Below are 137,356 nucleotides of genomic sequence, written 5' to 3' on the forward strand. Positions count from 1 at the left end.
AATTGAGGTACAATAATTCCACCTGCTCAAGTTAGTTAGCAAGACCATTCTTGCCAAGACCACAAGTATGATCTATGCATTCTTAATAATAATAATAATAATACATTTTATTTAAAAGGCGCCTTTCTGACACTCAAGGTCACCGTACAGGCATACATAAAATTTATACACACTACAAAGGATAAAATGCAAAAAAAATAAATATAAATGACAAATAAATGGATTTTACAATGAATAGGCTCGCTTGAACAGATAGGTTTTGAGTCCAGATTTGAAATGAGAAAATGAGTCCATGTTTCTAAGATGAGATGGGAGGGAATTCCAAAGGCGGGGTGCAGAGCGGCTAAATGCTCTGCTCCCCATTGTGGTAAGACGGACAGGTGGAACAGACAAATATAATGAGGAAGAGGATCTGAGAGAACGAGATGGAATAGAAACATGAAGGAGGTCAGATAAATAGGGGGGGAGAGGTTGTGGATAGCTTTAAATGTCAGCAAGAGGACTTTAAACTGGATACGGAACTGAATAGGGAGCCAGTGTAACTGCTGAAGAACAGGAGTGATGTGGTGGACGGATGGGGTTCGGGTAATAATTCGGGCAGCTGAATTCTGGACTTGCTGAAGTTTACGGAGGGACTTGTGAGGGAGACCCAAAAGAAGTGAATTGCAGTAGTCTAGACGGGAAGTCACTAGACTGTGAACAAGAATGGCTGCAGAATAGGGGGTAAGAGATGGACGGAGACGATTAATATTTCTTAAGTGAAAGTAAGCTGACCGGGTAATGTTATTAATGTGTGATTGAAATGATAGTGTGCTATCAAGGATGACACCCAGACTCCTAACCTGCGGGGATGGTGAGATAGAGGAATTATCCACTATAATAGAGAAACTGTTAGTTTTGGATAATGTGGATTTGCTACCAATGAGGATAACCTCAGTTTTATCACTGTTAAGTTTAAGAAAGTTAAGAGTAAACCAGGATTTTATTTCAGCAATACAATCAGTGAGAGTAGTGGGTGGTAAAGTGGCTGAAGGCTTTGTAGTGAGATAGAGTTGGGTGTCATCCGCATAGCAGTGGAAATTAACATTGAATTTACGTAAAATATTACCGAGGGGAAGAAGGTAAATGATAAAAAAAGGGGCCCCAGGACAGAGCCCTGGGGCACACCTGTAGTGACAGAGGAGAGAACGGATTTAAATTATTTAAGCTGAATGAACTGAGTGCGGCCAGAGAGATAAGATTTTAACAATTTTAGTGGAGTCTGAACAATACCAATGGATGATAGTCTATTAAGGAGGGTGGTGTGACAAATGGTGTCAAAGGCCGCACTCAGGTCAAGAAGGATAAGAATGGTGAGTAGTTGTGATTTTCACAAGTGCTGTTTCAGTACTGTGAAGTGGGCGGAAACCAGACTGGAACTGTTCATAAAGATTATTTTGAGCAAGGTGAGAATGAATTTGAGTGGCAACTGTTTTTTCGAGAATTTTAGAAATGAAAGGTAAATTAGATATAGGATGGAAATTGTTGAAATTTGTGGGGTCAGCACCAGGCTTTTTCAAAATAGGTGTAATAACGGCAGTTTTGAAGGATGTTGGGACAATTCCAGTAATAAGAGAGGAGTGAATAATGGAAGCGATGATAGGGAGAAGAGAGGGAAGACAGGATTTGACAAGATATGTAGGTAAAGGGTCGAGTTGACATGTAGACGGTTTAGATTTCTGGATGAGTTCAGTGAGTTCTGAGAAAGAGGGCAGGTAAAAAGAAGAGAATGTGTGTGTGGGTGGATAAAGGTCAACAAAGGTGTGATGTTGGCAAGGAATGGAGTCAAGATGTTGATAAATATTACAGATTTTAGCAGTGAAGAATGACATAATGGAGTTACAAAAGGAATTTGTAAACAAATGAGGAGGCAAGAAATCCTGTGGTTGAGTAACATTATTTAAAATAGTAAAAAGTGACTTTGAGTTTCCATGATTAGCAGTGATTAAACTGGAGTAGTACTGAGATTTAGTAGTGGCAATGGAATCCTTGTAATGCAAAATATGGTTATTATATAGTTCTTTATGTATAGTGAGACCAGTTTTCCTATACAGTCGTTCAAGTTGTCGTCCTTTTGCTTTCATAAGTCGAAGACCAGTGGTGAACCAGGGGGCAGAAACAGTGAATGAAACAGATCGAGTTTTTAACGGAGCAAGGGAGTTGAGAATATTTAGAAGTCCAGTATTATAATGAGAAACCAAATCATCAGTTAATGTTAATGTTTTTTGTATTGCGAAAGGTGATATGACGTGGTGTCTTGGTAATTGAGAGGGTGAGTTTGGCTGTAAATGAGATGAGAAAATGATCCGTTATAAGAAGTTCATCAGCTGTAATGTTGATGGGAGTGACACCAGAACAGCAAATCAAATCTAAAATGTGACCTTTGGAGTGTGTAGAAGAAGTTGTATACTGAAGAAACCCAAAACTGTCCAGACAAGAGATGAAATCTTTAGTGAGGGGCAGATTGGGATTGTCCACATGAACATTGAAATCGCCCAACAATATTATATTTGATGATAAAGTAGATAAATAAGCAAGAAAACCAACAAAATCATCTAAAAAGTTACAATTAGGTTTAGGTGGGCGGTAAACAGTGGCGATGATGGTTGGAATTTGACCAGAAAGTACACAAACCATATGCTCAAATGAGCTAAAAACAGGTGTGGATACTGGCAAGACTTTCCACTTCTCGCGGTAAAACATCGCGAGACCGCCTCCCCGACCCGTACCACGGGGTTGTGATTTGTAAACAAATCCCGGTGGTGCAGCTTCGTTGAGCATTGAAAAGTCATTAGGTTGTTGCCAGGTCTCTGTTAAAAATATAAAATCTAACTCACGGTCAATGATGAGATCCCGGATGATATGTCCCTTGTTTGACAGAGAACGAACGTTGAGAAGAGCGCACTTGAGTGGAGTCTTATCCGAGCTAAAAGTGCTAGCCGACCGGCCTAGGCGGGCTAACACGCTGTGGTTGACGGCACGGCTGACAAAGCGTGTACGTCGAGAGCTGGACCAGATGGACTTTATGGCTGTAGAGCTGTAAGAGTTGAGATTCCGATGGGAGCCTCGATGGTTGTATCTCCGCCGTGGATAGTAAATGATATCCGGGTGGAGATGCAGTACAGCTGGCGGGGGGACAAGCAAATGACTCCGTAGCCGAATCAGGTCAGTAATTGTGTACTGGTATAAACCCGTCACTTGCAGGAGAGCAGGTAGCAAAAGGAACCAGACACAAACGAGCCATAAAAACAGTTGTAGCGACATCTTAGGTTAAGAAATCCGTACAAAATTGGATAAAAATCGGATAACAGTTCATAAGTTTACCGAAACGAGCAGCGGCAGTAAATCATGCCAGCGTTCACTCGTCACCGGAAGTGACGAGTATTGCAAAACACCTCAGAAGTACAGAGGACAGTAAAAATCCCTGAATGTTCTTGTTCCACCACAAATATCAAGGATATGTTGGTTGCATCCTCACAAAACAAGACCAACCCCATGATATTTTGTGCCTCAAGTTCATTCTTAGGAGGCAAGAACCACTCTTGCGAAGACTACAAGTACAATCTTCGTATCCTTGGCATTGAGAAATATCATGCCCTGCTCGTCCGATCCTCCCGTGTGCCATGTTTCAGTTTGTTTCCCCAGTCCGGTCATTAACGTTCCGTGTGTCCTGAAGTGTGTTACCCCTCAAATAAACCCCTTTTGTGCGTATCCATGACTGCCCTCGCCTGCTTCCCTGTACCGATCGTGACAGAATGACCAAACTCCAAAAGAAAACGGCGCAGATGAGGTGATATATTGGCTCAATCAGCCCGAAGTCCAGGATGATCCCCTGCTTCGGGCTCTAGCCTACCGGTGCAGAGACATACTGGAAGAGATGTCCCTGCCTAGAGATGCACACCTGGCTGGGGAGGTGCGTGAAAACCTGTGGCGGCTGAGAAGCAGGGTGGCTGAGGCAAAGTTAAAGCGGGAAGCCACAGCTTGTGAATTGCCTTATGGTCTGCTGTCGGAGCTACCTGAGGCCCCAGATTCCGCTACCAGTAGCAGCAAGCTGGAAGAAGAAAAAGCGGAGAAACTGAAAGCAGAAAGATGCGCAGGAGATCTCTCTCTGTCGGGAGACAGAGGAGCTAGGTCCATTTGGGACACTATCCTGCGGGTTCCCCGGTTCTGGAAGCGGACGGCACCCGCTACCGGGGCACAAACCCCGACTCCGGCCCCCGAGATTCCCATGCCAGCTGTTCCTACAGCACCCCCCCTCCCGAGGTTTGCGTGCCGGCTGTTCCTGCAGCGCCCCTCGAGGTTCCAGCGCCGGTGGTTCCTGCTCTGCCCCCTGAGGTTCCTGTGCCAGCGGTACCTGCAGCTCCCCGAGGTTCCTGTGCTGCTGGTTCCTATTTCGGCCCCTGTGGTTCCTGCTTTGCCCCCTTGGGTTCCTGCTCAGTTCCCTGTGGTTCCTGCTTTGCTCCCTGTGGTTTCTGCTCAGTTCCCCGTGGTTCCTGTGCTGGCGGCAGATGTGCTGCCCCCCGTGGTTCCTGCTCAGTTCCCCGTGGTTCCTGTGCCGGTGGCTGATGTGCCACCACCCGTGGTTCCTGCTTGGTCCTCGCATCCCTTCCCCAAGGATGTCCCTGATCCCCCAGACCCTGCTCCAGTCCCCCTGGTTCCTGCTCCAGTCCAAACCCCGTGCCTCCAGCTCCTATGGCCCCAGTTCCCGTGCCTCCGGCTCCCATGGCCCCAGTCCCAGAGGAGGTCCCTGATTGCCAGACCACCGCTCCTCCCTCCTTTGTGGAGTTGGAGGAACAGCTCGAATGGGACCCCTCAGGGATCTCCCTGACCTCCCCAGTGACTTCCCCAGTGATTGCTCCAACATCACAACAGCACAGATCCCAGGTCCCCACCTCTCAGTCTCTTGGAAGGGGAGAGGACACCTGTGCCGGGGTCGGGTCCCGCCCACCCTGCCCCCTGGTTCGCCTGCGGGTCCTCCGGCTTCGGCTCAGCGGTCACCTTCAGTTCCGCCTGTGGCACCTAGTCAGCAGGCTGCAGTCCCACCTCTGATGCCTTATCGGTCACCTGCGGGTCCCCCATTTTCGGCTTGCCGGTCAGCCGGCGGCGGCTGCGCCTTCGCCTGCCACGGTTGCTGTTCCCTCCTCCCCTTCGCCTGTGTCGCCTTCCTCCTCGCCCCCTCTGTCAGTCCTTCTGCCTTCCTCCTCACCACCTTCGGCATTCTCTCCTGCTCCCTCCTCACGGTCGCTTGCGACCCATGTGGCTTCTGCCCCTTGCCTGCTGGGGTTCCCTCCGGCTCCCTTGCCCTCTGTCTTTGTGCCCCCTGTGTCTGCTCCTCGTCCTCCAGTTTCACCTTCATTCACTCTGGGCCCCTTCGTTCCTCCCGTTGGTCCCCCTGTGTCTCCGGTGTTGTTGCCCCTGTGCCTGTTTGCTTTTCCCATTGTTTGTCAGTTGTTGTCTGGGTTGCTGTCTTTGTGTCTGTTCTGCGTGTCCATCTTGTTCCCGGTGCCCCGTTGATGATTTGCTTTTGTTTTCCAGGTCCTGTGTCCCCGTTCCCATTCCTTGCTCCCCTTAGGCATGCCCGGAGTTCACGCCTTTGGGGGGGGTTTTGTCATGCCCTGCTCATCTGATCCTCCCGTGTGCCACGTCGCCTCATCTACCCCCTGTGGATTCCCCTTGTTCACCAGCTGTTTCCTGTTGCTGTCATTAGTTAGTTTCCCCTGTCCGGTCATTAACATTGCGTGTGTCCTGAAGTGTTGTACCCCACAAATAAACCCCTTTTGTGCGTATCCACGACTCCCCTCGCCTGCTTCCCTGTGCCGATCGTGACAAGAAACACCCCTTGTCTGGAGTACAGACTAAGAAAGCCTTGGAGAACTGCCTCTGAGGAAGTACAATCAGTTCCTGTGGTGTGAACACGGCAAAAGTTCTTGGTTCTTAAAAAAAGTTCTAGTGGTGTGACAGCACCCTATGTATCTGTCACGTCAGGGCATGATTGACAAACCACAGAGTGGTTTTCAAATTAAGGGAACTTTAATACAAACTAAACTCAATCACTCAATGCAAAATAAATCACAATGGGTTACACAAAGGCAGACAAGTGATTCTAGAACTAGCAAGAGACACTTTTACGCAGCAGGATCTGGACCTTCTGTTTGAGTCAGAATAGCAGCTCCAAGTCTCATTTAGGTCACATCACCGCATGAACTGGACCTGATCAAATTTTTAGGCAAATCGCACAAAATTGTAACTGCACTGCATAATAACAACAAAGAGAAGAGTGACTTGCATAAAATACTTAATCTTGTGAGCAGGATAACTCTGATTAATCTATTTATTCTAGGGCTGCCTTGACTAGTCTACTTTTTTCTGGAACCAGAAACTTTGTCCAAAACCAGAAAGTTTTGTCACATTCACACCACAGGAACTCAGCCCGATTGTAGTTACTCTGAGGTTGTTTTAGAACCCTTTTTAAGTACCTGCTCCACATAGCTACTTTTCGTTGGAACATGGACAACTGGGGAGGTTGCTGATTGGTTGACAACAAGCACCATTGCTATCTTGGAACTTACACAGAAGTGTGGAGAAAAGAGATGTACATCTTCACTGTCTTTCCCTCATCTGGGAGAGCTATGGTGTTGAGAAACCGCAAAGAGCCTTAAGACTTTTGACTGTCATTGTTTGCTGTATGTGTCCGATACAGATACAGAGTTCTATATAAAGTTTAGATCAAGACGTTTCACAAATTAGTAAATGGGTAAAAACACCTACATCATGCCCGCTAGTTTTGGGAAGAGTGTTGATCTTCTCAAAACTGAGAGTATTTGGAATTTTTGTCAAAAGAAACAGTTCTTCTATGTTAGCAGACACAAAAAAACATGTAAATCCAAAGTCCATATATTCATACCATACACAGGTTGCTGACTGCAGACATCATGGAGGTACAGTAAATCACCTCTAGGTGGTAATCTTGTCCCACAAGTGAGAAGCATTTTCAGTAGTTCGAAGAAATGGCATTTGCTTCAAATGCAGTGTGAGCCTATTATTTTATTTCTTCATGTTCCTATTTTGATGGTATGTGTCTGTGTATGTGTGTATGCACGCGTGTGTGTGTGTGCAAGTGTATGTGGATTATGTTTATATTACATTGTGGGGACCAAATGTTCCCCACAATGTAATAAAAACCTGAGATTTTGAAGTTGTGGAGACCATTTTTTGATGTCCCCACAAAGATCTGTTAAATCAATCAAAAAACGAAAAATACCATAAGTCTCATGTTTTGTTTGGTTACTTATGCGGATAAGGTTAGGGCTAGGTAGGGGTTAAGGTCATCATGTTGTGATTAGAGTTTTGAATGGAGAGTCCCCACAAAGATATAATTACAAACCTGTGTGTGCACGTGTGTGCGCGTGTGTGTGTGTGTGTGGGGGGGTGTTTTCCTGTGTGTATGTGTGTGTGCCACTTCTCAAGATGCATTATTTTGAAAAGTTGGATATATTCAGCTAGAATGAGTATGTTCATCATTGTAGATTTTTTACTTTCACAATATTTATCTAATTTACTCTCTAAAACAGCTGAATACCCACTAAATTCAACACAATTTTTGATCAGTCAAATTTTAAATTTTAAAGTGTGATTATGGTGACTTTCCTAATTTCTTCTGTCTGTGTTGAATGTAGAGAAGGGGATATACAAAGGGGCTAGTTATGTGAAATGTGAGCAATGTGAAATTGTGACTCCTAATCTGATACTTACAAATTATTATTATTACACCTGAAATAAAAAAAATATTAAAAAGTCAACCCATCTTTAGTCTTCAGCTGCAAATCAATTACATCCTGTAAAGTGATGCAGTAAATATAGAATTATCATAAAAGGCACCAGCTGCATTTTAATTACACCAAATAATATTACTGTAAATGTTTAGCATTTATTTTAGTTTTTTAACTCCAAGTTTTGTCAATGCTGTTGATTTTTTTAAGCAACAAAAAAGGTAAACCTGGTTGAGGCAAACAGCCAGATTGACTCCACATGATCTGAATACTTTATAATGGTGTTGCATGAGTAATCTTTTAGTCTGGTGTATTGGTGGTGTTTTCATGCAGAAGATTGTCATGTAACACTGGCACAGATTCTCTACTCTTAGGATGTAACAACTGTTTGTTCTGTTAGTTGCAGGTGACATGTTTCTAAATCCCTTTTTATTTTGTATTGTTTGCACTGTTTTATATATTGCAGTTATGTTCTGTGCTCTGTTGCCTTGGAAAACAGCATCAATTAAGTACATTAATAAAGTAAGGAAGTCAATTGCTTTACTCCTGATTGTTTCAAAGACAAATTAGTCATTGTCCTGGATTAAAATGTGTTTTTTCTAAAGAGTCTTTACTGTTATTGTCATTTACTTTTTAAATCCATGTCCTCTAATTATGAAGTATTATCATTACCAACATATTCATTTTTGCCTTTTGCATCATACTATATATGATTTTTGATGGTTGTGTGAGGCTTGTTCATAATGATTATTGTGCAGGATTTAAGAGAATCTTATACCAATCCACTCCTGCCGATGGAACCTCCAATCCAGATGACTTACCTCCCCTACTGGCACAGAGACTTTCACTTCCTCTTTGGCAGCTTGTTGTATCAGAGGAACAGCAGTCACCAAGGCTGGTTCCTTGTACTTTTGTCCATCTGTCTGGTTAGCCAGGACATCATTCTGCTATAGGAGCAGGCATGCTATCCACACACATCATTTACCATCGTGCATATGTGACCTGCATGTGTAACTCTAGTGACATATTTATTCCACTCATGTGACTCTGAAAAGCAGTTCTCTTGTCATTTGATGGCTTTTTTCTGCTAGAATCAGCAGTTTATTTTGTATATAGTAAGGTGGAAGTTAGTTCTCAGAACCACAAAGTCTTATATGCAAGTTTTTTTTCTAGTAATAGGTATATACTTTCCGTTAATTTGCTAGTTTTTAGTCTAAATGTATTCCAAGATTGTGATACAGCAGGCATACAGTCTATATCCATTGTAACGGGTACTGCCTCTCAGGACTTACATGGACCTTGACCCTGCGCTTCATCTCCATCAGCTTAAAATATGCATATGCTATATAAAGGGCAGTTTAAGAATTATGAAAATTGTGACTCATAATTTGACACATACAAACTATTTGTAAACAGATAATAGCCAACACTAAGAAGGAATATTACCTGAGTATCTGGGTTGTAATAGGCCATGAGAACAGACTTGCTGTTTGTAAAAGATTCATCTGATCTCTTTCATGAATATTGATTTTCTTTGGCTGCTTTTAATAGTTCAGGCATGATTCCTCAGAAATATTTCATGCCTACCCACCTACACTGCAAATACACTAAAATAAAAATATACTCAATTTGTTTCAGCTTTTATTGCATGTAGACAGATGACCTGTATAAAACAGTTACCAACTATTGCAAAAGTTGTTCTGCTTTGGCTCAAGTTTTTGCATTTTCTCACTTTGCTGCAACCTTTACCATAATCATACCTTCTATACTTTAGAAGGTGTATGTTTGGGTGTATATAGGTTGTGCCCTTGCCATTGTTATTGTTTGGGAGTATACATGCTTTGTCAATAATCTGACCCTTTGCATTGTTCAGGTACCAGTGTCATTTAATTTGTTCCCCCATTTCAGCTATCCTCACATTTCACCTCTATCCTTAAGTCGCCACCTTGCCCCTGTCATTACTGCCAAGTGCCCGATTTGCCTTCAGAGTAATGGCTTTCTGTCATGATGGGACCTTTGCCAAGCGAAACCCCACTATATCATCAATTAAGACGTTTAAGATTCGTCTGTGCAGAGAAGTGCACAACGGAACCTCAAATTTGCTGCTTTATTATTACGTTACGCCTGTCATTAATATGACATTGCATGAATCTTGCACCTCTTAAATAAACATTTAATGTAATAACTATAAGAAACAGGGAGTCAAGAAACTTACATGAAATCTGATTCTTAGTAGAGCCACATTTTTCTTAGAGAAACCAGCTGCTTTTTCAAAAATGCATATTATTTTAAAAGCAATGCGGTGAAGGTCCATTTATTTCATTTTAATTTTTAGTCAGTGCTGTAAATGCACATTTTAGAACTTTGTGATGATTTTAAGAATGGTTGTTCATTATATGATGCTACGCTCCAGTGCATGGTTTTAACAGGGCATACCTCTAGGCAGAAATTAATTTTGTGGCGGTCTCAGAGCGCTGAAGTAAATTTTGAGGGGGTGTTGTAATTTTAAACTTGTAATTTTACTACCTGGCCACATGTTTGATCAGTAACAAAACAATTTGGGGAGGGGTCAGGTTCACACCCGGTATTTTACTATGAGGTAATCCTGTTCACCTGAACACTGCTCACTACCCGGCACTGTCAGTAAGCAGTGGTCAGGTGATCTAGATCAGACATGGGTTTGGGGCAGCTATTCTGACTCAAACAGAAGTGATTAAAGGCAGTATTCTTCTGTTTTTGTATCCTGGTTATAGGGTTCCAGTAGATTATTTGAAAGTGTGTCCACCATAACATGTCCTTGGTCACACAATATGAGAAGGATTCTGTTTCAAAAATGAATGTTCTTCAACATATTCAACAGTTTGCATCATAAATATTATTATATCTTATTATATAGGTTCTTTTGAAAGTGAAATGATGATAGTAAATGCAATGAAAAGGTTACTTTTTTAATGAAACCCCTTATGAGGACAGATGTAAGGGTCGCTTCACTCACTGCTTAACATCATGTAAACTGTATTGCATGATAGAGAATGAGAGACAATTATTCCTGCCTAAAGTTGTACCACAATCAGTTCCTGAAAAACCATTCAAAAGAGTCTGGGCTGATGCATGATGGGGTTTTGCTACTTAAAATATTCTCTTCCTTGCCTTTCTTGTGAATTTCCAGCATAAGAAAACTGAAGGACAGACTGACCTGAAAAATGAAATGGCTCTTTTTGAAGTTCCAGATGGGTGCTATGTCTGTCTGCAGTTTCTTTGATTAAAGACCCCATTAAGAACCCCAGTGAAGTACACACAGTATACTGAATCAGACTTTGATATCAAAGAATATAATGAATCTAGTTTAGTATTACTGTTTGGCCTACATCATGAAACTTTTGTTCAAATCTGGAATAGACATGGCAATGTTTTGACAATGGTGCAATCGTACGAAAAGCAAACGAAAGCGCATGTTGCAATTTTATTGTGTGCTACAGCCTTGAGTCTTCATAGTGGTACAATGAATAAACAGTACTGTATGAAATAGTACTGCTTCATGCTCTTCATGGATAAAGGTAATACCGCTGCTAAAATAAAAATTCACCAGTTCAGTATAAATTGTGTGTGTGCGTGTGTGTGGATGGGTGTACAGTATGTGTATATATATATTTTTTAAATGTATACTGTGTTAGCAAATTGCTAGATTTTCTCATTATCGCCAATTGTTTTACCCCATAGCGAAACAATGTGGCCATATTTCAAAATCAGCAGTAAATTAGAAATGTTGTAATTTGATACTGACCCTTTCGAAGTACATTTAGAACATTATGACAATGCTCCAAGGATACCTGATGTCATTAAGCTCGTAGTGCCATTGGCACTACTGTATGAGATGTTTTATAATCTGTGAGAGTCACCTAATGACATTTGGGTGCATGAGTTGCATTTGTCTTGAATGTTGTTATAGTTTTGGGTTAAAACTTCTAGAGTTGAAGCAATTTAATTTAGCAAAATATTTTTGATTCTAAGGAGACACAATGTCTTTTGTCTGAAGTAAAGACAATTTTAAGAATTGTTTTCTCCAGATTCTTCACAAAATCTTTAAAGCCAATTCCTTTGTCAGCTGTCACCAATAATAATTTAAACTGACTGTGTTAGATGTAAAACCCTGCAGTTCGCTGTTAAAAGAAAAAAATGTTTGATTTTACGAAGCTGATATTTCACAACTGTAATATCTGTCTGGACCACAAACATACCATTATAGGTTCAGAGGTTTAACTTGAAACTGATGTCAAACAAGGATAAAAATTCCAACATATGTTCTGATGTGTCATTTTGTACAAGGCAGCCAATTTCAGGTGCCCATTCAGTCTGTTTTTTGCTGTAACAAGCTCTTAAATCTATTGTCCAAGCAGCCACCAGTACTGCCTGAGCCAATGTAATTCAGTTTTTGAAAATAATGACTCTATTTAACTGGTGACTTTCTCCTGGCATTCTGATTTGATCATTTGCTATAGGCAAAGGCTGTTTAAAAGATGCCAGAATTATTTCAAAATGGACCAAACCGTAAGATCCAAAAGTGATAATTGGCCATTGTTCCAAAGAATTTACTATTTTAGATACGTATCGCTCTCTTAGCAAGTCTCATTATACCCCGTATAAGGTTCTATTTTCTTCTTTTATTTATTAGGTTTATATAAGTCTGTGTACATCAATGCACTTTTTAGTACAATACAGGATGAATACAAAATCCAATCCATACAAAATTTGTAATATAGTCGTTTAAAAATTAATCATATTCACAGAACACTGGATGTAATAAGTTTGCCTCTTTTGAAGTAATTCAAGCTAAAAGTAGATATTCTATCAATTCTCATTGCAAAATTTGATTTTGAATAATTAAGATAACTATTCATTATTCAACTATTCAAAACAATGTTGGATTTTTCATGCTAACATGTTTGATAATACTGGATATACTTTTTGACTTTTTTTCTGTCCACGCTTTGTTTGGGTATTACTTGTAGTCCAAGGTCGGGTGGAGTTAGTTCAGGTTTATTATGGTTCTTTGCATGTTACACGTTGGAGATACATTGAATGAAACATTTTATATACACTGATCAGCCATAACATTAAAACCACTTGCCACTTATGTAGCCCTCGCTCCCTCCCCCCCCCCACCCCATCCCGCCAAAACAGTTCCGACCTCTCAAGTCATGGACTCTACAAGACCACTTGCAGGTGCCCTGTGGTATCTGGCACCAAGATGATAGCAGCAGATCCTTTAAGTCCTCTAAGTTGCGAGGTGAGAGCTCCATTGGTCGAACTTGTCTGTCCAGCACATCCCACAGATGCTCAATCGGATTGAGCTCTGGGATATGTGGAGGCCAAGTCAACACCTTTAACTCTTTTTCCATATTCCACAAAGCAATCCTGAACAATGCAGGCACATTATCCTTCTAAAAGAGGCCACTACCATTGGGAAATAACATGAAGGGGTGTACTTGGTCTGCAACAATGTTTAGGTAGGTAGTACATGTCAAAGCACCCATCCACATGAATGCCAGGACCCAAGGTTTCCCAACAGAACATTGCCCATAAATATATTCTTTTTTTACTACATAAAAGAATTAAAGACAGACAGAAATGTGGCTCTGCAGTGGAATATTTCAGTGCTTTATTTTATTCATTTATTTGTTTGCCCATCCTTTCTGTTTGTTATTTAGTGATGTTAGTCCAAATGCAATTATTAGCCAATTTGTTAGGAGGTGTTAACAGTACATTAGCACATAAAACACAATTTTAATGTCAGACTTTAGGATTTTCTGCTTCTAGTAACACTTCCATAATACATTTGTTAAGGATATATTAATGCAGCCTTTTGCGTTATTATATTATATTAGTACTTTTTCTGTTTGAGTTATATATATATATTTTTGGTCACTTTTTACAATTAGCCAACTACGGTAGGGCCAGCTCTTGCCATTTACTACATTGCTCCTGCTGTTAACTACTGTAAGCTTCTGTCCTTATCTACGCTCCTGCTGGTAACTACTCACCTGTCCTTAACTATGCGTCTGCTGTTAACTATGCTTCTGTACTTAGCTATGCTCTTGCCATTAACTACACTTATGTCCTTATCTATGCTCCTATTGTTAACTGCACACCTGTCATTAACTACGATCCTGCCGTTAACTATGCGCCTGAAAGCACAGCAGTCCTACAGCACACTGCTTAGACTGACTGGAAGCCGCACACTTACAAACACTATGAGATGGGTTCTCTTTGTATCGTGGTTTTATTTTGCTTTTCGAAGGTCTGGCAGGCAAGGTAGTCCAGCCAATGTATTTTCCGCTGTGCACCTTTGTGTTTTCATTGTTGACTGGTTTTCTTGTTATACTTGTATGATTTGGTTTTGTTGCCCATGGCCTCTGTTAAATTTTGGATGATGTTCACATGCTGGCCCAGGACGTGCCGCTGGCCAGTGGGTTCATGCTGCTCAAGGTGGGGCTCCGGCTTGCATTTAGAGCAGCACTCTGCCAGAGAAACTCTTTGTTTGCCCCTCTTTGCCTTTCTTAGCCCTTCTTCTCTACTTCAGCCCACCGGTCCCAAACACTTGGTGAAAAGGTTAGTGCAACATGTGACCTTTCAACCCTTCCAAAGTCTATGCCCTGGCAGCCACACTCTGGGAATTGTCTGTTAATAGTCCAATTAGATAATTGCCATCTTTCGCTTCTTTTCCTCTCCGTTTCCCATAAAGGAATGAATGAGGAGAGGAGAGTGAAGAGGGCTTCTGGCCTGCAAGGTGACAAGAAGAGCTGAAGCATGTTTCTTGCACAAGGCTGTTTCCTTGAATTGAAGCATTGTGGCCTAATCAATGGTCTTATTGGATTACTGGCCACTGCTGTTCCTGCAGATATTGTTGAGCTGACAATGAAATAACTAGGAGTGGGGTGGGTGGGTAGCAGGGTGGAAAGGAGGTGGTATTTCATGGGTGTGTGGGGAGTTAAGACACTTTTTGTCCCTTTTTTGTATTATGTGGATCTTTGCTAAAGATTATATGCACAGGCTGCTTCCCTTGTGCATATACATGAAAAGAAGGACTTGCTGTTAATGACTGGTTCCTCAAGGCTTCTCAGACTGCAGCCTTTCTTGCAGCTACACATGGGACAAACAGAGCAGCCCGACACAGCCCATGTGTGACCAAAGCTGCTTTGTGAATTGGCATCTTTTCCATCTTACATTTCCAGTGAATGGGATTCAGTTTTTTTTTTTTTTTAACTTTTTTCATTGTCCACTCTCCCTCTCCACCTCTCTCACTTGCTCTCTCCTTCTCGCTCTCTCTCCTTCTTTCTATCCTGCTCTTCCCAGATATCCCCACACCGGAGTGTGCTTGGGCATGGGGGGCCGTTGATTGGTGAAAGGTACTGTAGAGCAGACCGAGCCCTGTGAGCACGGCTGGGAGAACGACTCCAGCTGAAAAGTGGAAAATGGCTGGTCGGGCAGCTGGCATGGCAGACTGAAACACCCTGGAACTTTTCTGGAACTCTCACTTGGTGCTTTGTGCTGCAGGAGGCTTTCGTGAACCAAGACCAATCATTTCACTTGATCCTCTGGCTGAATGCTGCCTGACTGAGGGGACGGAATTCTCAAACCCCTCCATTAAAACCTGATATATTACCCAAACAATTTAGTGAATTCATGAGGTTACGTAAATGTGGAGGCTGCAAAATTACCGTAATCAATTGAAACAGCAAGTGTGCGTCTGCCTGTGAGTCTGATTATTTGGAGATCATCTATCAAGTAGATGTGTGTGTAATAAGCCAAGCGCATTAAATCACTGTCGAGTTGCAGTGGTAAGTCCATGATCATTGGGCAAGTGAGTCTGGACAACAATAATTGCGAATCTACACAGATGAGGAACACATCTTGCCTGACATTAGATAGCTGACTCTGTGTCTAAAAGGTTCTGTTCTAAAGGAACAGCTGCATCATCGAGGCGACACAGCAAGCGATATTCTCAACAATCAGTGTTTTTTCACCCAGGAAAAAAAAAATTGTTTTGAGAGGTAAGTGAGTATGGAGGTCAGATACAATCAAGAGAACGAGTCAGGGATGGTGCTGAAGAATGGACTTAAGGATGGGAAAGAGGGAAAGGATTCCCAGGGAAACATTTCAAAATCGTTTCTGAAGGAGCAGCAGGAGACTTTTCCAGCTTCTGGGACAGCAGAAAACTGTGAGAAAAACCGAGGGAACTCGGCAGATCCGGATTACTGCAGGCGAATCCTTGTGAGAGGTGAGACGTTTGATAGCTTTGTTTCAGTGCTGTTCTGCTGATCATAGAGTGTTTTATTATAAATGCTGCGGAAGCTTCCTCCTTCTAAAACAGGACTCACACTATCCACATGTAGAATTATGTTAGTGTACCAAATGGTTTCTGACTTCATAAGGATGCCATAAGCACATAGGGATGCCTTGAATTGTTTGATTTAACTCCTGTGTCTTAATACGTATGTAATGTATGTGCATACGGTATAATGATGGGATGCTGGGCATTAATGTCACCTATCTGTGTGAGTATCTGTTATGTATGAACAAACTACAGGAAATATTTTGCACGTAAAAGAATCATTTTTTTAATATCCAACAAAATGTTTGCAAATATATTTTGAGTCATCATACAGGGAGAAAAAAAATGATGTGTTCCTTGTGGTGTGCCTGCGTGTTCTTTAACTTCAGTTTGCTTCCGGGGTGGCATTTCAGAAGTTAAACTATCTGTATCCAGCGATACATTATAATTGTCACGTCCCAGTTTTTGGCTGTTGAACTGTAAAATTATAGATAATTAACGAATTCATGATATGTTAAATAAAAACGGTTAAATTATACCTTAAAAATTAAAATAGAGAAAAAATCGTGATGATAGTATAAACTTAAATTTCCCTAACTACTGGTAAAATCTTTAGTGTTTAGTGTGAATGATCTTTTATTTGTATCTGTTGCAGTTACCGTACTGTATGATATCAAAACATAAACGGCTGATTCAAAAATAAATCACCCGGTCTTATTGTTGCATAAACTAATTTCACTTTTGCTCGTTAGAATTGAATTCCTGAAACAATAGATATGTGTACATAAGTGGATTTTATGCACGTTTATTGTATTATATATTTACTTCAAGTTAATTACATGCAGTATTTTCGTGCTGCGTCAGTTTTTAAGCAGCAATCATTATCCTATTACCCCGCATCACCTTAATAAATTTCACAGCTATAATATTTTAACAATAAATAAATAACTTGCCCTGACGAAAACATTATGAACTAGGCCTATTTATTAGGTGCAATAATGCACAATTAAAATTGAAAACAGCAAAACTTGTAAACCTGTAAAAATGAACGGAGCTGTGTTAAAAAACTAATGAGAAAATATTTTAGTGATATGACACTGCTACCAAATAAATACATATTCTTAACAGTTACTTCCCGTAAAGGAAAGTTAATAATCAAGAATAAATTAAGAACGACTTGCTAATTGTTCAATCGATAATGTGGTATTCACGATGAGTGCCATTCACGAACGTGGGCTTTTAAGCCACACCGGGAACATATTTAGAGCTCTAGGCCTATTGTTGCAATTCAGAAGAAACTTAGCACTTTTTGCGACATTTGTGGTAAAATACAATAAATTACTGCGCGCTTTTTGCTTGTCTATAACTTTCTGTGAAGCAGCGTAATTTGGATTGGGGCCCAAATGAAACATTAAGTTACATATTTTAACATAACATATAAGTAATGCATTATTCTTTTTTATATTTAATATTTAATGTCCGGTTGTTTTATTGATTATACTGAAATTTGCATAATTATTTAGTGAAGGATGTCTCTTTCTAAATGTTAAGCACTGAAATTACACCTGATGTAAGTTATAGGTAGCACATGCTCGTTTATGAGTATTTGTATTGTGTTCTGAAATATGTCTCCTAAAATTATTAATATCAGCACTTTGTCCGCCCTTTTTCTCTGAGGCGTTGTTCTTAAGCTATACCATGTCAACCATAAATATACAGTTGTATTCACGCACATCAAAATAACGCAGTTTAACATGCATGCTTTAGATGCCTATATACTGTACGTACTTATTTGGTAAAATATGTCATGGACTCAGTTGTTGCGTAGTATCTAAATTTTATGTGGAATATAATAAGAAATAGCCGTTCGTCGAGATTTCAGTTATTCAGACAACAGAAGGTGAACAAACAGTACAATAATTAGGCCTACATCTAGAATGTAGGTGGCGTCTTCGAGAATTACAGGGTGAGGATGAAGTAAGGAAATGATAATTTATTGTATTTCAGATGCCAAAGGGTCCATCAGAGAAATTATTCTGCCAAAGGGCTTGGATTTGGACCGACCAAAGCGCACCAGGACCTCTTTCACTGCCGAGCAGCTGTACAGGCTGGAGATGGAGTTCCAGAGATGCCAGTATGTGGTGGGAAGGGAGCGCACGGAACTGGCCCGCCAGCTCAATCTGTCAGAAACTCAGGTAACTGGGAAAAGCGACATTCAATAAAAACCGTGCTTGGAAAGGGTCCTCTTTTATTGCTCATATTTAAAAACGACAGTAGGTCTATATCTGAGCAAGACACAGTAGAAAGTAGATGTCGTCAGGCGATTTGATATGTCATACTGTAGGTTGTCATACTGTAGGTTTGTTTTCCACATGCGATTCACTAGGTTTCGTCAGGTGATTTTTTCCCAAACGATTAATTTAAAAATAAATATGAACTTTTTTAAAACGTCCGTCAGGGCTGTTGATGTTATATTAAAAAGACATAACATTAATTTCTGTAGCTTCCGAAATGCGTCGTGCCCTACTGCAGTGAATTGACTAGAAAATGACAACATAGGCTACTATAAATTAAGCATTTCACAATCTGTACAGTTTTCCCTAAAATCAGTTTTCTCTTCCATAGCTAAATATAGCAAATATATATCTGAATCTACCTGTCGGGTTAAATAAAAGGAAGTGCACATTTGTGATGATCTGCATGTGCACCTTACATGTCCTGGGTGTTTAAAAAACATACAAAGTTTAGCCCGCGGTCAACGTTTCAATTTCGGCGAAACGCAACCAGCTTGTGTATGGCCGATACAACTGATTTCATTGTTTATTTGTATGTCTTTGTATATTTGTGTAATTATTTATATAATAATTCCTTTACGTTTAGGCCAAGATATTTCATGTTTGCATAATCCATCGCTTTTCCATTCTGAGACAGTTTGTATTAGAATGGTTTTCGCTTCTATATTTATAACGATTAAAATATATAAGAACTGTCATAACTAGAAGACCTTCATTTTCATTAGACGTAATTATACAGTAAAACAGGTTGTTATTTTGGCCTGATGGACTTCTTGTGACCACCCCAGAAATTTTTTGTGTTTGTCATCTCATCTCATTTTGTCGCTGAAGCGAACATTAGGCCTATTGAACAGAAATTTCTCAAATTATGCAATGCAGCGCATCTTGACAAAGTCAGTGGATTTGTCACTATCGGTTATCAAATGTTTCCGAAGTGTTCTAACGGTTTCAGAAAAAAATGTGTGTGTGTGTGTGTGTGTGTATATATATATATATATATATATATATATATATATATATATATATATATATATATCATACACAGTTCTTCAGGATTATATCTACATGTAATTGTATCAATCGCTCTTACATACAGTATGGAGATGTGCTGAGCTGAACACGCATCCAGTTCCCATGGCATAATTAGTAGCCAATACGTATGGAAAATGCTAGAAATGACTATACTTTAATTTTTAAGAATAATTTTCAAGAGCCTTATTCAATCTTTAATTTAGAATTTAGAATTACGCAAAAATATTTGTGACAGGTTGACTGACGTTGGTCTTTGCATGGAGTTATTATATAAATGTTATTAATGAAAACATTATTTTTAGAATAGCAAAATACAATTTATTGCCCAGTTATAAATAAACATAATGCGTGAAAATGTGTGAAATCCTTGCACCTGCCTATCATAGTTTCTTTTCACATTAACGCTTAATTATGACGTCCAGTGGCTGTCTATTGAGTTTCATTTATTTATTGTTCACGTCAGTTGCTTGTTTTTAATTTTTATTATTTTCATGTGAATAATTTTATTACAATATATACCACAATGCACGTAATGATGTTTGGAAGGGTGCTTTTTGATTACTTTCGCTATAATGATGTTCATGGTTTAGGCAATGTGTTACGGAGCAGTGAAGACACTTTGCAGATTTGCAGAACTAACCAATTTAATAAGAAAAAAATTATCTAGGAAGAACTCGGTAGAAGATGTTTTAAAGCATACTTATTGCTGCATGTATGAGCTGATGTTTAGGCAGATACTTATTTCAAATCATGTGGTGTAAAATAGTACTTGAGGATATTTGGGATAGAAATTGCAGTCCTTTGACAGCACAAAGGTCAAGCTGCTAATCAAGCCTACATCTCTTCCGGTTACATTGAATAGTGTCTCCGTTTTACACTTCTGAGCAAAACAAAGCCACCACAGTGATCTCAGGCTTTAGCATGAAGCACTGACAACTGCTCCCATACAATACATGAAATTTTCAATTCCAACATTCTCCTAAGCCTTTTTAATCTTTTCAGCACCATATATTCCTGTTTATCCAGCTAAATCACCCACATGCTTTATCCCATAATAGGGTGGTATTTGCATTTCGTTTTGTATGACTGCACTGGCTTGTGTATACATTATTAGCAGTGGTTATTTGACATTCTCACTTTTGTTTTTGCAAAAACATTTTTCATGACTCCAGCATTCGCTGTAGAGTTTTCTGTTTGGTGGTTTCATTGCACATGCTGAAACCTGATGTGTGTCAGTGTTATTTATAGGAAACTGAGACACAGAGCTGTGTGTCAGTACTGACACATCATTCCAATGTGTATATTTCCTCTTGTCATTTGTTTTTATTGGTCTGGCCTTGAAGGTAAAGGTTTGGTTCCAGAACCGGCGGACAAAACAGAAGAAGGACCAAGGCAAGGATTCTGAGCTCCGCTCAGTGGTGTCAGAGACGGCGGCCACTTGCAGCGTGCTCAGGCTGCTCGAGCAGGGCCGCTTGCTGACTCCCCCTGGTCTGCCAGGTCTCCTGCCCCACTGCGGCAGTGGTGCCACCCTGGGCTCTGCCCTGCGCGGCCCATCCATGGCCATCGCCAATGGCGGCAGCAGTAGTAGCAGCAGCTCAGGGACGGCAGGGAGCCCTCCGCTGCCCACTGTCACCAGCTCAGGGCCAGCCACTGGCATGCAGAGCTCCCCGCCTGCCCACGGTCTCTTCAGCTTCTCCATGCCATCTCTACTGAGCACCGTGGCCACCCGGATCTCCTCCAACCCACTGTCGATGGCTGGCTCCCTGGCAGGGAACCTGCAGGAACTCTCCGCTCGTTACTTGAGCTCATCCGCCTTCGAACCTTACTCCCGAAACAACAGCAAGGAATCCATGGACAAGAAAGTGCTGGAATGATTTTTAAAAAGCTGTGTCTATTTCTGTCACCATGTTTGTTAACTTTGCTTTCTTTTTATGTTGGTGTGCTGGTTCTTATTGGTTGTTGTTCATATGCCACACACAGTTTCCTCAGAGAACACATACCAACATTAACTTGTTTATTCTCAACAAAACAGAGAGATTTTCAAAGCTTTTTGCACTAAATAAAACCTTTAACTGCATGTAATGAATACAAATGCTTCATGGAGCAATTGACCAAGAGATTACAAAAATATGAAAAAGATCATTTAAATTATATTTTCAGTTAGTTGTGGTTTTTCTAAGTAGATATTTTTGTTATAATTTTAAAGATTTAAAATGGTGGATTTTATCACAGCAAAGAAGCTTAGAAAATGAACCCAATTCAGCTTATTTACTCAACAAAATCAAGACTTGGGAGAAATGCACAGTCACAGAAACCTTTGAGCAACTCGGTTTTGTGTATACTTGTGCTTGTGTAGTTTATCTTTTTCTAAACTAACACCGTACACATATGTAGAGGTAGCATGGAAGCTCCTAAAAGCAGGAAATGCTCTCAGTCCCCCACATTCCTCAGAATCCAAGAGAAAATGCAGATCTAGCAACTTGCATTTTCCTCTTAATGTTTGCTTTTTCAAAATAGTAAACTAAATGATGGTCATTCGTTGACCAGTTATTGACCAAAACAAACAGAATAAGAATGTTACATGATGATTAAGCTGTTGTATGTATGTTGTTTTCATAATGGTTTTGTGAGGGTTTTCCAAACTTTATTTAAACATGGTCTAAATGTGTAACTTTTATGTCTTAAACATGCAGTATTTGACTTTTTATCTGTAATTAAAGTATTAGAATTGTTGTCCTGATTGCCATGTGTAAATGACATTTGAAAGTGAGTTTCGGTCCCTTTCAGGACTCAAAAAGTTACAAGAAGGGATAAGAAGAGGTGCATGGACCGTGGTTGTCTTAGAGCTTTTGAACTTTTGCAAGCTGCTCATGGCCTTGAATATATTAATGTTATTTGGTGCAAAATGAGTTTTTGAGAGCATAACTGTAACAGATGCAAGGGTTTGCAATTTTTAAAAGATATGACTCTTCTGAGATGTGAAGATTTTAAAAACCATACCATCAGCTTCAGGTCAGGAAGATTAAGAACAAGAGTTGCTTAGTAAAATTATTGTAGTATAACGTAAAGGAAAATGAGAATTGTACCTAAAATTGTTATTTTATTGTAAATTATTCATGTCTGTAATTAATAGATGATTAGTATATTTGAAAAACAGTGAAAGGATGGCTGTGAAGGTGTGTCAAACATCAGAGAAGGCTTTTGGTGCTGTTGTTGTCAAATATGTTGAACTTTGTGATCATGTGGTATGAGTGTGAATATATATTATATATATGACTAAAAACAGCCAGCCGTGTTTTTTGTTTAATTTTGCGCTGTCCCTGATGTCCACAGCTCTCTGTTGTACACTGAACACCTGTGCTGAGTCCTGGTTATAATTATGAGAAGTATATCCCCGCTATGCGTCACTCTGCTCTCATGAAGGTGCATGTGTACCAAGGCACAGGAATCCACGTGCCAACTCTGCCACTACTTGCAGGATCATTTCCTCAGTGTAATTAAAGAACAAAGGATTAAATGAATACAAACATGAAGGTGGATTCATTACAGTGATATTTAGAAACCCAAACAACATCTCATCTGGATATAATTTATGAGATTTGCATTTAGGACAGAAAAACAAGCTACCTGTGATTTAAGGTTTCGCTGAGCACATTGACACGTGGAAGGTGCATTTGCTCACAGCGTAGTGCTGTGAGCAAACGGTAATCTGATTAGCGTGGCGATCGAGGGTATGCAAGCTGTGAGGCATCAGGAACGCTGGGGAGCCCGAGTTTGAACTGAGGCAGTGTTGTGCAGACAGCAATGAGCTCAAGAGCATGAAGCACCAGGAGAATGATCTGCAGCAGAAGGCCTGAGGTCCTGCTGGCCACATCCTGAGACAGATGGTGATCCAACATTTAATCTGGTCACAGAGATGCCAAACAGTTTGTTTCAGTTTCTTTTATATAATCATGCCAAAAAGTTGATGAAGGCTTTAAATCAGTAACTTTAGCTGATTTTCTAAAAATTTGTATAAAATTATTACATACATCTCATGGAAAATTAATGCACGGTGCCATATTTTAACCAAGTTGCTGAGCAGTAAGTATTATGGAGGTACATTTGTGAAGTTTGTTAAAGGCCACTAAACATGGTTTTAAAAACCCAATGGAACTGGTTTAATAAAATCCTCAAACCTGGATTTAGAAATATCAGATTAACTGCAGCAAAAGTTTCATGGTTTAACAAAAAAAGATTAGTCATTACATGTGCAATAAAAGTTTTAAATGCATCTTAGAAAGACAACCATTTTCACAGTTATATCTATCTAAACATTAAATATAACAATATTAAATATAACTTGTAGTATGTATGTATGTAAATATACATTTTCATATTGTTTAGAGAATTACTATAGTTGTTAAAGAAATTTGAACTTTGTCTGAGTTGAAAAGAAGAGTTTTCTGTAAATACATGTATAATGAGGCTGTATATGTGTAGAATGTGAAAGAGATCAAAAGGTTTCTCTCTAAATCTCTTGACGTCTCATTCTGCCTTATACTAAACTAGAACATGAACTAGGTGTTTTATATATCCATGTGTAAGGTAAAAAAAACTTCAAACAGTTTACAAAAATTATTTCATTAAACTGTATACTGTGCAGACATAGCTGAAAGGTGGAAAGCTGTGAGAATCTGACATGAGTCTGAAAATGGATGCCAAAAACAGCCTTGTGAAGGATGGGCAATGCAACAGGCCAGAGCTTCGCTGACTCTTTTCAAGAACACTTAGGTTCCCGTTCAATTGTTATAATTTCTATGGCCCAAGAAAATCCCACTTTGTCCCATGAAAAGACAAGAATTCAGCCATTCAGAATGCAAGACATACTTACATGAGAAAGAAAATGTTTCTAAAAAAGCAGCCACTGTGGCTACAAAGCTGAGGAAATTACCAGACACTCCAATGCAATAATAATAATAATAATAATAATAATAATAATAATAATTTAATTTAAGGAGAATGTCACATCCACCATATGTATTCCTGGCCCCCAAGTTCACATCCAGGCTGCTCTAAGGACATTGTGACGTGGCCTTTTACTGATCAGATTCACTAAGAAAAGATACATGCCACTTTAACCTTTATTTAGCCCATGGATGACCTCAGATGAACTGCAGGGTATTATCAACACACACAGATTACAAGCGGTGGACAAACTTGTATTTTATACTTAAAATTTTTTAAAGCTTTAGAGATCGTGTGGATACAAAATTATCATAATGAAAGGTACTTAAAAGTGAGGTAATCACTGTACTGATGTATGCAGGGTTGCTGACTCTCAAGCATCTGGCATGACATTCATGCTTTCAGATTCTGATGCTCATGCAAAAAATCTTATGGCAAATCTATATTATTCCAGTATAGGCCTAAAATTAGCTACATCAAACACATTGGGGTAGGCTTGCAAACCCTGTAGACTATTTACAAGGTAATAAAATTGTTACATACATGTAAATGCATGTGCATGTGTGTGCAGACTTCTCTTGAATTGGAAATCTCACCCCAGTCAGGTGACCAAAGTTGGCTTAGAAAAGCTCTGCTGGTAATTATTAGGGTCATCAATTAACAAATCAAGTGAAATTTGAATCAGTTAATGGCCAAACTTCATACTTCGGAATTTTCGCTCTCTGGATTTTCAAAAAGTGATTATTTACACTATTATTTCATATTATTTACACCAATTATTAATATATTAACATTTATTTTGACTTGGTGCAATAACTGTATATGTATCATTCATCTGTACCATTATCCACATCACATGTGCGATATGTGTAGTTGTATGCACAAATTTATCATAATTTTCTTCTTATTTATTTCTATCTTTTTTGTTATAGTATGGTTTTGCTTTGCCTTTTCTATTGCTATTTGATTTTTAGGCTGTTGCAACAAGTACATTTCCCCCCGTGTGAGATCAATAAAATCTTGTCTTGGGTTATCTTATCTTATCATCTTAATTTGTTATTAATCAAAAGATATATATTACATTCTAACCAGAATCAAGCTTGACTTTTTTAGGAAACTCTGTTTTTTGTGGGAAAATGGGAAGAACAGAGTCAAACAGGCATTTTACAGTGAGATTAAAAACCTATTGCAGCAATGAAATTTAAGGGTGTTTATCTGGATATCGGCCTGTATTCACAAAGCATTTTATCTTACCACTAAGAGTACTCCTAAATCGACTGAAATTTTTTTTCCTAAAACCTATCCACAAAGTGGCTGAGAGCAACTTTCAGTTAGGAAAAGAGCCAACTCCTAAGCTAAGAGTAAGACTTAGTCACTATGGCTGACATCGGTTCTCATGCACGCGCTTGCCTGCAATAACCATGGGGATTGGTTAATGAGAGGCCAGTATGTGCTGGTGAAATCTATGCGCAACATCCCACAATCAGAAATACAGGAAACTGCTTATAGTGATCATATTCATAGTGATCAACCACTTACATCGATTAAAAAGCTTGGAACAAAATCATTTCTGTGTAAATGCTGTTTAAATAATTCACTTTTAGTAATCAAGTAGTTCACTTACAGTGTTCATTTTGGGTCTTTTTATACATGACAACAGATAGAAAAAATTTAAACAACATTATTTTTATTCTTTCTTTTTTTTATTTACTTTGATAGCCCTACTTTGCCTTGTAGTAACCTGTCTGCTTCTGGCTAGCTACCTGCTGTGTGGCCAGAAAACATAATGGGAAAAAGAAGTAATTTTCTCTCAATATCAAATATATCATCAACGTTTATGATAAACTGCCAAAAACAAGCCAATGAGATGCAGCAGTGAAATTACAATAAGCTGTATTTTATGTACGGTCCTGTAGTATATTATAGCATATCTGACTTATACACAGTTCAGTAATTTAATTTGTACAGTTCTATCATTTCAAAAGGGTTTGAAACAGCTGTAATGTTTTTTGAAAGAGTCAATAAAATTCAGTAAATAGGGATGCTGTCTATTTTATTACCTCAGATGCACGTAATTACATTTGTATATTTATTCGTCTGAGACATAAAGAAAATTGAAAAAAAGGTTATAATGATCATTTGCTTATAATGATGAATTTCACCCAGACAGACTTCATCACTATAAGCGGTTTCCACTGTATTTGACTGGGTTGTTTTGTCCGTTAGAGATGTCATTGCATTCCACACAAGATCCACAACAATCATTATTCCATCCCAATTGAGTGGGTATCTTTTAAGTAATTCAGCGTAGTTTAATGTTTCCATGACATTGCGACAAGGTTTGACAGCGGCCATTTTGCGACTGTATGTGAATTGGTCTTAGTGACTTAGGAGTCCTCTCAACTACTTTTTAGTACTCCTAGATGTAGGTGCTACTTTTAGCACTAAGGGGCTTTTTTAATTGCTCTTAGTGAAAAAAATGAGGGGTCCTACATTTAGGCATGACACGGCCATAATTTTTAAGAGTTACTCCTAAATCGGCAAGTCAGGAGCTACTTTTAGCTTTAAGATACTTTGTGAATATGGGCCCTTGTGTCCAGTTTTGCTCATTGTTAAAATCTGAAACACATATACCTTTTTCACTTATTTTGAAAACACACTACACAATCATTGATATATATATATATATGTGTGTGTGTGTGTGTGTGTGTATACACACATATATATGTATATGTAATTTGCATAACGTTCTGTTTCTACGAATCTGCAGTTTGTGTCTGCCTGTGAGCTTTTTTTCTCTTTTTCCTACAGAAAACAGGCATCATGGGCAGCAGAAGGCTCTACTATACTAAAGACAGTCTTTTGTCCATCTATACTGAGTATGAGAGTCTTGTCTTCCCCGCTGGGTCTTGTGAATCTGCTGAGAAAGAAAATGGTTGCATTTTCCTAGTGCCATCACTTCTACAGAAGTCCAATTAGAAAATGGCCTGAGGTTTTGTGGGTGGTAGCTGTAGCTGGGTGAGGGTTGCAGTGGGGGGGGGGGGGGTGCTTGTAGGGGGGAGGGGCTCCACAGAACCTTGAGACCACCAACATATTTGTCCATGTCACATGACTTAACCCAAGCAGAAAGAGAGGTCTGTGTGTCTCTCTGTGTTTTTTCTGCTGCGCTCTTCCTTTTTGTACTTTTACATAATAGTGACAGTAATGACTCCATGGCAAAACAGATATCCTTCCTGTTCAAGGACTGGATTAGCTGCTCAATGACAATCCTGGATATAATCTTGGCCTTCTATTAATTAATTAGTTATAGTGAACTTCAAGTGCTGGTTAATCTGGATTCATTAGCTGAGTAATGATTATATATTTCCTGCACCCCCCTCTCCCCAGCCCAACCAAGCAATGATCACTTCTGCTGAATAAGAGATCCCAAAGCAGTCCACATACTTTAAGACATTGGAGTGCTGATGCTACAATGCTGGATGCTTTTGCAGGTTAACACATCTTATTACAGCCATTAGTTTCATTGCTATCTGACTTAGTAAGAGCACAACATGTCTGGAGAATCAGCTTGTCTTAGTGAACATCAGCCTAATGATAAGTCATAGATAGAGTAGCACAAGCCTAATTCAAAAATTGATGGCTTTGGCAGTAACAACCTTCACGCATAAAACATCTGTCCACTTGGGGTTTTGGGGTCCCCATATCAATGTGAATTTAAACGTGTACAGGGTTGCCTCAATAAAAGCTCCTCATGACTCAGAGTTTAACACAAACATTAAAATATACACCCTCCCATTGTTTCATGTGGGGATACGGGTTTGTTGTCTACTCAATCACTGACTGAAGGGCAGAAAGCCATTCCAGTTCCAGTATCTCTGATGAAAGTGAATGAGTGAATGGATTAGCAGTAGGAATCATGGTGTACCTTCTTCTTAAACCTGGAGAGGCATTACAGGTCTTTATTGTCTTCAGTGTCAATAGCCACACAGGGAAAAATTATATAAAAATTATAACTAAAGTTTTATCATCTACAATTGGCTTATTGATGCTCTAATCAGGGATGTAACATTTGCTGTGACTATGAGGCAACCTCTTTTTTTGATTGGATGCCAAATCCCTCAACTTAGGTCTTCCTGCTCATCAGTGAATTACAATTACAAATTTCAAATAGATCTGTAAACAATGAGGCAGGTGACAAAAGGTGAAAATGTGCAGAACCAAGTATGCTCTGTTTTTATTGGTGACGGGTAGTCATGAGAGCCCTGTGCCTCAGGAACCCTTAACCTCACTATAGGTAAAATAACATAAAAGCATGTCCTTTTTGGGATGAAATAGCTGTCCACAACCGCAGTGGCTCCAGCTGAAACATATGAATAGCACATGTGTTATCAGTGGGCAAAATTACTTGATCTCTTTTTAACTCAATGTAAAAGACACTTTAAAAAAAGACTGATATTTTTACAACAAGTGTCTCACTTCTGTTGGTGGAAGCTCTTCAGTAGCATTAATTTGCTATTTTTTTCACACGGCCTGAAATGGCTGAATGGGCCCTCCGGGGACAGCAGGAGCTGGCCGCACCGACAGTCCCAGGCACAGCAGCATTGCCCACTCCAGCTTGGAGTGCCCTCCTTGCTGTCGCATTTAAGCTGGAGAGCCAGTGTGTAGGGGTGCAAAACCACCCCCAGTCCCTCACTCGCCACCCATTGTGCTGGGCGTGCTGTGGCGAGTGACGTGGGGATCAGAGTTACAAAATGGGGAAAACAGCAATGAGTGGCTTTTATTTTTTTGAAAAATACGTATAATCAGACCATTTTACAAGTCACTCAACAGAGGTGGTAATGCACTCTCTTGGACACGAGTGCCACATGCAGTCTTTATGTGGATTCAACATCCCAAACCATTATTGAGCACTGGTTTTTCTCAAGGTCAAGCAATGTCGTGGGCAGTGGCCATTGTCTGCCTGTCAGAACAGAAATTACACAGTTGACAAGGAGCTGCATCCACAGGTAGAAAGACTTTTTCATGCTGTAAAATTAAAAAAAAAAAAGATTTTCTTATCTTAGCAGTTTATGACATTTCCTTATGAAAATGATCCAGGCACAAGGTTTCAGTTTTAATCCAGATTTCCCCTTTTATCTCAACAGCAACTGAAAGTAAGTTTTAGATTGTTAAACTCAGCAGGCCTCTGAATTTCAGCTGCCTAAGGAGATTTACACTGGAAAGTCATTTTCCAAAACCACAGCTTTGTGTTTTTTTCCCCTCTTCGGAGGAGTGATTTTTTTAAACAGGCACCTGCAACTGAGAGACTGATGCAGACACACCACAGCTCACATGAGAACCCGCAAGTAATGAGTCATTGTGGCCAATGGGAGACCACTAGGTGTCTTTACAGGATCAGATTGGGCTGGATTGTAGTGGATCGTAGGAGTTGAACACTTTAAGCCTTAATGTTTGGTGTATTATGTACACAGTCATGGCCAGGAGGTATCTTTGCACAATGCACAGAATGCGTCATGACTAAATGTATATTATGGCCTGTTTAAAGCAAAACACAATACTAGGTCTGAGCATAACTATTTGTCTTAACTGAGATATTTTGTGTAAGTACAAAGACTAACAATGAGCAACTGTCTTAAATGATCATGCATGAAACGTCAATGTTGTTCTTACGACATGCATAGCGAGACTTCCAGTATTGCATAATATGCTGTTTGCTGTAATTATTTCTATGAACTGGAACAGATTATATTTACCGAATTATATAACTATTTATTGTTATTAATAAAATGTATTTTCATAAATTATGAATGAATGGAAATAACCCTATATCAATAGAGAAAATAAAATATTAATTATACAATTTCAACACGTATTATACAGCTTTATCATAGAACCTGACAAACTAAGTATAATACCAATCATTGATGAACACCGTTTACACAGGAGCATTACTAACACGAAGTACTCCAACGAAGGTTATTGCACTGCAAAAGAAATCCCAAAATTATTTTCCGCCTGAAACTGTAGTGACAGGACGTGACGTTGCGACTGACGCTCTGCAGTTCACTTCCTCTTCCGCTTGGAAATGTCATATGACTAAAACTCCGCTGTCCACTTCGCTAGTTCTGCGGGTGGTTTGACGTATTTTGTGCTCGTTAATCGATGGCGACGATGGTGGAGACTCGGATGGCGGACCTGAACGGACCTGAAGCCGCGGCCAGGCAGCACACTCAGGCCGTGATTCGAAATTACATCTCGCAGCCGAGGCTCAGTAGGTTGCTGGCTCACTTTCTGGTTGTTGTGTTCTTTGACTGAAGGTTCGGGTTACTCTGTTATTTTGCTGAGTGAGAGACGTTCTTTTTAAATCCGTATTTACCAGCCGCTTATGTAACCAATGCAAAGGGAGAGCACAGCCTTAATCCTCAGAAACGGACAATGCTTGTTAGCCGCTAGCCGCTTCGGGTCCCCTTGACGTTAAAATTAATAATTGATTGCCACACACGCTTGTTTTACCGCCTTGGAGAGACTATGTTGTGAAATGCGCTATAAAATTCAATTGAGTCGAACTGAATTACTGTATGGTACAGCCGAGTGTTGCGTGTTAATCCAGTCAGATGAGTAGATGAATGTTTGATGTATCTCCGGCAGTGATGGGCGTACCTCATTACGGCGGCTGTCAGGTGAAGTCATTGAAGGTGACATTGGTGCTTTTGCGTGTTTCATAGTGTCAGATGTAGCGGATACTTCGTTTATGTGCGGTGGACGTCTCCGGACATTCTGTGGCTCTTAGATTCGTAGAATAATCGCTCTTTACTAACGTCGATCCGCCGAGTAACTTGCGGGTCATGTGATGTCACGTGAGGACCACGGGAGACCCGCATGTTAGGTATTTATGCTGACCGATCCGCCCAAACACCCTCACTTTACCATCGTTACATCTGATGGCTGCCCTGCTAAATAGTTTCATAAATATAAAACCTGACGTTCACACGGATAGAGATTAGGGGTCTTTGGTCTTTTTCGTCTTTCACCCAGGATTGTAGGCGCTTATACTGGAAATGTTCATCTGACCAACAGTAAGTCTAGGCAGAGCACCTGCAATCAAGAGCACATGTTAATAAGCAGTTCTAGGAAGTTGACTGGGGTGTGGTAAACATGTGCTTCCCAGTCTTATTCCTAGTAACCTCTAACTAGCTTCAAATGTATAATGTAGTAATTTTTCTGGTAATCAGGGTTGATGCTTAGCTTGAGATAACTAAATATTTAGAAACAAACACACCAGGTAGGTTTTCTGTATCATGCTTACTGTGGTTTTGAGGAACAGCCAACACAACAAAGAAGGATATAAATGTAGCCAGGTGGTGCTGTCAGCCTGGACAGGTTAGTGGGTTGCTTCTGTTTTACTACATGTTTTAATGACTTTCCCATCATATGCAGCCAAAGAACAGTGTTTGTGAAAAACCTGTTTGCTACAGGTTTTAATGACACTGTGGTATCAGGTGATCGGGGAAGCATTTCCTCACCGACGTGTTAAAACAGCTCTGGCTCTGGCCCAGCAGCACTCGTGCTTCAAATTCTGGCTATCCTTTTTCTGCCCTGTCCATCATTGGGTAGCAGGAAAAGGGGATTCAGGTGAAAGACTTTCCCATTATATGCAGCCATGGTGCTGTGTTTGTGGAAAAACAGTTTGTGGAGGCACTGCAGAAACCAGCATGCTTGGCAGGATCAGACAGCACGTACACCTTTCTGTCATCTCCCATTTGCTTTAGTAGGCTGCTGTCCATTGGGAGCTTGGAGAATGTTCAGAATTTGAGGTCTTTCTCACTGCAGAGTCATTAGCAGTATTGTAAGATTTGAAGATAGATGTTTAATCGTGTGTTTGAGAAGGATGCTGAGATGGCCTTGGCTGTTCAAACCAGATCCTCTTGTGAAGCTGACAGCTACATGAGCTGTTAAGTTGTAACTTAATGTAGATCAGCATTGGTCAGGTTTGTAGGTTGGAGCTGAGGAAGAAGACTAGGATAAGCAAGTTGTAAATCTAAACGAGACACTGAGACAATGAGGTTGGTGCATGGTGTCTTATGGGGATTGACTTTTTTTGGGGCGTGGGGGGATTTGTCTTTGGGGTGAGGGGATGAGGGTGTCTGAAGGACAGCTCAAGGTAACAAAATGGTGCCCAGGCAGGCCAGTGAGATGGGGGAAAAAAGGATGTAATACTATGTGTGATAGTCACACAGTGAAGAAGTTGTTGGTTCAGTTATCTTTGAAGGCTTCATCACAATGAAACTCCATGGTCTGTGTTGAGCAAAAACTCATAGCCCATCCTCCCCCATCCAGTGCAAGCAGGAGACTCCTGTTTGTGTAAAGCACAAGCACATAAGTTGAGCATTGCAAATTATGGACGTGGTTGGTCAGTATCATAGACGGTGATGAAATATTCAGAAAACTAATACATTCTGAGCATTTATGACAATTCCAGCTTTATTTTTTTAATATTACTTCTTTGTTATATTCTTTTTCTAAAGAGAACCGCAAATTCAGTTTATTACTGTAGACGATGTACCATAACATACCAAAAACCAATGGAATTAAGTCTGTGAGGCCAGTTAGTGCTGTGGCGTGTCCATATTCGGTCAGCTTCTGGGTTTCCCTACTTAGCCAATCCTGGGTGTCTGGTGGGAGAGACAGTCAAAGAGGAAGTGGATATACACAGCTGGAAAGATGGCCACCATGCTGTGAATGGATTTGCTTAAAATGACTAGATCTTGTGACGATCTGACATGCCTGTGTTGTCATTTAAAAAGAAAAAAAGTTTCCACCTTCTGTGTCAGTATTTTAAGTAATGCTTTAATGTTTTATGCAGGCACACACTCACTTACACACTATTAGACACTGAAAAGAGATTTTACAGTAACTTACTTGCAACACTGTCGCCAGTCACTGTAATTTTGATTATTAACAGAACTGTAACTGTAATTTACTTAACTAAATGTTAATGTAAATAATACAGTACTGTTACTGTAAGAATGATTTTAATAGTACACTGCATTAATCCAATACAGTACTACACTGTTTTTTTTTTATTTCTTTCTGTATATTATTGGATTTAATAAATTAATAATATATATACAAAAAAAATTATTCTACAAAATTACTAATGGCATTCAATCCAGACACAACTATTACAAAACATCAAAAATCTTTATTTAAAACATTGCAAATGCTTACAGAACTTTTACAGTTAATTTAAAACAGTGTAACTTCAAATTATATTTTTCAGAAATACACTAAATAGGAAAACACATGAACTTTCACATAAAAAATAAGTGCCAATTGAGCCAATTCCCATATAAAATAGTTAACAAAAACTGAATGTTCTAATATTGTGTCCCTAATAAACTTGTAACTGTGTGTACTGTTTAACCTAAGTTCTTCCACTCAAACTCTGTTAGGTGGCGAAGAAAGGATGACATTGTTGATGACTGTTGTCTTCCTCTTCACCATCTCTCCTGTCTTACGATTCATGCCAGTTTTTGTAGTGGATTTTGTTCCATCTTCTGGATTAATCCTCACAAAGAATCTTTAAGCAAGAGAAAATTCATGTGAAAAATAGAGCACATTTAATATATGATGAATATCAGGATTCAATACATCAGTTGTGAAAATAATTAAATGTTTCTTTTATTGCATTTTGTGCAACATAGTAACTGCTTCTATCAGAATTAGGGGTTGATATTTCAGGGCTAATGCAGATTCTGGTTAGTATTAACCATGGAGATTCATATATAAGTGACATCTGGAACCAATGTGTATGCTATAAAATGAAAAATGGTGTAGTATAACGCAATACAAGAAATACTCCAAAAACCACAACAGGACACTTTTCCTGAAATAACCAGGAAACACAAGGGACAGTGGTGGTGTTAAGCCACTAGACCACTGCAACAATAACAAATATGGCAACACAAAAATTCATGTAAATGCCTTTACTCGCTGGCTCAACTCATGTTCAAATGTGGTGTGTGGTAAATTCGTGATTAAAAATTAAACTGTCTACATGGCTGGTTGCAGCTCAGAGCAAAAGAAAATGTGTATTTGGGGTTTGTCACCTTAAAGGCATCCAGGTACAGAATAACTGACACAGAAGATGGTGAACCTTGTAAAATTGCATTTTCTTGAAAGTTTCTGCCATTATTAACATTTAAAACCATATCACTGTCCACATGTAATTTAGACTGTGCATACTGGTCTTTTACAGTGGACTGCCTAAACAAGGTAGCAAGTGTTTCTTTCACAGGCACATACTTTCCACTGGGATTTGTCACTAGGTACATCTCAGCAGGTGCAACATAATCAAGATTTTCCTTGAAATATGTTTTCCTGGTTCTGTCTGATCTCAAAATACCTTTGTTGTAAATAGTTAAGATCCTCTTGTTCAAGTTCCTTAACTATTTTCTGTGTTTCATCCTTACTAATGTGTAACCCTGTCAGTTTCTCCTCTGTTTTTAAGAACTTGCTGCATTAAACTGATATGGATCTCCCGAAACAATGCACTGTACTGTCGTGGCTGGCAAAAGAAGTCTGGCCTGCAGTTTCAAATAAAATTGTCAAATTCTTTAGAAACATTTCAGGGCTCAAATCTGGTTTTGCCATTGCTTATGTGCATAATTGAACACACAGCAAGGACAAATTATGGGCCACATAATCACATCCTTGAACACTGCACTTCTGGTTACCAATATTCTGATATGTTGACACAGCAATTGTGTGATTTCTGTGCATGTGGAACCTTAATGCAGAAAATGTCCTGAAATTGCCAGGACACTCTTCTATGCCACAAGAAAACCTGTAGTTAGGCAAGTTGCTATGACTTTTTGCTTGGTCACAAAAGGTTTTAGCAGTGCAGTAGCTGCAAACCTTACAGCTATACATATTTTTAACTGTCTTCTCCTGCGCAATACAGATGGAATGATAATATAAATGAAATTTGGACCATTATTGATCTCTATCCTGCTGCCTGCTAATGAGAATCACCCTTGTACCGCTAGCTAGACTCCAGTGTGTGAATATTGCAGTGGCTAGCTTTATGTTATTGTCAGCTGCACTCTGCTTTTTACAAAATAAGTTTGATTTTAATTCAGCTGACAAATTTGTCTGTAAAAACAAAGGCCAACTCTGTTTACTTTCAAGTTAAAGATGTTGCTAATTTTGTTAAGTTGCTAATTTGTTGCTAAGTTAAATTCAGGCACACAGATTTAACAACAGTGATTTACATTCAGTATTTTTTGCCTTGTTTGTCTGTCTCTTGTTCAGTCGGTGACCTCTCAGCAATAAAAATCTTCATAGACATATATGTCCATTACTGGCGTGTCCGTATTCAACATGGGTTGCTTCCACCGTTTTCTCTGGAAAAGTTCTTGTGTGCAACTGCTTAGCTCCATCCCCTGGTAAAACCCATGCCGCTACTGTGTTGGTTCCTAATCTAAACCAAAGATCAAAATGGGTTCCTAATCTAAAACTAAATAACTGAAAAAATACAGAAACAGCTCTGTGCCTGAAAGAACAAAATGATGCATGGGCACCAAACGAGCCATTAAGGTAACTACAGTTATAAAAATACTATTTGTATTTTGAAAAATACAAAAATAATTTTTAAAAAGACCCTGTATATGGTGTTTGACGTCACCAAAAATTCCCATAATGCATTGGATATTACAGTTGTTTACTGGCAAGAGGATTTACTGTGTCATACTGACTGATACAGTAATTAACTGTAAAATTTACAGAAACGTCTATCAGTGCAGCTAACAAAGGGTGCAGCTAAGTGTGTTTTTGAGCTTTCTGTAGTTTTTAATTTTTCAAATATTCCTGCGGTTCTTTACGGATTGGCAAGTTGGTTTTTCAGTTATTTCTTTGGCTGGTGGGTGATCAGCAGTAGGTGCCAGGCCCACTGTACACATCTGACATGCTGTCTGACATGCTGTCTGACATGCTGACACCAGATTCTAACTCCCCTTACAAAACACTGGTTTGACAGAGAAGATCTTTCTTTCTGTTGGTACAGCTGCTCGAATGTCTGTGACAGAGTGGCATCAGGGAATTAGTCGTTTCCATGGATGCAGCATGTGGTGCCATCCCCCCTCCCCCCATGGGTGTTGGCTCTCTGGGTTTTAGGGTCTCTCTCTCGCCCCCCTTCCCCATCCCTTGTCTGTACCCATACCCTGTCTGTAAAGAGGGACATGTCTGTTTTTTTCCCCCTAGTTTATAGTAGATGGCTGTTACTGTCCATCTCATTAATCTGTGCTTCAAACGGAGTGCAAAAGAGATGGTGTTTTTTTCTTGAAAGTGCTGGAAAAGTAGAGACTAAAAGCCTCTCAGCACCCTGGAAAAATTACTAAATGGAGGAGTTGGATCCTCCGGAGGAAGGGAAGATCCAGCTGGTATTGTGAGTTCACGCTGTAACTGCTCGGGCCGCTTTCAAGGCCCTTTTAAATGTGCTCATGAGTGATTGTGCCATTTTGTTCATTTAGTGGACAGAGGGCTCAGCGCTCTGGAGTCGCCTCTGAGATCGAGCATTTAATAGGCATTTGATAAAGATTGATTAGTGAGTGTGCAGATGCTCTGTGAGAATGTGTAACATCATTTTTTTTTTCCCTCTCCCCCTCCATCCAGTTAAAATATATCATAGCCTGTACAGGTATTCCAGTTAGAGACAGGGGTGGGGTGAATACCAGAAGCTGGCATGTGACCAGTGATGTACCTTGACTGACAGTGACCTCGCCAGTAGATCTTTTGCTGATGCAGGTGTCAAAAGTGCTATGGAGGTTTTTATTGTATTCGTCAGACAGGACAGTTGTAGATGATGCTTGGTCTTGTGAACACAGTAAATCTAATATTATCTTACAGATCTTTTTCAAGTCTGAAAGTGCTTGAAATCTGAGACTTTTATATAGCCTCGCAGCCACACTTCACTATGAATGAAGACGACAGAAAGCTTGCAATTTGTAATGCATGTAAAGCCAAAGTAAACCATGGGAGAACCACCATTAAAATGTGGTGAAACAACAGAGGTAAACTTTAAAGTAATTATTAAACATATACTATATAATCTCGAAAAGGAATAATCATTAAAATTGGAAGGTTGGCTAAGGTTTTTTTTTTTTAAAGGTAGGGGCGGTGATGCAGTGGTTAGCACTGTTGCCTCGCACCTCTGGGACCTGGGTTCGAGTCTTTGTATGTTCTCCCCGCGTCGTCCGGGTACTCCGGTTTCCCCCCACAGTCCAAAGACATGCTGAGGCTAATTGGTGTTGCTAAATTGCCCTTAGGTGTGCATGTGTGAGTGAATGGTGTGCGAGTGTGCCCTGCGATGGGCTGGCCCCCCGTCCAGGGTTGTTCCCTGCCTCGTGCCCGTTATTTACGGGATAGGCTCCGGACCCCCCGCGACCCAGTAGGATAAGCGGGTTGGACGATGGATGGACATTAAGCTTGATCTTAATCTAGCTTACTAACAATGTATGAATTGTATGTGCATGTGATGTTAATATTAATATTCTCTGCATCTATTATTATTTGACAAAGTGTAGTACACTTCAGCTTTATTTGGAGGTTTGTAACCTATGGACACTTGCATTTTAAGATATAAGAGAATTTAAACATAGGGGAGATCGGAGATGGTTGTAAAGTTTTTTTTCACATTTTTGTCTGTACCTTGGAGCTCATTTATGGAATCGCATTCAAAAAAACTACCTGCATGTCTCTTCTATTAATTGGCACAGGTTTTATCTCTGTGTCACAAACAGACAATGAATGGTTTAGCCTCAAGTTACACATAGAGTAAAATGTTACCGTTTACCCCATTTGTCCTATTTATCCTATAGTCAGTGACAGCCCTAGGTTAAATGTGACATGATAAATTTCAAGTTATTCTAAGATTATTATTTTTTTTGGTTCAACAAAATTTGTGGGTATATATGTATGTGTGTACAATGTATGTTAATTACAACTAAAATCAAAGATCGTAATAAAACCAAACAAAATGTGCAACTGTGCACCAGTTTTAATAACTGAATAATTGTGCGTGCGTGTGTGCATGTGTGTGTGTGTGTGTGTGTGCGTGCGTGCGTGGTGTATTGAATTCCTTCTGGTGTACAGGCTTGATGGGCCCGCTTTGCACATGGCCAGGGATGGGGGACCTGATCCATGGAGAGCCGTTGTGGGTTTTTGGGATGATCTCTCAATCAACCAGTAACCGAATAGCAGTTCTCAACTCCAGTCCTGAGGACCCGGACCCGCTGTTATTGGCTGATTGATCAGGTTCCCCACCCCTGGTCTGTGCATTTCACCCAATATTCCTTTGAGTTTGAAATGTTCCATACACACAATTCATAAGTTTCCAGGGCTTGAGAAGTGGCCTGGTTGGCAGCTGGAGAAATCCCCTGACTCTGGTGGCCATGAATAAGTTTACCTTGCTGCAAAAAGCAACAATATTAGCACTCACTTGTATAAAAGATATTTACATAGGCACATTATAAAAATTATTTAAGTTTTAATAATGCAAGTACAAAGCTTGCAGTGCTGTCACAAAAATAAATGGTCAAAAAATTACTTACATTTCAGTGGGTTTGTTATATTGTGCTCCTTCACCTGTGAAATAAAGACTAAACTGAGCATGTGCAGAGCAAGTTATGTGATTTGTACCTAATTTGAGAAATAGATTTTGTTACAACTAACCCATGATACAATTATACCCGGTCTCCCCTACTGGAAAATGATATAAGTAACTGACATTTGTTTTGTTATTTAAATCTGTTACACCTGGTCTTGTTTGGTAAAGTAAAATGTCAGAGTTGGGTGTACAGCAACTCTTTCAGTTAATTGTTATTTGTACCTCTTTCCAGTCACAGAGCACTTTATTTTCAGACTTAAGCGAGAGAAGGTCCTGTATCTTGGTGTAGTTTGGGGAAAATTGGATAGTTTTTTTTTCGTTTTGTTTTGCAAGCATAATCAAGTACAAAAAGAGAAGAGCCCAACCCACCCCAGGAGTCGCCTTGAAGACCAAATTCTAGCGAAACTGTCCGACTTGTGATGTATATCATAGGATAACTTCTCTAATGGAAGAAGAACTGAGAGCTGATTTAGCCACACATCCTTGGTAGGCATGTTCTGAGAAGACCGCAACAGTAGAATAAATTTTTTTGCAAGAAAAAACTAAATATAAAGCAAAGACTTTTTGTGTCAGCATCGAAAATAGGCTCATCCAGACCATTCAATAAATAAAACTTTGGAGACAAAGGAAATTGTTTTCCAATCATAGATTGAATAACAGTGTGCAGATCTTTCCAAAATTTCTGCAAATTAACACAGGACCAGAATACATGGAAAAAGGACCCTTGTGTATCTTACATTTAGGACACAGATTAAAGACATTAGGAGACATTTTCTGCAGTCGAATTGGAGTGAGAAAGGCCCTGTGGAAAATAAAAAAATTGTATTTGTGTATGTCAAACAAACAAACAAATTTGGCAAGGAAAAACTCCCGAGAAGGAAGAAACCTTGGGAGGGACCAGACTCAAAGGGGGGGAGCCCATCCTCCAGGGGCCAGCAGGGAGAGTCAAATACAGTAAAATTTGAGACACAAACGGGGAGCAGGGGGGAGATGACAAGCCGGTGCCAACGCTCCCTCCAATCGCCAGGCAACCAGAAGGCAGGCAGCGGGTCATACATGGAAGATGACACAGGCAGAACGGCGAGCTGGATGCACGGACGTCATTGGTAGTGGCGACGTCACATGTTGCAGGGTGTGCTGGACATCTTGATAGATTGAGGTCTCCAGGCAGCACCCCCCAGGAGGAGTAGGGGAAATAAAATATGCAATTAGTCAAAGTAGGGGAGACTATAGGCAGTGCTAACAGTTAGATGAGTGCAATATGAAGTGCAATGTGCAAGCTCTGGCAGATATGGCTATGGCAATACATTTAGGGAAAATGTCAGTACAGGTAGATGACCATACATCTTGGTTGAATGTCACATTCCCAGACTAATTTCAAAGCATCCCAAGAAGAAGGAACCTTGTTGGACAGTAAGGCATATAATTCTGAAATGTCTCCCTTAAGAGTGGTAGAATTTAATAGCTGGTCCTCTATTTCATACAACTCAAGGTGAATTTTATTCTCCCTTAACAAAGAATCCAAAAAATGTCTGATCTGTAAAAATTTAAAGAAGTCTCTGTTTGAAAGACCATATGCTGAAGAGATTTCTTCAAAAGATTTCAGAGTTTTTTTGGACAAACAAAACTGAGAAATTAACAAGACCCTTAGATGTCCAGCCTCTTAGCCAATGATCTCTGAAATGAAAGGGAGCATTTGGGTTGATAGAAACTGACCTGATCTGACTAAAATTGTCAATGAAGGGAAAAGATTTAAGTAACCTTGGTGTTATTGCTGAGGCCTCCAAATCGAGTCTTGAAGTTTGTCTGTCCATGAACCAACTTGTGTTTTTTTATCTGAGCTGTCAGGTAATAAAACTGCAAATTTGACAAAGAGACACTGCCACAGTGCCACAGAGACTTATTCTGGTGAGAACAGAATACTTAATCCTTGGCTTCTTATTATTCCAATTGTAATGAGAGATTTGAGAGTTAAAGGTTTTAAAAAAGGAGGGAGCAAGATAACAGGGCAAGTTTTGAAATAAATGAACGAGGAAGAATGTTCATTTTCACAACATTAATTTTACCAAAAAGAGAAGTAGGCAAGGCTGACCATATCTTCCTGTCCTCTGTGAGTCTCTTAATCAAAGGGGAATAATTGGTATCACACAAATGATCAAAATCTGGAGTAACAAAAACACTCAAGTATTTGAAACCAGCATGAGATATATGGAATGGAAAATGTGTTATTATGTCTCGTGAAACATTCAGAAGCAGGGCCAGAGATTTCTCATAATTGATCTTGTAACCTGAAAGGGTGCTGAATGCATTAACAGACTCCAGAGCAGGAGGCACAGTGTTTTCAGGATATTGTAGAAATAAAAGAATATCATCAGCATATAAAGAAATGCCATGAGAGACATTGGTGTGACGGTAAAGCCATGAATGTCCTGGTTACATCGAACTGATTTGGCAAGGGGTTCAATAAATAAGGTGAGCAGCAAAAGGAGATAAAGGGCAACCCTGCCGGCAGCCCCTGCGTACTGGAAATCTTTGAGGTAGTAAGCCATTTGTATTGACAACTGCCATAGAATCTCCATATAGAGACTTTATAATATTAATCAAATTTGAACCCAGATTAAATTTACTCAGTGTGGCAAACAGGAAAGGCCACTCTACATGATCAAATGCTTTTTCTGCGTCAAGCAAGACTATCAATATTGGGTCCTTCTTAGTAATGACATTGTGTAGTATATTAAAGAGTCTACGCAAATTATCCGAGCCAAATCTATTTTTCACAAAACCTGTTTGGTCTGGCTTAATAATTTTGGGAAGAAGGGTTTCTAATTTCTGGGCCAACACTTTAGTAACTGTTTTGTAATCAACATTGAGAAGACTAATAGGCCTATATGAAGAGCATTGTAAAGGGACCTTATCCTTTTTAAGAAGTAAATTTATAAATGAGGATTTCCAGGAGTCTGGTGTACTTCCTAGGGACATATTGACTACAGGCATAAAGATCGGGGAAACTGAATGCCAGAATTTCTTATAGAATTCCAGGGGGTAGCCATCAAGGCCACCTCAGAGGTAATAGGTGCGTTCAGCATAGAACGGTCTTCGTCTGTCACACTAAATTAGAGAATATTTTAGTTTTCAAGTCACTGCTTCCAGATGAGTAAGGAATTTCATAAAAACCCCTGAAAGTAGTGTTGATAACAAGTTGGTCTTGACTAATTGTGCCTTGGGAAGGCTTAATAGAGTTGATAGAACAGCCATTGTATTTGGCCTTTAAACTATGTGCTAGAAGTCGTCCAGGTTTATTCCCATGCATGTAGTATTTTTGCTTAGAACTAGAAGTTTTTGTGTGACTTGAGTATATTCCATGTTAAGTTTTGTTCTAGTACTAATCAGTCGGTAGGAGTCGGATGGCTGTTCCTTACGTTGTCTCTACAATTTCAGTACTTCTTCCAAGACTTTCTTGTCATGCTGTGATTTTTTTTTTTTTATCGAATGAGAAGACAGTGAAATTAATTCTTTACATGTGGTCAGCTAATCTTCTCTCGTAATAGTTAGGTCCAACGCCCCGAGAGTCATGTAATAGAGTCCAAAAAAGCAACAGTTTCCTCAGGACTGTCGAACAGCTGAATTTTCCCCTCATGCAGTCAGTGAAGTCGGGCCGGGTAGGCAAATCCTCTGTACATGTTGCGACGGGAAAAGGCTTTGGCAGCGAGCTCAAATTCTCTGCGGGTATTTTAAAAACCCCACCAGGACGTACCTTGGAAGGGCATTATGTGCCAGCTTGGGGGCGCATAATGCTAACTAATAAATGATTTTTACCTCAACCTCGATTCTCCAAATGATCCACTTTTGTGAGAAGCTGGTTCATTGTTTTCTGTAAAGTAGATAGTTGAATGCTGTGGTGGTTCGTCTCACCTTCGGTTGAGCCCTCGGTCTCATCTAAACGTTTCTCTGCATCTGTCACTTTTCAATAGAGATCGACGTTCTTATATCATCCAGGGCATCTACGGATTTTTTGATACCATCTAGACTACTAAAATTACGTATAGAGTCGACACCGCCGGTACTAGAGTGAGAGTCGTTGTCTTCCTGACGAGTAGGTCATTTTTTTTTCTTGTCAGTATGAGAATGAGTTGAGGAAAAGAATCGGAAAATCCTTATCCCGCTGAGGCTTTGACATGGTTAAAATATATTCGGAACTGTTGTAATAAAAATTTGAAGGTTAAATGGTAGAGAAATAAAATAATTGGGAGCTGAGCAAGACCCTAAGCGGCCATCTTGTATGAGGTCACATGTCCGGCCTCCAAAATTGGATAGTCTAATAATTTTTTTATTATGAAAATAAAATTTTGCTTTGAAGATAAATTTGTAAGATTATTATTTGTATATGCTGTCAATTATAGTATAATGAAAACTGGAATCTGCAAAAATCGGTAAAGCTCAGAAATCGGAATCAGCCAAGAAAATTGCAATCAGTGCATCGCTAATCGCCAGTGCCAGCAATGAAACTTGCCAGGCCTTATTGGCGGAATACGTTACAACATTTATTTATTCTGTACAACTAAATTTAATAATGAAATATCAACATGTCAAGGGTCAAATGAACTGTCATAGTGATTATAAATAAAAGGCTGTGTCCTGTTTTTATCGTAAAGTTCTCCCCAAGCGAGCTCGATGGGCTGAATGGCCTCCTCTCGTTTGTATAGTTCTTATGTTCTTATGTTCTAATTGCTCCCCTCCAATAACTAGCAAATAGCATACAAATAGCTTAGCAAAACACTTTCTTCATTTTCTGTTGATGTGGGGTGGCGGTGTAGATTTGAATTGTATGAAGTTTAACCTACCAGCTTTTTGTGTCTCCTGTGTTTATTTAGCATAATGGTTCTAGTTCTGTTGTGTGGTGTGAAAGCAACCACAAGCTTCAAAAGTCCCAGGTCAAGAGAGCCCAGGAACTTGTAACCAGGGACTTGGTTCTAGAACTTCAGTGTAAAGCGCCTTCAGTGTCACTGTCAATATTTTAAATTGACACATCTTTAAAATTTTATTTTATTGAAATTACCTTTTTGATTTCTGAAAAACTTCTGTTCTTTATAACAAATGTTTTTCTTCAATATCGCTGTGTAATTATGGGAGTAATTTTTTTCACAAAACTAAAAGGTGTGTAAGTTTCAATTACATACCACAACGGCACTAGCAACTGCTGCAACGCATGGTATCACACCACAAGTCTGTTGTAACATTATTTATTTATTGGTACCCAAGTCTACAACATGGAATCACATTTGTGTTTGTACAAGTTTCATTCAGACAGAAAAGCCCTATGTGAATTAGAACACTGTTTTGTCTTGATGAGATATACTACTTGAACACAAAAACAGCTATCCAAGTGTGATAGTGATTTCCGGTTCTTTTCAGTGAATTAATTGAGCTCATTTTCAGTTCTAAAAGAATCAAACCTTTTGTACATCCATGCATTGCACAGGTCAAAATCTAAAAATTCAAAAATTTTAAAATTTGACAAATCATCATTATACAGGTTTTTGTAGACTACCTATAGCCATGTTGCCTTCAGTGCCCCTCCGAATACTGTAATTCATTGTATTTGTGCTGAGTGTATGCCTGGCCGCATGGTGACTGTGGCTCACTACTCCCAACTAATGCTGGCCAAAATGATATTTTGTGAACCATTTGCTGTATTTTCTGACCCCACTAGATGGTGGTGTCTGTTCCAATAAAGGGCTCAAAGTATGCCCCAAAGTAAATCAAGATCATCATCTGGTGTGGTAGGAAAATACAGCAAATAGTTCATGAAGCATTGTTTTGACCTTCACTTCTCCTGACTCACGGCAATCAACAAGTTAGCGAGTTCAGCATGTTTGGTTGAAGCAGTTACTAGACAATTCACATGAGACTTATAAAAACCCACAGGTCATGTTTATGATGTATACTACCATTCAATAGTTTGGGGTCACTTAGAAATTTCCTTGTTTTCCATGAAAACACATATGAATGAGTTTTAATAGGAAATACAACTAAATAAATAGGAAACAGTCATTGACAAAGTTAGAAAGAACCATTTTTGAAATTAAAATAATGTGTCTCCTTCAAACTTTGCTTTAGTCAAAGATTCCTCCATTTAAAGCAATTACAGCCTTGTAGACTTTGGGCTTTCTAGGTGTCAGTTTGATGAGATAATCTGATGAGATTTCACCCCATGCTTCCTGAAGCATGTTGCGCACATTGGATTGGCTTGATGGGCACTTCTTACGTACCATTCAGTCAAGCTGCTCCTATAACAGTTCAGTAGAGTTGAGGTCTGGTGACTGCTGGCCACCTCATTATATACAGAATACCAGCTGACTGCTTCTTCCCAAAATAGTTCTTGCATAGTTTGAAGCTGTGTTTGGGTCATTGTGCCGTTGTAAGACAAAATTGGCTCCAATTAGGCATCTTCTACAGGAGATGGCATGGTGTTGCAAAATGGAATGGAGCCTTCTTTCATCAAGATCCCTTTTATCCTGTACAAATCTCCCACATTACCATCACCAAAGCAGCCGCAGACCATCACATTGCCTGCACCATGCTTGACAGATGTAGTCAAGCACTCATCCTAGCATCTTTTCATTTGTGTTTTCTTCTTAGTGATCGGCACACCTCAGATTTAGATTCGTTCATCCATAGCACCTTTTTTCCGATCTTCCTCTGTCCTTTGACTGTGCTCATTTGCCCATCTCAGTCTCTTCTTTTTATTTTTCTTTGCAATTCTGCCTAGATGACCAGCATCCCGGAGTTGCCTCATTCACTGTTGAAGTTAAGACTGGTCTTTTGCAGGTACTATTTAATGAAGCTGCCAGTTGAAGACCTATGAAGCATCTGTTTCACAAACTACACACTCTAATATATTTATCTTCTCGCTCAGTTGTGCACCGGGGCCTCCCTCTCCTCTTTCTATTGTGGTTAGAGCCAGTTTGCACTCCTCTGTGAAGGAACTACGCAGCATTGTATGAGATCTTCAGTTTCCTGGCAATTTCTCACATGGAATAGCCTTCATTTCTCAGAACAAGAATAGACTGAGGAGTTTGAGAAGAAAATTCTTTTTTTTTGACGTTTTTGAGCTTGTAATCCAACCTACAATTGCTGATGCTCCAGATATTCAACTAGTCCAAAGAAGGCCCATTTTATTGCTTTCATCTTTCATCAACTTTCATCTGTGCTAATATAATTGCAAATGGGTTTTATAATGATCAGTTAACCTTTTGAAATGATGCATTGGCAAGCACAGTATTCCACTGGAACACAGGGCTAATTGTTGCTGATAATGGGCCTCTGTATACCTATGTACATATTCCATAAAAAACAGCAGTTTCCAGCTATGATAGTCATTTTCAACATTAACAATGTCTACACAGTATTTCTGATCAATTTGGTGTTATTTTAATGGAAAAAAACTTGCTTTTTTCCAAAAGCAAAAGAAATTTCTAAGTGACCCCAGACTTTATTATTATTATTATTTATTTTAATCGCATTTAATTACTACCCACTGGTATCACTGTTTTTATTATGATTTAATTTGTTTGGCCAAAGTTTTGTGTGTCTTAGGATGCTATTTTAGTGAACGCAAGGTTTTTCAGGAACGCATTAGTCATGCTGTAGTAAGACTGACTGTATTCCATTATTAAATATGGCTGGCTGATTGATCTTTTGGTTTCACAGTGGTGAAACATATTCCTCTAATAAGCACTGGCGATTTTCACTGCCAGCACCCGCGATATTAGACAAAAATATATTCATTAGCAATCAGATTTTCAGATGCAGAAATAGAGACATAAGCAAAAAAAAGTGTTCGTTAAATGTAACTGAAGTAAAATAAAAAATTCCATCTGCTGAGTTTAAAGTAGCTTAGGTAGTTTTTTTCCCTGGAAATCTTAAATAAAAGCATAACGTAACTGCTTACTGCTTTAGTTTAAAAATAACAATAACTAAAGTAACTTAACCTTATAACTCTTCGGGCACCTGCACAATATTGCCACCTAATAAAACTGACCTCAAATCTTAAGTATAAATGTAAACAAACAAAAGCAATCCAAAAAACCTTCAATCAAAATGTAAACATTCACTGCTCATAAAAATAAAAAATGACAGTGCATGAAATTGGCTGTTGTCTTTGGCCAGTGGCCATTAATCATCTTCTTCATCTTCGTCCAAAGCAAACAGCCAATCATGGGATTCAAAGTGACCAATCAAAGAAGTGGAGAAATCAGCCACTGTTCATCCTGAGACTCAGAATTCAACCTGTCGAGCAAGGCAGTGTTGTAGACATGAGTGTATAGAGAGTAGAGGTGGGCAGTACACTAGTATCATAGTTACCGATGTGATTGTGCCCTATGATATGGATTTGCACTATACTGTTAACATAGTGTGAAATCAACAGCCCAATTATAAAACAGCCTTTTAATAAAAATGAAGCATTTTATTTTCTTCCAAGCTTCAGTTGTAATCTGAACATTTGTTCTTATATAGTAAAGTTCCAGAAGGCTGGTCAAGTTCTAAGTCAAATGTAATGTAAATGAATTTAATTTGTTCCAGACCCTCAAATAATTGCTTATCTAAACTTATTTACATACCTAACTAATGATATCACTGCAGTAGTGGGCATGATTACTGTAAAGCACAAAAAATTCACACCGAACACAGCTTTGTTTCACCTCATCAGAGACGCGCATGGATCCATACAAGGTTTATCAAGTCTGTTTTGTTTTGTCTTGTTTTCGAGGTTTCTGTCTAGTTGCGGTTAGAATTTTCTTTTAGATTCGTCTTGGCTCATACAAGTTTTGGCAGGAACAATCGAGTTCCAAGATTTTGGTTGAGGTACAAGCTGAAGAGGTCCAATTCAAGAGACTGGAGATAAAAATTAGAGAACAATTTATGAAAACTTGATTTTTTCAGAAATAATGTCATTTTCATTGCTCAACATTTGAAGAGATTTCCGCTGTGGCTATACCATGCTACTAGAACAGTGTTATGCAAAATAACCAAGGAAACTGAACGAAACTTTATTTTGCAGAAAACACAGTGATCAAAATTAGAGAACAGCGATGACTGTAGCATGAAGAAAGATCACAACTAAATTTTCTGAAAGTTACAACAATGAAAAATTAATAGGAAGTGTACAGGCCATTGCTTTGAATGACTTCAGCTAATCTGCGGCCACTGGACATCATTAGTCTCTCGCGCAGCTCTGGTGTGATTTTGGTCTACTCTTCTTGCAGTCTCCACAGTTCAATGATTACTGGATTTCTTAGCCATAACTTTGTTGCCAAGGATTTTCCAGAGGTTTTCTATTGGGTTTAGGTCAGGATTCTGGGCTGGCCATTTCATAATTTCAGTGTTTTCTGTTTTAAGGAACTGCTTTACCCATTTTGCTGTGTGACGGGGGTGTTGTCCTGCATGAAAATTGCTGGCTGAGTGGGTGAACGCAGGGAAGGAACCACATGTTGTCAAAGAAGGTTCTGATAAACATTTGCATTTACTCTGCCATGTAGCTGTATAAGAGGCCCAACTCCTGCTGCAGAGAACATTCCCCAAATCATGACACTTCATCCTCCACCTTTCACTGACTTCTTAACACAGTTGGGGTTCAGTCTTTCGCCAGCTTGAGGACAAACATAATGTTTCACATCAGACCCAAATTAAACTTGCTTTCATCACTAAAGTGAACTTTGGACCAGTTCTCCTCTGTCCCAGCAACATGCTCCTCAGCAAAGGCTAGTCTAGCCTTCTGATTCTACCTGCTTATGAGAGGTTTGGTCACTGCAGAGTAGGCCGTCAGTCCAAATGCTCTTAAACGTCGAGACACCATGACGAGACAGATCCTTACCCCGTTCAGCGCTGAATTGGCGAGAATTTCCAGCCGCAGTGTTGAAACGATTCTCCATTGACATTCTCCGCATTATCCTGTCCTCTCTTATATTTGTCTTTCATGGACGACCAGCCTTCTTGGGGGACTTGAATGAGTTTGTGACATTGTAAAGGTGCAATATTCTAGAAATAACAGATTTGGAACAACCAACTTCTCTTGCTATGGCTGATAGGCCAAAGGGATGACCCTGCATCTATGACAACCTGCTGCTGGAGGGTTTCAGTTACTTTAGAATGGCTCAACATCTTGCAAAGTCATTGATAACTGGAAAGTTAGGCTGCCAGTTAAATAGGGTTTGTCAGATAATTAAGGAAATTAGCACCAGCTACCAGATTAACACCAATAACTGGGAGGTATCTGAAAGTGTTCTCTAATTTTGATTGGTGTTCTTTTTCAAATATCTCATTTAAGTTTCTTATACTGTGCTTCCAAATTTATGTAAATCATTGCACATGGTTAAAATACTGCTCTTTTACTCCTGTTTGGATAACTTCCAAATAGGACTGCGCAGTTAACTTGACATTTGGGAAATTGTAGGTTCTCTAATTTTGATCTCCAGTGTATATGTAACCTGTTTATCTGCGTTGTCTGGAATTTTCTGTTAAATATACTCTAACGCAATGTCCTGATAGCACATTAAGAAATTTAAAAAGATTTCAAACAGATTTTGTGCAATCATACTCAAAACACTAATATTCTAATTGCATGTATAGTAACAAATTAAAAAGTAAAACATATATTTGCTATATTGGCATATATGCGCCACTACCTTCATGCCAGCTGCGTGGTAAAAAAACGAATTTCAGGGTTGCCAACTGATGCATCTGGTGTGACACACGCTTTCAGACTCTCCTGCTCACGCAGGAAATCCTATGGCAAATCTATATTATTCAATTATAAATCTAATATTAGCAACATCAAAAGCGCTGGGGTAGTTTGCAAACCCTACATTCCATATACAAGGTAGTGTAACTGTTAGATACATGTAAATGTGTGTGCATATGTGTACGGTCTCAAATTGAAAATCCCACTCCAGGCAGCCGACCAAAGTTGGCAACCTTGCATTTTATTTAAAATGAATTGTAAAATGCTTTGATTTCAGCTAAAACGACCTATCATTCATTTTCCTTAAAACATCACGTATGGTACTTTTTTTTGGTTTCAAAGACCACCCGTACCCAATTGTAATAGTGATTAAAGTGTACATATAAAACATATTTTTAAAATTTAGCTACATAAAGGGACAGGACATGCTACTACAACCAAAACTTGGAAAAAGGCAATACCGTTATACCATCCAAAAAGTAAAAATACCGTGCTAATAATTTTAGGTCACATTGCCCACCCCTATTAGAGAGGGTTGAGCAACAGAGCAAGCAATTTTTAAAATATAATAAATGCAAACAGGAAATGCATTAATACATGCTATACATAGAACATCAGAGCCAGGGGGACCTTTCTAATAAAAACAATAAGCAAAGAGCACAGATGTACTGTTTTCACAGCTTTCTTATTTTCAGAACTAAAGATTGTTTTAATATACTGTACTGCTTGGTTTTATTTTCAAGTACTGTGGAAACTCCTTATAGTGATCACATCTGTCTGGGTGAAATTGATAGTTATAAGCAGATGACCATTATAACCGATGTTTCTTCCTTATTTATGTCTCGGGCAGATCACTATCTAATTGACATTTGTCTATTACATGAATATAAGGTAATTATACAGACAGCGTCACTATTTGCTTATTGTTATTGACGACTTCAACATACAGTACAGTTGTTTTAAACACTTCAAATTACAGTACTGTACAAATTAAATTACTACACTGTGTATAATTCAAATACGCCATATGCTGTACAGTACTATAGGCTACATAATATTCAATTCAATATTATTTATGCAACACATTATCATGTTTCATTGTCTGAAAGTACTTATTGTAGTTTCCCTGTTGCATCTCGGTGGCTCATTTTTGGCATTTTGTCATAAGCTTTGATGAGTCTATATTTGTCATTGAGAGAAAATGACTTTCTTTTTTCGTTCTTGTTTTATGTGCACACTGCATTAGCCTCAGGTAGCTACCCAGAAGCAGATGGGTTACCACAAGGCAAAGCAGGTCACTGAAAGTTTTTAAATTTTTTTATTTTAATTTTTTTAAATTACCGCATCCGTCCACATTAACTGCGCATGTGTAAGATTATTGATTAGCTATTTCCAATAGGTGGCAACGTGGACTTTCACAGATCAGCGGTCAACAACGAAAGAGTAGAGGAATAGTAGTAGTTGTGGTAGTTATGGTGAGCAGCTGGATGATGAAGGTCGGAGGTACCTGCATATCTAATTTTTCATACTGTCCAGACATCATACCAAGGTATGCAGTGTTTTAAAAAGCAACACTATTGCTTTACTATTGAGGTAAAGTGGGTGTGTCCCTGCTAGGTGATAGTAGGGGCGCCTTTTGACTCGAGGGTAAGGGCAGAAAGTTGGTGATGTAAATAGAAAATTATTCTGTCCCATTTGACCATGCTTTCTGTTTGACCTTCAAAGAACAGCCTAGGTTGCATTCTTACAAGTGTAAATTACAAGTGTGAATTAGGCCATAGTCTGGAGCAGGTACTAAAATAGGGTTCTGGAACTAGACTACAGGCCAGAAGTTTGGGCTGACCCTTGGATTAAAAAAATAAATAAACGATACACTGCTTTGTAAAACTTTTATTACAAGAAAATATTAGGAATACTTAAAACAAATGTAACTTTTTCAGTATTGTACAGCTTGTAGTAATACATTATTTAGCCACTAAAACTATTGGTTTTGAAGAAGACATTAACTTTTTTGCTAATATCAGAACTTGATTTGCTCTTGGCCTTTCTTGACTGTTTCTTAACTAAAGATAGACACTTGTCTGTCTTGTCCCAGATTAGTTTGTTGGAGGTTTAATGCTCTGTCTGCTTCCCATTTGTCTTCTGTTGTACCATATCACAACTGATGTCAGAATTTCTGATAAATGTTACTTTTATGTTTGTAATGGATAGAAAGGCACAGCTAACAATTGACCAGAGGGCTAAAATTGAAATTTTGAGTAAAGAAACATTCTCTCTTTGTCAGATAGCCAGAAGGTCAAATGTTTCTAAGCATGGAGTAACCTGCTGTTTACAGAGAAAAGGACTGACAGGAAGCAACAGTGACCAGAAACAGTCTGGGGCAAGGAAAGTAACATCAAAGGCTGAAGATCTATGCTTAGTTGTGATGTGCAAAAGAAATTAGAAGATGTCTGTAATGGTGTGAGGGCAGAAATTAATATTAACAGAGGGAAACTGGTGTCTCTTAATACAGTCAAGCAAAGACTGACAGCAGCTGGACTGCATGGTCAAGTAGCTGCCAGAAAACCTTTACTTCATGGTGTTAACAAGAAAAAGAGACTATTACAGGCTAAACAACACAAACACTGGAGTACTCAGGACTGGGAGCAGGTCTTGTGGACGGACGAAAGTCCATCCATGGGACGAGTTAGACCAACAAGTTTGAAATGAGGATCTAGCAAATGAGACCGGACTGTTTGCATGCTTGAAAAGGTGCTGGGAGGGTTTGGACACAAGTAATTTCCAAAAATTGCTTGAAAGGATGCTGTGAATTTGTGCTGCTGTGATAAAAGGGGTGGTAATTTTGATGAAACTCGCACTTAGACACTCGCATTCATTAAATTGCATTGACAATGCACAGTAATTTGTTACATTACACGTCAAAATCAGTCAGTTACATTTGTTTTAAATGTTCCTACTCCTTTTCTTGTAATAAAAGTTTGAAAAAGTAGTGTACCATTTTTTTTTATTATCAGAGGGTGGGCCCAAACTTCTGGCTTGTACTGTATAATTAGACTGAGTTCCTGTAGTGTGAACATGATAAAAGTTCCAGGTTCTGGAAAAAGGCTCTGATCCCTGAAAAAATTCCTGCAGTGTGAAAGCAACTCTTGTTTAGAATCTGGGTGTATTCTGCGTTGATTATCGGTGTCAGTTTGTGTTTGTTTGTGTGTGGTAGGCTTGTTGGGACCAGTGTTATTGCCATAAACTCACTGAAACGAAAATGGAAACTAAAAATAGGTCGGACTTAAAAAATACCACCACACCACCAACATCTTTTTACCTTGTTTATCCATAACATCTCCTCTTTTAAGATCTTATGAGCTGTCTCTCTCCTCACCACAACTTCAATGCTTATTGCTTATTGAATAAGCATTGAAAACAATAGCTTGTGTTGTGCCCCGATAAACTGAATTTAATAAAAAATAAGGATACTCTAAATTTATACAGGTTACTAACTGTTGGGCATCACAGTATGCACCTCATTAATATTTTAAGTATACTACTAATATACTTGTGAAATTGTGGGTATTAGTAAACATCTGTATAATGCCGAATGGCCTGTGTCCGTTTTCTAAATCCTTACCATGACATTCAGTATGTTGTTCCCAAAATAATATTACTTTAACTGAAAAGGTCAAAAGGAGCCAGTTGAGGTGGTTTGGACATCTGGTGCGGATGCCTTCTGGGCAGCTACCCGGAGAGGTTTTCCGTGCATGTCCTACAGGGAGGAGGCCCTGGGGCAGACCCAGGACATGCTGGAGGGATTATATTGATTTGTAAATACTGTTCTTGTTGATTGTTATTAATCCTGTGTATACAATGTAAATATGAATGTTCATCTTTTGTTGTTATTGTGCAAAAGGGAGATGTCTGTACAGTCATGCAATTAAGTCTTTTGGGAAATGTGATTAGTTTTTACCCATCCTGTATATTGTTCAATCGGCCGTTATTGAAATATTTTCTTGCTTATATATTTAAAAAGTACAGGATAATAATGCACGTGTCCCATTACAAAATTATTAAATAGATTTGAGTGAGTAAATTTACTACTGTAAACATTTACCTGTATTTCCACATCTCACTACAGCTTCTGGTTTTCTGAGCACATTTTCTATGGCCAAGAACACAAATAACCAAGTTGTTAAATTACATTTAATTTGAAATCCTCAAAATAGCTAATTGACAACCTGAAAATAATGCTATAAATGATATAATGCTTGCTTTTTAGGGATTTCGTATCAGTTAACCACCACTGGTGTGGAAAGATTATTTCAGAGCATACAGGTAAAAACACATTTATTAGCATTCAAGTTTCTATCCAGTAATTCTAGAAATTGTAGAGGTTGGGGGGGAGTGGGAGGAGTAGGGGTTAGATGTGGTAAGGGGGGGTCACAGGGCTGTCCGGAATGCATTGCTGTTATTCTGACAGCATTCTTTCTAGGTTTCTTAGTATGGTGGGTGTTTGCAGGATCAATGAAGGCTGGCTTTAATACACATTTCAGTCTCGCATTGGGCTGTTACCTCCGTAACGCCCAAGGCAGGGCCAAGCTACTGCTACTGAAGGAGAGGGCTTGAGCTGGCCGCCGTGGAAACATGATTGGGCCCCACGTTAGGAGCGTGTCGCTCTCGCTCCCCCAAGGCGCTGGGTAACAGCGCAGAGTTTTTCTGTGAGGTGGGGGGCCGAGGGGAGCGAGTGAAGCGCGGCGATGTAAACACAATGCAAGCCTTTCGCTCTGCTCCCCAGCCTCGTCTCTTTCATGTCATATGCAACAATGACAATTAACCCACTTGATGGCGCTGCATTGTTTTACCCATGGCCAGATGTTAGGACTTGATGGGGGGATATTCAGCAAAGCAACGCATTTTGTGAGGAAACAATGAATCTTGGTGATGCTGCTGCAATAAACAGCCCATGGATGTCAGTGGGAAGCGTTTGATGAGTTTCTCATTTACGGAGTTCGTTAACCGTTTCATGCTAATGTCCCCCCCCCCCACACCCCCCATGTGCTCCTACTTGTCTGCAGACGCACATTTTGCTTTTCTGAAATGCAGATGGTTTTAAATGGAAACAGAGACTTGTTGCTTTCCCAGTGATCTGCATGTTTTAACCCTGACGGTTTAGTGTTTGCAGCACCTGTAGTGTGGCGCATCTTTCAAACATGGGGTTCTAGAGCTGGAGAATATAACACAGCTTCTTTCAACTTGATGTCATTTTTCTTAAGTGTAGCTTTTCTTTGATTTGGAAGGCGTTCTTTTTTTGTTGATTTGGATTTTTCCAGGGTTTGGGGAAGAACAGAGAACCTCCAATTGGCAGGTTAGATTTTGGCTTCTTAGTGACAATTTTATTCTCAATGATAATTTTCTCCATTTACACAGTATGATACGACTTAAACTTCTTCAGGTCTTGGAGCAGGGCTCTGTCTTGGGACTTCCAACAGGTGGCCTTGAGAGTGTGAGTACAAAAGTGAACCTGATCATACCTGTCAAGTTTTGGATTTGAAAATAAGGGAAATTTTCCGGCACCCACCGCGAGCCACCCCACCACCCCAACCAAGCTCCAGTATCCCTTACATTTTAAGACAGGTGTACAAGAAATCTAAAATAACCACTTGTCGTTTACATTTTATTTTCATTACACATTTTCTTTTAATTTCTCATGTTCACTCATGTGGCTCTCTGGCATTCACTAATGACTTATTATACAGATTTGTTGCAGACTTTGTATCCTTGTTGAAGTCGTCACAGAAGGTAAAAGTAACGTTGTTTTTGGCACACAGCATTGCCATTTTAACCTCCATTTTAACCTCCGCATTTATGACCTGGTTAATGTTGTAAATGACCTGCAGACTACTGCAGGTGGCAGTTCTCACGAGGCTACTGACAGTTCAGTTTGAAGAGGCAGAGGAATTTTTTATAAATGATATTATAATACGGGAGGACGACGGGAAAGAGGGGTAAAATACGTTAGTTTCCCGGCCAGAACAGGAGACTTGACAGCTATGGACCTGATAGCAGTTTGGACTGGGTGGTTGGGAATGTTGGCACCATTTGGGTCTGACAGACTGCCTCCCTACCACCCTGTGAGGTGCTCTCTCATCGTCTTATGTTGCTGTTGTTATTGCCCAATAAAAGCTTGAGCTGTGAGAGACCAAGGCCTGGGCATAATCTTATGCATGGACTTGGAGTTCGGAATTGGGCTGCCTTGCGAGCGTCCTGGGCAGCGAGCCGTGAATTCTGTTCACTCAGGGGCGGGCCTGTTGTGTTTTATTATTTTGAGCTGTTTATCGGGGCAGCCAGTCGAGTCCCCGCTCTGCTCTGTTACCCTTGCTGATTACCCTTCATGGATGACAGACTTACCTGTGTCATGTCTACACACATCCCCTTGGAAAGGCCACTTAATCAGCTGGGCTGATACTGCACCTCGTCCCCCCCCCCCATTGGCTGCCCCCTTCCTGCCGTTTCTCTTATGCCTTTCAGTCTGGATGGGTCATGGATTTGATTGCGGTGAAATGCTTACCTGTGCTCCTACACATGGTCAGGAAGCATTCGCCATCAGCACTAATAGCATTATACTACTGTATATGTGTCTCTGCTGCACGGTGCAGATGCAGCCCTGTTATGTAAAGAATGAGCATTGTCAGCCTCTAATTCAGTGCTATATTTACAAACTAAATCTGCTGCTGCCTTGTCCTGGGGAACGAGCCTCTCATCATAATTGGTTTTCTCTGTCTCGGGGCTTTTTTTTTTCTACCTTGGTTTTAAATCCCATGCAGGTTTACTGAAGGTTACTTGATTCGTTTTGGCAAGGTCTCCCTCTTCGCTTTCTTGTTAGTATTTTTGTGTTTTTCTTCTGTTTTTTTTCCTTCTGTGAGTATTTTCCTTATTAAAAATGAACAAAGCTTTGCAACAATTGCATCCAGTTACATGGAGTAAGTGCCATATTGCTTATGATCATATGTGGCTGCACTGTGCCCTAATGAGCCATGCATGGGTTTGGCCGGCTTGCCCTGCGTATATTCAGGACATGCGTGGTCACGCCTTCTGAGGCCACTCCTTGCCAACGCCCCGTGGTCTTACTCGGCACGGACCCTGGCAGAGCATGGCTTGTCTTTCGGGTCCTAGGAGTAAGGCCTCACTGTCGATCGGCATTCGTGCCCCTTGGGCATGTATATCGACGGAGAAAAAAAATGACGGAGAAGCGCATTCCCCTGGCGGCTTTGTGTTTTATGCCTCTGCATGTACTGACAGCAGTGTTCCTTACCCTCTTGTGAAATACTGTGTCTGTGTATGTAAATGAACCCATAGTGCAAACCATGGATATTACGGGGTCTGCATGTGGAAGTATGGCTGGGGTTAAGATGAAAGCCCAGTTCAGGTGAAGGTGTGAAGGGCATCTCAGGACACTGCCAGGGCCCTGTTTGCTGGCGGAGTGTTCGCTCCCACCCTGTGAGGTCCAATCTGGAGCTGTGGGCACCTGGAGCTCTGTCAGGCGATGTAGTAAAGCTCTCCCTGCCTCAGTTGTGGCACCCAGCATAGGGCTAATTGACATTTTCATCCTTTGACACGCGATACCTCAGAGTAATTAGTACCCCGTTAGAGGTGGCCATGCTGCTGAGCTGTTTTGCAAAATGCATCACTGGACACTCTATACAGACTCCCCCCCCTCCCCCCTCACATGGTCCCTCTGGGGCTTCCTGCTCTGATGCCTAAATACACATGCTGGGTCATGCATGTCTGCAATCTCACGTTGAAAATGAGTGAAATAAATAAATAAATAAATCCACCTTTTTGGCCTCGGTGATCGGCGTGATGTATGGAAACCTTTATGTTATAACTAACTACAAAACAAGTGAATAAATTGTGTAGAATGTAATTTCTCTCTCTGAGAACTGAAACAGTGATGTTGGGCTCTAGCAGTACATGTATTCACTGGGTACCATTAGAGATGCACTGATACCGATATTTGGATCGGTGTCGGCACCGATCCAGACCTATTTGACGGATTGGGTATCGGCCATGCATGATACACTTTTAACAGAAATTTGCAATCTATGTAAAATAAAATAAAGTTTTGAGGTGGGAATAGCATTTAATGGACAATCCCATTTAACAAAGCGCACGCAACTGCGAGACAAAACAAAGCAATGGATGATTTGGAAGTCGCTAACTTAATTGCACTGTTTTGCAAACTCGCAGCTTGTGATACAAGAGAGGCTGCCATCGCAACAAAAGTGTAACTGCGCTGACGCCAATGGGAGAAAAACTGTGTTAAAACTTTAAGCATTCGCCACTTGTGTATATTTGCTTTGAAGATATTCATATTGAACTGCAAATGCCTCAAAAACGCTAAAACAAACGAGGTGGAACAGTACGTTATGTATGTTTGTAGTAGCCTAATTAAATATTTTTTGTCATACATTTTTTCCATCTGTATTTACTAACTTAAAAAAAATTATATATAAAGTATAACAAAGTAAAAAGAGCTCTTGTATTGGAATCTGTATCGGTATCGGCATCGGAATTGGATCGGAACTGAAAAAATGTGGATCACCCATCTCTAGGTACCATTCAGTTACATCATTTTGGGTTCAGTACACAAAATGAAACATCATTTAACACAGGCAGATCCTTCAAAAGTATGTGTTCAACACGGAAAACATTATGCTAATTGTAGCTGTCAGTTGGTTACAGCTAATGCTGGTTACATTCAGTCATGATCAGTGGCTTGGGAGCATTTTAGTGTCCCAAGAAATTACACCAACACCGGAGAAAACAGTTCATAAGACCAAGGCTGACTGTCAGCTCTGCTATTCTGAACTTGTATATGTTGCTGGAAACACCTCTGCCTCGTCTGAGACAACATCATCTGAATGTTTGTTTGCAGTTTGTAGTTTTAATAATAGATAATTCCAAAACAGATTCTGTTTTCTCTACTGTAGCGAAATTGCATCAAACCGTGGACACAAAATCGAGGCTTGTACCGAACCATGAATTTTATGTACTGTTACTCCTCTAGTATTTTTTACCAAAATAGGAGGCCATTTTGGTCGGCCTGTTGTATTTGGTTGCACTTTACGCTGCAGTAGGTCAGGATGTTTCACTGTGTCCTCGTGCACCCTGTTTGGAGGTAGGCTTTGGGTAATGCTGCGTCATCCTGCTGGGCCCTGTGACAGATTCCTGTCTCAGTCTCTGTCGGGTTTGCCGCTTGCAGACGTGGCCAGGACACTCCCCTTCTGAGAGTTACATGACCAGGGAGGCCCACGGGTTCCGGGCTAGCACATGGCCGAACCCTGCTGGGCTGTTCATACTGCCCTGCAGCTCCGAGAGGATTAAAGTATAAGCTGCTAAATTGGGGGTGGAGTGATACACAGAGAGCCGGCATGGCTTTCAGGATGGTCAGGAAAACGCTCGAGGTTCAGTGAGGGTCAGCCAGGCCCCAGAGTGATGCTGGCCAATTAGTACTCCCGGCCTGAGCTCGGGTGAGAGAGGGCCCTGTGCAGCCCACGGAGGCCCTGAGTAAATGTGCTCGGTGCCTCGTCGCCGCTTTATGGCACTTCATTCAGTGTTAGAATGACAGCGCCCCCCCTGGCCCCCTGCCCCTCCAGTTGGGAAATTAAAATGTGTTGGAATGCTCAGTGCCTCTTTTCACTGCAGCCTGAATAGCCTCTCCAGTGTTTCACACCAAGGTCTCCTTCAGGGTGCGAGGTCAGGCTACCAAAACAGCTTCTAGTGTCGGATTAGGACCAATTAACATCTCTGTGGACAAAGGACCGCGGGGGCCCGGTGGGGCGGCCGGTGACCCGCTCTGTGAGGCAGGCCAGCCTGGGGAGCTGCCTACTTCAGCTAAGAGGTGGGCAAGCTTTTTCAACCCAAGTAGAAAATGTTGCTACTTCATGCCATGTGAAAGTATAGCATTTTTTTCCCTTAATTTTATTTTGAGAAACCCCTCTCTCTGTGCCCCCCCTCCCCCCAGTGTACTTTTCAAGATGCCCAAGGGGGTGCTATTCTTTCTGCCGCTCTCTTTTCGTGTGTGATTTGCAGCCGGGAATGTGCCGAAGGACTTATCGTCTGATTATCATTTTCCTTGCCATCTGAATGAAGATATTGAGGCTGATGAATATTTTTGCCTGAATTGATGCTTAACTTCTAATTTGTTTAGTCCCCTGATGGATGTAGTCAGTTGTTCTGGCAAGTCGCCCCGTGGTGTTCAGGGTGAAGCCGGACATTTCTGGCCTACAGTCCTCTGCAGATGAAAGCCCTCGTGGACTCCTTCACTGTTTCAGTGTCTTGATGCAGAGCTCCATAAAGATTTCAATTTCCAAATATTTTCCATTAAAGCGCCATGTGCATTTTGCTGGTTTTTAAAGGTTGCTCTGCAATTATATGGCTGCTATTTACTGCCTTGTTACCGCCACTCGCAGCCAATCGCTGTGCGTGTCTCTTTAGAAACGTGGGCTGTTTGCAGGCTAAGTGTGGCTATTAAGCCCATTTATAAACAAAGCCAAGAGAAGACGCACCTCTAAATGGGGGGGAAAAGGGAAAATGGGACACATTACTTCCTTAAGACCTCCTCCCAGCGCTATTGGGGGAATGGGTTTAGAGCATATCATCTGTCTGCCAGCTATTTGTCACCTGATCCCTCCCATACCTGCATGGTTGCTCCTGGGGTACGTTGCTCCTGATCCTGGCGGATGTGTGGGAAGGCTTCCTGATCCTGGACTTCAGTTGGAGTGGATACCTTGCAGGGTGGTGTGCCTGTAGGGTTCTGTGTCTGGCAAGTGCCACGTCGACTGCCATCAGAGTCATTAACTAACGTTACGTATGGTGAGGGCAGTGGCATCATGTATTAAAGAGCGCCTCCTGTGGGACAGGGACGAGCATGTGAATGCGATCAGTGTTAGTAAATACACATGTGCATATACTGTATACACGTCTGTGTTAATGTTTGCCTCTTAGCTGCGGATGCGCTTGAGATCCACTGTGGTCTGTTGATTCATGCCTAATGGTCCATCCCCCACCCCCCTGCAAAGAGAAGCCCTGTGCTGGGCCAGTGGCTGCCAGTTTGTACTGCAGTAATGGGGCCCGAATGCAGGTGTGTGTGGGAAATGGCGATTGTGCGCTGACAGCTTATTTGTTGGCTGCTCCCTAATTAGTGGCATAGTGGATGCACCCCGCTAAGCTTTAGAGCTGCGCGTTAAAGCCGCTCTCTTCTAATTTCCCTTGCGCCTTTGATATTGGCCAAGAGATTGACGGTTTGCACAAAAAAAAGAAAAAGCAGGGAGTGATGGAGGCCCAGACCAAACAATGGCCTCCTTCTGGCTCCTCTGTGGCACAGATGTGTGCATGGGTGGAGGGGGGGACCAGCGGCTGCTGACAGACCCCCTCAAATTGGCTCCCATGTCAACGGCGCTCATGTTTTCCCAAAGACCCCAAAAGTTGAGGATCACACCCATGTTCCCCACACCTCTCAGGCTGCTGAGTCCCTCCTCCCCTCTCCGCACCTCCTTTAAATGGGCTACCAGATGTGCTTGTTTCTCGTGTTTCCCCCCCCCCCCCCCGTTTTTAAGTGACTGAAATAAATGATTTTCAGCTGTGATGTACTTTACCACGGAAGGATGTCACCTTTACAATGCTTTAATGTAAATCTGACACAGTTACTGGAATTATTAACTGAGCCTGCCCTCTGTGGCCATCGGGGGGTGTTGGGGTTTACTGCTGACTGAGGTGCAAGTTGCCTACTCTGTTTGTAGCTATTCAGAGTGAGGCTGAATCATGGCGGACATTCTGGTGCACAACAATGCAGCTGCCTGTCCCCCTACCCCACCTCTCAGTTGCAGCCAAACAGTCACTGCTCTGCTGGTAGCAGTGTTGGGGTCTGCTGACAAGACAGAAGCCATCTACTTAGCAGTCCGGAGGAGGGCACTGCTGCTGAGGGATGCAGGGGGATCTGAGGCCAGGGCTCTCCTTCTCAACAGATAAACGTCTGCTTACAGTGTTTCACTTCTGAGTTCCCCCAGGTTAAGGTGTGCTGTTCAGTTGTGTTAGTCCCTGTGAATCAAACCCCGACATTTTGGATTTCTTGAGACCTGTAGCCCATCTGTTGCCTCTGCTCAACAGACACTCGGGGTCTTTGTGACCCAGGATTTCCTAAGGTGGCCTCTGGTGAAGTCTATATGTCCCTGAGGCGTGACTCTCTCTCTCTATCTCTCTCCCCCTTCCTCCCAGCATACTCCACGGTGTCAGGCGTAAATGGACCCCTGGTTATCCTGGATAATGTCAAGGTAAGTATGGAAAGGGCGTTTGTGGACGTGGGTGCCTGCAGTAATTATGTGTGGGTTTGAAATGCATTGCCCTTTTTCTGGGGGCCACTTTTGTGTCATTAGATTCACAGTGGCATCTGGAAGGTCTCTGGTCACCATGTGACCTGTCAGAAACTAACTGTTAGAAAGCAGATAAATGAACAGACATTTGTGCCTCTGGTTGTGTAAGCTACAATCAAAGATTTGAAATATCTGCTTAAAGAAGTGGTTTTAATGCAGGCCGTGAGGTTTAAATAAACCCCTCAGAGACCACAGAGTTCAAGCTCCTTCCTTCCTCAACAGGCCTGTCTGGGGTTGTCTCAGAGGCCCTATGAACATTGAAGCGGTGCTTTTCGCTTCCTGAGTTGTTTTTGTGTGGGAGAGTCATACCTGAATGACATTTGAACACTTATTACCTGTGACTATAGAGTACAAGCAGAAACTGTGACAGCTGAATCGTAACGGTCAGCCTCTGTGAAGGTTTAAATTGCTTCACAGCCTGCACACAGGGTCTTCAACATCACAGTATAGTGTTGTGTCCCCAGACGCCTTGAAGGGTGTGTATCTGTCCCAGTGGCCGCTGCCAGCTTGGCTGGCACAGGTTTCTCTGTGTGCCATGGGCTCTGAACAAGGGAGGACGGGTGTCTTTCAGCTGCTGTTGGAAAGACATCTGCTACTGATGGGCTGTGCATTTCGTGCAGTTTCGAATGCGGGCCATCACTTATTTATGTTCTGTTGATGGTCCAGTTCCCCAGGTATGCAGAGATAGTACACCTCACCCTGCCAGATGGGACCCGCCGCAGTGGCCAGGTGTTGGAGGTGATGGGCAGCAAAGCTGTGGTCCAGGTGAGCAGAAGATGCATGTCCGCTCGTTGGGGCCAAGGACAGCGCCACACAGAAAGTGTTTTATCCCATTGCCGAGGATTACTGAGCCAGACAGCCTTCGCATCAGGGTTTCCCCATGCTGTAACTCGCAGGAGGTCTGACCTTAGTGCCCTGACAGTAAAACACCAGCTTGCATCCCTTCCGCAGCAGAGCATCGCAGTGACTGACAGGAGTCGGCATTTCCCTTCTCTAAATTCCGTTTGTCTTTATGTAGTTATGTTAGCCCTTCTTGTGGCGCATCCTTTTAACGAAGCTATAATGAAGCTGATGCCACTTCTATCCACGCTTCTCATAAGCACCCTCCAGTCAGTTTACTAGTGTAGCGGTTTCTGGAACCAGTACATTAACTTGCTCTACCTGTGAGGATGCGCCCTGGGTTTACAAATGGGGAGCACTGCTGAATCCTCACAGGCCCTAGAAATCATTCTTTGAACAGATACACACTTCCCATATGTACTTCAGACATGGACATCAAATGTTAATATGTGAGGTTTAATAGAAATATGGTCTATCTCATTAGAGTAACGGAAACTATGAGCTACCCCACTGGCGGTGATGTGTTGCTGGCTCTGGCACACCTCTGTGACGCTGGTGTGGCCCCTGTGATTCTGACACGGCCCTGTAACTGCCATCCCCCAGGTGTTCGAGGGCACATCTGGCATCGATGCCAAGAAGACAGCCTGTGAGTTCACCGGGGACATCCTACGCACCCCAGTGTCGGAGGACATGCTGGGTAAGAAGGGGCGGGTGAACTCGGGGGTTGATTAAGAGGGTCTGGGTGATGCTCCTGTGCTGGTGCTTGGTAGCATGGTGCCTCTGCCTTGTTCACATGGTAAATAATTCACTGTGCAGGGAATTGGTACCATGGCCGACCAACACTAATTGTTCTCTGTGGTCGTCATAAAACGATCTCTACGCTGATGTGACCTTTCTGGGGTTCCTTATCAGTGGGTAGGGTAACAGCTTTAATTAAAATGTATGAACGTGGATAGAGATGTAGGGGTACACGCGTCATGAGGCCCATGCAGAGTCCATGCTTCTGTAAGAAATCAATCACAAAAACACGGGATTTGCTGGAATCTAATGTTACAATGAGCCCGTCACAGCAGAACCTCTTTTCAGGCTCTTCCTCCACCTTCTCTAACCATTTTACTTTACTCAACTGATGTAAAAACTGAATTATGGGGTGACTATGGAGTGTCTCAGCTGCTAAGTAAACTGATAATCATTAAGCTCAAGGGGATGATTAACCCCAGATTTAGAAAAGGCATTTTGCTTTAGACTGGACGTTAGAACATTAGTGACTGTTTTGAATTTTAACCAGTGCTATTTTTTTTTTTTTACTAATTAGCTTAGGTAACAACTTACAGAAAATAGATGAGATTTCATTTACAGCATATCTCATTAGTAATGAAAAACAAGGCATGTGTATTTTGGCATTTGACATACTTATGCGTATTTGTTATTGGGACAGACATATACATGTAGCGTTAATGTAAACTGGAATGTGGTTCTCCGCGATTATATCAGCTTTATGTATAAATGGTTCATATCCCTGCTTTGCTGGAATGTACTGGGGGTCAGGTTAGCGGGGTCTGCTGAGCAGGTAGACACGGCCACATGCCCTCTGATATAGTGACATTTGTGGCCTGTCGTCAGAACAGAAGCCGAATCGGAATGCTGCCATCTGGGGGCAGGCTGCTATCTAGATTGCCACATGGGTGCGTGTACCTTGCATTAGCGTTAGCCTAGCATTTATGTACCATTGTCTTCCTTTCAGGCCGCGTCTTCAATGGGTCTGGCAAGCCAATCGACAGAGGGCCCACCGTGCTAGCCGAGGACTACTTGGACATCATGGGTAAGATGCACGGAATACCAAGTCATCATTTAAAACACAGGGTTTTGCTAAATCTTTGTTTGTAAGTAGGTAAGTATATAAGAGGGGAGTGACATTATTGACCATGTTAAATAGTTTGTGTGGGGTTAGTGGAGCAGTGTCTTTGTTTTATACTTGCACAAATATGTTCGGAGGTAAGGATAACAGGAGACCCTGATGCGGGAGACTGGGGATTTATTGAGGGTTCCAGGCAACCAGAAACCAAATTCAGCGGAGGAGGGATGATGTAGTGGTCATGGTGCAGAAGGAGTTGAAGACCAGTGAGATTAGTCCAACATGCACACAGAAGAGTGGGGGCAGGAACGCAGGGTAGGACAAGCCGGCGAGCAGGACAGGAACAGGTGGCTTGGGTACAAGGAGTGGAGGTTCCGGCCGGGGCAGGTTCAGGCGGATCGAGGGGTCGCATCTCCCTGGGCATGACAGACAGCTTTTGCACGTTGAACTCTGTGGAGAGGTACTGCGAGAATGAGAGCAATTAATGGGCACAAGCATCCCAGTAGGTCTGTTTGCTTTTGTGTCGGCCCATCAGAGATACGTCTCGATCTGTACAAATTTTAGCATGTCTGTTTTGTTTTGTTGTTTTCCAAGTTTTTAATTAAGTTGTAGTTAGATTTTTCTCAACTGACCCGTTCAAGCCCTAAAAATTCATAGAGTTGAACTCATCTTGACCCATACAAGGTTTAGCAGGAATGGTCGAGTTCCAAGACTTAGGTTGAGGTACAAGTCAGAAAATTTTCAACAGACCTGTGTGAGTTGATTGAGTTAAGAGGCATTCGTGTTTCAAGGTTCTACTGTAATAATAATGATACATTAAGTTTATAAAGTGCTTTTCAAAACCCAAAGATGCTAACAATATTCATTAACACAGAACGCAGCGTGGGAATAATATACAGACACAAATAGCTATGCAGCTATACAGTGAAAAGGAATAGGAATAGAATGGCAGATGGCTGAAACAGGATGAGCAGGGAGGGATCAAAATGAAAAGAGCAGTGTTTAGAGAAGTGGGAAGGTTGGAAGAACAAGAAGGTTTTGAGGTAAGATTTGAAGTCTGAAAGAGAGGGGGAGTTACAAATATATCTACTTCATAACATATGTCTGTAGCCCTTCCCCCTATTTCTTATATAATCATCCAAGTTTTGCAGGTCTTGTTAACTCATTTCCTCATTTTGTCTGCCAAGTGAGCAGTTATCTGCAAACAAAACCCAATCGGAGTTTCTATAAAAGACATACAGTAAAATTAACCGTACTGCACAATGTAAATGCAGATACTCCTCACTTAACGACCTACATGTTTAATGACCACCCAGACTTACGACCAGCTCTCCAGTCAGCCAGTATTATACACTGTATGAGAACTTTGGCTGTGGAAACGTCAGCGCAGCAGTCGGCGTTAAGCAATTATGCAAATAAAAACAATTACCCATATTTACGGTATGCAAACCTAAGTAATGTATATTAGAGCTGATTTCCTCTATTCTGTTTTTCACTATACGATGCAATATTGTATAAAGATTTATAAACAGGGATGCACATAACTGACACGCAAGTGCACACTCACCTTTAAAAGTGATATTTATGGCAATAGATTGTTGTTACAGCACAAATGTGCGCATATATTATGTGCATTTGTGCTGCTATGACAAGAAATTTAAACCATTATACCACAAATGAAGTACGAGTAGCATATGATGGTTAAGATGCACAATAATTTATTTTTTTAGAATTTAGTGATCAGTGGTCATTGTCAACACACCACAGCACACAGTGCGCAACAACGAAATGTGACCTCTGCATTTGACCCATATGTGACTTTATTGTCATATCAGCACAAATGTGCATAAAATAATTCCACATTTGCTTTGTTACAACAATCGATTGCCGCATGTATGGCTTTAAAGGTAAATGCGTACTTGCATACCAGTTATGTGCATCCCTGTTTATAAATGGTGCAAAGGCGACATTAAAACAATATCTAAAGATGTCTGACACAATCCCACTACCAGCAGCCTACAGTATGCTTGAAATATCAGTAAGGGGCAGCTCCTCACTTTACTTAGTTTACTTAACGACATAGCCATAAGAATGGAACTCGTTCGTTAAGTGAGGAGTACCTGTATTGCAAAGCATCTGTAATTGAGGTGGCTGGCATGGCTTCCAATTTATATCCACATTTGGAAAGGAAACATAGTGACAGGTACGCACTCAGTTTGTCAAGAGCCAAGTGTCCAGTCAAAATTCATCCTCCATAGTAATCTAACGATAGCTGTCTGGCTCACTAACCAGTATCTTGTAATAATAATTGTTGTTGTACTTTATTAATTCCCATCTTTTTCACATGGCCCACCTTGGCCTCCAGAGAGGCACAGATGAGAGTTTGGGATCAGATCATAGGGTCAGTCAGCGTTCAGTACCTTTGAGTAGTTATGTTTAAAGGTCTGACTCAAGGGTCTAATGCTGTGATTGATCTTCTGGAAGTGGGAAGCAAACTGGCAATTTTTCAGACACAGTAGTCTTAACCCCCCTATTGTGAACATTTAAGCCATAAAATGCCCACAAGCACTTGTGTTTCCACACTACAATAATGACATCTTTCTTTTGAGAGAGTCCCAATTGTCAAAGATATCATACATAGTACTTCTGCCACTGAACATTGTATATGCACTTTATCTACATTGTGTGTCCTTTTACGAACATTTTAAAGTTTGTTAAATATAAAATAGTTTGAAAGAAATTTTGTATTTTATGTATATCTTTGGTTCCAGAACCAGTTTTATACGCATTCATCAGGATATAGTCATGTTACAGTATAATTAATAATTACTACATAATGCAGTAGAGGTGTGTTTCTGTGACCTTTGCAAAGCTTTTTTTTATTGAAATTTTTCTTAGTTGATGATCATTTAAAATTTATTTAAATTTGAAAAAATAGGTATTCATCTAGACTTCATTTTATAGTTTTTGAATTCAGATTCATGGTCTAAGAATTGAACTTTTGTTTTTTGAACTCGGACTTGGCTTCGCAGCTCCAGTAATGGACTTGCTCTACTGTTGGACTCAGTCTTGACTTGGATTCAATTTTTTTAAAGATACAGTCTTGACTAGGACTCAGCCAAGGTGTACTTGAAAACAAAATTGCAGTGGAGTATGGAAAGAAGAACAGTAAGGAGCTTGGAGGAGAAAGATGCCGGGGAGGGCTGGAATGTCTCTGTCCAATCCACATGCCCTTCATTCTCCGCAGCTTCAGAGTCCATGTAGGGTGCCTCTTCATGTGAGATGAGCTGATAGATCTGTCCTACTCCAGAGCTGATCTACGTTTGGCACAGTTTTGTTGGGAATAACGCAGCGTCATTTAGCCCCTGCCTTGAGTGGGACACCATGTAATACAACCCTGAACCCACCCTCCTCCCCTATTCCCCCAGGTCAGCCCATCAACCCACAGTGTCGAATCTACCCAGAGGAGATGATTCAGACGGGCATCTCTGCCATTGATGGCATGAACAGCATCGCTCGAGGACAGAAGATCCCTATCTTCTCAGCCGCTGGCCTCCCACACAATGAGGTGAAGAGTCTGGTCGCCGGGTGGGGTGAGGGAGCAGTGTTCCCGTTCAAAGTTTCAAAAACTTTACAGCTTTTCTGGCTGGTGGGGGCCATCGAGGAGCTGGGTGAAGGTGGTGAAGGAGGCAGATTCAGCTCTTCAAATACAGGCCATATTATATAGTTAGTATAGCACTGGGCCATCATATCAGTACAAAATAACCCAAACTAAGACATGACTTACCTGTTACTTACTTTATTAAAGGGAAAAGGATGCTGTTTATTTTATAAAAGTGTTAAACATAAATACAGTGGTACCTCAGTTCTCAAACTCATTAGAACTCGAATTTCTTAAAAGTCAAATCAACCTGTTCGAAAAAAATTACCTAGAACTCGATCTGAATCTCAGAAGTCAAACCGTGAACCCCGACCTAAGATAATTTGTACGCGTGGGGAAATGAGTCACGCGGCACGTCTCTCAGCGGAAACAAAGGGTAACGCTTAAGTCTCAGCCTCGCATTCGCTGTGATAGCATCGTGCATGTTTACCCTTGCTGAATACATATATTTAGACAGTAAAAATACATTTAGACAATGATAGACAGTAACAGTAATTATTATTATATAATAAATACATTTAAAAATAAAGATTTCTTATTAATTATTTTAATATTAATAATAAACCACTATATTTAATTATAATAATATTGTCATGCCCAGCGGGGACGGAACGGAGACAAAGGCGCAGACGTCAGGGTATCGGGGAATACGGAGTTTAATTACAGGTAAGGCAGGCAAAACGCAGATGGATAATACAATGACCAGACTGGGGAAACAAACTGAAACGCGAACAAAATACAAAGGACTAATGAAAACAACCAGAAACAGCTGATCACACGGGAATTCCACACGAGGTTAACGAGGGGGCGTGGCACACGGAAGGAGCGGACGATCGGGGCAGGACACATTGGTTTTTTTTTTTTAACTTTACACATTGTTTGGATACATTTATTTTCTTACTTTAAAAATTACTGTTTTGATAAATGTGCTTAGATGTCTTTAGTACAGTATAAGCTTTTCTTGTTTTGTCCGGTTCATTTTATGTTTAAATGCTAAAAAAAACATATTTCGGTGTAATTTTTTGTGGCCGGGAACCAATTAATTGGTTTTCCATTATTTCTTATGGGGAAAATTCGATCAGAACTTGAACTTTTTATGATTCGGTCCGGAGTTCTGAACGGATTAAGTTCGAGAACTGAGGTACCACTGTATACTCTTACTACCACGACAAACAGCTTTAAATGTTTTCTTTGACTTTGACTGCCTAAGGCTTGTGGGCGATGCATAACCTCCTATACTAGGCAGGAATGACTCGTCTTCCCTTTTTGCCTGTGTGTGGCGCGTGTCTTTGCATGAATGAATAAGGGCCAGTGATTCATGCCTACATCAGGTGACTCTCTCCCAATCGGTCGTCTCCTGTTTCCTTAGATTTTCCAGACCCAGAGCTTCACTTGTGTCACCTGTTTGTGACGCAGCGTGACATGGTTTGTCAGATGTCTCAATGCAGTGGCTGTACTGAAACATACTTATCTGCCTCTGCAGGACCAAGACTAAACAAACCTTTTAGTTTGCTCATCCCGGTCTGTTTATGACCGTATTAAACTGATTCGCTTTGCTGCTCCCCACTGTGACCTGCTGAAAGCTTAATGTGTTATGTGAGGATCCCGCTAGGCTCTAATAGGCCAGTCCTTCTTGCACTGGGCCACAGTCTGTTTGAGCTTTTTTTTCAGGCTTAGGCATGAAAGTTTGTTTCTTTTTGTAGATCGCTGCCCAGATCTGTCGACAAGCTGGGCTTGTGCAGAAGTCCAAGGATGTGAAGGACTACAGTTCAGACAACTTTGCCATTGTATTCGCAGCCATGGGGGTAGGTACTCTGTCTGTGTTTCTGTGTGCATGTACATGCATACGAGTGTTTGCGTGCAAATGTGCATGTGTTAGTGTGGTCATGTGTGTTAATCGCCCTTTTTAAACGATTCCCATCTCATTCTGGGTCCTTGGCCTGACTAAGACTTTAATCCCTGTAGCCACCTGCAGCTGCCCTATTTCCATATTCATCGCAGGTGGAAAGCTGCCCTCCTGTACAGATGAGGCTGAGAGTCACTTCAGAGTATGGTCAGGGCTTTGTACCTGGATTATAAGCACTCTAGGACCCCCCCCCCCCCAACCACCACCACCTGTGTACAGAAATTTTATGAAAAGCAGAAGCATGGTTTGTCATGGCCAACTACCAGATGTCCTTCTATCCAGATGACATTTAAGAAGTTGACTTTTTGTCCTTTCAGTGGTATTTCAGTTGCACTGTGATGTCATGGCAGATATGTGACATGTGCTTCTGTGGGTTGACCTCATGAATTCCCCACACACTGGGCTCCCATGGTCCCCCTATTGTGGTTGTAAAACATGGCCCCTGCCCCCAGGTGAACATGGAGACTGCCCGCTTCTTCAAGTCTGACTTTGAGGAGAATGGCTCCATGGACAACGTGTGCCTGTTCCTAAACCTAGCCAATGACCCCACGTGAGTACCTGAGCACTGCCTTCTGTGCTGGGATGGGACATGAACTGTGTGACACTATGGCTGTAAGTTTTTTCAGAAGCCGCATTGATACACCTGCAAATGTTGGCCACGGGCAGCAGCTTGAAGCACACACAGCTTGCGAACCTGGCTCGTCCGTGCTGATTGGGTTTCAGTGTTTAATCACTTCCCGTGTTTCGGATTCATTCAGATGGATGTGTGTGGCTGAGTCCTCCCCAGGTTCTCCTTGAACGTGGAAAGGTTCAATCTTACTGTTGTATGCAAACTCTATAGCTCTATTGTACATGTCTGTACTTTGTATGTTTTTCTGGTAGCTCTTTATGGATATGACTAGGGATGGACCGATTCACATTTTTCAGTTCCGATCCGATTCCGAAACTGACAATACCGATACTGATTCCGGTACAAGAGCTATTTTTTACTTTTCATATATATATATAATATATATATATATACACACACACACACACACACACACACACACACACACACAAATATTTTTAAACTAGTACATACAGATTAAAAATTTATATCACAAAACACATAACGTACTGTTCCACTTTGTGTGTGCATCTTGTTTTAAGCATTTTTGAGGCATTTTACAGTTCAATTTGAACATCTTCCAAGCGAGGACATGCAAGTGCTGAATGCCTAAAATGCCCCACAATTTTTCTCCCACTGGCAACAGCTTCACTTACACTTCATTGCGGTAGCAGCCCCTCCTGTATCACAAGCTGTAGCATGTGCGCAAGACAACCAAAGCTAACAATTCCCAATCATTGCTCTTTTCATATTACTTGCGTTGTCTTGCACAATTTTGTGCATTTTGTTTAGTGGGATTTTTAGTGGGGAGTAAACGCTATTCCCACCTTTCAAAACTTTGTTTTTATAAAGATTGCAAGGGTATGCACATGATGTCACAGCAGGCGGAAGTCTGTAGCAAAAAAAACAACTGAGTGGCAGCATTAGCATCCAGCTCGAATGCTGCAAAAACCATATCTAAAATGGGGAAAGAGCTGTTGTGAGGTTGACTATTGAAATAGCTCCTATTTCGTATTAAATCTATCTTTTTAGAGACTGGCAAAAACTAAATAAGTAAGTATTGGACGTGGATCGGTCACGCATGGCCGATACCCGATCCGTCAAATAGGTCTGGTCTGGTGCTGATGCTGATCCAAATATCATATTGGTGCATCTCTAGACATGCATCTCTTTTAGCACTTAGGTTTGTCATTTTTCTGAACGCTTAAAGTTGGATTCCTCACCAGGATTGTGCCATACCCCCTGCCCAGGCCACACTGGCTGTGTTCCACCCTCTACATTTAAATCCAAATGCAGGCCAACTGCATATGTGTTTGACCTCCTTGAACTGATCATTTCCTGTTCTCCAACAGCATCGAACGCATCATCACCCCTCGCCTGGCACTGACCACGGCCGAGTACCTGGCCTACCAGTGTGAGAAGCACGTGTTGGTCATCCTGACGGACATGAGCTCGTACGCGGAGGCCCTGAGAGAGGTGGGTGCTGGCGGCACCTGGGTGTGTGGAAAGTGAACATACTATGCATTCAACAGCTGTGATGCAGCTAAAATAGAATTATATTATTATATTTCAATGTTATGTTAAACGGATACAGAATGAAATGAGAAGCTGTTATCTCAAAATGCCTCTTAACCTTCCCGATCTGTAGGGCTGTTAGGCGCTCCTCGTCACAAAGGCAGCCAGTGATGACTTGATTTTCTGTCTTTTAATAATCATAAACGAACAAGGTGGTTAGGAAGGGCAGGAAGAGGATAGAAGAGAATGTCTCTGAAGGAAGAAGGTTAAAGAGGGTGATGGGAGGGAGGAAGGGAGAGAGAGTGAGCGTGAGAGACAGAGAGAGAGAGAAAGGAGACCTGCAAAATCGCTGCCTTCCCAAAAATCACGTAGGCTGAAAGGTGGACTCCTTCACATGGCTCTTGTCCCCCCCGAAAGGGAGGATAATATGCGCCTTTCACACCTTTAGGGAAGCCTCAAGTTCATCATTTTGCAAAGTTCAGCTCAGAAGAAGAGTCTTTTATGAAGCCGCCTTTTTGATTTTGCTGGCGTCGAGTCAGACCTTGTCGCCCCCACCTCCATGCCGGCAGTCATCCTTTTGTGGCCCAAACATGTTTTGATGTCTCAATGTGCCTTCTGCACACGCTTCAGCTAGTTATGTGTGTCTGAAAGCATGGCTGTTGCACTCATTGTGTGTCGTTAACCTTGGTACACACATGCCATATTTATAAAGTCCTTTTTTGGCATTTAACCACGTACAATGAGCGGTCGGGACATTAACGTTTAACTTCTTTTCACATGCTTGAAGGTTGCCTTTTGAATGTAATCTAGCGTGCACAAAGGTTTCTCATCCAGGGAGGGGCATTGTCGTAATGCCGGGCTTCAGGAAGGGCTGAATGCAGTGGCCCGTCTGCCCACCCGGCTGTTTAGATGTGTATCTTCCGTCTTTTTGGACAACGTCAGATGTGTAAGAACTTCCTCTTGACAGTCACAGGTGGTATATGAAGCAGCACCGTTTCCCGCCGCATCAGCTTTGTCCCTGGTGGACGCAGGAGTAAATGATGCTTTGAAAGGGTAGAGGGCAGGATGAGTGAGGCGGTTCCCATGGTGGCAGGAAGGGAGAAGAGATGACGATGACAGGAGTGGCGTCATTGTACTGTACCGGGTCATCCAATGCCTGAACATGGATGTGGCTGTAATGCCTCGCATGCTCATTGCTGGGTTCTTCCATTTGGTACAAATGCAAATTTTGCATTAGGAAGGTTAGACTGTTAAAAGTTGTGCTCCTTTCACAGGAAAATTACCCACTTTTCCTGACTTTTATTATGACCATCTCCAACTGTCAGTGCTCTCATGGGCTTGTGGAGTGACCCCTGATCTGTGATATTTTCTCAGCATTGTACCCTTGCTTCTGTTCGCATTTGGTGCTGGCTGGTTTGAATAACTGTCGGCCTTCACACAGGTATCCGCAGCCAGGGAGGAGGTGCCGGGCCGGCGAGGTTTCCCAGGGTACATGTACACAGATCTGGCCACCATCTATGAGCGAGCTGGCCGTGTGGAGGGCAGGAATGGATCCATCACACAGATCCCCATCCTCACCATGCCCAATGATGGTAAGGTTAGCCTGGGACAGGAGCCTCCAGGACCTCCCTCACAAAAGAGGGCATCCTTCATAGGCTGAGAAAGTCATAGAATTTTGTACGGGCTGGTATGTAAAACTTCTACATCCATTAAGTTTCAAGTGTGTTAAATTGGACTGAGAGGAATTTCACCAGTACTATATATTTCACGAAGTCGTAAGAGGTCAGGAGAGGTCAGGGCAGAGATCTTCACCTCATCATGTTGTCCTGGGTCTTCTGTGCATTATTGCCAGTGCCCCATCTCTGCTCACTGCCCCTTGCCCTGTCATGTCATCACAATCACAATCACTTTTCCCCCCCAAGCACGCCTGTTGTGGTGAAGCTGATCGTGTTTGTGACGTTGTTCCACAGATATCACACATCCCATCCCTGACCTGACAGGGTACATCACTGAGGGCCAGGTCTATGTTGACAGGCAGCTCCACAACAGACAGGTACAGACTACCTCATGAGCAACGATCATGGGTCTTGGGATGGTGCAGTGGCCTGACCCAAAACGCTCATGCGGTATGAGTGTCATGACTTGGTTCGACCAAAACCAGAATGCCATCTGATGGCTTTTCTTGTGCAGATATACCCACCCATCAACGTGCTGCCGTCTCTCTCTCGGCTGATGAAGTCTGCCATCGGAGAGGGAATGACACGCAAAGACCACGCTGATGTTTCCAACCAGCTGGTAAATGTTACACCACTTGATCACACAGCGGTACAGCCACATGCACACCTCCTTGGAAGGCTCCTCTTGCCGCAGTAGTGTACAATCACCTGCTGTTCCCTTTCAGACTCTATCCACTAATATATTGTTTATACTTTAGTCCACAGTGTGTGTAAAACTATAGCGCCTCTAATACATGGCTAAACCTTGCATTATCTGAAATGTCCCCTCTGTCAGTAATTTTTCCAATGTTGGCTGCCTACATGCTTCTTTGAAACAAGAAGTCTGGTCTTACTGGTATCAACCTCTGTTTGGTACATTAGGGGTATAGCACTCATTAGGCTTTTTCCCAGTGACGGGTTCGACGGCACTCCTGACACCCCCACCACCCCCATTTGCTGTGTGTGTCCGCAGTACGCCTGTTACGCCATTGGAAAGGATGTCCAGGCCATGAAGGCTGTGGTGGGAGAGGAGGCCTTGACCTCTGACGACCTGCTGTACCTGGAGTTCCTGCAGAAGTTTGAGAAAAACTTCATTGCTCAGGGTGAGACACGTTTACCAGCTGCTGGTGTCTTTAACATGCCTTAGGAGGCTTCACCATTGCCTGGGACTTTCACATGTCCCAAGGTCTTCAGAAGGGTGGGAGGCTTTTTGCAGTCAGTGTTCGAGGAGGATCAGTCTGCTTAACAGAGGAGTTGCACAAAGTGATGTCATCTTGAGTTTGATACGTCAGAGATATAGGCGCTTGCAGCCACTAAATCAGGTGTTGTCCTTGAAACAATGGAATTACCAGCCTGGCTGTTGCACTGACAATATCTGCATGTTGTGCACATGATAGATGCAACCTTGCATTCATGCAGCTCAAAGGCTAATGGGATTATTGAGTTAACATAATCTTATCACGGGTAATGTCCTTAATCAAGTAAATGAAAAAATATTATGTTGCTTTCAATAGATTTCCCCTTGGTGCTAATTAATGCTTCACGCCAAAGACCCTGGTGTCTTTCCACTTGTCAATGGAAATGGAAATTAAGAAGAGGGGCTTTTGCAGATGATGTTACTTTATTTACAATCAGTCCTGGGGATGATGTGTTTGCTTCAGAATGTTTGACAGTGTGACACTATATTAGGATGACCTGTAGGGTCATGTGACCATCAAAAGGAGCTTCAGTTAATGCTGCAGAGGAAGCTGCAATTTTATTACATTACCAGTCAAAATGAGATGGATGTTGCTGTTTTAATTTTTTGGGTATCAGGAAAACCTGTTTGTGTATCATGCGAATCATGGCTGAATGTGAACAGGGGAGCATCAGTGTTACACTGGCCTGTAGTCATTGGCTGCAGACACTGACCATTGCTGCAACACAAACTTGCCTGTTTTTCAGGTGCCTACGACAACAGGACAGTGTTTGAGACCCTAGACATTGGCTGGCAGCTTCTGCGAATCTTCCCCAAGGAGATGCTGAAGAGGATCCCGCAGAGCACTCTGGCTGAATTTTACCCGAGAGAGGGCACGGCGCGCCACTGAGACGAAGCGCTGCCTGCACCCCACTCCAAGGAACACAGCAATAACCTTGGCCCTTTTCCTAAGTAAATGTGCTTAACTGTCTTGTGTGGGTAAAAACCTTTTTGTGTTTTTCTTTTTTTGGGACTGTAACCTCACTTCAGACCCAAAGGACAGTCCTGATATTTGTCTTTCTTTTGTTTTGCCCCTGAGGGTATTTAGAGGTTTGAGTACAATGCAGATCTCTCACCCCTGACACAAAAAGATTGATTCAAAGGGAATATACGTATTTTCTCTCATGTTTGCTGTGGTGGTTTACTGTTCTTTTGATTTCATGAGCTCTTCCAACTACTTACCTACATAACGTGCTTATGTTTTTCTTTTACCATATCTAAGGACCCTTGCAATTTATAAATAAAAATAACAGAAATGTACACGTACACGAACTCTGATTATGACGCCTCAAACATTTTACGTTCCTTAAATTCATTTGGACATAATTGCATATTTGATATATATTTTATTAATATAATCTTAATATTTTACAAAAAATCAGCAATTGAGGTTATTTCAATCCCATTGAAAATTGAAATAAAAAATTTTCATGGAAGCTTAACATACCACTTCTTGGTGTAATTTCTTAAAATATCATTTGTCAAGCAAATTACCTTGTGTAACTTAAAGCAAACTGACACACCAGACAAATAATTTGGAAGCCATTATGCAGCTGGACATTGTGGTATTTCTGTTTTGGCAGGATTGCTGTTCTCTCTCTTGCGCTGAAATTGTATTTAAATGAATCGATTTTGAAAAGCTTTAGTTTTCCTTTGTGTTGAGTGTAATTACAGTAAGTTGTTTACAATCTGTTACGTTGCATGTGTTGTGATCAAATTACTAAACATTCCCGCCCTTCTCTGTAGATTTTTTTTGTCCACAAATCAAATAAATTATATTAATGTATTCTGCCCTTTATTTACTTAACACTATTTTAAAGTCGCAAAATACATGCAACCTATTCAGTTCATTGTTCCTGAAGGCCGTGAAACTGCACCGCGCAATATAATTTAATACAACTGTCTTGTTAATTATAAGTGTGTTATACAGTCCGGTTTAGCCTGATAGGCTTTATATAAAACGTATGTGGTTCCAGACGGAAACAGAGGATCGTTGTTTAGTTTCGTGAGAATAATGAGTCAGGAATCAGAGGCCAATCCCTTTGGATTAGTTACGGAAACGGTACGTGTAACTGAATAAAAAATGAGAGCCACGACATGCAATCCAAAAGAAAGGGCAATATCGGCTTTTAGTGTTTCCCAAGTGTGCAGAAAGGGTATGAAACTACGTTGAGCAGGCCTGCCAACTCTCACGCATCTGGCGTGACACTAATGTTTACAGACTCTCACTCGCAAGAAATCTTACGGCTAGTCTACATTTTTCAACTACACACCCAAAATTAACTACATCAAAACCGTCGGGGCTGTATTCAAACCCTACAGAATACTTACAAGGTAACAGAACTCTTACATGTAAAGGTGTGTAGACTTGTCTCGAAATAAAAATCTCGCGGCAGTCATTTGACGTAAGTTTGCAGCCCTAGTTAAAGCATTGCATAAACTTCCACAAGGTGATCACCAACACTCCAGGCATTGCCGGTACGGGTCGAGAGTGTTCAGGTGGGCAGGCTCCCAGGTGAACTTCCTGTTTAGAACATTGCTGCTCAATACGTGCACAGTCTGGAAATGGAGGTCATTACAGAGCTGTCCAGTCGAGGTAAGCATATAGTCGGTCACTTTTGGAGCTCTGTGAAGTTTCAGGTAAGGGCGACGTCGCAGTGTTTAACTCTGCAGTGCGCGGGATAAGGTCTTTTTAGTTTCGTGTTCGCGTGTTCACTTTAAACAACCCCGCTTATATCCAAAACGTCGTAGACCCTCTAGTTTTCATTTAATACAGTGTCGTGGAACTGAGTAATGATAGCCCCTCCCAACCACTATATGTATGGTATCTTACCCATGTAAAGGCAGTACGAAACTGCGCTCAAATCTTGGAATTAAAATACTCCCTGAGAAATGAGCGTACTACACGTTGACTGGCTATAATGTGGCAGTTTGGCCTGGTTTTTACTTCATTTTCTGCAGCCGAATCTCATATTCCAGTTCTCAAGTTACTTAAGTCCATGGCCTTGATTCACCAGCCTTCGAAACGTCCGGAAGTCGAGCAGTGAAGTTTAGCATCGGTCTGCAATCTGACAGCCCCCGGTAACTCTGGGGACTAAGCAGTAATTCCTGTCTGGTATTTAGTCCAGTGTAACTGCAGATTTCGTTATGGCCCTTCTAATTTCAGATCAAATCAACGTTTAAGATTTTGCTTTTCAACACCTGATTTTTTTGTTTTGTTTGATAATGCATGAAAACGATTTTTACGTACCGTGTTGGCTGTCTCATTAGGTGTCTATCTTGCTTATACTATGTTAAAGAGATATTTGTGATGTGACAGAGAACACTGACAGTTATTTACCTGTCACCAGCTTTAACGTAATCATCTGTAGGCTTTTTTTCTTAAATGGCAAAAGTATAATAGCTTGTGCATTAACATGAGGAACCCCCTAATTAGAATTATGACGGTAATAACCAAGCCCACAAGAAGTAACTGTGGATGGGCTTCCACATAGGCACACACCACTGTTGCTGACTTGCAGATTGCCTGATTGTCAGGCTATTTTAGCCTCACAATGAAACACTGTCATGAGCCTTCTTACTCAGTTGATGAGCCATACTTTTGTCTGCAATCCTTTGACTTACAGTGAGTTTCCAAAAGTTGGATTACGTGGTTTAAAAATAAAGAAATAAATGGTGGAAACTCACTGGCAACCCAACCGCAAAGTAAAAAATAAGTTTTGCCTTTTAGGAACAAATGAATGTAAAAATGACAGGTTCTGTGTGTTTCAACAGCTGTCCATAAGTATGAAGAGCTCAAAGAAGACTGTGAGAGGCATAAGATGGAGGTCAGTAGTTCTGTACTTACTACACTCTGATGAATTTCATAATGTAGTTTTTTTGAGCTGATTATTATTGTTTTTTTTGTGAACTTGAATCTTTAGATGTTTTGTGAGGTATTCTGCATCTTAGTAAATGCTCTCTGTCAAATGTAACAGGGCCAGGGGCAAAGGCCCGATTGTCAGGATTATAAATTAACTTTTCTGCTTTTGTGACCCCATGAGTCTCTCTAATTTATTGTTATAGTTTAATAGTAAGATTAACCGAAACGTGTCAGCATGTGAATGCAGTACAGACTTTCGATTTGTGTCAAAGGTGCAGTGTATCTTGTCTGTAGAGTCGATACAAATTACAGACCTGAATGTAGCGCATAATGGCTGTGATTCTAAGGACTGCTTCAGACCTGCAATATGACATACCTTCTGTAGCTGTCTGTGCAGAGTGAATCTGGTTGATACTGAACTGATGTATCATTTTTAACTTCTAAACTGAATTCTGGGCCCTCTGATATTTATTTATTCAGTGTGCATTAGCATGTATGTTAGCATGTAGTGGGGGGATTGCTGGAATCCCAAAATTTTATTTGTCTTCTGCTGTAACAACGTCAGGAGTTTAGTTTTCTCTTCTCTGTGATCTTCTGGGATTTTCTCTCACGTTTTGTGCTTGAGAGAATTAACTGCCCTAAAATGCCAGAAGATAATTAAATGTATAGACAGTGTTATACCTGTGCAGTAATTTCCTTAAGACAAGACAGACCAGCCTTACTTACTTACACGGCCTTATTTATTGCTAGACAGACTAGCACTGAGGAAAAGGAGAGTAATGCAGCTACTATTGCTATTAGCACTACTGTCAATAGTATAAAATAATAATGTTCTACCTCTTCGCTCATTTCTGACAAGGTATTAGTAATAAATCCTCATTTATGTCCAACAGACATCCATCACTCATAGCAATGTTATGCAACTTTGCATATAATGTCTCAAAGAATACCATGATCGTCTGAGCAGTGCATTGTAATGTTCCACCTGACTTATCTAAACATTTAAAATGCATCTTCAGCAACCAAATGTCCTTTCAGTTACAGTACATGCTTAATTCTTATAATGAACTTGAAAGATTTTTTTTTATGATACGGTTTATTCTTTACTTTATATTGGTGTTTCATTAAACAGTATGATTATGTGAAAGAACCAGATGTACTCTATAATAATACATATCTCTCTTTCTGGTAGTCTGATGGACGTTTCTGGGTTTGGCAGATGCCAGTAGAATATTATCTGCCTGACTGCAAAGTTTGGTTGAGGAGGAATAATGATATGGGGTTGTTTTTCAAGTGTTGGCATAGGTCCTTTAGTTCCAGTGAAGGGAACTCTTAATGCTTCAGCATACCAAGACATTTTGGACAATTCTGTGCTTGAACAGTTTGGGGAAGGCCCTTTTCTGTTTCAGCATGGCTGTGCTCCAGTGCACAAACTAAGCTCCATAAAGACATGGTTGGGTGAGATTGTTGTGGAAGAACTTGATTGGCCTGCACAGAGCCCTGACCTCAACCCCTTTGAACACCTTTGTGATGAACTGGAACAGAGATTGTGAGCCAGGTCTTCACATCCAACATCAGTCCCTGACCTCACAAATGCTTTTCTGGATGAACAGGCAAAAAATCCCACAGACACACTCCATAAACTTGTGGAAAGCCTTCCTAGAATAGTGACAGCTGTTATAACTGCAAAGGTGGGAACAATTCCATAGCGATGCCTGTGGATTTACAATGGAATGTCATAAAAGTTCCTATAGGTGCAACGGCCAGGTGTCCCAATATAGTCCAATATGTTACCTCATATCAACTGTTCCTGGAAATGTCCTTTGTTCATGTTTTCCCACTGGATGGGTCTTACTGTGTGTTTCATTTCAACTAGTCAGAAATTTCAACCGGAATGCCCCCTGAAGTAGGACTTCTGAATCGGACCTCAGAATTAAAGATGGCTGCACCCACCATCAACAGAAGTAAAATATACTGTTTATTAAGACTTATGTATTATTTCTTTCTTATTAAATCAGTCATACACGCAGTACGCAGTATTGCTAAATCGCTTTCCGACTTGTAACTTGGGTGTGACGTTATTTCCAGTTCCGAGTTCAGAGGTAAATGGAACATAATATTAAGTTCTGCTGGAATTGTCCCAACCAAGCTGCCTCCTATAGGCCATGGTGGGTACTGTGATTGGTAGTGAGTGTGTGTGTATTGTACAGCCTTTTCTGTGTGATTTGTAAGGTGAAGTGCTGGTGTGAAGGCAGGGGACCTTACAGAGGTGGGATTTGAGAGGTCCTTGCAAATGAGGTCGCCTTTCTCCTCTTTGTTAAGCTTTTCAAGTTCAGTCCACCCCTCTTTGGATTGCCACCTTATCATGGTGGAGGGATTTGCGTGCCTCAGTGACCCTGGGGGCTATGTTGTCAGGGGCAATAGCCCCTGGTAGCGTCTCCCAAGGCAAAAAGGTCCCAGGTGAGGGGCCAAACAAAGACCAATCCAAAAAAAACCCCTGATGAGAAAGAATAATAGCAAGGTCTTGTTTCCCTCACCTGGACTAGGGTCACCGGGGCCCCACCCTGGAGTCAGGCCTGGGGGAGGGGCCCGTTGGCGAGCACCTGGTGGCCGGGCCTTGGCCCACTGGGCCTGGCCGGGCTCAGCCCGAAAGAGGTACGTGGGACCGTCCCCAGGTGGGCTCACCACCCACAAGGGGAATGTCAGGGGTTTGGTGCATTGTGGGTCGGGTGGCGGCCAAGAGACGGTTAAAGAGCTACGTGGTGGCCGGGTCCCAGGGGTGGATGAGATTCGCCCAGAGTACATAAAGGCTCTGGATGTTGTGGGGCCGTCATGGCTGACACGCCTTCTCAACAGCGTGTGGAGGTCAGGGACAGTGCCACTGGATTTGCAGGCCGGGGTGGTGGTCCCCTTATTTAAGAAAGGGGACCGGAGGGTATGTTCCAACTATAGGTGGACACTTCTCAGCCTTCCTGGGAAAGTCTATTCTGGGGTACTGGAGAGGAGGGTGAGATCGATAGTAGAATCTCGGATTCAGGAAGATCAATGCGGTTTCCGTCCTGGCTGTGGAACACTGGACCAGATTTATACCCTTGCAAATCCAGCGGCACTGTCCCTGACCTCGATCTATTGGTCCATCTTTGTCCCTTCACCTATGGTCATGAGCTATGGGTAATAACCGAAAGAATGAGATCGTGGATACAGGCAGTCAAAATGAGGTTTTCCCCGCAGGGTGTCTGGGCTTTCCCTTAGAGCAAGGAGCAAGTTGAGGTTGTTTGGACATCCGGTGCGGATGCCTTCTGGGCAGCTACTCGGAGAGGTTTTCCGTGCATGTCCTATAGGCAGGAGGCCCTGGGGCAGACCCAGGACATGCTGGAGGGATTATATCTCTCGGTTGGCCTGGTAATGCCTCGGCACCCCCCCCCCCCCCCAAAGAGCTGGTAGAGGTAGCTAGGGAGAGGGAGGTCTGGGTATCTCTCCTGAAGTTGCTACCTCTGCAACCTGAACCCCGGATAAGCGGATGGATGGATGGATGGATGGATGGACTGAACGTCCATCCAACATAGGTGAGATCAATATTGCCTTTACCAGTAAAGGCATGGTGTGAAACACGCTTGGCACGAAAGCCATTTTTCATCATCATCGTTCTTTCTTTATGTTTCAGTGTAAGAGAATGGAGGAAGAGCGTGACGAGGCTTTACGGAAATTAAAAGAATTTCAGAGTGGTGAGTGTGTGTTTGAAGTGATAATTTCCACCCCACTTAATGTCAAACAAATTAAGCTGACAGCTTGGGAAATCTTCAAACAGGTTTCATATCCCCTGTCTGCCTGCTCTGGCCTCCCCTTGTCTAGCCAAGGGTCACTGTCAGTGTCACACCAGCACATTTTTAATGACTGCTTGTTATGGCCTGTTTATTTTACTGTGGGATGATATTTATGAACATTAAAAATCTCATAATTGAATCTGTCATTAAATGTTTAGCTTCAAAAAGCTCAAAACCCGCCCTGCTGGTAAATACAAACTGAAGTCCTTTCCCCCTGTGGGTCAAAGCAGAAGCCGGGAACTGACACTCACATTCTCACTTGGCTGTCCCCACTTCACGTGCCTCATTAGACATTAATGCACTCGGCCTACATGCAAATTCCTAAAACCCTAATGTCCAGGATCCTTAAACGATAACACACAGGCTCCTTAAACGATAACACACAGGCTCCTTAAATGATAATGCACGCAGGCTCCTCAAATGATAATGCACACAAGATCCTTAAGCAATAACATACTCGTTCTACATGCAATCTCCTCAAATGATAACGCACACTGGCTCCTTGACGATAACGCATGTAGGGTCCTTAACCAATGACATGATCAGCCTACATGTGGGCTCACCTACTGGCCCTGTCACAGTAAAGATGGCAAGTTTCCGTTTTAGAAAGCCACACCGCATTCTTCCATGTCAAGTCGAAGGCTCTCGTGCCCTGGGGACTGTGTGTCACGCTCTCTGGGCTGGAGGCCATGTTTTGACATAACATGTGCACACATCTATTGAGTGAGATTGCACTGGGGCTGAAAGAAAGTGGCGCTCCGAGACGTGTTAAATGAAGCTGGCATGCAAACCAAATGACAGCGTGTCGAAAAGCTGCAAACGTTAACTCACTGTCGCTTGCCTCTCAATGGCTTTGTTGCCGCATTTGCCTTTGTTTGCTGTGCTTCCTGTTGGGCCGCTTGTCTCTTTGTTTTCCCCGACTCATTTCTGCCCAGTTAATTGGTCCGTTTAGGGGTGGGTAAGCTGCTTGGTTTGTACCTGCATGGAGGCGACCGCTGCTGGGTACATATGTCGATTCCTGCCATAGTCATTTTACGTCCTTGTGATTTGACAGAGACCTCTAATCACACTGTATGCTAACTGATCTTCTTCATGCAGCCAGGTGCCCTCCGCATTAGTGTCGCTGCACTTCAGCGTCCGCTACGCAATCTGTCAGTGGTTCTGTTTCACAGTGGAGGCCTTCGATTGGCTGGCTGACAGCACCTGAGCGCATGTCAATTCCTCTGATACGTACACGCCCCTGTGAAAGCGGCAGTCGCGGTTGTAATTGTGTTGCCATGATGACACCGTCTTCCTGTGCAGCACGGTTGTCTGCCAAGGCTGCTGCTCACCCTGCAAAGCTGTTTCATTGCCTCTGAAAAGGGTCTGACAATGAGTACAGATGCCCATTCGCACTGTGCCCACTCTCCGTGGCTCTTTTTACCTGCCCTGCCCACGTCTCCCCGAATATTGACTGTGCTGTCCTGGAAAGGTTACCTCTCAACTCGCTGTCCCACTGGCTGGCTTGCATTATCTTATCGTCTGAATATTTAAACTTCTGGATTTCTGAAGCTCAACAATGCCCAGATTTAGTCAAAATACACTTTTAAAAAGGCAATTATTTGATGAAGTGGAACGCAGGATTTGTGTCTGAATAAACTTGGCCTTTGCTCAGCTTTCATTTGTTCTTCACCCATAAACATGCATTGTGCTGCCCCCCTCCTTTAGTGCGAGCCGCCGCTCCGTGCCAGCCAGCTGCATATTAGGACCTATTACGTGATTTCATAGCTCTTGGAAAATTGCTTCTATTCACAGCGAACGACGGGGGGAGGGAAAAAAAGCCTCAACACACAATCATGTCTTTTCAATTGACGATGGCAAGGTTGATGACAACATGACCATTGTGTTATAATGATAACACCACAAAGGCAAAGGCCCCCTTATCAAGGCTTCGGTGCCGCTGCAGATACGATTTAATTCATCGCACTGTCGGAGGCGCCGATAGCATTATGTGACACGACGGCGCAGGGGTAATCACTGTCTTCCCAGTGAGGGGGAAAAAAAATAAAATAAATAAAATAAAGTAGAAAAAACTCATCTCTAGATGGAGATATGGGGAGGCCGAAACTTACAATTAAGGCTGCCAGCTCTGATGCGCAGGCCGTGATTTCCTGTGCCCGCACACAATTCACGGCCGGCCCTGTTTATTTACCGCGCCTGCCGTTTAGCGTGATTAGCATGTCACGCCACCGCCGCGTCGGCTCAGGCTGGCCAGGGCTGACTTCAGCAGCTAAGTGCTCTTTAACGTCTGACGAGGGAGCTTTTCAATATTGACCGGTTTTTAATTACACAGGGTCCGAGGGGATGCCTCTGACAGGCCCCACTAATTCCTATTTTTCCACATCCACTGCGAGCGGCTAATTAGCTAAGTGGCAACGAGGCAAATCTGCCTGACTGCGGTTTATGCCGAAGTCAGTCTGTAACTATTAAATACATTGTTTTCGCATTGTTTTTAAAAATAAACTCTTAACAGTCATAGGCCATTCTCACTCAGGGACTAGTCCCTTTATACCTGCTTCACAGTGTCTCTCTTACGCTAATCTTGAACTGGCATTCATAGACCCCCACCATTTTGCCTATCATTCTCCTAAAGGCTACCTATGTACTGTAACTATGCTTCATAACTTCCCTAACCCTTATAGTTCGGGGTTTGCTGTGGGATGCTGGCGCCCTCATGCCACTTCTCGCTGTTCCTCCAGTGTCCCACATGGTGATTGAGGAGGTCAGCGCCATCCAGGAGAACCTGGAGATTGAGAAGTCTTGCCGGCAGAGTGCCGAAGTGCTGGCCTCCAAGGTAAGCTCCACTCTGGGAAGATCAGCGGTTGCACAGAGGAAAGAATTAAGGATCTGTCCCTGTGGATAGTTGTCTTTGTGTGTCGCTAGCTCATTTTAATGGTTTAGAGGGAGCATTTAATTCTAAATAAAGCATACTGTAGGTATTCAGCAGCTGTGGTTGTAAATTATACATCAGACACATGTGAACACCAAGGTCAAAAAGACAAGCCAGGCCCATTTTCCTGACTGCCATTGAACCTAGGCAAGCACAAATACATCTGCAGTATGTTACACAGTGTGTGTGCCATTTGACCCAGTGCCCCTTTCAGCCATACCACTATGTGAGATTAATTTGAAGTGGCTAAAGCCTGAAGGTCAGCTGACTCCAGAGAGCAACAAGACGTCCCAGTGTCAAGTGGGAAATGCCCAGTTCAGTTTTGTGCCTATGAATTAATAATCAAAAGAATATTTGGGGAAGAAAGAGATAAATATGATTTGTTTACAATTATCTGTACTGTGTGTTGCTTTAAGATGCCTCTACTTGTAACCTTCCCTCAGATTGACACAGATAAACATAAACACACACACAAGGTGAGGTAATACTTTCCTGAGTGCCCCGACTGGCTCTGTTGTTCCCATGCCCTTTCTCACATGCTTGATGCACAGTAGCAGGAAGGAGCAGCCCATGTTTGCTTGATGCATGTCACTGACAGTGAACTCCGTCGCCATGGTGCTTGGCAGCACATCCTGTCTGTTCCAGTGGCAGCCATATTGTTTGCTTGCTATTGAAATGACAAATAGGCACAGTGTGGCGTTGACAACTAGAACATGACTGGTTTGAACCCATGACTGTCATAGTAATCATATCACTGGTGGGCCCTTGAGCAAGGTTCTTATTCCTCAAACACTGCACCAGGAGTGCTGGAAAAATGTGAGACCCTATGGTGTCACGTGTGTGTGTGTGTGTGTGTGTGTTTGGGGACTAGAAGAAGGCAAAAGCCTCATGCTTGTGCAAATGACTAATAAAAGATTAATCGCAATAATATATATGGGTTTTAGCAGTGAGCCCCACCTAACAATAGGCGAAATCATTTTGTGCAAAACTCATGATTATGTTTACAGCTAAATATTAAGCTGTGTTCTTTCCAAACATGGTGTGTCATACACAGATATGATGCTGTTACTTGCTTGTGTCTCGTTTTGGCTAAAAGTGTCTGCTGAATAAATATGAATAGTGTTGGTGTTTCGTTTATGACTAGTGGTGATACGATGTCACCATGGCACACCAGGAGGCGTCTCCCCTAGGCTGCCACATTTCAGGTGTCTGAGACGTCCTGTTTACTTTTAAAATTAAAACCCAGTTTGGTGGAGGAACAGGTGGTACACAGGGAAATGTACATCTCAGCAAACATCTTCTGTCACATCTTAAGAGGGAGTGTTTTCTAAATTATAGTATAGGGTTATGACTCATTTACATGTAAATCAGCCCGAAGCGCCGCGGCAGCAGATGGAGGATGGACAGATGACCTTCAGCTCTTATTAATTTAGTACTGCCAATTCAGTAGTGGTAATTTCCCTGCTGGCACCAAGGCCAGTGAAAATCGTAATCAATTTTTTAAACTCTGCTGCGCTTGAATTAAAAAGTGGTAATAGGGGGCCTCGCTGGCACAAGTCAAATCAAAAGTGCAATCCAAAACATGACATTTTGTGTTGATGTTTGATAAAAGAGTATGAAGGCCTTGACATAATGACCTCTGCTTCACAGAGTTGGTCTTCTGCTCGCTGCTGATTTTTCTGAGTGTGTAATTTTGTATATTTTGTCTCATCAATAGTAGATTATTATCAAAGAGTGTTTTTATCTTTGTATTATTTATTGTTGATTGCGTATGAAATGTATTCTGGAAGGTCTCATCAGAAAATGGGCAGCTGCAATTTATCAGCCTGGATTTCATTAATAAATGTTCCTTTTATAAGCTTTTCCCCCCAGACATTTTATTCCTATATGGCCAAAGTGACATCAGAGAATATGCTTAATTCACACCCTGTCTTAGACTATACTTAATGGTGTCCTTAATTAATATATACGGCCATCTTAAATTGGTAATAATAAAGCCATATTTCATTGATTTGATGCAGTCAATTTTGCCTTTCAAACAGATCAAATTGCATATCTTGCATTTTTGAAAAAAAAAAAAATGAGGGAAATATACAGGTATATACACATGTAAATTGCCTTTTGTAAATGGTATTAAAAATAGACAGGTTTCCTTAAAGTACTGTAATTATGTGAAAAGGCACATTTGCACAGACCTTTCTCTCCCTTGTACCCCAGAAGAAGACTTAATTTTTTTCCACGCCTAATTACGGCTGCCACTGCCACCTCTTTGGGGAAGTGGCCCCAGTGCGGTGCGCCGTCATGATTGGAGCACATTGGATTAAGGTGCAGTTTAATTTGGCGGCCGCTGGCGAGCTTGTTGTGATTGCCTTGTTGTGTGACCGACGCTCAAGGTGAGTCAGGCTCCCATCATGCGGCACTGTCCTGCATTTTTTCAGTGTGGGGAAATTCATCACTTTTCCTTTCTCTGTCTTTCTCTTCCTCCAGACACCCCAATCCCCCCCCACAACCTGATTTTACACGCAGCCCCCTCTGCACACAGCCTTGGCCAAATGCAGTGTACACCCCTGGATTTTCGATTAGGTTTCGATTAATGGGAAGATTCGAGGACGCTTCATGGCTTGAATGGAGGCTTTTGCTTTCAAACATGTCTGATGTGGTTTCATCAGCGCTCCCAGACTGATTGGGTTACGTTCTGTTGCATGCTAATTTGTCTCCTTTAGTGTTGTGCTGCGGTCAGGGCTGTGCGAAAAATCAGAAATGCCACCGTGACTCCTGATCAATATGTCCATATTCGACTGTCCCCACCTGCATTTCGGCCCTAGCCCATCACGAAGGCCTACTGTAAGCAGAGGAAAGTTCCAGTCACACAGCAAATCTTGCTGTTCCTGCTCTGTCCCTCAGCTGCATCGGCAGAACCGCTCCTTAAAGAGGAAGAGCATGCAGCTCCTGGCCCACCTTGGGCCAGAGGTCATCACCGAGATCAGCCTGGAGGACGAGGAGGATGAAGACAAGGAGGCGGAGGAAGGGCAGGATGGCACGCCATGCTCCTCTGGCCACTGCAAGAAGATCATCACAGGTGACTGTAGCCTTTACCCAAAATGCATCACACTGCAGGCCAGTAGGACCATTGGAACCATTTTGTGTATCATACAGTACTGCAGGTATTCATTTGAACATTTTAATGCAAGCTGACCATCTAAAAATCAGGATCCATTATTGGCTGCCATTATTGTTCTTGTGTTAATATCCTCTGCTCTCGTGTTCACATGCCTTGTTATCGACCTCGCTCTAGTGTTTATCTCCCTGGTTCTCATGTTCACATCCCCTGCTCTGTCCACAGAGCTGCAGGACAGACTGCAGAGTATCCTGGAAGTGAAGACACAAACTGCTGTGCAACTGGAGGTGATGCGGGAGGCGCTACAGGAGGCCAGGGAGGAGGTGCGTGACCCACAAGTCCAGAGGGTAGCCTTTACATAAACAGAGTGCTGCCATTTTGAGAACCACTCAGATTTACCCCATTCTAATTTCTGTGATTTTTATTTTCTTTTTATTGTGTTATTGTGTTTTATTGTATTTCGTTACATGTTTTATAGAAGCATTTCAGACTGGGTGCTGCTTGTAATGGTTCAACAGTCGTGTGCCTACTGGGATTTGAATCCAGCTTCAGCCCTGTCCCATTTGTTTTTTCATCTGTGTGTTACATTGCATATTACATGTGTCATTGTCCAACACCGCGAGGATTGCACCATGACTGTGAGACTGTGGCTGCTCTTGTTTTTAGAGCATCTGTCCAGATGCTTTATTGGTCTGCTTTAGGACAGAATGAAGGAGGCATTATCTATATGCCAAGGGCACAAGGGGCACATCGGACACCTTGTAATGTAGCGCTTAAAAACAAAATAAACCCCCCACTCTCCCCTCAGCTGCTGAAGGAGAAACACCATAATGCCATTTTGATTGGCAAGACACTTCAACAAAAGGAGCTCTTGAACAAGTACAACAGAGGTAAAACCATGTGCCGTGAACACCATCCCGGAGACGCTGTACCACAGCTCACTGGCCCGGCTTGCAGAAGCCTTCTCTGCCTCGCAACCTTGAATGTTTCTGATGGCATGAGTCATGAGGGGTATGGAGCGGGACGGAACTGGACACTATCGCTGACCTCAGACACGTCCCCATTGTGTGCTGGAGGATGGCTTTTCAGAGAAGGGAAGCAGCTTAGCTTTGCTGTGCCTCGTCTGCAGCGCCCCCTCCGTGCTTGTTGATGCAGATGCTTTACTGAACTTTTTAGGGAAGCTAGGTGACAGACTTAAAAACAAAACTGAGCACGTGAAGGGACACTGCAGTGGCAGTGATGAGGTGCTGAATGAACAGTCCTATGCTGAGTCTCTATGCTCTGTTCTGAGTTTCTGCTGTAATGGCTGCTGGTGGACAGCAAGGAGGTATTAAATCTGAGCAAGCGTGGGGGGCCTGATGGGGGGGGGATCCCGCTGTGTCTTATCCCATGTGTACCTGCCCTGTTACCCTACATAGGATCACCTTCACTGGTGCGGGTGGTGCCCTCTGTCTTCACCATTAAGAGGAGGCCTCCCTGTGCATACTTGCCCTCTCCACCTGGCCAATATTTACTGAATGTGGTGCAACTCACCTTGTTCTCCACAGTGTCCATGCTGGCAGTAGAGGAATATGAGGCTCTCCAGGGAAACCTGCTGCTGGAGAAGGACCTCAGGGAGGAGGCTGAGAGCTTTGCCCGGGAGGTGTGTGGTGTCTGACCAGCTCTTTGATCACATATCTGCCTTGTGTCAATGGTCATTCATTTCTTCTGTACTTTAATAGCCGCCATTGAAGCAACGCCGGCTTTATTAAAAGGCATGGCAGCTGTGCTGTTGGTAGCAGACACCCCCCATCAAGGTGTCCCCCTCATCATTGTGTGCCGCAGATGCTGGTGGAGCAGAAGAAGCTGAACAGACAAAGTCAGATCCTATTCAAGAGCGCCGCTCCCAGCGAGGCTCTGCAGGAAGCCCTGCTGGAGGTGGCCAGGCTGACTCAGGCCCTGGAGCAGGAGAGGATGGAGCACCAACAGCAGGTAATGCAGCTTGCCTGGTATGCTCATGTTGGAAGACACTGGCCGGACTACGTCAAGTATGGAGCAAGGTCAAAGGAAAATGATCGTATCTTCTTTCTTTTTCAATTGGCTTTCGGTTCTGTTACTGTTTGGTTTTGGTCTTAAACCAGGGGTGGGCAATCTTATCCACAAAGGGCCGGTGTGTGCAGGTTTTCACTGAAACTCCCTAATTAGAGGACTGATTGGCTGAAGAGTCCTCACACCTGGGTTTGAACAGCTGACCTAAAGGTTATCCCAAAAACCTGCATACACACTGGACTTTTGTGGATAAGATTGCCCACCCCTGTCTTAAACTGTACTTGAATTTTTATGGTCTGTAAATACACCACTGAATTATTGCCTCCAACATAGTCATGTGATCCTTGCAGCGTTATTATGTGGCAAAAATAAATCAAAAACTGTGGGAGTCCACTGGTCGCTCATTTTAGTTACATTTCACGGAGTGCTCTTCATGCTAATCGTGCCAATGATGTTTTGGATGGCCCTGTGTGATGTTAATAAGCCTAATGACCACTGTGTCATCGCGGTGACTTTCACATGCTTTGGGTTACATGTCGATTTTAATGATTGCAAGAAAGTAGGATCACTGATCTTTGCTGCATGGGGAAGGAGGTGAGGCCAGGCTTCTGTTTAAAGAACAATTAACACATTATTTGAGAAGATAAAGCCTGGCACCGAGCCAGAGCCACTTCATGGCAATCATCACCATGTGGGCTCTTTGTGTTCCTCCCGCATGGCCCTTGAATGAGCACGCTAACTCATTAACATAGCGATTTTTTTTTTCTTGTTTATTTAATGTAAGTATACAGGATTTTTTAACCAAACTCGTACCCTATTATATTGTACTACTTGAATGAAGGTAAAGTACAATTAGTTATCTTCCATCCACCCATCCATCCAACCATCGATCCGACTTCCATCCCCTTATCCAATACAACGTTATGGCTGAGGGGTCTGGAGCCCATCTCAGGCAACAGAGGGTGTAAAGCAGGGGACACACTTGCCTGCAATGCCAGTGTTTCACTGGGGACACAATCACATGCTACAGGCAATTTAGAAAAACCATTTATCCAAATGCACAAACTACAAGCACACAGAGGATGTGGAGAAACAGAGCCATCATACTACATACCCAGCTAATTATCGATCACTGTACATTTATGAAGATGAATGGATGAGCTCATTGGCTGTTTGTGTCAGATGAAGGCTGTCCAAAACGCGCCTCCCAGTATGGAGCAGAAGGAGGCTTCAGCGCTTTGCCGTCAACTTCAGCTGCTGGAGGAGGAGAAGGCGGAGTGGGAGCAGCGGAGCCGGCAGGCGGAAGAGCAGGCCAAGGACCTCCGCTTTCGAGGTGATGCACAGATCAGCCGCTTGACAGCCAAGTGCTGCAGTTCCACCCATAATGTGTAGGATGTAGACATTCAGAGTTAACCTTCATTTTGCTGAATTTGCAGTGGAGGAGCTTCAAAAGAAGCTGCAGGCAGCAATTAACCCTATTCCCACTGCGGCCCCACCCCCTCCCCCTCCGCCACCGCCACCGCCACCCCCACCCCCCCCTCCACCAAATACAGCCCCATCGAACCCCCTCAGGTACACCTTCCCCATCCTTTACAGTTATCTGCATTACTTCTTTTTGGGGCCGCTGGTTGATAGTTAGTTCTGCAGCTTGCCACTTTCCTATAGATAACAATCTTGTTTTTTTTAAGCTCTTTGCTATCTCTTCTGCGTAAGAAGAAACAGACAAGCGATGAATTTCCTCTTGTTGTCCAGGACTCTGCAAAGATGGAGACAGGTAATAACGCAACCTGAAACTAACAAACCAACCAAACCATCCATCCATCCATCTTCTGGTTACAAATAATTAATCAATATTAACAATTCCCCACAATGTTTTGTTTCTTTTTAAATTGTCAACATCATTAAACTACTAATGTGAATACAGTGCATGCACCATTCACTGTGATCCCTGTTATCTGAAGTCACTTCCATAGGAAGCATAGCAATTTGCTGACATTGACAAGCAATTGACATTTTAAATTCATTCAGAGGCAAAAAGCAATTCACTGTTACTGTGTCCAAGTCTTCTTAAAGCGTACAATGTGCAGGCCACACGAGGCAGCACACAAGGTGGGTCGGGACATAGAGCAAACCTGTAGATGGGGTGCCTTTCTGAGCGCCGCTAAACTCAGACTGGCTTCTTCCTGTCACCATTATGAAAGGCAGACCTTGAACAGACCTGTTGTTGGTATATCTTTATATAAATAGCTAGGAGCCTTTTTAATTTATTACTATTTTTTTATTTTGGCCACATAAATTACAAAATACAACTACTGGATGAAAGAAGGCAAGAAAGCCAAGTGCTGAGATACAAACATAACTTGAAGTGTGAAGTATGCTTTTTATGACTTATTTCAAAGGAAAAACTGGCCCTTCGCAGCAGAGCCAGAGCAGTTAACTGGGAACTGAGACCCAATTAGTTCATTTCTATGAAGCGATGGCGGGTAAACGCTTGGTATACCAAAACTCAGCATCCTTGACTGGATATTGACAGTGCTTAGATAGCGTTTTCCTCTCTGCAGCACCATGTTCAGCCCTATATTCTTCGGGAAAAGCTCAGTCCAGTACAATGGAGGGAAAATATGTTTTCAAAGCACCATGCTGAGGATGTGTGTCCTGGTGGTCGGGTTTCGCGCGCTTCGACACTAATAGCATCTGATCCGCGAAACAGAGAAGAAAGAGCCAGACATCCGGCAGCAGGCTGTTGACGAAATGATGCAGCGTATCAAGAAGGGGATCCAGCTTCGTCCAGTGCAGCAGGGCTCCAGGAGCAGCAAGCAGCCTAAGGTGCCCCCAACCTGGCCATCCTGGGCACGTGGGCCGGCGTCCTCGTGGAATGACGGAGGACAATCCCTCTTTTTTGCGAGGGTCACCACAGGCCACAGGGGTGCAGAGTGTGTGGCGTTTCTGAGGGTTTAGATCCTGCACACAGATTCAGTATGAAAGTTTGTAACGACTCACATTCAGAAGAACCCAGGTATCACACAACACTGGGCAAGTTTACAGTATTACAACACGTATTGTAATTTCATTAAAGTGTGTGTGTGATGCTATTCATTATGCCACATGTATCACAATGCAGCTGGGTTCTGTATATTTTATGTTATTTGTTTTTTCAGGAACATAATATGCCGCCACCCTCTGCAGTTCGGGAACTCAAAGGAATCCTGGTAAATCTTGCATGTGTATAAGGGGGAATTTTCAAACACCAGTCACCCACATGGGGACAGACATAAAAACCTGTGGTGTGCATGCAGGACTCATTTCGGCGAGCATCCCTGGTCCCGTGTGCAGCTGGAGTTCGTGTGGGGGCTACACAGTCAGAACTGGAGACGGCGCTGCAGAGACGCCGGCGGGCAGTCAATTCCACCCAGGAAAACTGTGAGTGTCCCCTCACTTCTTCATAAAGCCGTGGGGCACTTCTAGCCTCCTGTAGAGGCAGAGGCTTGGAGCCCCAGTGAGTGCCCTGTCCGGGGGCCTGGAACAAAGCAGTTTTTACTGTCCAGTAAAAGTCAAAGTTACATTTTTATAGACATCAGACCAGCAGTCAGTTTCAGTACTCAACAAATGCTTCTTATCAGCTCAGAGTGACTTTCAGAGGCTGTTTTGATAGTGAGTCATGTCACCCAGACTGTAACAGAGCTGCATCTCCTGCCTTACTCCAGCCCTCTCTCTGCTTTAAGGAACATAGTGACAAGACCAGTGATGTGAGTCTGTAACTGTACTCTCAGCAGGAGAGTGTGGATTGCCCAGACAACTCCAATGGCTACTGCTTGGAACAGTTGATGATTTTAGACAGTTTAATAGCTAATAGCAAAGAAATGCCATTCATCGGTGATGTCCTTTTCTCATACAGTTTTAATATACACTGATGAATTGTGGGAATGTTGGGGCTTTCTACGTTTCGGGATGGTTGCATGCAATGCAGCCTCACATGGAGGACAAGCCTCACTAAGCCGCATTACTGTAAATTGTTGTGTATTAAACCCTGAAATAAAACATGAAAATTATATTTATAACAAAACAAGTATAGCTAAATATCAGCAGTATTGCCAGCAGAGCTGCTTTGTGATTGGCTGCATGTGGTTGGTAGTGGTACATTCTCATTGGTGGAAGTGAAAAGCTGTGCATCAGATTGTATGATGTAACCTTGCAGTAACATACCAATTCAAATTAACATCATGTGTCTGTGATCTGAGGTCTTGCTGCCTCTGTTGGCTTGTTGGTCTAACACAAAGACAGGGCTTGACTGGGTGTACAAGGTCATTTTTCCTCACCTTCTCATCAAGAAGCTGCTCCAGTAAAAAATGTTTGTGTGGGTGTGCGGCCATTGCACCATGCAGACTATATGTAAACATGCAAACTATTTTAATTTATACTTATGACACTTTCTGAGTTAGAACCGGATTGTACGAGCTGTTCTTTGTTCTGGTTCACTTCACTAAACGTGCTGTTTTTAACAGTTTCTCCCTGCACTGGTTACCACAACCCCCTGCCAGGGGATTGTGGAAAGTTTGGTGTTAGATGGGTCTGAGTAAAAACTCTGTGAATATATATATTTAACACATAGTGACTTGAGGGACCTCAGCATCACCAGACAGCAGTGCTAGTTGCACTGGATGTAGTGGCAGCCTGTGTGAGCTAGGGCCTTATCTGTAATGATGTGGAATGTTCCAGAAGACTTTGACTGGTTGATAATGTTTTTGTTGAGGGGCAATTTTTCAAGGCTGGTCTTAGAAGATTTTGCTGACAGCTTTGGTGGGTTGTGTCCAATGGAACAAATATTTCCCTTTTTCTTCTTGGGAGACCAAAGCATGCTTGTGTGTGACTGTTCTGCTGCTTGTAATGAATGTAGATCATGCAAGACTGCTGAGGTGCGTTGGACCTCTACTAGCTGCTAAAGCAGGTACCGCCCCCTACGGCACTGAGTTTCTTTGGAGCCGCTACTCACCCTCCTTGTGCACCCGCCTTGGTACCCTGCTTCGAGGACCAACAGTGGATCCCATCCATCCCTCTGAGCTGTGCCATTTTCTGGTGGGATTTGCCCCTCCCTGCAGCTTGTTGTTTATATGTTTACATGCCTTCTTACGGAAGCCTCCCCTAGGTGTTACACACACCAGCCACTAAACGCTACAGACTCTGCAAAAGCCGCCAGCCTGTTACCAGAGATGTATGGAGGTGGTGTGATGTGACGTGACACCCCTAAGCACTGCCTGCTGCCTTTTCTTAAGAATGTTAAAAGGCTTTTACCACAGTGGAGATGTACTCTTATCCCGCTCCACATCCAGCGGCAGGTCAACAGCAGCACCAGCTGAAGTGGCAGCAGGCTATGCCAGCTAATATGCGGCTCTTCTGCCCTTTAGCTGCTGCAGATTTCTTTTGTTGTTGTTGTTGTTTGCGCTGCCAACCTAGCTTTTGCACGCGTCTGGCTATGTAGATAGGTTTGGAATGGGGCAGTGCCAGGTGAAGGGGCCGTGGGCAGCTTGTGTACTGGACTTTCAGATACCCATGTATCTTTTAGGACGAAACACTTTTGTCATCTCAAAAAAACAGCCAGATGATAGGATCTGGTGGCTTGCTGGAATATCCCCATCTGGTGCCTATGGAGCTAGGGACCAGCTATAAGTGCTGGGTGTGGTGCTGATATATGACTGGGTTTTAAACTCTTGTCTTTCCAGCCCAGGGGTTAAGCCCTCCGTCCCGGAGTAGCTTACACAGGAACTGGATTCAGGATCCACACAATGCCACAGTGTCTCTCCTGGAGAGCTGGCTGTTCGGTTTAGAGTTTCCACCCTGTAAATTGGAGGGTAACTTCATTGTTTTCAGGTGAGGGTGAGCAGAAAAGCTGGATGGGGACTGGGCTCGGGATGGAATTGTGATGGGCACTAATTGAAGCTTTGAGTTTAGTTTGTTGTTAAGGCACAATTTCCACTCTGAGCACCATTAAGGGCAAAGGGGTTAAATCCCTGAAAATTGCAGAGGAAATTCAATTCTTGCCACGTCCCACCTGACCAGCCGTATGGAGGTGTTTTGTAAGTGGTGCTCCGGAGTGGACATCTGCTGGAAATCAGATGTGTTGATTAAAGGGGACGTTTTGGGGTGGCAACAGAGCATTTTTGGAACATTGTCGGTGTTTGCCAAAGTAGTTTCTGAATAGAGGCGTGTTCATTAGACCTTTCCCTGAAATAGGAGGACAAATCAGGAAAAGCCACTGAAGTTCAGACTTTTGTCCCTAAATAGATTTATTTCACAACCAATTTGACCTGAACAATGGTCTTGGAGATGAGGGATGGTAAAAGAGGAGAGGGATTTGCATGGATGTCAGACCCAGCACAAACCCTGTGACTTCCCTGTCTTATATTCCTCCACTGTGAGGATATATGAGATTTGTTCAGAATTTACAGGTCAGTCCTGGAGAAATGAGCAGAGGACAGCTGTACCTCACATCTCTCTGACCTCCAGGTGGACCCTCTGTCACAGAGAAGGGGTCGATAATATGACTTCCAGCCTGCAAATTTATAGTGCATGGCTTTGCGTTATTAATAATGAAGGGTGACACCTGAAAGTTTTTTTGCTGAGTTTGATCTCTGTAACATTTAATCATTAGATAGTAACATTTAAAATTCACATCTATTTAATTAGATCAAGCCTAAATTTTCCTCCAAACTAAAGCTTAAGACTTTTGAATTTTTATGGTTTTTGTAAGGATGTTTTTGAGACGGTGCTAACTGAACATGTTAGAAATTTAAACAACCATTTCAAATGAGAAAAACATTTTGTTATATATGAGTCCAGCAAAGTGCTTTCTGTGCTCATTGCATATTTTAACACCCCTAGTGACACTGATTGAACGACATCCTCTCTGCCTCTGGGGCTGGGGGGCTGCTGACTAACCCACTGTTGTAATTCTGCTGGTCCAGGTGAGGGCGACGGGCTCTCAGCCACCCTTCCTCTGCACCAATCTTGCCCTTTCTGCCACATGCTCTGCCCAGCACCCCTGTGCTTAAGAGCAGCACCATTACCATTAGCAGAGCCGTGTATGAAGATCGGCAATTAGGAAACATTTTTTAAGCAGAAAACACTTAATTTAGTGGTTTTTGTGGGGAATTTCATTTATTTTCCGAACGGAGTAATTGCCTGGCGGGGAGTCGTGTCTGTCAGGCGTGGGAATGAAGTGGGATGAGGACATGCCTGCGGAGGGTCCCCAGCCCACTGATTGGGGGTTTCTGCATTCCAAACTTATCCTCCCCACAGACGGTGCATCTGCAACACAATTGACGGTTCCCTGTGGGGGCTAGAAAGCTAAACGTGCTAAACAGCATTAGGTCTGGACAACACTTCCACAAAACGTCTCTGTGCTGGTGTGTGGCAGTCAGCTTAAACCAGAATAAACCAGCTAAAATCAAAGGACCGCAACAGAGCACAGGACTGGGCTGAGTGCCTTTACTATCCATAAGACCCTCTTACTACTGTAGAGTCATTGTTGTTAATTGCATTAAGATTCACTTTATTTAGATTTGTCAGTGTTATCACATACATCTTAGTGCATGGTTTTTCTGTTGTGCTATCTCAGGATATTTGGGGCTGCTAAAATTATTATTTTATTAGGAATAGAAGTAGATAGATAATTAGATAATTAGCTAAACAGCATGAAAATATAGCCTTAAAAATGATCACACAACTGTGAAGACAGCTGCATAACATAGTTTCAACAAAAATTGCACATCCTGATCTTCACAAAACTGGGATTTGTGGTAGGTCTGCCATTCAGAAATAAATTATCTTTATTCAAGACCAGTGCACTCACATGTGATCTGGACTCCTGAATAGTGGTAAGAGTCATCTTTCACCTTGTTTCCTGAATCCAGAAGGGTTCCCATTTGCAGAAAGTATAAAATGCCTTCATCAATCCGTCTGTTGTTATGGACAGCCATCTCACGGGAGTCAACAGGTCTGATGATTGCACTTCATGTTCATGTAATAGCAATAGAATATGAGGCCGTTTTACAGCACCAGCTTCACCCAATGGCTTAAACCCTGTGCCCTCTTGGTGGCTCCATATTCACATAATGCTCCCTGGCAGACTGCCAAGCAAATTCAGGAGTAGTTTCATGACAAACAGCCTCCTCAATCAGCACATCTAAGCATCATTGAACCGAGATGCAGATCTGCACCTCCTTCATCCCTCAGGGAACTGGAGACAGTTCTTTATGAAGAATGGTCTGGTATGCTACCATAAGCAGGTCAGGAGCATTTGAAAACACTCCAAGTAGGACTGAAGCTGTTCTGAAGCTGAACGATGACCCTGCTCCTTATTACTGCCTTGACATTAATATACTGTTAGGTGTTTCCATTATTTTGTCCACCCCCAAATGTGCCTGTGTTTTATACACAAACACGTCTTTATTCTGACATAATTATGTTGCCACAACGGTGAAATAATAATTATTGTAATCAATAAGACTGGAGCGGCTCCTGCTGAGCCACTCAGTATGTAATGCAATCACGGGACAGGCAGCAGCCCAATCAGTGAGCTCCCCACAGGCAGACCACCTGACGGCCCGCGATGGTGCTGACGAGCGTTAGCCTGGAGCTTTCAGCATGGACTGGGCCATTCAGCCAGGATTCATGGACAAGTGGGGAACACACATGGGTGACCACAGAGCATGACTCCATCTTGTTTCACACTGGCTCTCACTGCTTTATTTCAAATAGCATTTAGTAATTATTATTAATAGCTTTTGTTTTGGAGAATTTAGCATATTCTGTCAGCCTTTTATGTTAAACCATCAGGTGGTAGTTTGACTAGTTAAATCCTCATTACAATAACACAAAAGCTTCATGTTAAAGATATTATGTGATCCATATGACCAGATTTGCTTAGGTAAACTGTTTGTTTATATGGTATTTAGTCAGGTGGGCCCAAAGGCCAAAGGTACACTTTGGGGAGGCTGCTTAATCCAGCTTTCTTAATGCTGGGTGTCGCCTGGCTGTAACTCAATCCAGCACAGCTCCCACCCCGCCCCCCCATTGGCAAATTCTTATGGGTGCTGTTCCTTAAACTGCTTAAATCTGTGAAATGTTCATTCAGTGGGCCTGTAAAACACTCAGAATTTCCTTGAAAGTGCGAATAAGGCACACCTTTCCTTGCAGAAAGCTAAGGGGTAGCACTCATTCTTTCAGTTCCTCCTGTGAGTGCCTCCAGATGGCAGCATGCTGGCATTTCCTACATGCTGCCTGGCTGCTGGGATTCTGTAACTCAGGACCATTGTGGTTTTGTTACTTTCAAAGGCGCTAAATAATTGCTTCCTTTAAATTATTCGGCGTGAGTAGCAACAGTGTGGCGGGAATGTGCCAGGCTACCAAACGCTCACAATGAGACCACTGATTCAGCTTCCATGCTGCCACTGTCTTTCCCCTTATTCATATGTGACCTGCCTACCCGCTTTGGCTGGGCATGAAATTAGTTTTTTTTTTTTTATACAAAATAAAGTAATTTTGACACTGTTAGATTGATATTAGATAAGTCAGTCACCCAAAACACCAGTGAAAGTTCTTTTCTTTCCTTTTTTTAGCCTGCATCACATGCATGGCCCCAGAAATACACAAGCCCTTTAAAAGCCATGACTCATAATGATACACCAAGTAGTTTTTCCTCTTTCATTCATCAATTCTGTGTGTTTTTTGATCAAATTCAAATAAATGTTATCTTCTAGTTTTGCATAACACCTGTGTCACAGTGGTAACACACAATGCCACAAGTGACCCTCTCCGTTATTTGGGGGAATCTTGTTTCGGTGAGAGACAGCTGAATGTTGGGTCAGTGAAAAGGCGGCCCGTCCCCTCAGCCACAGCACTGCCGAAAGTGCACATTGTGCAGACCGCCAGCGCTGCGTCCTCCACACTCACAGAACTACAAAAACCAGCTTTTATTTCCTGTAGTCTAATTATCAAGGCCAATTTTTTTTCCTTCCCCAGCCTCTCACACTGTGAAGCATCACAATACAAATTAAACATTGTAGTAACCAGTCTAACTGAGAAGTGATTTTTTTTCAAGTATTTAGATTTATGTAGCTGATAAGCTGTGACAGAATTGCAACTTTTTGTTTTATTTAAACTGTTGACTTCTTGTGATAAATAGATTAATCCACATGCAGGGTTGCCCATCTTACCACACCAATTGCAGGATGTACACCTCTATTTATTTGGTGAATGTAAATACTTGTTTAACTGTTATGTTACACTTATATTTTACTATATTGGTCACATATTAAACAAAAAAATCAGATTAACCTGAAGGTGGTAACACATTTTATTTAAAATCACTAGGATTATCACATTATTCATAAGTTATTTTTGAAGTAATCATTAATATTTAAATATATTACTTGTATACATTGATGTTTATATGTATAAAGAGTTGTTTTGATTCATTTTTCAAAGCTGTGTTTGTCTTTTCTGTAATTTAGTTGTTAAGTTAGCAAACTGAAGCCAAGGACACCTAAACGTTATTTTTACCATGTTGTTTAAAAGTGCAGAAAGTTGTCGTCCTTGGGTACAGAGCAAACAGATTCATCTGGAAATCGCAGAATCCTTTGAGAAATAACACCCTTTATCCTCCCTAGTTTTCACATTATCCTTACTACAGAGTCAAGAAAGCTGCTGTTAGCCCGGTCTGTAATGGTCGTTTTCATGACTGTAATTGCATAGTAGCATTTATTAATTATCTGAAAATTGAATTATTAATTATGACAAAATCTATTTACATGTGCCATAAACGTAAACTTTACCTTCACAGCAAATAGAAGTATTATAATACTACATCGGCTATATATGCAATTTTTACATAAATGTTCACTAATATTTGTGTTAATTGGATAATTATTCTAATAACAGAGTTATCATTCTGTTTATATTGTGAATTACAACCAAATGGAAAGCTGCTTTTACATATCAAACCGCATTTTCCCAGCAGCAGGAACCACTTCACACCTGCTGCAGCACACGGTTCACGTGGAAAAGGACAGCAAGTAAACAGACGTACCGGAAGGTGGGGAAAAAAAACAATGGCTGGCCAAGCCGAGAGCGATAAGCCATATCCCGCAGCAGCCGCGATACCATTTACTCACGGGTCTCACCACAGACACTGGATTCGCCGATATGATGGAAATAATGAAATGTAACAAATTTCTTATTATTCCACGTAAAACAGATGATGATGGTATGTGTAATTGACTAATTTCTGTTTTTAGAATGTGCTGTTTTGTACAGTATACATTTTTTATGTACCACTAGTGATTTGGTTTTTACTCTGTTGTATTGTTTCCATTAGGTTCTACTTTTTGAAAATACAGTACTAGGTTGTGTTTCTAACAGTAACTTTATTTGTACTTGTATGAAGCATATATAAAATTGCCGTAGGTGTAAATATTGGAATTACTTTAAGTGACAGATTACTGGAATTATCAGGCAACTGTCTAATCATACATGAACAATGAGAAATTTGTTGAGTGTTTCGTAGATTGTCCTGCTCTCATGTTCCAAGTGAATTGGGAAAACCAGTTACCTCTCTTGAACCTGTTGGAGGAAAAAAAGAAAAAAAAAACATTACATTGAAAAGACTTAGGAGCGGCACCCTTGTGAAGTGCTGTCATACAGTTGGGTGTTATGACTGTAATGTTTGAAAGCCGAGAGTCTCTCAAGTGACCATCATAGTTGAACACACCCCAAATTAGCAAACGCTCCCCTCCCAGGGCAGTACAGGCCTCGCGTCTGCCTTTGCTGTAGTGCAGAGGTTCATCCTTTATTTTATATAAAGATGAACTTCCTTTTCAGGGCCTGTGCAGTGTCCTCGCCCTTTTATGTGTAATTAGGTGGCCAATTAAGAGAGCCAAGGCGCATCCAGACAGATCCTTTCCTTATGATTCCTGACACAGAGTTCTTTTCATAGACTAAAAGAGATGCATTCTCAGCAACTGGCCAATTCCTATCTCTGCACCCTGCGCTTTGTCCACTCGCTTTTCTGCAAACTGAAAGGACAGACACAGAAAAAGCCATACCCAGTATTCCCTGCTGGGACAATTCCTCCTCTATAGAAATCAGACGGTTGTATTTAGTCAGCCTCTCTCCACGACTCAGACCTCCCAGTTTGACAAAATTAACACCCAGTCCTACAGCCTGAAGGGACAGACACACAATACAGGGGCTTTTACTGCCACAAAGAACATGTGTTTATCCATCATGCATCTGCAAAATTAAAAGAGGAGTATCATTTCTGTTTTTACGAATGTTTACAAGCTATACTCTAGTGGTATCACAAACCCTTTAGCTTTGCATATTGCAGCAGAGTAAAAGTATGTTTTTTATTGTGTTACAGACAGATTAGAGAATCACATCCTGAAAAACCTCCATGAAATGTACAATAAACAGCAGTTATATTAAAGTTCATCCTTCCGGTTTAAACAAATTTTAAGATCCTCTTCAAGCAGTTTATTTCTGTTTCTTAAGAATCCTGCATGAATGTAAAGATAGGGTTTGGTTTCATCAAGCCGTCTATAAGATTTTCAATTATTGTCCCAGTCGACTAGGCTGGTTGTTTTGCACGTTCCGTAATATGATCCCTCCATAGATATTCCAAACATATTCCTACTAGGGCATTTGATGGGCTCTTACCAGGTCTGACAAAGTGTCACAGCATGGTTCTCCACTTGTTGTTCCAAATATGGTCACTGTACCTAATGCACAGAAACCAAGAATTCCTCTGTCAGTCACCTGTCTGACCACCCGGTCATTATGAGTGTGGAGTGCATACAGCAACGCCAGACACCATTTACTCATGCTGAGAGGCATTTACTACACCCAAAACAATGGACAGCACATCTACAACTTTTGTCACATACACATTTTATAACATGGTTATCTAATTCGTCATCTATAAGCAAAATTGCGCCTTTTGTGTATCAGTTTTTGAGAGGTCAAATATAAAAAATATTTAAATATTAATGTACTTTTAGCAGGAGCACAAAATACAGGATAAGGGTATTTTTTATCATAAATTGCATAAAACTTTTCAGGGATCAGGTGATCCTAAATGACCTGTTCTAAATGTTCCTGCTATACAGTTTAATTTCCTTTTACTTTGATCCGTTGAACCCTAAAAATACGCAGTGAGTTCGATCATTTTCTTATTTTTTTCAAAGGGCAAAGAAAGTAAGAATGTTGGTACAGCAGACTGTGAAGCCAGTGAATATATTCCTTTATGCGCTGTGCTGTACAGTAGAGTCCACTACATCTATGCATGGGGGCATCTGTCACATAGTATAACCATTGTGAGTCCCTACAAGTTTATAATCTGCAGCAGGTAGGTCATCGAGATGCAGCTGGCATAATAGTCAAAGGACGAAAGTCAGTTTTACCTCTGTCTCACATACACTACCAGTCAAAGGCTTTTGCACACCACAGGTTTTTACCACTTTTCCATTTATTTCACAAACTGCAGATTTTTATTCTTTAACATTGGCAAGATGAGTGAACAAATAGTGAGTGTCTGACATCCTATTAACTGGTTGTGTGGTGATGGCATGGTCAAATTCTAGGCTGCACTAGTTAACTGTTTCATCCCATGAAACAGCAGTATTTAATGTCCCTTGCAGAACGAATTTTCCCTGCTGTTATAACTACTAGAAGTGGTTAATTTGATGAATCAAAGGTATGACATTTCCTTGCTAATTAAGGTATTCAAATGGTGAACTTACTGTAAATGTATTTGTTAGCAAAGAATAGAGTATATTTTTAGTGAATGTTAAGTGAGTAACATGCAAATGTAATTCTCAGTGTGTGGAAAAACCTTTAACCGGTAGTGTATATACCACACCACTAACATATTGTGCTGTACATACTAAAAATGACAACCACCCAATAATTAGATTAACCAGAAACACTGAATCTAGGTCCCCTTAATCATTGAGTAGTCCCATACCTTCTAGCTGCTGAGTGACCTGAATTAGGTCAGTGACGGTGGTCTGATTAGTCTGCTTCAGGATATAACCTCTGACCCCTGGTGTGGACAGTGTGCACTCTGTTAAAAGGGCAGTTGTGGGCCTGAATGTAGTGTCACAGAGCAGGTGGCATGTGGGTCTTAGTGCTCTGCACAGTGACTGCCATTGTTCGTGATCCTAAGGAAGATTGTGAATGAAAATTCAAGATCACAAGATCCACTTGGTCACTTAAAAAAATAACAATCAACACATTTTCTTAAGCAATTATTTAAAATATCTGTTTTGTACTTTGTGAATTATGAATGGATTTGCAGCTGAGAATCTCTGTCTGTGCTCTGCAGTCCATGTCTCCAGCATAGCTCGACCCGGGGATCTTTTATCCGGGAGATCACGAGTGCGAGCCAGCAGTGGGCACACACAAAACATGACAACAGATAAGCAGGGTGTGCAGTTAGCACACATATATTTTAAGTTAGTTTAAAAATGTAGAAACATTAAGAAACTATAATGTTAACACTGTCAGCGTTTACTGCAACTGTTAATAATGAAAAAAACACTGACACTGAAGAAACACCAGCCAGGCTCCACTACACAGGCCTGCTTACTCAACCCAGGTCATTACAGACATCCCACCTCTCCCAGAGGTTTTGGGAAGATAGTTCCCTGACACCTGTGAATGGTTTACAATGTCCCAGAAATCTGTTGTTCTGCTATTCAAAGGCAGTAAAACTAGCACATAAGAAATTTTACTGTTGCAACCTTCAGCCAGCATTGGGCTTGGGTTGAATCTAATTTTTAATGTCATAACATCCACAAATAATACCACAGTACAATGTGATGGTATTTTAATAATATAAAGGCAAAGGTTTACTTATGGGGGGGGGGGGAATGGAGAAAAATTAAATACAGATGCTCCCCATGTTATGATATTTCAGCTTTACGATGGGTAAATGTTTTTCACTTTCAGGGTATTATTCAATAAATTACATGAGATATTCAACATTTTATTATAAAATAGGCTTTGTGTTAATGATGTTTCCCAACAGTAGGCTACTGTAAGTGTTCTAACCATGTTTTTAAGGTAGGCTAGGCTATGATGTTTTTTAGGTTAGGTGTACTGTATTAAAATGCATTTTCACCTTACTTTATTTTTGCCTTACGATAGGTTCATCGGAATGTAACTCCGGGGGGTACTACACTAGCATTTCCTAATAAAATCCACTATATGCACACTCGCTTCTGCATTCCAAGTCAGCCAGCTGTTTCACTTCTGGCAGCTGTACACTATACTTAACAACTGATTGACTATGGCTTTGTTCACTCAGTTGCTTCAAGACATACCCAGACTTATGGTCAATGACATTAGTTGCATTATTCAAGCATCTTGCCATACCTGCCACCTGCACCAGCTCCACCAGGGGAATACTGTACCAAGATGTTTCCAGGCCAGCCAAGATATATAATCTCTCCAGCGTGCCCTGGGTCTGTCCTGGGACCCCCTCCTGATTGAACATGCCCGAAACACCTTGCCAAGGAACTGTTCAGGAGGCATCCTAGACAGATGCCTTAACCACCTCAACTGGCTCCTTTTGATGTCTACTTTGAGCCCCTCCCAAATGTCCAAGCTCCTCACCCAATCTCTAAGACTGAGCCCAGACACCCTGTGGAGGAAACTCATTTCTGCCGCTTGTAACCGTGATCTCATTCTTTCAGTCACTACCCAGAGCTCATGACCACAGGTGAGGGTAGGAATGTAGAGGCTGGCAATTCGAAAGCTTTGCCTTCCGGCTCTGCTCCCTCTTCACCACGAAAGAATGGTATAGCGTCCGCATTACTGCCGACACTGCACCGATCCGTCTGTCAATCTCCTGAATCCTATTTCCCTCATTCGTGAACAAGACCCCGAGACACTTAAATTCCTCTTCTTGGAGCAGCATCTCATCCCCCACCAGGAGAGGGCAATCCACCTTTTTCTGGTCAAGAACAAAGGCCTCAGTCTTGGAGGTGCTAATCTGCATCCCTGCCGCCTCACACAGCTGCACACCACCCCAGTGCATGCTGCAGGTCACTGGCCAATGATACCAACAGGACTACATTATCCACAAAAAGCAAAGACGTGACAGTTGCTTTCTGCTTGCTTTATAAATATGAACAATACAATTTTACAAAATTAGACAATTACAATTAAAATATGAACAAACCATTTGCCCCATAACGTTAGCTGTGACTGGCTGATAAACATCAGTATTACTTGCTTGTCCTACATCCTCCATCGCATCAATCCCTTATTTTTTTTTACTTAGATTGTCAACTCCATCACAATTATTGGCCTTTTTAAGAAACTTCAGACACTCAGCTACCATGACATTAATATGACATTAATATGCACACTCGCCACCAACTGGACAGGGGTGTGAATTGCTTAAAGTTATGTGACACAAACTTATTTTCCTGATAAATTTTTGATGAAAACAGAACAACAGTATTGACAGTGGATTTGATTTAGCTGGCTGAGATTTTACTGGAAATATGTCAGCACTCCCAATGTGCATATAGCGGATTTACTAGGGGTATTTATGAATGAAAATAACACAGTATACAATATTGCCATAATAACACCCAAGCTTAGCCAGTACCCCTAACCCACCCCAGTTTGTCCCTCATCCACCTCCCTGGTGGAATGTCTGTTGTTAGTTATTCTCATGTAATACAGCTTTAAGATTTTGAAGAGTATCAGTAAAAACAGATCATTTCCGTGATGAAACCTAAGTGGAAATAGTGGTACCCTCATAAGCAAGACAGTTTCAGAAATACAGAAGCACAACACTCATCAGTAACCGTCACACTGGACGGAAACATGACAGTATCATGACAGATCTGCAAGAGCCATTTTGAGAGCTTGTCGGTGACTTGTTACCATTTCCTGCAAATATTCAAAATCGGCATAATATTTAAAAAACAACAAATCTTTTTGCTTTTAAAAGAGGAATATGGCCTTCCAAGATAATCAAAACAACATAATGTGCATCTCCAGTTTCCCTTTAGTGTTTATACGGTAATGAGGGTTTATCAGCTTCCAGCTTTTATGTCATAATACAGCATTTTCAACTTTTGCACCACCGATCATCAGACTCTTAATTTTAATAGGTTAATCGCTTGACTCAAATCTACTATAAGAAATAAAGTTGATTTCTAAGATATTAACAGCTACATTCCAATGAGAACTCTTGAAAACAGCTTTTCTGATACAGTGTAATTTGGCATTCACAGAAGGCTAATGGGAATAATCCATCACACATTGTGCAGGTAAATTACAGTCACCATTGTTTTACCTTCTTTCGAAAGGGATCTATCAGGGCGATAAGTGCAGGGTATCTGCGCGTCAGATTCTTGTACATGTCCACTAGCTCATCAGGAGTCTTTGCACTGCCGCTGACAATGTCATATTTACCTTTTTGCTGCATTTATATTAGGGAAAAAACAACATAATCCCACATTAAGCCAAATAAATAAATATGATGTATGAAAACTAAAGGTAAACCTGGTGTGATAGTGAAAAGTGAATTAAATATATTAGATATTGTTTCTTTTACACTGCTACATTCATGCCACCTGTACTTACATAGTCCATTAACTCATGAGCAGCGCAGTTGATTGCGAAATGTATGTCGTCTCCCAGTGTCAGGCCAAGGTTGTTGGCTGCCTCTGTCAGTAGGTCTAAAGGCTGCTCAGGCTGGTCGTATCCTACCACCATTGCCCCCATGTCTGACACTGTATTCAACACAGGCTGAAATTGAGGGGAAAGAACAGGAGCTGTCACTTTGAACACATTCATTTTGGAAGTTCCCTTTTTTCCTGGACAGTGTTGACTATTGGCCTATTATATTTTGTCGGCAGATTCAGTACTTGATTATTTTGCATTGGAACAAGAACTGGAACAATGACCAAAACAATACCCAGAGATTAACCTAACACTGTTGTAAAATTACAGTCAAGGAAGGGATTGTGTGAATTTTTCAACTGAATTTGTACTAAATAAACCAAAACACTATTTTAAAAAGTATTGTAAATTTCGCACTTCTACAGTATGTTGTTTCAGTGTGAAGAAAATGAAAGGATAAAATGTCTATACATTTTAAATCCAGTTTATAATAATTCAGAAAATGACTCCAAAGGTACTTCTGCTAGACTATTTATATGATAAATACACAAAAAATGTACATGTAAGTAAATGTCTCCACAATTCCTCTTACCCCTGTCTTTGAGGCTGTATTCAGTATCTTTGTAATCTCTTTTTGAAGCTCAAGGACCATTGCAACAATCTGTTAAGCAGGTCATGTATCACATTAGAGAAATTTATGATTTATATATTTCTAAGGTTTGAAAGCTGAATGCATAATATAGGTGAATTGAAGGTAAGTGACTGTACTTGTCTGACACTTTGTTTTGCTGTTGGGATAACAATGAGTTCCTCCATCAGGTTCAGCTTCCCTGGAGATGCTTTGCCACAGTGGAGCAGGGTTACCATAGGCAATGGCATCTCGACATTTCCCAGACCCCGCTGAAAACGAAGACGGGCATTGAACTGTTGCATCAAAACAGTGCATTTTACTGCTATAGTTTCACCTAGCATTTCAGTTTAGGTAAGGCATGGCAGAGAAATGTGTGATACTAAAAATACCCATGTGTCCATAACATTGCACTCTTTCTAAGATAAGGCCCCGTAACTCTTTAAATGAATCAGTCTATTGTTACAAAAGTGTGACCACAATGAAAATTGCTGAATGCCTAAATCGTCAAAGAACCTAGTTATATTTTAATATTACATATAGCAATATACACCATGACCTTGTACTGGATGGATGGATGGATGGATATAGCAAAGACCCGAGTACTATACTGTGATATGAAATACCTTAAAATTCACTTTCACGTTTGACTTGTACAACTAACTCTTTCTTGTACAGTTATTGTCTGCAAATGACCTAGATAAAGATTCTTTACAGCACATGGTAAGCACTGAGATATTAGGTGCCTTTGAATTCACATTCAGACTGATAAAATGAGGATGCACAGACCTGTTGGGGATGCAGTGATCTGATGTGCTGATAGAGTGGCACACTGTTTAACTGGGCTGCAGCCTTGGCTATTGCCAGGGACACAGAACCAACAGCCATGCTGCCGGGGATGATGGGAACCCGGGGCTCTGCAGGTGGGAGGGGCTTCTCTGTGGTGTTACTCTTTTTCCCTGTTATCAGGCATAGCCTATTTCATATGATATTTCCCTCAATTGGTACAGAATTGCTTATATACAGAAGACAATATATTTCCAATATATTCCCATAGGAGACCACTGATATGACAGCAGCCTGTTTTTTCAGTTTCTTTCAAAATTGTTTCTACATTTTGGTCTCAGCAAAAACTATTAAAGTTTATTTTTTAAATAGGCTTCACAAATAATTGTCAGATCCAGTTTATCTAGTAATTGTAATTCTTGCCTGGAGCTTTGCAAGAGGTTTTGGACATCAGGTCTAAAGCCAACTCAAAATGACCTACCTTTTTTGGTATGGCTACCTGAACATGCATTTCAGTGCCAGCTTGGTAGTTTCAATCAACAACAATTAATTAATGTATGATGTAAAATTACCACTAAAGAATGATGTGATGTGGACACCACAGCATCTACCTTTATGTCCTGCCTTTCTGTGTCCTGGAGTCACTGGGGGAGGGACTGGTTCATGCGTAGGATCCGCAGCTTGCTTTTCCTCAGTTTCTCTGCTCTGCCTCTCCTGATATTCAAGGAAGCGTTCCTTAAAAAAGTCACTGTTAAAAACATATATTTGGTTTTATGCAAAAAGCACCAGAGCTGTCAGAAACAACATATGCCAAATCAAATTTGCCTATTCAAACCTGTTTAAACACAGGGAGAACAGGCAACACTCAGGAATAGCAGCCTGTACCCCTGGAGGTGTGAGGCTACAGTGTTAGCTGCTGAGCCTTAGTGTCACCAAACAAAATCCATCCATTTCTCAGACATCGAAAATGTTTGTTCATATTTATGACAACTGCAAATTATTTGTCTTCTAGTTCTGTATTACAACTTTACTAGAATGAGATCTAAAATATGTCCACAATGTTCAGGCTGATTGGAAGGTAAGAATTTTAGGAATTATCAGCATGAATGTTTGTGATAAGTGTATGTTGGAGAACTGGCTGGCATAAAAAGGAGCATTTTATTCGGGGATTCCTTTAGCCCCTGTTCCCCAGTAGATTGAAGGAAGATAGAAACACTGCATCTATAGCAAATGTAGAATTGCTACTTTGGTGGTGCTGGACATACAAGGACCTAGCAGGATATTGATATGAAGGGGTAGACAAAAAATCAGTTCACATTAGAATCGCAATTCTATATCTACCGATTAAAAATATTGCGATTGCGATTCTAATGTGAATTTTTGGAATTTATAAATTGTAGTTAGGCAAGCGTTTTAGCACATTTTGGATTTTATAACCTCAAGGGGAAGAAAGAGCTCGATGAGATCCATGTTATATGCAGGCTTTGCAAAGCGAAGGTGAAGTATTTTGGAAACACTACAAACTTCGCTTGGACTGTAGTTGCAATGTTTCCAAAAACTGTCAACAGCTTAGGTTAAATATAAATCCTTTGTGAATTTAGGAAGTACTGTGCACCCGGTTCAGTTCACATTTCAAAAGTCAACCCACTAGTTACTGCACATTACAGCCAAATGTATGGCGTCACACTTCATGTTCAATTAACGTTATAAATGCGTTTTGGCCTCTGAGGAATGAAAACAAAAAGTAACTTTCTTATAGCTTCCATTTTGCTCCAATTTAACCATTTGAATATGTGTCATGTCGTAATTACAATTTGCCAATTCCCTAGTCGGATCTTCCTAGTAGGACTTGAAGGCAGCAAGAGCACAAACACATAGGATTATGTGGAAGGGCACTGAAGGCAACATGACTGAGTCTAAGAAGAGCAAATATAAGTGCATTTAAAAAGGTTGCTTTTGTATGTTAATGTGTCAAATATCAACAAAAAGTTCAATTCTTGTAGATGTGAAAACCAGTTCAACCGATTCACTGAAAATAATGATTTGTTCATTGATGAATCAGACATCATTACTCGCAAGTTTCACATTTGTGCTCGTGAGTGGGATATTTGCGCACGAGAAATGTTAAAACTTGTAGGTTTTTATTTTTCACTTTTTGTTTTATCACTCTCTAGTTTTGACATTGATATGACACCATACAAATGTAGCAGCAATGTTTGATCTGATTACAGCACTTTACAGCCACATCTTGCAGCTCTTGTTTGATTTTGTGTATTTTTATTCAAAGTTTGAATTCAAGCTACTTGAAGTTTTGCACTTTGCAATTTATATTTGCAAAAGTTTTTGTTTTTGTATTAAGATATTTTACCATTTATCTCAGAGCTGCCTTTCCTATAAGTGGATTATAGGAAAAATAATAACTCTTACTCAAGGTTGGCATTGAGAAGTAGTAAACTACATGTGATTACATGGTTTTTTTTTCTTTACTTATTAAAGTGTCTACAACAGTCAAATGGGAGAAGTAACTCAAAACACCAATCTGGAATCAAATCTATGCATGTATTGAATCGAGAATCGATTTTTAATTGAATCCTGAGCCCAAGAATTGAAATTTAATCGAGTCGTTTTTTCTGAATCATGCAAACCTGTTGATGAGACCACTGTTTTTTGTAGGCACAGTAATTTCATGACTATGTATCTTGTAGAGGGAAGTAATAAATCAGATCTCATATTGACTGGCAAAAAATCCAGCACTGTTTACATAAATATAGCTGTGTAACTACCTGTAATGGGACTGAGCAGCATAAGCCACAAATCTGCTAAGAGGCTCGCATCTCTCTGACCAGAGCGCCCAGGGACCTTAAATCTCATAATTTGTGTGTTCTACATTTCTCTACATAATGACTGAGTATCAGTGTAGTTGGTAAGGTCATGTATGGAAACACGTTTATATATATATATATATATATATATATATATATATATATATATATATATATATATATATAGAGAGAGAGAGAGAGAGAGAGAGAGAGAGAGAGAGGGCCTGATATAACCGGTACGCAATGCGTACGTGCGTACCAGTTATGTCAATTCCTGTATATATTCATACATGCCACATACACACACCCCGGCCATGCAGCACCCTGTTGGCAGATAATACACAAGCCTTATCATTTTGGAGATCCTCTGAATAAGTCATCTGGTCATAATGGTTCAGCCTTTGTCTAAGGGCACTTTTCCTACTGCATCAGGTACCATGGCACTTTTGATACTTTCCCTTTTCCACTGACTTCTGGTCAAGTACCAGTACCAACAGCTCCAGTACCCAAAGTACCAAATATATAAAATGCATGTATTACCTGAGTAGTTTATCCACTGCTGTTTGGTCAGCCGGATCAAAGCCCCTTAACATTGTGCTTAATGCTTCATCGATCCAGTGGAGTGCAGCCGTCACACAATCCTCCCTCTTATCACTTCCATTAATGGTGAGGTTGTACTCGCTGGAGGTAACTGCAGAGCAAACTCTCTGATGTCAAAATATATAGTGAAATATTACAACTTTGGAGACATAAAGGACAATGAAGACTGCATCTTTATTTTATACAGTCTATACACAGATGAGAAAAAACACCCCCATCTCATAAAAACAGTGCATGTCAAGGTATGGGATATATTAAATGATAAGCTAACAATCAACCTGTTAGCATGTTTCATGGAGCCCAGCTGCGTATGTAGCTACACCGCCATTGATCTGACTTGTCGGTCAGACACACCCTACAGATGCTCGACACATACCCAGCCTACATGATGCAACAGGAAATGGAATTCATTGGATCAGATAACTGTTTTCCAATGATCTAAGTCTAATTTCGACGCTTGCATTGTATGTGCATTTCATAGTGAACAGGGGTCAGCATGGGCACTGTGACTAGCCTGCGGCTATGTAACCCATACACAACAGGGCTGAATGCCCTTTGTGCCATAACACGTTACTCTCATAACCATCATCAAAATTATCTGCCATTTATGCCACAGTAGCTCATCTGTTGGTTTGTGTCACACGGAATAGCCTTCATTCACATGCTACATCAAGAAGTCCTGGCTGACAGATAGTGGTTTTTCTTTTATTGGACCACTCTGTGTAGGTACTCACCACAGCTGATTGTCAGCACTACACAAGCCTTACTATTTTGGAGATCCTCTGACTAAGTCATTTGGTCATGATGGTTCAGCCTTGGTCTAAGGGTACTTTTCCACTGCAACAGGTACTTTCCCTTTTCCACTGACTTCTGGTACCAGTACCAAAACTTCCAGTATCCAAAGTACCAAAGCAACTCGGATACTTTTTGGTATTTCAGTTTTAGGGTGGGATTTGGAAATGTGCTCATTGTCAATCAGTTATGCAAATAGCCTACCAATACAAACACCATATTGAAAAATGTTACAAACTGACCAACTATTTTAGAAAAGTAATAGTAGTGTCTGCTTGGAAAAATTAAAAGACCCTAGCTTTATTTACAATCTAATCACCAGAAGAAAATCTAGAGGGCATTACAAGAAATAAAAAAGTATTTGCTATAATATACTACAGCTACATTATACTGGAAAAAATCAAATATTGCAATGCGATTTTGTTGTAATAAATATTGGTGTATATATAAAGCAAAAAATAAATTTCTCACAAGCCTGTCTAGTAGTGATTTAAATAACAAGGATGAAAATGACTGGTTGTTTCTAAGAGCACATACAGAGCTCAAGGGAAAGCAGCAGCAGTAAACTTTAGACTGATTTAAAAAAAAAAAAAACATATAGTAGATAATCATGAAATGGAACAATCATTAAAACTGCAGAGCTTGCAGTTTTAATTTGCTTTGTTTTGTATGTCAAAATAAAAAAGTTTTAGTGACGCTTAACCTCACACTATAATGTCCAGACACTATAAACATATGAAAAAACTTAATATCAACCCAGTTAACTATCATGTCATGTGCGATGTGAGAATTGAATGTGCATAACATATGATGTTGGTATTACTCAACCCTATAATATACAATAGCCATTTCTCAAATTCAGTATAAAATACCCCACCTCACATTGTTATGTCATTCTGCAGTAATACCAGAGTTCATGCCAGTGGAAAACCAAAACCTTGTTTCAAGTACCAAAAGTACAGTACTTAGTGCACTGGAAAAGCGCCCAAAGTCACTCATATTTTTATCCATGCCCATTTATTCTGTATTCAACATGACAACTACAAGAACTGAATGTTAACTTACTGTCTATATACCCCAGACCACGATTCCCCAATTCTGGTCCAGGAGGGCTAGAATACAACACAAGTTGCATATTTTCCTGCTCAAATACATCTTAATCAGCTAATTCAAGTGAAGTGAAGACAATGTGACTAGTTGTCATTGTTGACACACCATGGCACACAGTGCACAACAATGAAATGTGTTCTCTGCATTTAACCCATATGTGACATTGTACCAGGTTTAGTAGGTGTGTTTGAACAGGGAAATCTGCAGACTGTGTTGAATTCTGACCCTCGAGGACCGAAATTGGAGAACCCTGGCCCATACTGTGACATGCATTATTTTTACTAGATAGTCAACACTATTCACTTCATGAAAAGGTAGTTGTAATATTTCGGCTCATCAGTGTACAGGACTATGCTCTGATATCAAGGAAGTGTGCTCTTGGCATCTAATTTTTATTTCCACTTGGGTGTGTTCTGTTGGAGCAGGAAACAGTGGACAAAATAACCATGGTATAAACATTTGGCATACAGCACTAAACTAACCATGAAATTTTCCGATTTTTACTTTACTTGTGGTGAATTCTGATTCTGATTAAATGCCTATAAACGTGAATATAATCACTTTCAAACATTAAAACCAGAGCACTGAGTCCTTGAGGGGTGGCTGGTTGAACTGTAGCTCCGTACTCTCCACCGATGCCTGAGGCAGACTGGAACTCACTGACAGTGATGAGATGGTGGCTTACTGCTGTCCAACAGTATGGTTAGAGGGTGGAGTTTCTGGGTTAATATACAGTCGTGTTACATTTCTTGCTTGCCTATATGTTCTCTGTCACTGTAGATTACTATCAGATGTGCCAGTTGGACTCACTGTTCATCTCATGGCATGGCTTTCAAATGATGACACTCAGAATTTGGCATAGCATTAACAATATGAGCTGATCTTGGCTTCATTGTGACATGCTTGTGGTCTAATGGCAGTGTGCATTTTCCCCTCTGTCGAGGTGTTGTTGCATTTTCTCATCCCCTCTTGCTCTCATGGCCTTTCAGCAACATATTTCACAAAATCCGAGAGTTTGCACTGTTGTCGTTTTCTTCCCCGTTTCACTGATTGCTATAGCTGTCCCCTCATATTATAAAATCTTGTTTGACTCATCAGCTCAGTGTAGTGTCATGTCCTACTCTTAAAGACAATGAAATTAAGTTGTTTTATCACTTCTTGTTTTCTGTCCTTGTTTTTAGTTCATGTTTACAAACTACAATTATAATAATTAAGGCATTCAATTTGGAAAATAAATGCTTGACCTTTTTTGTATGGACTCATTTGCTTTCATACTTAAGCTGAACAACTGAAATCCTGCATAGTTTTGTGTGTTTCTCCATTTTCTGGCATTTGTAAAAGTTTATTGAGATCCCCTATTCAATATCCATGGCACATACAACTGCAAACATAAGAATGGCTATTACCTTTTCTTCATTTCTGACGGTGCACAAGACTTCTGTTTGAACCGTTAGCTGACCCTTTCCATCATACACTTTGCTTCCTTTTAGCTTGCTTATCACTGGCCGTGTTGAGAGTCTTGAAAAATAGTTTGCCTGGAGAAATTGGAGAAATTCATATAATAGTAATCTAAACACATTTACAAGATGTGTTCTTATAGCACTGAGCAAATGAGTGCTTAAATTTGCAATTACTATTGGGCATCAGAGCACTGAGGTGAATGTTTCAGCTTTAATATTTCTTTGGAGTTATGCAGAGTTTAATATTAAAGTAAATATTGCTATAAATGAAGTTGACTGAAAGAAACTAAATGTTTTATTACCGAAAATAACATAAAATGAGGCTCCCCGTTACAGAAAATCAAACGGCATGTCGGAATTACAGTACTGGACTCATCTGGAGGTGCTTCCTGCTTTTTGCTTTTCTAATTATACATTGTATGTCAATAGGAATACAAACAGAAGAATTTCTCCAAATATCACCAGTAAATAGAGCCTACGTATTTTAAGTATTAGCCGGTAAGAAATTATTCGTTAGGTAGAAAATACATATCTTCTAATGCAATAAAGATTATCAACTTTTTAAATAGCTTATAATTTCCCGACAAATGAATAAATATGAAAATGTATTTCATACCAAATAACCGTAAACATCATCCGGTTTTTCGAAAAACATGGAGTTCAGTGCCGCTTCAAACTTCTGCGGAACTCCATTGACCCTATAATACTCAGCCGCTCTGTGTTTCAGGTCGTAAAATTCTTGATCTTCTTTAGAAATTCGAGTAGTCTTACCAAAGAATCGCCCATAAGACATGTTTGTCATGGAGCAAAGCGATTTCTTCTATTTTATTAGAACTTCTTCACAGCGACGCAAAGCGTAATACTTCCCAGTTTTGGTCAAAATTGACTGTCGCGGTTGCTTAGTAACCAAGTCACATTATGTAATATCGCGAGATGATAAGTCAACGGTTGACTACATATCTGAAAGTGCTACAATGCATTTTATTCCGGTCGTGGATGGTTCTTCTCCTAATTCGTGGATGGCGCTTTCATCTACAACAGTGCATAATTTCTGTATTTGAAATCGATTGCCAATGTTTAGTTTTCTTACTCATTAGACTTTATACAAGATAGTTTTTTTTAAATTTTGATATATTTTTTAACCAGCGGCTGTAATTTCATGTAAACACAAACACAAACGCACAATTTCCATTTAATTATGCAGCAGGAATTGACGTCATTTTAGTGGGAGGTGTGATATTTAGATGCACAGCTTTGTGGCTGTTCTGTTTCATTCTTGCTGTAGGAATAATGGGTAGCATATTCCACTGTTTTCTGGATCAGCTTTTGACCCCATGTTGTGTCCTGGTTTTGTTTCAGTTCTGGTTCATGTTTTAGTGGAATTAAACATTTATCTATGAATTTTGTAACAGGGCTGACATTATCCATCCATCTTCCCACTTGATATTCTAAAGCCTGGGAAACAGCAAATGTGGGCAATTTTCACAAGCCTCTGCCTTATTCTCATCTCCTACAGGGCAGTGGATAGGATTTAGCATCAGTCCTATTAAGGGCTGTTATTTGTGCAGTCAAAACACTAAGCACTGAAGGAATTGACCACAATGAAACTTGGCTGGGCCACACAAAATTTTTGGTGAAACCTATGAAATTGTCAGCAACTACAGTCATGAGAGGATTTGTGGTGTCTGAGACTGGACAGGAGGCAGGGCTGCCGACCTTGTTTTGTAGGAAGAGGGTTTAACACAGGCTGAAGCTGATTTATCTGATTGTGGGAAAGGACAATAGGATTCATGATACAACAGCAGTAAAAAGGTGTGAGAAACTTTAGGCCAATTATTTGTGGTACTTGCATGATCAGTCACCTTGCATTGCTTGGACAACATATGTACCTACTTATTATAATATGAAGTGAAGCATGTTATCTGGTCATGGTGCTAGTGTAACCACCGAAATTAAATACAATAACATCTAAAACATTCAGATTTTACTTTGCCATATAAAGCAGAATTATTGTTCTTGTCCTCAGACAAAAATTACAGCCTGAAATTAAACCAAACATTTTTTGGATGACTCCTTAGTTGTGAAGTATTTTATGTACACTTCATTATTGTACGTTACATTAGTTATAACGAATATATATAACATATATGTTAACCTGTACAAATTGGAACAGGATTGTGAATACACTAGAAAAGATTATCGCGAAATATCGTTTAAGAGTACTGATATAGGCTAAAGAAACTAGGCAGGAGTGAATTCAGGACTTATAGTGGCATATCTGTACAGACCTTAGCGCAGGAGTGCAACATATATATGTTACACCATCTCAGGACGCAACATTCCCTAAACAACACGTCTACAGGCCGCATGCGTTTTTGCTATAGGCCTAATTATTATGTATTATATAAAACTCACACACACATACACAATATTTCGCAATATGTTGCAAAATATTTCCAGAGAATATTCTCTTCATTTCCGGGTAATCATTTTAAAATTGACGGTAATTATTTTTGAGGAGATCATCTAAGCGGTGCAACGCGATATATAGCCAACATTTACTGAAAAACACACCTCGTGAAATCATTATTATTGATTTATATTACTTCACGAAACATCCATGTACTCCATGTAGTAATCTTGCACTGGGGCGTACTGTGAATTGGTCTGTGTTGTGGTTTTGTGGATGGTCTGTTTGTATTATGTATTGGTCATTGTCGCTATGTTGGTATCTGTATTTAATGTTCTATTCGTTTATTTATTTGTTGAAATCCATTTTAAATGACTGGCTGCAACTTAAATTTCCCTGGTGGGATAATAAATCTGACTTGACATAATGAAAATGTGACACAACGCTTACTAGGAAAAGAAACAAAAGGTTGCGCGAAAGGGAACTGGATGAGTTTGAGTTCAGAAGCTACTATGAAATCCTCGTTATGCTGAATACATATACATGATTCCCGTCAAAAATACTGAGAACAATCCGAAGTTTCGTTTTAATATAAGAATAATTTTATTTGGTTGGAACGTAAAATGAGGTCTAAATGTCTAAATTTATTTCCAGTACGAAGTAAACTGATTAACTCTCAATATAGTGTTGCGACATGATATTGACCTTGATTTTAAATAATCTTCACCCTTAATCTGAGTGGCGACATTTAGACATAGACATACGGACTACACGTACATTTTGCCCGCGGCTACATATCTTACTTCCAGGTATCCAGATAACGCTTATACAGTTTTATTACCCGTGCCCATGAATTTTCAGTTTATTGTTATTTAAAGGATAACGTCTCCCTCGTGCATACGGGAAATTCATACATTCATCCTATAAATTGTTTTGTAATGGATTTAATTTCGGATTTTGATGTATTTTTTATATTGACTTTCTCATTGTGTACATAGAGTAACTTTTACTTCTAACTTTTACCGAATTCTCGTGCTATCTGCATGGCTTATAGCTTATTCTGCGTAGCCAGAATTCATGAATGAATTGTGAATTCAGTTTAGTAGTACAAAAAATAATGTTACGGTCTTTGAGTCACTGATTATTTATTTTGTGATACCGACTAATTTCTGGTAGCCTAACTAATCTGTATTTCTCTGTACTTAATTATGAGTCATTTACCAGAAGACGATGTAACTAAACACAGGGGATTATTATTTATCCATTTTGGGGACTTTGATGTACGATTGCTGAAAAGTAAAGGCACTTCATAAAATACGGATTTAGGGTAAATGGTTGCTCAGAACAAATTGTGTGTTTTATACAGGTTACATAAAGTGTACCTATGGTTAAATTGTGGAAAAAAACAAACAAAAAAAAGAATTGTATGAGTTTCTTTTCTCACATCAGGTAGCCTAACTTCACTATAGGAAGGCTCGATCGTTTTTCAGTCCTATCAGTTCTGATATTTTCCGGATTACGCAGCAATGGATAATTGTTAATCCTTGCGTGCCGCAGCGTAATCTCTAGGCTACATAAAATCTCTTTTTACAAGCCGGAGATTCAATGTGTGAAGGCTTGCTTTTAATTTTCTTCCAGTTTTACAAATGCCATCTGGGGATTCGAATCTTGATTGCTTTTGGATAGTTATTTATGACCTATTAGAGATCAAGTTCAACAACAATGGATAATCTTTATTGGCATATAGGCCTAACTATAATACGCTTCTGTATTGATATTACAAACGCCATTTTTGAAAAAGCAAAATATTTAGATTTGCTGGTTTCAGTGGGGTAAGCAAGAGTGTCAAAAGACTTCAGATAACCGCATTTTTATGAAAATTGGAATCTTAATGCGTGAACTCTTTGTTAGTAAACACTGTAACATATTTTGTACTGGACCCTTCACAGACACACACGAACATTTTATATGAAGCATCCGCTTTTAATAGTAATACAATCGTTTTGGCAGGCGGCCATAGTTCAATGTCTCTGTGCAGGGTCGAACAGGGGGCAGAGGTGAGATTAAGCTCAAGGTAGTCTGCTCTCATTTTCTGTATTAGGGTTCTTCATGAAAATTGCATACTACTGTTTGCCTGTAAAAGTTAAGTGTTCTGTTTTTTTCTTTCACTTTAATGGAGGTAGTTTGTCTCCATTAATGTCTGCTGCCTAATTGTAGTCACTCTGTGTAAGGTGTATAGTGAAACGCCGAGCAATGTTTTTCTTTTCAATAATATGGCACAGATCCCATGAACAAGATTGGATTAAAGCGCAGAGAGGACTGGCATTCGACCCCCATAGGTAAATCATGTACGCTTTTATTTGTAGTTACGCGTATTATGTTATGAATGACGGGAAGCGCGGAATCTGTCGGGGAAATCGGGAAGATAATGCCCCTTGCCTATCGTGTGAATATTTTGCATTGATATAAGGTATAGGCTATTGAAATCCTTTAAAATAAATACGTATTTAATATGTAATTCCAGAAAATATTTTGTATCGATAATGACCTGACAATAGCTTTAAGTGTAGTTTTTCAGGTCATTTTCATATTTGCACTTACCTTGTATATTACTTTATTTTTGTGTGTAATAGTCTATTGGCATTTTTTTAAAATAATCATCGAGGAGACCACTTGAATCCAGAACAAGGCTATTGATCGGCAACGACTAGGCAACTGGTTGAAGCTTGCAAAAACCATGGCTTACGTTAAAATGAGTCTGGTTACCGCTCCTTTTCCCAAATCAGTACTGTATAGTTTAAACTGTAGTTTAGATTGTATCGCTCGATGAACACGGGCCGTAGGATTTGTGTATCAGCTCAAGCTTTTAAGCAGAGTTCACTCAAAGGGCGGCTTGCTCCAGGACACGAAGTCAACGAGAGGGTACTAGCATCCGACACGTCACGGAATTCACAGCATCCATTGGCCTTTTCCCAGGTTGTGACTGCTGTTCAGACACTAGTGACAAATTATATCTGACAACAAAATCTGGCCCCTAAAAGTCACTATAACATTACCTAAACATATTATGATATAAAGAATAAATATATTTCCAAAACTGACTCTGCATTGGCACAGAAATTCAGGAAACTGATTTCTCTATGGGAAAAAGCTTTTGACAGCACAATGATCTAAATTTGCCGTGAACAGCATCTATTTAATTATCGTTTTCTTCTCAACGGGATAAAGCAATAGGCAATGACCTTCATGACCTACATTTTATCACAACTATTTATGAAATTATTTTTTTAGTCGAAAAAAATCCAAAATTGTCACAGCGCACGTTTGTATTGAAACAAACAGTTATTAATACAATAAAGTCGGTCTACAACCAACGCTGCGGGGTCTGAAAGTTCAAGCGCTTCATTTGATTACATGTAAATACTGCCACCATCTGGACGCTCTGCGTACAATGTTAAAGTTTAATTCACGGAATAATGTCTTCTTTAGTTACGAAAAACGAAAAAGCCTTATTTGATTCTGCTGTCTGTATATATATATATATATATATATATATATATATATATATATATATATATATATATATACGCCTACATACATATAAATCGTTAGACATTGTACAATGTGTTCGTTAAGTTATCAAGAGATCTTTTAAACAAACATACTAATTAAACCAAATATGTTAAAATATAAATGAATGTACATTTTGAAATTATATTTGTAACATTAGAGATGCTTTAAATGCACGTACATATTAGAAAGAGTACATCCTTTAGCAGCTTCCTTATGAAATAGTAATAATAATAATAATAATAATAATAATAGTAATAATAATAATAAAATCTGTAAGTGCTTTTCAATTGCAGTGACATTTTCGAGCAGTTCATGATGCTTAATCTTTGCTCTGCGTCTTTACATGTAATTATAACATGATCTACAAGGCATGTGCATTGAGCAAAGCAGCGATCAAGTTGAAGCTTCGAAAAGAAAAGACTCATCTCATTAAGTGGATATGCAGACCGGTACATGACTACTCTATAGTAAAAACAACTGTTCTCTTTGCCTAGATGCCGTTAATAGGCCTCACCTCCCTCATATTCATTGTGGACTAGGAACACCATTTTCAAAAAAAAAAAAAGTGCTAAGGCTTGACGGGGAGTCCAGGCTTTTCAATACTCAGGCCAGCTGGAAATAGAAGTAGGCCTAATACCAAACAACCGTACCGTGCGAGTCATGTGACTGGCAAAGGTCAGAGCAGCCGCCTCCCATTAAGTTTTAGAGTTGTACATGCTTTTCTCCTTCTGACAAGTTGCAACTATTCGGTTTTGGCGCAAGGGAATTCAGGCAAGGGAGGAGGTGCGTGAAGGCCTCTTTCTACAAGTATCCGTTTTCCTTATTCTCCGGTATAAATACATAACAACGCTGTATATCTGTCGGAACTATAGATAGAATTTAATACAATTATTGTCTATACATTAAGAATAACCAGTTTGTATGAAAGATGATGATTCCTCAGGCATATTTGGTGCTGTAAAAAATAGGGTATTATTATAAACCCAACACGTTGGCAACGGCAAGTGTGCTGGTATTGCACTAGTCCGCATATTCTTTATGGTTGTTACTGTTGTAAATCTTAGCCATGGTTACCGCGTTGCGTCAAGGAGATCATAACAAATACGCCAAGATAATAGGTTTCTGTGTGTCTGTCAGGCCTTACTTAAGATCTACGGGTCGTTCATTTACATTCACACGTCTTAATAGTTTAACTAATGATGTTAAACAGCTTGCCAAGGGTCTCGGTAGGTCACATGGAGGAGTGCCATTTCTACCTAATTAGCGCGTCTTTTCCAAACGACAAGCTGCCAGATGCAGACCCGGACGAGCTGGAGGCTGTCATGTTTAATTGCCTTCGACGGGAATGCCAGGCCAGCCATGTTTTCAAACTTGGCCAGGTGTTATTTGAATGGGTCATTGCAGATTTCGAATATTATTCTAATACTCTCTTCTAAATTAATATATTTACCATTGCAGAGGCCAGTTAATATCTTGGTATTTAAAAGCTTAAGACAGATGCAATAAATAGCCGAGGTATTTATTTATTTATTTTTGATAATAAACCATTCATAACAATATGTGGTTGTTTTTTTTTTTTAAAGAATATAGATTGACTCATGTTGCAATATATGTATGGCCTATTTTGTCATAGGCCTGTATTTTACAGCACTGGTTCAGTTCTTAGTGTGATAGTTTGCCTAATATAATGGGGGGAAATTATACTCTAATACCGAATGGGAATACCCTAAAGGGAAGTATTTTGAAACCTGTGGATTATATCCATACTTAAAATAGGATTCCCAGGAAATTCACTGAAATGTCCGTAAAATACGGACAGAGCCTTAGTTCTTTTTATATCACCTACTTCAGTGCGTTTCCAATAAGACATCGCTTTATGCTTTCAGGGGATGTTTCAACACTGGTGAAAAATGTGCTGCGTGGTTGCGCTCCTACAATACGGATAAGCGCGTGTTTCACGCATCTTTTCGGTCCTAGCCACGATTCGGTCAGTTCAGAGAACACTTGTTTGGTAACTGCAGAAGATATGAATAACAAGCATTACTTTGGCCTTAAGACCAATTGTGCGTATAGATCTGTTTTATATCCAAGATTATGCATAAGCGACAATACGTTTTATCAAAGCACAGAAAGCATTTAAAATGATGGACACAATATATTGGTCTCAATTTACACATTTCAGTCCTACAAGCTTTATCCTTTTGAAGTAATTTCTTAGTAATACGCTCATTATTTGAGTGTAGCCCTAGGTAAGCATCGCCTTTCTTTGAACCGGTGGGTGGTATTACCTGTTCAAGGACCTTTTGTTTATTAATTTGCATTTGAAGGTCCTTCATGCCTCTCGGGTTGCCATTGCCCTCTTCATTCTTCACGAAATGGACGTCTAAGTTGTGTTCTAGTTGCGAGCGTGCGGAATTTTATTCGGCATTCCTGTGTTAAAATGCGCTCCAGAAGGTCGGCAGATATTCATATATATTGAATAAAGATGTTGGTGCACGAGGAGAGAATGGATTTCAGTTCAATATAAATCTCAGAGTTATCTTGGTAAATGACCGGTTTTGCACATCCCTTTCACAACCTAAATAAATGCTCGACCTGCCCTAAACTCTCTCAATGGCTTAATAAAGTGATTTAAACAAGAGGTCCTGGACATATAGCCAAGTTTTGCCAGTGTTAGTTTAAAAAAAACCCTCGAATTTCTCTTTTTATAATTGCGCAAAATAATGTATAACGCCTGCTTAGTACTGTGCGAAAAAGTTGCCAAAGGGCGTACATTAAATCTTTTTTGTGTGCTATTAATTATCCTTTTGGTACGTGTGTTGTGACTATATCCAACTCTGTTGGCTCCACTGTGTACATGAGTGAGTACATGAAAAGATTGTGAATAATTGTCACAATGTGCAGCAGGTATCACTGCACTGCAACGCGTACTTCAAAGATCAGTAAAATGCACGTTCGTCAATTAAGAGCCGAAAATATAACTTTCCGTTTAGTTTCTAGGTTGTACCTCAATACACCAGTACTTTCTATTGTGTTTTAGCGTATCATTGATGTGTGTTACATGCAAAATAGCAGCAAGAAATAACCCAGTTTAAGTACTATAATTTTAATATATACTTTAAGATGTATTCATTATTCATATATGACTACACACTTAGCACTAGACTGAATTTCAGCTTTAGAATGATTCAGATTTTAAAATATTCAACGTTACGTATTTTTCAGCATTAACTTAAAAATTCCTGGTTTTATTTATAATTAGCATTTTTATCTATATAAAGGCAACGTAAAACGAACGTATAATTACGTGAATTTCAAAATACTGCGCATTCTTTACGTTTTGGCTCCGTGGCTCACCGCAAGAAATCAGATAAATTATTTGAAGTACAAATTCTAGTATGTATTTTGTTTATTTTTATAATAAACAATTTATAATAAACAATGCACAGCTAACAACAAAACGATAAAATTAACATCTTTATATTTTAGTAGATTTTTCACCACCTTAAATTATCCATTATTACACTATAAAGTTGATTATTGGTTCCCTTGTTTTGCATTATATCTGCTTATATATCTTTTCTGATGCCTATGATTTATTTATTATAATTTAGATAATAACGCACATATTTCGGTTTATTGTTTATAATGTCTTTCACATAAGGTTAATATCGGCTTAGTTATTTTGTAATGTTTTTTTGTCATGGCGAAATATATAAGCTGAAAGTTTACGTAAATTGACAGATCCTCCTGGAAAACTAGAGCTTGTTTATTGCAATCATTTTCCCCCCACAGAGCTGTATCACTCCGTCGTTCATTCTAACATCCATAATCTGGTACAGCGTTATCTACGAATTCCTGAAGGAAGCGAACACAGATAATCAGGAATATTCGCGACAAACGGTCTACTACAATTAAAGCAGCCTCAACTGTGTAAATTTTGTGACCTATTACTGATATTTGACAAGGAGTACCTGAATACATATATATATGGTGAAGGTTTTAAAGGCTATTTTTGCCGAATGTGAAGCGGGACTCGATGCAATTATGGTGTTTTAGGTCATTTTTTGAGACATTCAAATAAATGTGCTACGGCTGTAGACGTGGCGTATACGCTTTAGGCCTACGTAGTGAACATTAAATAGGCCCACTGAATAACAGATTAGTTTTAATGTATACTCGTTCCACTCAGCGGTTTCCTGTACATAGGCCTGAGTCAAGACTGAGGTGTTAGCGGGCCCACTATGAGCTTCTTAATAATAAATAGTAACGCAAAACGTATTATTGTTATTATTATTATTATAATATGAAATTTACATTAATGTCTGATACATTCTTTTATCATGTTGTTTGTAGGCTACTATTTAACAAATCCACCCAGGAAATATATATGCTTATGAATATATTTTTTCTAGCACAAAGCTAGAAAGGGGATGACTCCCTACGGAGTAGTGCTGTATATAATAAATGAAGTACCACATTGCATGTTTTATATTGAATTGCAGCAATTCAGAATGAAGCCAAATAACTTAGATTCTATAAAAATGACCTTGGTGTTTGTCATTGACTTAAACCAGCTAAAGGAGACAAATGTCACATTATTTACTTAACTTAATGGTGTAGAAACTGAAAATAAAAGCTTAAAAATCAACAAGTGTCGAATGAGGGCTTTGTGTTCTGGTGGCATGTTTCTCTATTTAAGGAAAATTTAATATTGGCATAATAAGCATGTCATATGTGTAAGTGAAAACAAAACATTATTAGTTATAAATGTGAATTCTTATATTCACTACAGTAATGCTATAATTATGGTCCTTTTATGTATTATGGCAAACAGTAGCATCAGACCTTATTTTTTCCAGTACTGTTAGGATTTTAATAGTCTGTATTTGCTATTTATCTCTCATTTTGTTTATCACTCATTTACATCCATTTGAATGTTATTAGACCGTTTATACCATTTCATGCCATCAGGACCTGATAATATAATAGGTTATATGAAAAAAACAGCAAACCACCAATCTAAAGGCATTATATGTACATAAAATGTTTTATATCAACCATAATCAATTGTAAATAGATATTATAATTTGGATTTTTAGTGTATTTTAGAAGAGCATACTAAAATTCCAAAGTCATAATTATAAATGTGTAATTGCTAAAGCTAACAACGTATGTTTCAAAGGTTTTCTTGAAAGCTTGACATTAACTCAGACAGACTTTTGATTACTCAGTGGGATACAATACACAAACAAGCATTCACCATTGTCTTGAAAAAGCCTTTATTTGTCACATTCTGAAATTTGTTTATACAGATTCCAGATTTTACTGTCACCATCCTTGAATGGTCTGAATAATAAAGCAGGCTTCATGAACCACAAGTTTTAGAAATACCCCATATGTATAATGTAACAATGTGAGACCTGACATTTGATATGGCCTGCTCATATCAAATGTCCTACTTATACACTTAATTTCTGGTGCGTATTTTAAGGCTGTAGCACTAAGGCCTTCCCTGTAGTTTGACAATGAAGCCTTCTGGACGCACATATAGTTCCTTCCTCCTGCATGCTCTATTCATTTTGCATTGTAGCTTTACTTTTCTGAATCCTATTAATTTGGAGTAATATCCATTATATGTCAGTAGATTATGATTATGACCTGTAGCATAAGTGAAAACAAAGATGTGTCAGTGCCTGGGCACTTGGCACATGTCAGGTTAAACATTATGTATGATATTCCTGCTATCTTGAGAAGTCCCTTTCAGCTTCACATTTAGTGGTCACAAAGGAGGCAGAGAGAAGCTACCACCACCTGTCTGGGAGGTGAGAGGGAGGCGTCTGCTGGTGACCATATGGCATGTTTCTCAGAAGGCTAGCTTTGGGAATCTGCTGACTGAAACCAGACTGAAAAGATGGATGGCAAAGACTTGTCTGTGTTGTATTCTTCCCCCTAAAAAAAAGACAGTCTGCCTCTTAAACCTTTCATTGGCTGAATGTTTCTCTTTCTCTGATAATTAATAGGTATGACGGAAAACTCACTAGAATGCAGTGACGTTACTGTGTATGATAATTCACCTTTCCAGCCTAATTGATTGGTTGGTTTATTGATTAATTGGTTTATAAGGTCTTGTATATCTTTGAAACTAGAAACAATGAAGATACAACAGTGAATGGATAGTTTGGCAATTGATACAGGGTAAACTTTCCTATTTCCTAATAGTACTACCATATTGCTTCATAACAGATAAAGGGATTCTAACCCAGATGAGCTGTAGAGGATTGATGGGTGGAACCCCATGTAGTATTGCCACCTTCAGCTATAATAAAGCACGGGTCAAGAGGACCTCTAGTGGTCAAAAGCTGAACTACTCGTGGATGTATTTAGAGGTGCGATCCGAAGTCGTGCTGGGGAGAAGGAATGCGGCAAAAAATCAAGGAGTGTATACGTCTTTCTAACCGCGTATACTGGTTAGTTGGTGGTTAGTAGCTGGTTAGTTTTGGTTTGCTATTTCTTCGTAAATTTAATTGAATTAAATTTATATTCTTTATTGACCATCATCATGCATAAACAATGCAGTGCCTAAAATGCATTTAGGTTGCCAGTCAAATTGATATTACCATGTCAAGTTTGTCATTTTGACTGCTGTATTCAGTATATTTCCTTTTGCATTTCAGAAGACCCACACATGGAATTCGATTGGAAAATCAAATATAAATGGTATACTCGCTGACAGGTGTGCTCTTTTAATAACTGATACTAAAAGATCAACTTGAAACGTGGGTTTTTTGCTTGTGGAAAATGAGGTTGCGGTTCACTGACTGCGACCAAATTATCCGCGCTTTGCCGTTAAATGGTCAAATCATCACAAATATGGGTGGTGCACGCACAGAAACTACGGTATCAGATAAATGTTTCAAGATGTAGGCCTATCGTCTTAAGTATGAAGTACAGGATGTACTAAAATACAATGAAATTCTTACTTTCCCGTAATGCATAAACAAGTCTTATACCTTCTGAAAGGCAAGGTCCCCGGGTATTTACTGGCAAAATTTGGTCAAATTTTACTGTGTCATTTTCAAGTAAATGTACTTTGAAATCCATGTCTTGCTGTGTTTTATGAGTTTGGCAGGCCATTTCTCATCATTTTCCCATAATGTATAAACAAGTCTTACACCATACTGAAACGTAAAGTACTAGGCTATCTCCAGATAAAATTTCACCAAATTTTACGATACCATTTTCACATGGCACAATTTTAGTGTACCATTTCATGCAAATGTACTTTGAGTCAAGTTTAATAGGCCATTACTCATAATGCATAAACAAGTATTATACCCTCTGAAAGGCAAGGTCTTAGGCAGTTTCATAATACATGTGTGACTTGCTTATGCATTTCAAGTACATTTGATTGAAATGGTACAGTAAAAGTTGACCAAATTTTGTCTGGAAATAGCCTTAGACCTTGCGTTTCAGAAGATATAAAACTTGTTTATCCATTATGGGAAAATAAGAATTTTATTTTATTTTTTTACATCCTGTACATATGATACATCTTGAACTATTTACCTATGTGCAATCACTTAATGAGTTTAATATGTTCCTTTGCCCGATATGATATTGTAATATTAAGTCTATGCGTGCACCACACATTTTAAGCGCCAGTGATTTCATTGCGTATTTTCAAAGTGCAGATAGCTTGACCCAGAGTGGAAGAAAAAACACGGTGTGACACTCCCATAGGAGCCCATTGTAAAAAAAAATGGCGGAGGAATTTTTATCCAACTTCCGGCTCATGGGGACGATGAATAGTTCCAGACGTTGACATTTATGCATAGAATCACGTGGCATAGAATCACGTTCATTTCCGTTGCTTACCACGCACTTTAAGTTGTATGTTGATAACAGATTTTGTAACATTTAATGCTTTAGCTGTGACTAATATATTAAATACTGTTATTTTGTTTTTATATATGCTCAGTGTTAACTGTTAATGATTATCATAATTAATAGTTATGACTAAAGGTAGTTTAGCCAGCTATCCAAGCTAACATTCCCTTTTCACTAATGAGTTTGTGAATAAATTAATTACTACTGACACAAGGTAGCTATGTATTAAGCTGCTTTGGTTATCAGTGGGTTCATGATTAAAGTTAGCTGCACTGTTAATGTTAATGCACCTTATTAAAACATCAGTTTGCAGCTATTCTCGAGTTACATCGTTCATTGTGAATACCACCAAATTTATGGCAAAATAGCTAAAAATTATTTTATGGTAATTTATTTGCCAAAACAAATACCGGGTTGCAGTAAAGTATTTTTTTTAAGTGTATTTTTACATGCGCTATTTAAGTGTTGCATTTGTAAACAGCGTTCAAACAAAATGTTTTTTCCATGTTATCTCTCTTAGTTTGAATTAATTAGAATATAACTGAAATAAATTAAAAACTTCTGTTTGTCCATATTGACTTATAATTTTTACCCTTATTAATCCCACTCCCACTCTTTTTCTCTCTAAAGTGCAAGGTGTGAATAGGACATTACATAGTGGTAGTTTTTGCAATGTTTGCCCAATTTAGCTTATTTTGTGGATAAAGAATGGTAGTGGATTTTGATCACTGAACCCATTTTTGAGATTGGTGCTTTCTATATAAATAAATAAACAAGAAGGCATATTTTGTCTAGCAGCCTTTATGAAACATTATACAATATTGTATTTGTACGTTATTTCAATCGGAAAATGGTTATAGGCTATATAGTTTAACATTTCTAAAATGTTGATATTTCAAACTATTTTTCTCCTTATAAATTAAAGAATTAAGTTTTAGCGTGCTACATACGGAAATTACTCCAGGATCTTATGTAATATATGCTATTATGAAGGAACTCTTTCCCTCTGGGAAAAAAACTGATAAACTCATTAAGTTGTTACTCCATCACCCAAGTGGCATGATGGGTAGGGTGGTGGCCCTGAGGCTAAGGATTTGTGCCAGCACTCTGAAGGTTGTTGGTTCGAGTGCTGTAAATGCTAGGAGTGACCCTGCTCTATTGGGCCCTTGAGCAAGGCTCTTAACCTGCAATTGCTTAATTCATCCTGGGTATGACGTTAATCTATATCCAGCCTTGTAAGGAGGTCTTACAACTTACATGAAAATTTTGGAGTTTGAGGCAGGGTAGGCACTCCAGCCATGGGAAAGAATTCACGCTGGTCCATTCGGGGTAATGTAGTGCTGAGGTATCACCCACTGCATTGCTGTACTCAGATTCTCATCCCTGAGGTGGTTTGTTCTGTGGTGGGTGTGGCAACACGCTGTGATCAGCTCGCGCCCTTTACCTCTACCACAAACTAAATTGACATTAACCTGTATGCAGTACATGTAAAGGCAGTTTGAAATAATAATGTATTCGCTGCTAACTGCGCACAGGAGAAATTGACAGCACAGGGATTGTTTGGAACTATTGAAGGCTACATGAATCACATGATTGCGTGGCGCCGAGATCAATCAGTATCACAGTTCTCTCTCTCTCAGCAGCTCTGGCTTGACCGTAGTGGTTCCACTATGTTTAAAAGACAATAAACCACAGAGCACGCATTTTAAACAATACCAATGATCCCACCAATTGAATTCAATGCAGCGGGTATTAGGGGCATAATTGATTTCTATCGAATCACTAGAAGTTCTCGAATATTAAAGTTATTCGGTTAAATAACAATAAAAATCAAATGTGATGCTTCATGCTATATTTGGAGTCAGTTTTGATTTTCTCTTGATTTTATCTGACTTGAAATTCTGGCCTGCTGCTGTGCATCATATCAACTTATCACTGAACATACAAATAGTGCCTAAGTAAATAGAGGCCAACTGAAATCTTGGAAGGTCATACAGCAGTCAGTTTCAAGTTTTGAAATCATAGTGGAAGTATCATCACTGGTTAATGTATCAATTCAATTAGAAAGTAAAAATGGTTCTGAAATGTCCATAAAAAGACTTTAAATCAAAGGGGCTAGCTGGCTGTAAAATCAAAGGTGACCACAGCCATGCACGCCTGTTTCCACCTCTGTGTAATTAGCAGCACTTTTAGTGTTTGCTGGCTGGACTATGCCCAGTGCTTTTTGGGATTTTAAAATATTTTTTTCTATTTAGCTAATAAAAATTGATAATAGTAGTGTTACAAGATTGCCTGAAGAAACTAGGCTGGTAACATCATTAGTGGGGAAAATGAATCAAACTACTTCAAAATGAGTCTGATTCATCCAGCTTTTTATTCCTAGTTTGAAAGGAGAGAAGGGCTCTTGTCCTCACAACAAATATAGACGTTTTAAAGCTCTTAAGTACCATCAGTGTGTTTATTCCAGGGTATGCATCATTAATGGCTGTTTTTTTCTTCTTTTTTATCTAAAAAGATGATTACACTGGTGTTTGGAGCCACTTTCCCAAGCCCCACACAATGCACTGCTGTGGAAACATGGAATTATGATTAGTTTAAAAAAGCAGGTACACAAATCAGGATAGCAGTTCTTTGTAGTAGCACACTGGCAGGCTGATTCCAAAGGCCTTTTTCCCAGTATATAAAGGCACCTTTAAATTAAAAAAAATTTCAACCAGCAAAACCTGTGTGATGAAGAAATACTTCTCTGACTTCCTTTCTGGCTAGGTGTCTCGCTTTTAATATCCTCTCTTTTGTATGTCTTGATAAAACTAATTTCTAAGTAATTTACTTCACAGATAGAGACAAGTCATTAGTAGGCTAAGACGACAATTAGCCCTGGTTGTAATCCATTGGTTTCTCCATACAATACTGAGGGAGACAATGCTGATTATGTTTATATTGATAAACAAATTACATGTGTGAAGTGCTTGGCAGACAGTCGTCAGATTTCTGTGTAGTGAAGTTCTTGCTCCTTTGCTTCCAAGAGCTTTTATTGATGACAGATACTTTGACCTAAGTGCACGTTTGTTGGGTCTAAAAGACAAGATAAACACAGAAATGTGCAAATTGTTATGGCACCTGCACCTTTTTCTATATTTTCTCTTCACCTTGCACATAGTTATTATTATTTTTTTTTTAAACTCTTCTATTCAAGTGCTTGTTAACCTTATAATCATAATAATGTTAATGATACCACCCTAATTGCAATATCTTTGTACTGCCATTTACCATAAATATTCCACCAAATTAAGTGTCAAAACCTGCTGCATCAAGATAGTTATCACTATTGGAGTGTTACCATTGTTTTTGAAAGGATACCTGGTGCATCACATGACTTTTACAGAGAAGGCTTGCACAACTTCTCCCTGTAGTAATTTGGACATTGTTTTTTTAATTATTATTAGAGGATGTGTTACAAGGCCTGGCTAAAATCAGAATTAATAAATGTCATGGCTTTTGTAGCATCTTACCTGTAGTTTTACAGGAGATGAAGGATATCATCTGTAGACCTTTAACTTGCCTATTTCAAAAACCTCTTTCTGCAGATGTGGTACCCTCAGACTGGAAGCTTGCTAAAACAATGCCCATTTTAAAAGCAGAAGATTAAAGTGATCCCTCAAACTATAGACCAATTAGCTTAACTTGTGAAACTGGAAAATTGATGGAGGCAATAATCCAGGGAAAATGATTGAATACCTAGACACTAATACCATTCTGAGGGATAGCCAACATGGTTTTACACAGGTAGATCCTGCCTGACTCTATTTGTGTTTTTTGAGGAGGCCACAAGGGAAATCGATTGAAACATGGCCTATGATGTGATTTATTTAGTTTTTCAGAAGGCCTTTCATGTAGTCCCACACAAACAACTCCTGCTTAAGCTCAAAGCAGCAGGTATATTAGGAACTGTAGCAAATTGGATCGAAAACTGGTTAACCGACAGAAAGCAGCGGGTAGTTATTAGAGGCATAATGCCACAATGGGCCTGTGTCCATAGTGGGGTAACTCAGGGTTCATTTTCAGGACCATTATTATTTATAATTTACATGAATGATATTGACACTAAGACATACAGAAAAGTGGTTAAATTTGCTGACGACGCCAAGTTAGGAAGTGTAGTAGATTATGGGTTAGCAACAGAGATGTTACAGCAGGGCCTCGATCTAATTAAAGACTGGGCTGAAAAATGGCAATTTAATGTAGACAAATGTAAGATAATCCATGCAGGGGGCAGAAATATGAAGTATAGATATTTTATGGGTTCCACTGAAATAAAGGTAGCTGATTATGAGAAAGATCTGGGTGTGTATATTGACACTTCCATGTCTCATTCTGACCATTGTGGAGAAGCAGTTAAAAACGCAAACAGGATGCTGGGCTACTTCTTCAGCTGTGTTGAATTTTAATCAAGGGAAGTAATGCTATTTAATTCCCTTGTAAGGGGGGCATGTCTTACAAGTAGAGGTTGGCATAGCTGAATTTGTTTAGCCTCAAGCAAAGGAGACTAAGTGGTAACATAATCCAGGTATACATGATTCTAACAGGCCCACATGCTGTTCATCTGGAGTGTTACTTAAAAATAAGTTCTAATTAAAGTGCCCATGGCTACAGTTGGAAATTAGTGGAGGGAGCACTTTAGTTTGGATCTGCAAAGGAACTTCTTCTTACAGTGTGTAATTAGAGTATGGAATACGCTGCCCGAAGGGTCAGTGCAAGCTAAAACCCTAGACTCCTTCAAAACTGAACTTGACAAGATCCTACCAACTTTAAAATTATTAGTTTAATTCCCTTAAAGTGAGCTCGATGGGCTCCTCTTGTTTGTAACTTTCTTATGTGCAAAAGAACTTGGCACTTGTGAAAAAAATGCTGTAAGGTGGATAATTTCAAAAATCATGCTACAAATAGATTTTATTTATCAGTTAGCAATACTTGAAGTGCATAAACAGAAAAAAACAAATAAAATCAATATTTGGTCTGACCATCCTTTGGCTGCAAAACAGCATCAGTACTCCTAGGTACCTTGCTCACAGTTTTTTAAGGAACTCAGCAGGTAGGTAGTTCCAAAGGTCTAGGGGAACTAACTACAGTTTTTCTGTGGATTTAGGGTTCTCAGTTGTTGTCTCTTTATGTAATCCCAGACTGACTCGATGTTGAAATCAGGGCTCTGTGGGAGCTATTCCATCTCTTCCAGGACCCCTTGTCCTTCTTCTCCTTGAACATACTGTAGCTCTTTATGTTTTTGACTGTATATTTGGAGTTGTTCTCATGCTGCAGAATTAATTTGGCACCTGACACCACCCTGATGGTATTGCATGATGGATAAGTATCTCCTCGAGACAATTATTTACGACCAAATCTCCAACTCCAATAGCAGTCTCAAACCTCGCCGCTGTGCTCGCTAGTCTGCTTATTGTTGCTTGTTCGTGCTTCTGAGCTGGTGCTGTCTTCATGAATAAAATTCCTTATGTGGGGTTTTCCCTGCAAAACGCTGCATTGTGGGTCATTTCTTCCTTGTGTGCATGACAGTATTTATGCTTCCATTTCTCCAGTAGGAGAGATTATACTTATTTTCAAAGTCATTCTTGACTGTTTTTTAGGAGGGTATTTCAATCCCTCTTTAAATGTCACATTTTAAAGCTAAGCATTCTGGGTAAATCCAGCAATGGTGGTTTTTATATGAAAGTTAAACCTGGGACCTGAGGTCTCTGTTCACCAAAATGTTGTCAGTGAAAGTAACTTGTCTAACTTTATTGCACATTTATTACTGTAACGCAAACTTAATTAATGGTTATGCTCTAGAAATGTTACATTTGTTGTTAAAACATTTAAACAAGTTTAATTTGTTTTATTATAAATAATAAGTACTATCCTAATATATAAAAGGTGCTTGTCACATTATAAGATCCCATGCAAAATAATATAAAATGTACAGTTTGCTCTTTATTTCATGTCATTCCTTGAGTGTTTTTCATCCAACCACTAGGTGGCGAAATAAATGATGGCATGAGTCACAATACGGAGATACTGCAGAACTTTCTCCTTTCAGGTGACTAGCTGAGCTGGTCATTGCACAGCATACTTTTTCTGTGTTGGTTGTTTACTTGGGCTCTGAAGTAGCTAACTGAGTTAAGTATTTCACTAACTATAGCAGTGGGACCATCTCAGTTAGCACAGAAGTGGTCAGAAGTTTGAAGTGAGCTGGATGACC

The 137,356-nt window shown here is 40.6% G+C and overlaps 4 protein-coding genes and 1 long non-coding RNA gene across 11 annotated transcripts; 3 read left to right on the forward strand and 2 right to left on the reverse strand.

The window, feature by feature from the left end:
- The first annotated feature begins 15,199 nt into the window (after positions 1 to 15,199).
- Positions 15,200 to 22,688, forward strand: vax1 (ventral anterior homeobox 1). The gene is made up of 3 exons (XM_023803979.1): positions 15,200 to 16,086; positions 18,148 to 18,335; positions 20,810 to 22,688. The coding sequence occupies exons 1-3, from the start codon at positions 15,870 to 15,872 to the stop codon at positions 21,338 to 21,340; spliced, it is 936 nt and encodes a 311-aa protein (XP_023659747.1). The 5' UTR covers positions 15,200 to 15,869; the 3' UTR covers positions 21,341 to 22,688.
- A 6,488-nt stretch (positions 22,689 to 29,176) lies between these two features.
- LOC140588199 (uncharacterized) lies at positions 29,177 to 31,244 on the reverse strand. Its single transcript, XR_011989515.1, has 2 exons — positions 31,074 to 31,244; positions 29,177 to 29,438 (listed from the first exon to the last, which is right to left on the reverse strand). It is a non-coding gene; the product is annotated as an uncharacterized lncRNA (long non-coding RNA).
- Positions 30,475 to 77,363, forward strand: atp6v1ba (ATPase, H+ transporting, lysosomal, V1 subunit B, member a). The gene is made up of 14 exons (XM_023803646.2): positions 30,475 to 30,684; positions 62,084 to 62,139; positions 62,905 to 63,003; positions 63,682 to 63,775; positions 64,823 to 64,900; positions 68,362 to 68,501; positions 70,298 to 70,399; positions 70,953 to 71,050; positions 72,463 to 72,586; positions 74,067 to 74,217; positions 74,596 to 74,678; positions 74,816 to 74,920; positions 75,314 to 75,443; positions 76,285 to 77,363. Exons 1-14 carry the CDS (start codon positions 30,576 to 30,578, stop codon positions 76,425 to 76,427), a joined length of 1,512 nt encoding a protein of 503 aa, XP_023659414.1. The 5' UTR covers positions 30,475 to 30,575; the 3' UTR covers positions 76,428 to 77,363.
- Positions 77,364 to 77,706: 343 nt separating this feature from the next.
- Positions 77,707 to 102,879, forward strand: shtn1 (shootin 1). 3 transcript variants are annotated; one of them, XM_023803478.2, is made up of 17 exons: positions 77,707 to 77,935; positions 78,028 to 78,173; positions 79,352 to 79,404; positions 83,104 to 83,164; positions 86,002 to 86,096; positions 89,097 to 89,271; positions 89,536 to 89,633; positions 90,119 to 90,200; positions 90,858 to 90,952; positions 91,135 to 91,281; positions 92,521 to 92,671; positions 92,775 to 92,910; positions 93,027 to 93,112; positions 94,049 to 94,164; positions 94,497 to 94,547; positions 94,635 to 94,758; positions 102,350 to 102,879. In XM_023803478.2, exons 2-17 carry the CDS (start codon positions 78,143 to 78,145, stop codon positions 102,409 to 102,411), a joined length of 1,563 nt encoding a protein of 520 aa, XP_023659246.2. In that variant the 5' UTR covers positions 77,707 to 77,935; positions 78,028 to 78,142; the 3' UTR covers positions 102,412 to 102,879. The 3 variants fall into 3 exon arrangements, with proteins under 3 accessions (XP_023659246.2, XP_023659256.2, XP_023659266.2); XM_023803488.2 differs by having other exon boundaries at positions 77,710 to 78,173; positions 102,353 to 102,879; XM_023803498.2 differs by lacking the exons at positions 77,707 to 77,935; positions 78,028 to 78,173 and adding an exon at positions 78,501 to 78,658.
- On the reverse strand, positions 102,739 to 118,136 carry eno4 (enolase 4). 5 transcript variants are annotated; one of them, XM_023803459.2, is made up of 13 exons: positions 117,850 to 118,127; positions 117,180 to 117,308; positions 113,812 to 113,978; positions 111,061 to 111,197; positions 110,453 to 110,622; positions 109,804 to 109,935; positions 109,628 to 109,696; positions 108,997 to 109,161; positions 108,707 to 108,832; positions 105,356 to 105,551; positions 104,050 to 104,111; positions 103,437 to 103,554; positions 102,739 to 102,954 (listed from the first exon to the last, which is right to left on the reverse strand). In XM_023803459.2, exons 1-13 carry the CDS (start codon positions 118,033 to 118,035, stop codon positions 102,911 to 102,913), a joined length of 1,701 nt encoding a protein of 566 aa, XP_023659227.1. In that variant the 5' UTR covers positions 118,036 to 118,127; the 3' UTR covers positions 102,739 to 102,910. The 5 variants fall into 5 exon arrangements, with proteins under 5 accessions (XP_023659227.1, XP_072565886.1, XP_072565885.1 ...); XM_072709785.1 differs by having other exon boundaries at positions 102,739 to 103,554; positions 118,005 to 118,136; XM_072709784.1 differs by having other exon boundaries at positions 102,739 to 103,554.
- Between the last annotated feature and the right edge of the window lie 19,220 nt (positions 118,137 to 137,356).

Source organism: Paramormyrops kingsleyae, chromosome 3 (assembly GCF_048594095.1).
Source record: "Paramormyrops kingsleyae isolate MSU_618 chromosome 3, PKINGS_0.4, whole genome shotgun sequence".
NCBI lineage: Eukaryota > Metazoa > Chordata > Actinopteri > Osteoglossiformes > Mormyridae > Paramormyrops > Paramormyrops kingsleyae.

Bases quoted from the DNA above. Each gene is read 5' to 3' on its own strand.
- vax1 (XM_023803979.1), top strand. From the start codon at position 15,870: ATGGAGGTCAGATACAATCAAGAGAACGAGTCAGGGATGGTGCTGAAG. The intron at 16,087-18,147 runs GTGAGACGTTTG...ATTGTATTTCAG, and splicing joins CAGGCGAATCCTTGTGAGAG to ATGCCAAAGGGTCCATCAGA. The intron at 18,336-20,809 runs GTAACTGGGAAA...CTGGCCTTGAAG, and splicing joins TCAATCTGTCAGAAACTCAG to GTAAAGGTTTGGTTCCAGAA.
- atp6v1ba (XM_023803646.2), top strand. From the start codon at position 30,576: ATGGCGACGATGGTGGAGACTCGGATGGCGGACCTGAACGGACCTGAA. The intron at 70,400-70,952 runs GTAGGTACTCTG...CCCTGCCCCCAG, and splicing joins TTGTATTCGCAGCCATGGGG to GTGAACATGGAGACTGCCCG. The intron at 74,679-74,815 runs GTACAGACTACC...TTTCTTGTGCAG, and splicing joins GGCAGCTCCACAACAGACAG to ATATACCCACCCATCAACGT.
- shtn1 (XM_023803478.2), top strand. From the start codon at position 78,143: ATGGAGGTCATTACAGAGCTGTCCAGTCGAG. The intron at 92,672-92,774 runs GTGATGCACAGA...CTGAATTTGCAG, and splicing joins CAAGGACCTCCGCTTTCGAG to TGGAGGAGCTTCAAAAGAAG. The intron at 92,911-93,026 runs GTACACCTTCCC...GTTTTTTTTAAG, and splicing joins GCCCCATCGAACCCCCTCAG to CTCTTTGCTATCTCTTCTGC.
- eno4 (XM_072709784.1), bottom strand. From the start codon at position 118,035: ATGACAAACATGTCTTATGGGCGATTCTTTGGTAAGACTACTCGAATT. The intron at 109,162-109,627 runs GTAAGAGGAATT...CCTCAATTTCAG, and splicing joins ATACAGCCTCAAAGACAGGG to CCTGTGTTGAATACAGTGTC. The intron at 105,552-108,706 runs GTAAAACAATGG...AATCTTCCTTAG, and splicing joins TAGATCCCTTTCGAAAGAAG to GATCACGAACAATGGCAGTC.